Raw genomic sequence first — 120,431 nt, forward strand, 5'->3', positions numbered from 1 at the left:
ATATCTCTATAAATAATATTTTTATAAGTAAAGATTGTCTAACTCAAAGCTTTAACTTAACTTAACAATATCGTTTTTGGGCTCTATTATGTTTTTTATTTGCGCCGTTACACCTACTTTGAATATATTATTTTTAAAAATCATGATTGATTCTGGAAAATGCGAATTGATACTTTATATGAAATGTTATTTTTTAAAATATTATATCTAAAGAACAAATTTTTCGTGTCCATCTTCACCAAAAATTATTTCAAAATCTTATTCTTCTGCCATGTCAATGTTTGCTCGAATTTATTTCTAGTTTACTAATGGAAATAAAATTAGTTTATGCAATTTAGAGATCTTAGATTAAGATCACAGACATTCATGACACTTGCAAAAGTTTTAAGCTTTTCAAAAATGTGCAGAAAAAATTGCCAAACTAATGGAGATTCTTTAGAAACTATTTGAAAGTTATGGCCGGTCTAACACAACTACGTTTTCAAGGCAATATCTAACACTATTTGGCCGATAAAAATAGCTACCGTCGAAATTCGCCTAGAATCGATTTTAAACCTGACTATTACTATTCGAAATAGCTTCGTGAATGGGGTAAGTAGAAAATTCGCGAACTTTAGAATCACATTTGATGGATGAAGTTTATGCACTTCCAGAAAGGAGACGAAAGATAAAAATTTAAGCTTCAAATCAACTTCCCTTAAAAGATTTGTCTTTATCAGAAAATACTATATAATATCCAAACCGTGATTTGAGAGAGAAATGATTACATTTCATCAAAAATAGAATAATAAAATATCCAAAGGATAATATTGAAGAATTTGATTTTTTTATTCATTGATGTTAATCATAATTAAATAAAACACTATTTATTTATGATTGATGGATTTTATTATGAGCATGAAATGGTTGACTGACTTACCAATAAATGCTGAACTGCATTTTTCTTAAGATTGTTATTTACAAAAATTTATTTAGTCACTAAGAAGTGAAAAATTGTTTTTCCCCAAACCTATCAAATTAAATTTCGAAAAAGATAACGCTGAAACAGAATGATCAGTAGCATCGTTAGATGGCAAAAATGATTCCGTTGCGATGCAGTAAGCCCTTCTCTGTGTAGGTACTGGCTTAATATGCCATTACATAACCGGGGAACTGGCTATCAGAACACTGCATATTAAATAAAATAAAAGATAAATATTATCATTCTTGAAATTGCGACATTTGGAGTATATAACAATGTACGGAAAATAGTCCGTTGGTAAAAACGCTTTTAAAACGATGCTTTATTCCCAGAAAAAAAAAGTACAGGTAAGCTCAGTCGAGGTATATACAAAGAATAGCACTTGTGAGAATTAGAAGTACACAAGTATACAACAAATCCCTAATTAAACGGCACAATCAATAGCGCTCGGCGTCACTGACTCGCAATACAGTAAGCACTCCGAAGAGAAAATTACTCCTCGTGTGAGCGCATCAGCTTATATACTCTCCCAATAAACTTTGGTGTCGCATGCAATTCTTTAAAAGAATCTCTAGATCACAGTTCCTAATAGGGATAAGACCATACGTCTTGCTTTTTCCAGAATCACGCTTTTATCCCAAACTTCGACTCCTTTGAAACAAAAAGATATGATTCGCCAAGCGGCTATTCATTCTTGCATTCAAACGTGTGGTATTCTACTGTAGCTGGCGTTGAGATCTGTGTGAAATTTGTTGTATTATGTGTCTGAGATGAAGTTCGAGCATTTGTTGTAATAAAAATATTAAAATTTTCCTAAATTCTCTGCACCTGTTTATTCGTTTATACCTCTACCCTTTTTGTACTAATAATTTTTATTAATATTTGTTAAAAGTTATTTCCATATTATTTTTTGCGATAAATGGAAAGCAATAAAATCACGCTTTATGTTTATTATGTGCAAACTTCTTAAATCAAACACCATATAATTTTAACGCGGAAAATACAGAAGCCTTTCCTTGAAATATTGCCTAAAAGCGATCATAGAAAAAGAATGTGCAGCAACGAGAAAATTCAATTTGTAAAGGAAATCCACATGAATATGGATATAGCATATCCACATAAATCCCTATAAATATAAATGGAGTGCTATATAAATATTCGGTGAAATACTAATATCTTCTATTCGAATAATTCTCCGCTCTAATGAATTCACAAAAAGTAAATACATCTATAAAAGTGCATTTCTCTGACACCTTCTATTAAAGTTTCAAAACCATAATATTGTTCTGTGTAATTTAGAAATATTACCAAAATGCATTTGAAAGTGGAAGATGAAATCAAAAAATAGAAAAATGAAAATTTATATTTCAATCCATGAATTGTATCTGCATTTTATATATTGTCTATAGTATTAAATTCAAAGATAGGTCATATCATTATAATTGATAATACTAAATAAATAAGATAAAACATTTACAGGAAAATTGGAAAAACTTTTTTTTTTAATGTTAACGAACTTTCCGATTGCTCCAACATACAAATAAAGAATTCTCATTATCAGTCTTTTAAAGCACCGATATATCTCCGTGAGTTCCTTATTAACTACAAGAAAACTGTTTCTCTGAATGATCCTAATAAACTCTTCCACGATTCAGATATCAAAAGGAATCGATATGTAAAATCATATGCAATATTATTGTCATCTTGTTTAAAGTGCAGGAAATGAAAATTTGGGCATATAAAATGTATTGTTAGAATGGATAGGAGCTATTCATTTTTCAAACCGGATCAGACCATTTCCTTATCAAAGAAAAAAAAAACTAATTTCAGGAGTTCTGAAGCTCATGAATTCCCAATAATGTTTCAAACTGTGTCACATATCGGAGCTTTTAAATTTTCTCATGCCTTATGTTGCGTATAAATTTCAGAAAACGGACAATTTCAGTAACGGACAATTTTTCAGCAAAAAGAAGGAAAATTTCAGAAAAGAAATATCTCAATCTTGATGAGATGTGCAAAGAAGTCCCCAAGTTTTATGACTTTTAAATGACTGCTTAACTGTCTCGGTCGAAGTTCCTCAACGAGATCCATCATTTTGCGGTTGACTCGAAAGCCTCATTAAGTCATCTCTGAGTATTATTACAAATCCAATTAACATGGGAACTTTTCGGAAAGATTCGAACTGCATACAGCCATCGAGTTGCGAAAAGGCCACCTGTTGTCGTGGGAAAGGGTTAAGGTTGTGACTTTTTGGTGGTTATATAGCCACCCGCTGAAGCAGCCGCTCTACCAGTCAGGCCAATATGCGTCGTCACTTTCTCCTGTTGCTCGCCCTGCAGGTAAGCGCTTCCATTTCGAATTCAGGCCACAATGCGCGAAACTCAAACGATGCCGTCGCATTTGCCGTTTTTCGTCTTTAAGGAAAAGTAGTGGCTTCACAATATAATCAATAGTAATTATTTCGTAGCGCTGAATGGGAGGAAATATATTTTGCTTGAAATACAAACAGAAAGGAAAAAAAGGGATCTATTTTCAATATTAAATTTAAATTTTGTGGGAAATTATAAGACACTTTAGACATCTCTTCAGCTGCAAATCCTTCAGCTGAGGAAAATAAGGCCCATGATAAATTATTAATAACCAACATTTATTAGTAACTTTTTAAACCTTAAAGTAAACTCAAGCAAATTTAACAAACAATATCATTTCATTGCATTGAAGACTGAATAAATATTTTTATAAATAAAAAGAGCTCCTAATGATTATTTTTCTAAATGGAAGGATTGTGTAAGTCGGTTTCATTCAAAAATAATTCAGATTATGCAATAAAGCTTTTTCAGTCGACATCATGACATTGAACCCCTAATTGGTTTCTTTTATCAAGAATTCTGGTGTGACTGGTATAAATTCATTTATGCCATCTATGTGAAGAATCTTTTGTGAGTTACGTCAGTGGATGATATATTATTATAACAATCAAAGGAAGTCTATATCCGATAATATTTTTATTTACGTTAAAAATCTTTCACTTGTTTGAGTTGAAGCCTTCGTTAAGAAGATTCCAGTACAAGAATGACTATAATCATTCTATTGATGATAACACTGTTGACTGACATTTTATTTAGAGCATCACAATGAAGATACATAACTTAAATGTCTTGATTGTGATTGTATTTTGATTCATTTTTAAAATGTTCTATTTTTATTAATTTGATATCTTTAATAATGGTAGAGAATATGCGTTAAACCTCTTAATATGTTGCCGTAAAAGTATATTAATCACGTGAATAATGCATACAGAAAAAACGTGCAACATTATTTGAGTATTTTATATATATTCCTATGTATTTACGAGGTATTTTCCCTGATTACGGAAGCTAAGCACAATTTTATACTCAATTCCAGTCTTCGTTTATAAACAGGTGTCATTTTCTATTTTCAGTGAAAAATCTCTTATGTTTTATTTCATATTTGTAGTATTTTCAAAAGAGTTCTTTCAGTGAAAGTTACAAGAAAAAAATTACATAACGCCAGGTTATTTCATTAAAATAATTAAAAATAATGAAGAGGCTCTATACTTTTCCTACGTATTCTAATTTTACAGAATGCCCTCTTGTATCACTAAAATTAAATGATAGAATATGAACATTTTCGTGTTATTATATATTTAAAAATATATAATTTTTATGAAACAATTAATGACAGGTGTCAAAATGTCTTTAAAAGATGTCGTTTGATTGATTTAGATCTACTTGGACGTCTAATATTCCTTTGTTTTTGAATAATTTTTAAATCGATGAAATAACTGGAAACTTTTAAAATAATTCTACGTGAAATTACTTTAACGGCAAAACTTTTATTTTTCGGAAGTGTTCTGTCCAAAACTTAAAGTTATTTTTCTCGTACTTACTTACGCATTTTCATTACTTTAGCGAGAAACATAACTTTTTGGAAAAAGAAAATGGTATCAGTCTCTTTTTTATTTATCAATATTTCATTTATTGATTTATTGGTTCACAATAGGATTTCATCAGATACATATGTCTTCATGAACTCAAAGTCATTTAGAATCTGTTGATTTTACAGAATTCTTTTTTGTTTTGATGAATTATTTCAAAAGTCCTTTCATCCTAGATTAAAATATGAATCGTTTTATGCTGAGCAATAAAAATTCCTGTAAAGTTTGTGCAGTGTTTTTCTAACAAGAGTTTAGTGTTAATTTTGCTTGAGCTGCTTTTCTTGGAATATTACAAAGTTTATGATAAAATGCAATTCCTGAATTGATAACCAAATAACAAGAAAATAAGACAAATAGGTTTCAAAATTAATACATAAAAATAAAAATAATATCATAGAATCAAAATATTGAATAATTATAATATAGTACGATTGTTGCTTCTCAGAAAGGTAAAATACGTGTTATGTTAAAATAAAATAGATGAATGTTAGTTGTATACTATTTTATTTTCGCCTTTTTGAGTCCTTTTAAATTACATCATTTTTTATATTCCTCTTTCTTTTACATAATTCCAAACTATTGTAAATGATTTTAAGTTTCTTTTGCAACTGATATTTCAATATATTTTTATAAATAAAATTGTTGGCAGAATTGTTTCTTAAATTTAATGCCCAAATTGTTTTGGAATATTTTGGAGACTTTTTTTTTGTTGTTGGTTTGTTGCCATTGCAAAATTCCAACTTATCTATTGCCATCAATATTTATTTAAATGGTTCCCGCAGAAGACTAAAAAAAGTAAATATTGTTTGAGACTGCCAAAGTAAATATTGTTGAGAGTAACCTTTTTAACCTTTTATTATTTAATATACCTTATAATTTTACATGTTTTTAATTAATTAATTAAATTTAATACAGCTTTCCGTTATCTGATTCAGTATAAGACCGTCATTCTACACTGTGTCTTTATTTGCAGGTATTAATGAATGAGTAAACAATATTTCTTATCGTATTAATCTTTCGTTCAAATCTTTTTTAATTTAGCCTGACAACGAGTTGATATATTTTTAATTTGAACTAATTCAGAAAAATATGTGTATAAGCCAACAAATAACCTTAAACTATAATTTTTTTCACTTAGAACACAGCAATTTCTATCACAATAGTGAAAAACGGGTAGGTATTTATTATGAACATCAAAATCGTGGTTCAAAAGTAAACAGTTTAGAGTATGCGAAGATCTATCATCAACTTTTGAATTTACGGAAAAGAAATAAAGGTAAACATCATCTTCTTGACAAAAAAAAGCAAAAAATGGTTTAAAATATTCGTCATCCCAAGCATAAATTATTTAATGAAATATTTTTGATTTTCATGAATTATTAATGAACATAGTTTGATAAAAGCAATAAAAATGTCTATTATTCGTACCGCACAAAGTGATGCAACATGTTTTAAAAAGTGTATGTTTTTCTATCCACTGTCCTGTTTCTCCCATCCGATTATTTACGCGACCTCGTTGGAAACTCCTTCATCGATGTTCGGTTGCTTGAGAAATATCAAGCCGTGTGAAACAGGTTATTTTCGCAACGGGTTGCTATGAAAATCCCTTTTGACTATTGATAAAGATGGCTCATTGTCATGGACACTTTCTATTTATTTTTGCCTAAAGAATAGAATACTGCTTTTGAGTCAATATAACCTGATCAAATTTTCTGAATTCAAATTAGGGATGATCCGGAATCTGATCTCCGGGTCACCAGTTCGGTCTCCAAGCCAAAAATGATTGAATTTCAGAAAAATGAAACAAAATAAGAAGAGATTCAGAAATCTAAATAATTTATTTTCCAATTAGTTTTGCTAACTTGTTGATTCCTTCACAGTAATCGTATTAAGGTGAATATATTCTATGCAAAGATTTCTTTGGAAGCAACTTTTTTTTTTAACAGTAATCTAATTAAAAAATCCATCAGACCAAAAGTTACCAGTCCAATTACCAATGTGGACTGGTAACTTTTTCAGTTCGAGGATAAACTTTTCCCTCCTTCCCGCACTTCGGTTGTTATATCATTTATAACTAAATTCAAAGGCTAAACATCGAACTTCTCCACTCCACACACAGCTTCTGTTTAATAGGGATTTTTATAACGCAGAAAAGCAAAAAAAAAAAAAAAAAAATACTTATTTATTCATTTAGTTGTTCTTAACATTTTTGTTAACATTTTACTTAATCATTTTTATGTTTAATTTCGTGTATTCTGTCTACATGTATGTGTATGTTACAGTAAATATAACAGCTGGTGATTATGTGTAATTATTGGTGATTATTTGTAGTCACCATTAAGTTTATTGCTGATTATAAATAATCAGTAGTAATTATACATAACTGAATTAATAACATTTAAAGAAACACACACACACACACACACACACACACACACACACACACACACACACACACACACACACACACACACACACACACACACACACACACACACACACACACATATATTATTGACAAAGCATAAAATACATCTCTGATGACACTGTTTTACTTTTTATATCTACACAAAATAATGATAAATATGTGTGTGTCTGTGCGATGGTTTTCTACTAGCACATATATACTTTGGAAGGTGTAAATGTGCACATCAAAACAATTTTTTAAAAATTTTAATTAAAAAATTAAGCGAAATTTTGTCTTTGTTCGGCGATACCTTTCGAAAGTATTACAACACAAAAATGATTCTTGTGGCATTTAAAAATCCCAAACATTATACTTATTTTCGTAACGTAATAGTTTTTAATGATGCTTATTATTTTGAAATATATTTTTTTTTCCAATTTTTAATCGATTTTTTAAAAAAATATTTTAAGCATATTTTCCAATGATGCATTTCACACGAAATATAACTAAAATTTAACTTGAAACAATTAAATTTTTATTAACATATTACCATCATGTTGACAAAGGTTCAAATTAATAGAATAGAATAGAACAAACTCATTTTAATGCAATTTAGTCCTTGAAAATTGTAATTTTTAGCACGTGTATGCACGAAGTAAAATAAATATGAAACATTGTATTTTCTAGTAAAATAAATTCAAGAAAAAGGTTTCAGTAATTTTTGAATATCTATATAATTAATTCACTAATTTTCTGTTATTTAAGACATACATTGTTTAATATATACAGGACATCCCCTTTAATTGAGGATGAACAGCTAATTTCTGAACCTTTAGTAGCAAACATAACGTCTAATAAGAAAAATGGTCTAAGTTAAATAAATATATTTAATGTAATTTGAGTCAAGAAAGTTCTGATGCATTACAGAATTTTCACTTTTTCTACATACCCCCGTCCCACTGAATCTTATTTAATAAAATATTCTTGAGACACTAATAAAAGAAAGTCCCAATCTTTTGCCGCAAAAACTGATTTGAGTTATAAAAATCTTAATATCAGTATTTCATAAAAACGAGTGATTCCAGACCTCTTGATTGATTCTTTCGAGGAAAATACACCTATCAATGTCGGAAGTTTTCTCCAAAGTTGATAAAATGTAAAAAAAGATTGTAGCTCTTTATTATTGGCTATTTGTTACGACAGTTGATTTTTCAAAAATATCTCTAAAGTGACATTCTTTCTTGCTTATTGCAAAAGAATCCAAAAAGTTAAGAAATTTAAAAATATGGATTTTAATTAAAACGCATTGAAACGATTTAAATCCGTTATATCGATGAACAAAAAAAAAATTGAATTGTGCATTAAAATTATGAAGTAGTTAAAAGCAACATTTCAGAGGCAACTTCTGCACATTGCATGAATGAAACAATTTTTAGGAAAAGAAAAAGAATTTCTATTAAATTTTCAACCAATGAAGATAAATTTTAATTCTCAATTTTAATAATATATTTTAATTTTCTTTTGTCAACAATAAAAGCTGGTAAACGTTCGACAGCTCTCGTTTCTCTCGCATTTGAAAGTGAAATCAGAAAAAAAGTTGATCTTTTATTATCGTAATTGAATAAGTCATTGAAGAAATTTTTATTTTAAGCTCTTGATATCTTTCTCAAGATTATAACAGAACAGTCCCATTTCTAAAACATTGAATTGCCCATATCTCCTAATTTGACTTCTTTTTGACATTCAGATGAAACATGAACATGATTACTATTTGAAGCTTTCTAAAGTAAAAATGCTTTCCAGATAAAATTTATAAAACTGCCAATTTTTTTAATATCTGAGTTCCTCTTCGAATCTCCGGAAGAAAGCATCTACTTTAAAAGAAATCATCCCTTTTCACTTTCTCTTGCCTGCAGAAAAAAAATCCTTCCCCCAGACATTTTTATCTCAAAATTTATTTCTTTTTTTCCGAACATGTTTGGACTTTTAGTCGTTTTCGTTTGAGCTTTCCCCCACCCCCGAATCGATCGATAAGTAAATCTAACGTATTCATGCTAACGAAGTCTTTTTTAAGTTTTCTGCTTTTTGAACTAGAGTTTAGATTCTAATATAAGAGTTTCAGAGAATTTATAAATAATGCTGAAAGAAAGGAGGGGTTATTTCGAATAAGCGCGTTTATTTAAAGTTTAGAAGAAACCGTTTTAAACTGAGCGTGTTTCAATTTCTCCACTTTCTCTACGGAATTCAAATCATTTTGTTCCTAGAAAAATTAATTTTTGCTCTATCAAATTCGAATTTTTAGTTGGAAATAACTTTAAACTCAACATTAACTTTATACGGAAAATTGAGTTCGTAGAATTATTTGTTTTTAAAATATTGCGATAAAAATATATTATCCAAATGAGCATTATTTATATTTCAATCATAAAATTGAATTATTTTGCCTTATAGATAAAATATATTTCAGTGGAAAAAAAAACATTTAAAGAAATAATGAGCATTAAATAGTTTTTTTTTTCTTTTGCAAAGCATAAGACTACTCAAATATATTCTTAATGTTTTATTCTGAGAAATTCTTTAGTTGCTATTTTCTTCGATTTTTCCAATTCATTACTTAATTTCCTTTTTCTTCTTAGTATGTCTATTGATGTCATTACTTATGTTTTGGGTTGCTTATGAAAGATTACTCTCAAACAAAAATGCATTTTTTAAAGGAAAATTATCAGCACTAACTTTCTTAATAGAATTAATAAATCCAGCAAAATTATTTGCATACAAAATTCTTCTAGACTGCTTTGAAATATATACAAAACCTTAATAATAATAGGCATACTAATTATTTTTTAAAGTAGGGGGAAATACTGGTCTTTTAAATGTTATACAAATTATAAAAGATTAATTTCAATATTATTGAAGATTTATATTTGAATAATATTTTGAAACAGAAAAGAAAATCGCAAGCTTTATTTGTTGCTTTAAAATTACTTTAAAAAGAAAAAAAAAATATAGCAATAAAAGCAATTTAAATAAGCTTTCAATAGTATTTTAAAAAGTAGAATTCAATATTTTTTAAATCAAAAATTCGGAAACCAAAGTAAAATAATCGAAACATGAATCTCTGATTTAAATATTATTCTTAATTAAATTGAACTTTTAATTGTATTTTAAGGTATTTTCGCTTTTTAAAGGCACATTTTCTTCTCTTGAAATTCATTGAGGCCTAATTTCCTTGTAATATGACTTTCAATACCTTCTATTTTGTTGTTTATATTTTTATTAAAAAAGGTTTATCCATTTTTTAGTATTCCATTAAAAGCGTTATCTTTTTTTTTCTTTCAATTTTTCTTTTTTAATATATTTAATATCTTACTGATATGAATATGATAATATCCTTCAACCAATTTTTCCAAAATTCTTTACCATGTGGTGCGTTTTATATGGAAGAGATTCTAATTAAAATTAATTGATTATTAAGTTACGAAAATATCAAAATATTTTAATTCCAACGTGAACTGACAGAATTTCACAGTAATTCTCTTAAATTGTACAAAATTTCAAAACTTCAGGACAAAGACAGAGTGTGAAAAATAAATTACAAAAATTCCATTTTTAGAAGCATGAAAGAAATCCAGTTTAATAAAAGCATTTTCTAAAACATTAAACTCATATTGTTTAGGATAAATGTATGTTCTTGCGATTTTAACCACTTTTATTTAGATGTTGTTCTTTTTTTTTCCAAATACATTACAAATGTTTCGGTTAGCTGGCTGATATATGATATTCATGCATATAGGTTAGGGGTAACCACAAAGGGTTATTCCGCCACTTTCTAAGGCACTCGGATTTCTCTGCATGATCGAAAACTACTCGACAGAATTGTTGAGCACTATGATTGAGTCCTAAAGGCTATCACCGACCACGGTAAAACCTCTCACGTCGTCGCCAGATTGTAAACATCCCCCTTTTTGAAGTGCCTTACGGAGGAAATATAAAATAAGAGATGACAGAGCAAAATTAGCCAAGCAACAGTCACCTTACAATGGGCGCTGTGAACAAACACTCAACCGATAAAGCTTTTCTGAGTGCTTCACAGCAATCAGTATTATATTATCTTCTAAACATCTTTAGAGCCATTTTGAGTTCGTGTATTAAGTTTAAAATCTTGGCTGTGTTCGTGAGTGAATCATTCAGTACATATGGATGGAAATAACTGTGAATAGAAATTTTCGTTTTTCCACAACTCCTTTATGATTTAATTAATTCATTTTAATTGAATTACGTCTCTTCATAATCAATTTTCCAGTTCACTTTTTTTTTCTCTATACTGTACATTACTATTTTTCCTTTGAACCCCCCCCCAATGGTGTGGTGCGGAAATTTGAAAAGGGGATGCCAGATCAGGTGTTGTTCTCGTCATCTTACCGCGGTTCAAAATGACTAGGTCCGTTCCAAAATAGCCCAAGTGTTGCTTTGAAATGGGACGTTAATGTAACTAAACTAAACTTTTAAAACCCAGGCAGTCGATGAATTTGCTACACTTATCGGATAACCAAATCGTTTAAAAGCTATTTTTATTTTTCCAAATGACAATCCATTATAAATAATTCATCTCATTTTAGCTAATTTTGCTTGATTTAAAAGATTTCTTTCATTCCTAAGATTTAATGAATATATTCACATTCATCTTGCTCTTGACTGATTTTTAAGGACAACTCCATTTGTCGCTTTTTCAAAGATATTTCTCAAAAGGAGAAACGAACAAACTCTTATTTATGAGCTGATTATTCTTATGTTTGGTTAATATGATATAATTATTTATAATATTTTAATACTAAGTAGTGATTTTGAAACTAATAATTCAAAACTAACAAAAATAAAATAACCTTTCTTTCCATAATATTTAAATAAAATGGTTTAAGAAGAAATTAACTCAAAGAAAATAATTTGAAACAGGGCGAGCTGATGTTGATTTTTTTTTAACATACCATTCTAAGTTAGCTGTGCAGCTGCATGCCCTAATTTTTTTCAACATACTTTTCGATGTTGTAGTTATACTGAGCAATTTCGATTCACAATTTTGAACTGAGGTTGTTTCCATTGCTTTTATTAAAGATGAGTCTGTTGCCTTCCAAATGAGACGAAATATTTTTTTAAATCGAAAACTCAGTTATTAGTAAGAAAGAGAAATTGTGTTAAATTCAAGATTTTGTGATTTGAAAAGTATATCAGATATTTATAGCGTTAAATTTATGGCAACGTTAAACGGTATGCCTGTTAACATGAGAAGAAATTATGTCAAATGTATTTGAACTGTGTCGAATATGCGTTAATTGCATTTGTCTGTCATCAAAAAGGGTTTAATTAATGTACCCTTTTAGAGTATTTTTATGCATAATTATTATTTTTGCGTTTACTCATTTATATGGGTATGATGAGAAGCTTTTATATTAAGCTAGCAGTATCGTTTTCACAAAATTAAACGAATCTTTAAATGGCATTTATTATCATTGTTTCTTTAAATCACCAGAATATTTTACGAAAACAGATAAAGTAATTTATGCAAAAATTGAATATTTAAATACAAATTTATTAAAACACGTATATAGGAAGCGAAGTGTAGCTCTTTTATCAGACTTACTCACTTGAATTTCTATACATTATAATAAAAGGAATTGCTAATTTAAATAAAATGAATTGTTAACTGAAGCGAAATGAATTTTTAATAAATGAGAAAAATCCAATGTTGTGGTGAAATAAATTGGTTGTTCGATCAACTTCGATAATAGCACACATTTGAAGAATCATGCAAAAAAAATATTCGTATTCTAATAAATAAATGAAATTTTTACTACTAAAAATAATGCATACATTATTTTTTCATTTCATTAATCATTTTGATATTATTTACATAAAAAATAAAGAGATTCATTGAAATAGTATGTCTTTCGAAAAAAACTTTGTAGAATTAACTTTTACACATGCACAACATAAACTTCTGCTTAAAAAATGTATGAATAACCTAGAAATAAATACTGAGAACAACTTTTGAAATATATATTTTTTAAGTAATTTTTAAATGCATATCCAGATTCTAATTAATTTCAAAGTTAAATTTAGTTTTAAATGTCGAACCAGAAAATTATTCGTATTGCAGATTATATTATTTAGTTTTTAAAAACGCTGACGGCAATAAACATTTCTTTTAACAACTAAGTGTTTTAAGTGCAGGAAAAGATTTTTATTGCTTATGGAAATTTTTTCTCACGGCGACTCCTCCATCTCATGGTGGATTTCTCGGAATGTAGGAAAGAATGTTAACTACACATGACCTTTCTACGTCTTTTCTCATGAAGAAATGATCTCATTCAAAAAAGAAAAAATGACATGAGAAAAGAGCTTGCAAATACTGGTTTTAAACGATATTGTAGCGGAAACCGAGGCTAGTTGTAACAATTTTTTCAAAAACGCTCTATAATTTAATAAGTACTGGCGATTCGTTGATATTCTTTTTTATAGCTTAAATATTTATTCATAACTAGTTGGTACCCGGGGCGTTGTTGCCACAAAAGAAATAATTTTGGAAATATCGTCTGAACATCTGAAATAGCTATCTTTTTTAATTAGGAATAATAGAAAACATGATATTTTCTTTTAAACAATGAATACTTCCAATTAACTTATTATTCAAGTATACATTAGGGTAGACAATATTTTTGGTTTATCCGTCTTCAGCAAAAACAAATAAAATTTGTGGCTGTCTGACTCGTGAGCATCCAATATACAACTGGCTATGATAAAAACATAGATTTTTTAGGTTCAAAGCAATAAGTTGGCATAGTTTTATAGCCATCGGATGAACAATACGACAACGTATAAAATACGAACAAACAAAAATTAATTTTTATATATTAGATACAATAGTTGTACTATGCCTATAACCTTCGCGCAAGTGCAAGCAATCAGTTGGTCACGTTTTATCGTCATCGGATGAATGGTTCGACAACTCATAAAATACGAACAAACAAAAATTCATTTTTATATATTATATATTCATTCTAAATATAAATCAATTTTATTGCCTTTAGCAACATAAATATTTTTTTCAAATATTGCCGACTGAATCAACTTGCTTCGGCTATGGAGAAGTTATAAAATAAAAACAAAAATATTTAGCTCTTTTTCCATTTTTTTTATTAATTTAAGTATATAAGGCATTTCGTAATTATTATCACCTGATAATGTGATAATAAATGATACTAAGAAGGTAACACCAAAATAAAGATAAAATTACTTAACTAAGCAACATAAAAGTCAGTCTGCATCAGAACAGCAGTTAACATAAGCAAATGATACCCTGCTTCCTATCACCCACATTTTGTATCCCCAATTTTGCAAATTAAGCATTGAAATTCTTCTTCATCAGAGGTCTATTTATAATGACTCAGCTTCGGAGTTGAAATCTTCCTGGTTTGGAAGCCGACTTCATCGAAAAACCGTCTTATGGATATGGTGTTCCATTGGATCTAAGCTTCTTCCACCTGGAAGAGAAGGGGAAGAGGGAGTGCCAGCTTAGGTGTTATCCTGGCCATTTGACTTCTGTTCAAAATTACGTACTCTATTCTAAAATAACAATAACATTGCTTCATAACGGAATGTTGATAGAATATACTAATAATGTTTCATCAGAGTTTCTATTTCTATCACTGCAAGCTAGAGCAAAGCCATCTTTGCTTTTCCGAATCTGTATGTTAGTTCAAAACTTTCTTCCCCATTCTTTTTTCCTACGGATCTTCTTTCCTAAAATGTTCTCTTATTTTTGGTTCTATTTCTTATTAATCTTCATTTTCTTTTTTTTTTTCACTTTCACTATATAATGTGAACAAGTTAAGAATTATTGATTTATTTATTTGTTTAAGCGGGCATCTTTATATGCTATCAGAGGGGCGGGGGTGAATGCTGAGGGGGAAAGATATGATCTTTAAAGGTGCTTGTTACTTTTAAAAGCAGAAAATCTAACTATATGAATCAAACACGAATCAAAATATGTCTTGCCAGTTGTAATGCGTTACAACTTGCCCTATCGTAAACTTTCAAACATATTTGCAGATTTATTAAAAAATATTGCGATTAGTAAAAAACTTAAAGCAACTTTTTAAAGCTTAATACACAGACAAAGCAAATAAGAAAAATATTTTTCAAAAAGATAAAGTAACTTATCTTAAATCAAAATTTATGAAATATCTTTTTTTTCCATTTACTAGATTCAGTGCGAGCTTTGACTGGACACTAATTGTGCTGGCATAATAGAACCCATCATAAAAATCATGTTTAGGGATAATTTTGATTAAAAATTTTTAAAAATCACTGCATAATGTGAGTGTCACAACTTATCCCTGTTATAACTTGTCTTTGGCTTCCCTATTATTAAATTGAAAAGTTCATTAAAAATAGTTCCGTTTAGTATCGTGCCGTACCTAATACTCGAAAACCTTTCAAATATTAGACCTAGTTTAGTTATATTAACGTCCCGTTTTGAAGCAAAACTAGGGCTATTTTGTTACGGATTTCGTAATTCTGAGCCGCTCTCAAATGACGAGGACGGCACCTGAGCTGACACCTCACCTCTACAAATTTTCACACTACACCAGCGAGAGGACGTGACCTAATACTAGAAATGGTTTTGAGTATTAGGACTAATATTTCACCTTTGTGGCTTTGTATCTCGTTTATGTTTTGAAATTATTTCCATTTTCAGTTATAAGCTGAAGTAGAAGAGAGTTTTTATATAAATTGGCAATTTTATGACGGTATTAAGAGAAAAATCTCCAGATCTAGAATGGTATGCAAAAAAATCAAAGTACAAATGAGTCGGGAGAAATGTGATTTTTATTTAATAATTTGAAAAATCATCCATCGAGATTACTTTCAAGTGACATTGTTCTTGACAAGTGTTCACTATTTTCTCAAAAAAGAATCACATTTAATGTTTAGAGCTAACTTTAAAAAAAAAGACAATGGTTACATAATTATTTGACTTTTAAGTCCTTTTGGCTAAGGAGGAATAATTTCCTCTATAATAATTTCTCATGAGGATATAAGAGAATTTTAACATCAAGTTCCTTTTCTCTTCATTTATAGCAGCGGTCAATCTGAATTTAGATTATTACCAGAATCTAATAAATGCCTCTCGATGCGTGTATTGATGCATTAACAATTCATCAAGATACGCAATTAGAAACTATCGATTATAACGAAGAACTGTCATATGAATATAAAGGGGATCATCAATTGAAGGTTCAACAATCCATTGCACAATCAATAATGTCGCTAGCCATCTCCTTTCAAGGATAAATGAAACGAGTGAGACACCGTTATTAATTCTATGCTTCCAGCAGGATCCTCTGCTTTCCCTTCATTATTATTTTGTAGGCATTCGATTCTTTAAGCGATGAATAACAATAAGGATACTTGTTTCTAATTACATCACCAGAAGCCGTTTCTCCCACGAAGATAATATCATTCATCTATTTAATAATGTCTAATTATACATGTTTAAAAACTGTAAAACGGGGGAAATTTACCGTCTTTTTCCATTTATCAATCACTTAGTTTGTTTTTAACAATCAACTAATAAAATTAACACAAGGTATTTATTTGGAAGTTTTTATATCACACTTATTTTAAACACCGTAGTAAGCTATGAAAGAATGTTAAAAGTAACTATGCAAAAACTGCTTTTAAAAAGCACGAAAAGAGCAAACACATAGGGAAAAAAAAGAAAAAAAGCAATAACCATCATGATTTTAAAATGCACTGAGAGCTAAAACAAATAGGAATCGAACTCTTTGTGATTATAAATAAATAACCTTTAATTGATTCTCAGGAAATTTTCAGGTTTAGTTTAGTTTAGTTTAGTTCAGTCATATTGACGTCCCGTTTTAAAGCAACACTAGGTCTATTTTGGGAGGGACCTCGTAATTTTGTATCACGTCAAATGACAAGGACGACATCTGAGCTGGCACCCCCTCTTCAAGCTTCCACACCACACCAGTGGTAGGCTGTTTGGCACAGAGAGATTTAACGTGACCCAAACTCGCTTACACGACGATTCTACGGTGGAATTGGATCTTGAATCTGAAACCCTCCGGTTCCGAAGCCGAGATCTTACCATCAGGCCACTCCGGCCCCTTGGAAATTTTTAGGAGTCAATATCAAAAGTCTGAAATCGAAATCGGGATTTTGCCCTGAGGATTTTTGAATTATGAATTTAAAGGAAATTATTTGTAATGAAATCTACATCCTACAAACGCTAGTTAAAAAAAGCAGATTTCAAAATGCATTGATAACCTTTTTGTTTCTGGCGTTCGGAAAACCCTTCGAGTATAGTGTAATTTTTAGTAAGAGTTTAAGGCATATATGCACATAAAAAAATTAATCAGGCGTGAATATCCTTTTCCATATTATATATTCACCGAAGGTGAACAAATTTCCAAAGTAATAAATTATCCAAGAGAAGAAAGGTTTTAATATTGCAACACCATCGTATACCACCAATATTAAATATTATCAAATATTATTTTTTCCACAAATATTTGTAATATTTTTTTTTATTTGACAAGGCTGATCAATTACTTTCTAAAATTTACTTATGCGAAATGCTGTCAATTTTCACGAAAGACGATATTCAATTTGTGGAGGCTCCAACTTTGCTTCTGGCTACGACATGATGATGTAGCGACTGTTAAATCCGCATATAAATATTGATAATGAAAATTTACCGCTACTACTTCTCACTACTTGTGCATGATCACATAGCAATTTCACCCCTCGGCGTTTTGATGTACGCGAGTCCCATTAATTTATCAGTTTTTTTAAAAAAAAGAATATGTTAGATTTTGTTATTTTCAAAAATTCGCTTGAATTTGATTTTATGGCGAAAGAATAAACTTTCTGATAATTAATTGCTCTATCGAGCCCTTATTTTAACTTAAATAAAAATGGAACGGATCTTCCAAAAGTTAGACTTATTGTTTGCTCTATTATTTGCTAACACAATAAAATTGGATATGATGGAATCTGAGGAATTACTTTAATTCTTAGGCATTAATGCCGATGAATAAGTCTGGAGAGCTCCGGTAAAGCGGGGAGGAGCCGCGGTGGCCTGTTGGTGAGGTCTCGGCTTCTAAATCGGAGGGTTTCAAATTCGAGATTGATTCCAGAACCGTCGTGTAAGGGGGTTCTGGAATCGCTAATCTGTCTGGGCCAAACATCATCCCCCTGGTGTGGTGTGGAAGTGTGGAGAAGGGGTGACAGCTCAGGTGTCTTTCTCCTGTTCTGACCGTGGTTCAAAATTACGAAGTCCTTCCCAAAATAGCCCTATTGTTACTTTTAAAACGGGAAGTTAATATAACTACACTAAACTAAAGCAGAGAGCATCATTAATGGAAATGCCACATCGAGAAAATATATTAATGCAATAAAGTATGAATTTAGTGTTAGCAACAGTCGTGTTACTTTTCAGGTTTCCATTCGATAATTTGTAGGAACAGAAACTTTAAAGAAAAATACATAATAAGGCTTATTTTCTCTAAATAATTGGAGAAGCTTATTATACTTTGAAATTTCCGTTATTAAAATAATTAAGAATTTATAACCCTAATGAACTTCAGGTGCTAATCATTTTCAAAGTTTAAATTTATGTTAAATTCTATCATCATGTTTGTTTTTTATAAGAAAATTTATATTAAATTTAGTTAACAGTAATAATTATTAGTTAAAATCTTCCTTTTTAAATAAAAAAAGATCTCAAGAAATAGAATTTGTAAGCACAAGAATATACATGTGGTAACTACTTACATGTTCTTGAAACAAAAGAGATTGAAAATAAGTTTTAAAACAATGTATTTAAATAAAAAATATTGATCAAACAATAAAAATATAAGAATAACTCATGAAATTTTAAATAACAATTTATTCTCATTGCCTCCCTAAAAAGTATTAAAATATATGATCGATTTTTAAAAGATTTCATTTTTAATATCTATTTTGATATATTGAGCAAGCAAAAAAGCACCGATATGGTAAAAGAAAAGGCAAAAAAGATTCATTCAACAGTGGATTTATTCTTTTTATTTCTGTAAGTTTCGATTCTTTTCACTTTCTTGATCAAAAGAGAAAAATAGATATTTTTATTTTTCTACTAAAATATGAGGAACTGGCTGGCTTCTTTTTCTGTTTGTTCCTCACAACTGCTTTGATGTTCATTGTAAAAGGCATTTAATTGTTCCAAGTGAAAAGATGGATGGTCCTCAAATGTTTCACAGCTCATCGTATGTGTATTTTTATGTCAATACTCATAAAGTTGATTTATGAAATTAGTTTTTATTATTTTATTGTAGTACATGGAATGACTATGAGATTTATTTTTCGATTAACAAACTAGATGGCAGAAGGAACCATGTGATGCATCCTAGCATAGAAAAGTGTTAAATATCAGTTTTGTTTTACTTTTTTAAAGCTATTTATGAAATCAGGGCTTCTTATATGATCCATACTTGACGACTTTAATTCCTTCACTGATATTGAGAGTTAAAAAAAGAAATTGGGCTATTATTTGATTATAAACAAAATAAATAATACAAATCATTGTTCATTGTTTTTATTTTTTATTTATGTATTTATTCTTGCTTATACAATTGAAGAATCTGCAGAAAATTTCTTTTTAGTTTTGTGGAAGCTTTCACAGTTTCTTTTGAATTCGCGGAAAATAATGTAAGAAGCCTTGCCTCTAAATTAAAACTGGATTAAATATCAGATGATGCATTCTAATATTTTCTCATTTCAATTGTTTTCGCTTCCGACGTTATAAGAATTATCCATGATATTTGTTTCAGCATTGGTAATTCAGTTAAAGTTGTCTCTTTCAGAATCTACATTGATTTTTTTTTAAAGTTTATTCTTTCTTTCTTACAAAAAGAAAAACATCATGAATTATTTGGTTGCATATCTTTTTGCTTTCGAAACGGTGATGCATTGAGTTACCTAAGGAATTGTTAGTCCATTCTTTTTGTAGCACAGCTTTCAAGTGTACTTTATTTCCAATGTTGTGTTTTTAAGTAAATTTTTTAATTTAATAAAATTGAAATTAAAGTCCGGGGATTGAAAAGAAGTATGCAATTGTATAATAATCATAACTTAACAATTTCAACTGCGCATTTAGATCACTGTTTCTTTTGAAAAACAAAATTTGATATTAAACACAGTTTCTGTACACATAGTTTAAAATTTGTCTTTAGTATATCAAAATATTTCATTTTATCCATTACGCTATTGATAAAAAAATTAACATTTTTCTCTCTTTTTGTAGACATTCAACCACATACAAGAACAGAGGCTGCATTATGGTTGTTATAAGAATGTGTTTTGTAAAAGTAGTTTATAATTAGACTTTCGCCATACATTCTTCGATCATCACTTTAAAAGCATTTTTTTTTTAATTATTATTTCTTTTGGCTTCAGAAAAGAAGGTTCTTTCTGCCTACTCTACCACCAAAATAAGTTTTCCTGAGACCCCTTCTAATTGTTCCGGCTGAAATTTTCTTCATATTGCTATAGTAAAAATAGCAATAACAATAGCAATAGTCTTCTTCCTATTGCTATTGTAAAAATTCCCATGGCACTCATTCCAAGATTATTTTTTTTTGTTTGTCTAGTGATGTTTTTCTCAATCATCGAACTGAGAATGCCTTTTCTTCCTTTAGAGACTAACTTGTTATTAGTTCAGATTTCTTATACTTTTGAAGTATGCCGAACATTATTTGTAGTTTCCCATGGAGATTTGTCTTATCCAGACATTTGAATTGCCGATTTACGAGCATCAATGCTTATGTTAGTTTTAGAGATTTTAAGAATTAAAAAAAAACACAATATTTCTCATGAGTGTCAAATAATGTGCATTGCAGTATTAAATCCATTATACTGATTCATATAAAAGAGAGATAATGGAAGAAAAATTGAAATATATATATTGTTACAAACCTGTAATGTTGCTTCCCAGCACGGTTAGTTCAATAACTGGGAAGACCGTTTTATGATCAACTCTGTTGGGTGCTGAACGGGTGCAGCGTCAGTGATCTCAGAACTTGGCGACAAATTTAGCGACTTTGGCTACAAAATAGATATTGCTGGAGCCTTCGAGAATTTCAACGATTCATCCAATAGAAACTGAGATGTGCCTGGTTGTTCCAGAGCCTTCTCGGCCAGCCTCCCAGGAACCATAAAAGGCCAGCAGTCTCAAGCTGCAATCAATCATAGTCAGTTGGAGTCGTGAAACGAGTCGTTGAGAGAATAACGAAGCAACGACAGAAAAGTCAAGCGTTGTATGGAGCTCAAGCAAGTGCTTATCTGAGCTGTGTGCCGAGTTCTGTCGTTTATTGCAAAAGTAGCATCATGTCGTGTGTGGAGTCGGCAGTTGGATACAGCTAAAGCCAGGAGACAGTAGAGATTTGCAGACGTTTGGAGAGGCCGTAGAGTGAAGCTACATGAATTCCCTCCTATCTGCTGAATTCTGTCTGGCCGCTTTGTGTGCTGTGGTAGCTTGTTTGTTGTAGTGTGCTGCTGTGTGCTGTCCTGTTTTCGTCTCGGCTGCATATATTTGTCGTCTGTGTATTCGTCGTCCTTGTGTTAGAGTCTTCGTGTTTACAAAAAGTCGTCGTCGTTTGTTACTGAGGCCTGCTGATTGTTTTCACGCTATACACCCACTACAAGCGAACCCGGCGACTTTACGGACCTAGTAGTGGCATCGAAATACAATATATATAATATAATCTTCAATATTACTCATTACTTAGTGTATACTCAATATTGTGACATTTAAATTTGGAACTTCAATATAAATATTTAGACAATTAATTTATTATCCTTTTTCCATGTTTTTTTCTTTCCTAACACATTCTTTAGGGGGTATTTTAACATTCTGTAATTATTAAAGAAGGGCTAATGGACTTTCTCAAACAAAATGTTGATGCAGTGATGTCCTTATCGAGCGTCTTGATTCCAATTTTTACAGGTAAAATGTAACTGAAGATAGAATGCTAGTACATGGATATTTTTTATAAAAATTCGTTCACCTTTTGAATGTGTTTTCTTCACATTTCGGAAAAGCTGATAGCTTTCTTGCACGAACCAGTGTTTGAAATTCAAAATATCATCTGTTTATACGTCATAAACGGAGAAACGACCTCATCTGATAGCTTCCATGGTGAACGGAGCATATTGCTGATGTGTGTAGAAACAGCCTGTCCTCAAATGCTTTTTTATTAAACTGAAGTCCCTGTCATATGACATAAATAAGCAATCATGTTCTGGTAAAAAATCAGTGGTATCTGACACTTTCTTCGATCGCACAGATCCACGAAGAACCTTACCACAGTATGACTTTGACGTCTATCTTTATGTCCCGTCACTTCAAATCAAAAAATTCTTTATAGCGGTAGGGACGCAATTTTGATGCACTGAAGCAAGAATAAACAAACTTCATCGGATGTCTTGTTTTATTCTATTTGTGATATACGTACATTACGATTCACATTAGTTTTTATTTATATACGGATTTGCTTAAAATTTCTATTTGAGAATCATAAAAATAATTTTGTAAGTCGGCAATATCAATTAAAACTGAAATAGTTAAAGCGCATCGTTCAAAAACATTTTGTCAAGATTTTAGTACCATTTAGTATTGATTTGTACATGTTTAATAATAAACAACCAGACATGAAATAACTGTCGGCACAAGTTTTATAGCATTTCTGGATATTAATGTCAGTTTATTTAACATAAACTTTTAATATATTATTTTTTAAACTATGTACAATTTTTTGTACTAATTTTAAAATTCTTAGTTTATACTCTTTAAAAAAAATCGATGATTTAAATGATGAATGTTAGAAGAGCTTCGAAGGAGTGCTCTTCTGTGCACTATCTGCTGCGGACAGAATTTTATTTCAAACATGAATTCATATTAAAAAAGCACGCATTCTTTTTGTTTTCTTCAGAATCATTAGATGATACGTCTTTTCTTAAAATTAAACTATATCATGTTTCCTATCGGGAATTTAAAATATAATATAAACTTTCTCTAAGGGAAAATGGTTCTTATATGTCACACACAAAAAAAATAGATTCTATATGATTACAATATTTCTCCAACCCAAAATTTTTATCCACTAATCTGACAAATATTCATGTTTGATTTAAGATTCTATGAATCATACCCTCGAAATTACGGCTAAAAGGTAAACTGAGTCCGTTCTAAGTTAAAAATATAAAATTAGTAACAGCGATTTTTTTATACATTCACCATATATAATATAATATTCGAGCATGATGCCCGATTACGGAAGTGTAAAAGCGAAGGTGCACGCACTGAATTAGTAGTCGAATGTATTCTCTCTGTAATCTTCAAAAGCTCTTTTTGAGTGCATTATATTCTTGCAATTGTTTAATGACGATTGTTTGTGTGTGTGCTGTAGACTTTTGCAAATGCTGTCTTTGTGTTCGTTTCTGCTGTGTTTTACTATCTACTCTTCGTGTTTTCATATAATGTAAAGAGTCGTTATCCGTTTTTGAGTTTGTTGGATTTTCTTACCTTACGTACTCTAGAGGGAATTTCCATAACAATAGAAATTTATTTAGAATTATTGTGTAAAACTGATTCTTGGAAACCATGCCATATATTAAATAATTTAAAAGGAGTCAAACAGAGCAAGAAATCTTGTGCATATAACAGACGAGAATTTTTTTTAATAGAATATTTCATATTTTAAATTCACAATTATGGGAACGTGAAATGTAAGGAATATTTTTATCGCGTCATTCAATTAAGCAAATCACAATTTTACAGTAAATAATCAGTTAAAAATTACTTTTATAATAAAATATCTTATCTTTAAATTTCTTTATTACTAATATTTTATTAACATATTGTTAATTTCTTTCTTCTCAATTTAAAGTGCCCGCAGCCCTTTCAAAAAAACTAAAAGACGAAGTAATAAATTTTCAAGTTTGGTTTAATTATATTTGAAGGTACTTAGCAAAAGCTTTTCAAAGCTGACATTCACAATTAAAGGGATTAGGATAATTTATTGTGTTCTTTAAAAAAAAAAAAAAAACTGGAGACATTTTTTTCGGTTATTCAAGAATATGTAACGAAACAATTTCTTTATAATTTCATTCTGCAATAGGATTCGGATTATCTAATAATTATGATCTTGTCTTATTTTGCTGCTTTTTAATCATAGTTTCTTTTCTTGAACTCATTTATTAAGAGATAAAACTTTAAATTATAAAAAAATCTAAACGTATAATAGCTTTATAGTTAGAAATTTTTAAGCTTTTTTAATATAATTTTTATTCAAATTGATCTTGATAAATGACATCAAATTTTCGGGCTTAGTTTGCTTAGTACTTAGTTTTCAAAATATTTAAGAGAACTGAATGCGATTCTTGGTGATTTAAAATGAAATGTATTGTGAACTTTCGTATATTCCCTGTGTTATTGGGGAGCTGCATATTTATGCAAAAAAAGTCTCTAAATTGTAACTACGCATTTTTCTATTGATTGTTTTTATTTTTAAAAGACAATTAAAAAGTATACATTTACTTTTATAAGAGAAACATAAAAATGTTAGTTTATCCTATGAGTTATATGAGGATGTATATCGAGTTGGTAGAGCTTTAGCCTCCCATTTTTCTTTGCATTATGCGAGAGCTGCATTTTGCCTCGTTTGCATATTCGAAGAGAAAGAGAGCAGGAAAAATAGCTAATATCATTTTTTTATAAAGTTAGTTAAACACTTTAAACTAACTTATGCTAATTTGAATTTTTCTTTTTCTTTTTGCAATAGTTGTTTTCACATCTATTTTATAGACAAAACAAACGAACTGAAAATCCTGTGATAAATTTTCTTCTACATTTAATATTTCTGACCTTTTAAAATATTTTTAGATACAGTTTCACCTTCCCTGTAGCTACAAATGGCTCAACGATGAAACCCCAATCTCTCTTAATCATCCTGTTTTAGGAGATGTAATTTCTGAATTTCGAAAAAATTATGAAAGCTCATCTTCCTACAAAACGTTAAAAGTAATCATGATATATCCCAATCTATTTTAATTTCTAGGATTATTTCTTACAAACGAAAATTTCAGAACAAAATAAATTGAAAGGAAAGATACTTCTTTTTGAATAATTCTCTCAAATATTTTTTTTCACATTTTAAGTTTATTTATAGAAAGTTCTGAATATAATAACACTGCTCCGTTTCAATTAAATTGCTGTTTTACTTCGGGGAATTTCATTGATTCTTTTCATAAAAGCTTCAAGGAATTTAAAGAATTGAAGTTCTTACTGATGATGAGGAGCAAAAGGAGGAATTGGCTACTTTTCTCGTGATGAATGGAATGATGAATCGGGCAATTGAAAATTTGATCGGAAGAAGAATGTTGTAATAGGAGGTTCATAATTGCTCAGGGAACGAAAGATGAAGAGAAAAAAGTTTGGAATGCATTTTCATCATAAATATCAATTATTTGACTCAATGTTTTTCTTCTTTATTAAATACTCTCGAATTAAACAAAGTATGTGTAATAAAATTTTTTATACACAATACTATGCAAAAGCAATGGTACAAAATAAATCAAAGAATGGTATTTATGGAATTGAAAAAATCTACATAATTTAATATGATGATATTATTTTTTAATGCAATTTCATTTCGTGATTCAGTTTTTTAAATACTTATCCACGCTTGAAGTTGAATCGTGTTGTACTTCATTACATCTGTATGATTTTTTAAAGTAAAGATTTATGCAAGAAAAAAATAGTATCTTTTGTTACTAAATGAAAATAGGAAATGTTGTTTTCTCTGCACAGATTAGTATATATCTCTGTATACTAATTATATTATATTAGCATATATTATTAGTATATATACTCTGTATACTATAATATATTAGTACAGATATATCTGTACAGATTAGAACAAACAAAAATAAAAATTCAAACAAGCAAACATTTACAAAGCTTTTTAAACATTTAAAAGTTTTAAACATTTAAAAGCGCGTTACGGCCGCCCTGCAGAAGCTTCACTTGAACGCGCTAGACGTGTTACAGACGAAGAAGAGGTTAAGAGAACTATCTAACTGGAATTTAAATTAAGGCCTTAGTATATGTTTATTACCAATACATTCGTGTTCACTTTTATCGAAAAAGGAATCACAATGCGTCCTTTAATAAATTATTTTTATTCCTACAGATTTGCAAATTATCTGCAGCCCATCTAGGTTATGGCAGAAAGGTGCCCATACCGGCTGGAGGACGAGTTCAGTACCAGTTCATCCATCGAGATTCCTATCAATTCGGTTATGACACTGGAACGGGTCCTAGTCAGTCATTCCGGGAAGAAACTCGGGATTCTAATGGCACTGTCCGTGGACGCTACGGATATATTGATCCTCTCGGTACTTTACGCATCGTGGATTATATGGCAGATCACACAGGATTCCACATCCTCTCTTCACTACAACTGACGGCTGAAACACCTTCTACTACTCCACGGCCAACCCTCAAAACAACAACAACTAGGAGTCCAAGAAATCCGATTCAGTTGCCATTTTTAGGAGCTATACCTCCATTTTTGCCAAGACAGAAGTAGTTCTGTTTTTGGAAGACAGAATTTATTTTCAAATAAGAGTCGATAATCTCCTCCCCCCCCCCAAAAAAAAATCTTTTGCAGATTTTAAAATTACATTTCAAATTTCGCTACATCATTTTAGACGATTTTATAATATTAATTGATTGTTGCAAATAAATAGTTTTTAATTTATCGATAAAAAAAATATTCTTTTATTTTTAAATGATGTGAAATTTCAAAATGTTCCCAGAAGATTTAAACATTGTCCATAATAATTTTTTTTCTGTTCTTTCAATCATTATTTTAGTTCTGCATCGAATTTTAAATGTTTAATACAATCGAAAAAACCTTTTTGTTTCAAACACAAAATTATTTTACTACCTCCTCTAAATTCTTTTAATTCGTTATATATGACAAGAAGTCTCTTACTAACTTACTCTCTAAACAATATTTACAATAAAATAATATTAGCATTTAAATATATACATCTACTCGTTCTGTCAATATAAGCATATATGAGGTATTGTGAAAAATATAGTTTCGGAACAAAAAAAAATGTGCTTTGGAGAATTTTAAAATCTGAATAAATTCCTATTTCTAATATATATATATATATATATATATATATATATATATATATATATATATATATATATATATATATATATATATATATATATATATAGTTGAAATGTCCCTTTTTACAGCAGTTAAGCATGCTTTAAAATATTTAATTAGAAAAAAATAAATCGGTTATCCATTTTTAAATTTTGTTTAAATTGCTGTGTTCGTTAATAATTAAAGAATTTGTATTATTGAACTTTCATTGATTATTCACATTTTTAGTGTTTATTGTACCCAAGAGAAGATGTAATTAATAATAAAACGTTAAAATGACGTAAATAAGCTTAACCAAAACGACCTTTCATGTTCAGTTGCTATATCATAATTATTCACGCGTTAAGATAATTCCAACACATTTTAATGAAATTTTAAAGCGACATCAATTGTGTTTTCTATTGAAAAAAAAATTTCTGTAAAAAAGCAAATAAAAAATAATTAACATTTTTTTACCTATATTGACATGGTTTCTCTTTCCACTTGGACTCTGCATTCAGTAATGACATACATTTAATAAAAAGAAACTGAAGAATAAAGGAGATTTTTATGAGATGTTAAAAAAATGAACAATGTTAAATGCGCTTTTACCTTTTAATAAAATCAATTTTCAGATTTTTTTTATTTGAATTGTTTTCTATTTTTCACTTTTTAATTTATAATTTACTACTATAAACATACCAGAATCTTAAAATCAATTTTTTTTCCTGAAAGTCTCGGTAGGTGATGCAACTAGCATGAAATCTTCATTTTATTAACTAATAATTAACCTATTAACTTATAATGAAATTTCTGAAAATAAAAACGTAATGTATTGATATCCAGAATATGCAAGTGTACAAATGCTCTAGCACACCGACAAGTAAGAGGAAAATCGTTTGCGTAATTCCATCTTTGGAAACAAGATTTTTAATGTAAAATCCTTATCACATAAACTAATTTAATGAATATCGTGAGAAAAGAAAGCAAAATTTTAAAATCCAAAAGTATAAAAAAATTGAAAAACATTTAAACATGATGTGATTCTGTGCATTATAAAAACATCATGATCTTAAGAAAAACAAGTATTACGACAGAACTCAAAGGAAACAGCATTCATTAATTTGTTTTGTATTTCGATGGAGAAAGCAAATGTTACTTTCGTGCATATTTTCACCATAAATTTATCCGAAGATCTTCATATTCCGAAATGATGTCAATCGATACGACTCAGAAAAATGCATTTACTTTAAAACAGGGTTTCATTTTAGGAGCACTCCTTACTTCAGAAACATATATTGATTTATTTTAAGTTTCATCTCACGCATCCGACTTTCACGCACATATTATTGATTCTTTCCTTTAAAGCCCGAGATTAGAAAACACATACACACACACACAAAGAAGTTCAAATCTGTCCTTTCATTTCCTCTACTTTATTCCGTTATATAAAAGTCAAAAAACATCTCCTATAGAACAAGTTAGTCACCAAGAACGGTTCAACAAAATAACATCTGCATTGTATGTTTTCCAATCAGCGAGCAAGTTTTATTGTTCAACAAATGTAAGAAAAACTCAAAAAGCGATGAAAGTCAGCAAAAATTTCTTTTCAAGTGTGATATTAAAAAAAGAAAAATACTTATTTATTTTAGTTTTCTCGCATTCTTATTACTCGAAAGCTTTTTGTAGTTTTTAAATGAAAAAAAAAAATCTCGAGTTTGAATCAATCAGATTGTTTTTAACAATTGACCATTCATGGTCTATTTTTATCACTTTTTATTAAAATGCAGTATTTCGTCGTACCTTGCCATTTAAAGAAGAATGAAATATTCTTCTTAAAAACATTAATAGAATTGATATGTTAACTTTAGAGGTCGCTGAAAAAAAATTCCTCTTTAAAATTAGACCTTTTCAAAAGGTAGCTGAAAATAAATCCAGGATAGAAACATTTAATTAGCATTGAATCTTTGCAGAACAATTTTGCAAAATTCTAAAGAATATTCAAGAGGATGTTTTTTCAACAAAGTAATACAGCTAAAAAGCATTTGAAATCAGCTTTGAAGTTGAAGATGCAAGTATCGATAGTTGGCAATAAAATATTTATGAGAAAATTAATGAGATTAAAATGAAGAAAAGAAAACGGAAAGATACTGGAATCTGATTCATAGAACATATTTCTGTTCTTTATAGGGTCTCTATTTTTATCTTTAACTGTCTAAACTTCCAATGACTAATTTATCAGGAAAAACAATCTTTAATAAATGCCAGATCGAGAATGAAAGATAAGAAATATCTTAATTTTTGGGGAAATTCCTGAAAATTTTTTAAGGCACAGGTTCTTCTTTTCTTGCTCAATTAATGTTTCATTATGTTTGTCATATCTTAATTTATCTTATCATTTTTTTTCTTTTGTGGTAGCCATAAAAATTAAACAGTATAAATATTATCAGATACAGTTATTGCTAATAAAAATATAGTTGCAATGATTAAAATTTTCCGAAATTTAATCATTAGAAAATGCAATGACTGCAAGTCAATATGTACGATTATCCATGTGTGTTTTCAAATGGCTCACAAAAAAGTGAGTAGCAATATTATTTGAACATATATGAAATATATATAAAAAGCTTAGTTAAAATCCTGAAGAAAAAATCCATCACATTATTTTACTGCTGTTTGATGGTTTGTATCTGTAAAAAAATGATGTAAATTATTTCAGTGAAATTTTGATGCTTTGTTAAATGTTAATGTGATCACTAATTTCATTTCTAGGGTTAAAATGCCACGAAAAAATAAATAAATGAAATTTAAATATACTGAGTATTTTAATTTCATAGAGCAGTTTGGTGAATTTTCATGAGACTGAGTGAGATGAATGGTAAATTGAATGAAAAATGTTTTTACCAACGATTGATAGAAAAGTTAATGAGTCTGTAGGGCAATGACAAAATCTAAATTTTCTCTTGATATTTGGTGAGTTTTAGTTCAGTTATATTAACGTCCCGTTTTTAAAGCAACACTAGGGCTGTTTTGGGACGGACTGCGTATTTTGAACCGTGATCAGATGACGAGGGTGACACCTGAGCTGATACCCCCCTCTCCAAACTTCCACACCACACTAGCGTGAGATGTTTGGCCCCGAGCGGATTTAACATGCACCATGCCCGCTTACATGGCGGTTCTTCGGTCGAATCAGGTCTCGACGTTACCACCAAGCTATTTGATATTTGGTGAAGGGAACGAAATAAAAGGCTTTTAATTATAAGCTACTGATAGTTATTTTTTACTTAATCAACTTTTTTGTTGTCTCGAAACAAACAAATTTTAAATTATTTTTGAAGATGTTTCAGTTTTCAATAAATATGATCGAAAAGGATTAAGGTAAATATTCAAGAGGTCCCGAAAACTACAAAACATTTCTTTTCCATTTCGAAAAGCAAACTTTTCTCTTGAGTTGGCCTCAAACTACTTGAGTCTACTCATTATTACTTCCCATCAATTGGTGCAATATGAGAAGACTCTTAACCAACACAGAGACAAATTTGAATCGATCTGTCAAAGCGAACTTAATTAAATAGTTTGACATTTGATTTCGAGAGCCTTCATCTGCCATAGCTAATTGATTTCAGCCTCTGTGAAATTTGCCAATGGCAGTAATATATTGGGTGATTAAAATTCATGCTAACAGTTCTGAGTTTCTCAATTCAAGTTTTCTACCAAAACATTTCAATGTCATGATTTTCTTGAAAACGTGTTGATGATGACGTATGTTGCTGACGGTTGCATTATTTTTACTTAAGAGAAAGCATCATTGATGAATTCCGTTGATTGTCATGTTGTTTTCGTATACAGCTCGCATTTGAAAGCATTTCACAGTTTAATCGTGTGCGTTGTTGACGCTCATACAACTGGAATTATAATTTTGTTGCTCAACAGAAATCGAAGATGAAATGATTATTAAATTGAATATTGTTATCGAAGTAGAATATAACTCATGATAATCTGGAAACCTTTGTATGTAAGGCTAAATATGCCCCATCCTTCAGTAAAGAATAGCATTTATTATGCTGCTCTTTCTGAAAACAAATTGAAGAGAAAATACAGGGTGTTTATAAAGTCCCGGACCCATTTTGATGTTTAATAACTCATAAAATAATAAAGATATAAACACACTTATGACATTTATTGATGGAATAACTCATATATTTTCCTTTTCAAGTTTGAATATTTTTACTTTTGTAAATATCGTCTGCGCGTGTGGTTAATTTCAGATAATTTCATTTTCCAGTCTAAATATCTGTACTTTTCTAAATACCGTCTGCTTATTAATTGCATTTTTCTCTCTTTTGTTTTTGTCAACTATTGCAATGTTATGTTTACTTTTGATGTTATTACAAGGTTATTAAGAAATGATGTTACAAGGTTATTAAGAAAAAATTAAGACTGCATGCATACAAAGTTCAAATTGTTCAAGTTTTGGAACCGAACGATAGACCTAGGAGGATGGCCTTTGCAACAGATATGCTAAGGAGGATAGAAGATGTTGCTGATTTTCTGAAGAGCATAATGTTCTCCGATGAAGCATCCTTTCATGTTTCTGGCATTGTTAATCGCCATAAAGTGCGCAAATGGCTCTGTGGATGCCGACATGCTTGTCGCTACCTGGCGTGAAATTGACAATTTACTTGATATTCTCCGTGCGACGAAGGGGGCACACGTGGAAGTTCATTGACAAGGGTCATGAAACTTTTTGAGTCTATTTAACCATTTATGTTATTAATTTAAATCTATCTTTATTATTTTATGAGTTATTAAACATCAAAATGGGTCCGGGACTTTATAAACACCCTGTATATAAACAGGCAGTTAAAAATGAACGAAGGAACTTAATTATATGCTTATATATATATATGCTTTACCTTTAATTTTTTTTGCGTAACTGTACTTGTGGAAGTTAATTTACTGAATATCTATCAAAAATTAGTAAATTGAATAAGAATCCATTTCATATAGAATTCAATTCATATAGAGAAGTACCATTTCAAATTCTTCGGAAGAACGAAGTTAAAATAATTTTATTCATTTGAAAAATTTACTATTAGAACTCAGTTGCAAACCCGAATTCCGAAGCAAGCATCCATAGGCGTTTCAAGATGGAGAAAAAAAACTTTTCTGTTACTAAATGCATACTTCCATAGACTAAAGGAAATGATTTGTATTATCCTAAAGCAAAAACATAATTGCATTTCTCAAAGACTTCACTTTTCAAAATACTGCACTCAAATGTTTAAGAAATTATTTCTCAAAAAATGTAGCATTATATTTTAAAATATTGTCGTTACCCTTTTTAATGCAGTAATAGTTTTAAAAATAAATAACAAGATTTATCAAAACAATATTTAAAATATTTTAGCAGTTTTCAACTATGTATGCCTATCTTATTATTATTTCGTTTGAAGTTCAGCTTAAGAGTTCGGTTAATCCTTTTCTGTTATCCATACATTTCCAAAGAGTAAGAGCTTTAAAATAGATTCTATAGGGACTAATGGAAATATTAAGATGGAAGTCAGGGGCTCATAAGGAGAGAAGACTGGGTTGTACAAATGGAATCTTCGATGAATGGGATTCTAACCAATCTTCCGATTCTTGACATTTAAGTTTTCTGTTCACTTAGGGCGTCATAAGGAAAAATACAAATCACTACTGAAGCGAAACACAAACACATCCTATTGTTTAGAATATCGAATGAATCATGAAAATCGAAAGCTGGGAAAAGAGATGTCCTCGTCCATTTTTTATATATTCTTTGGTTTAAAAAATGCATGTGAGAAATTGAGACGCCCCTTTAAAGATGTGAAGCATATGGTTTTTAAAAAAAAAGGAAAGTTGCAATGTTTTTTTAGTAAAAAAAAAAAAAAACTTTCATTTCAATTATTTAACAAATATTAACAAAATGAGAAAGAACATAATATTTCAATATACTATCTTAATAAGCATTCAATTCATAATAAAAATTCAGTATCATCTTTAGATAGAAATGTTCGCCTTTTTATTTATGCCGATTTAAACCGATAGAGCAAAGAACTTTATATAAGCAGCAAATGGTCGTTATATTATTAAGCTTATAAATTAGTGAAGATAAATTTAAATTATTCAAATTTTTGTAATATTCTTATAACTTGCACTTCTAATATTTTCATAACTTGCACTTCTAATATTTTCATAACCTACAATCCAATACTTATACAGCTCCAAAATTAGTATAAAACTTCAAATAATATATTTTATTTCATTAAAAAACAATTCATTCATTCATAATAAGCTTTGAGAAACAAAACAGTATTTTCCCTTATGAAAACTTACCAATAACTTTGATGAGATTGCTAAACAACTATCACTGCAGAATCCCAAACATAAATAAATAAATAACAATAAGGAAAAACCATTCTGTTATCCGAACTTCGTAATTTTCTTTCAAATAAAATTTTAGTACTCAAGAATTTTTTCAACAGCTAATGAAATAAAGCAAGAATATTTCAAAACGAAAGTTGATTCCTGCATATTCAATGGTGTTTTATATCACGTAAAAGTGAAGTAATTGTTTTACTTATTCAAATAGTTCTGGAAATGAAACACCTAATAGAAAGTCGTAACTAATTGGATTAAAATCCTCATCATCATTTGTGGTTATCTGATTTAGACAGAGTAATGAAAGAAAGCGTTTGGTAGTAAAATAGATCTGATTCGTTCTCTCTCTCTCTATTTTGTTTCGTTTTCTTACCCTCTCTCACGTTGGCGCTTTATTGTTTTCCTTCTCTTCCAGTTCCTTAATCTTTTTTTTTTCCTTCTTGCGGCTCAATCCAACAGAAGCTTAGCGGGGATTTTGTTTGGCAAGATCTTATCCATTTGACAGTTATGTGCTCTGAAGGAGCTTCATTCCACAGCTCTGAGTTTATCTTAGAGGTTCCAGATAAAATGTTGATACGAAAGAATGGATTTTGGAATATCCATGTGCTGTTTTTCAGACTTAAATAAAACAATAAAGATTGTGGAACGTCATAGAAGATATGATAAAAGAATATGAAATTTTTTTGTATCCATTATGGCGAGTGATTTTTCATACATATGCATTGCAAAGCATTTTTGACATGAAACAACCACAAATTGATACAAAAATAGAACTGTTTGCGGTTGTCGGTGACATTTTATCAAAATATGTAAAAACATTATTATATGATAACAGAACTGATTTATGTATTGAAGTAAATGCAATAATTGCCATTTGCATGTAAGCAGATCCACAAAAGTTAACCACTAGAAGGTAAAGCTCGCAATGTATTTAAGAAACAGAAACACCTCTTTCTCAAGTTTACTATATAAGGAAGAAAAACTAAATTCCTTATTAATTGAATATTATATCAAAGCCTTGCAGTGAATTTGGACGCTTTTAGAAACGTCGCTGAAATATAGGTGTTGATCAGGATATAAAGACTATTTGCAAAAATATCCTCAATTTTCTGTGCAGAAATTATAAGCAAATTGTAATTGGTATTGGATAACTCTACCATATCACGTACTGCTATTCGGAGTTGTCATTCAACGAATCGAGTATCATGAATAGATCAAGAGATCTGTAAATTGTCAACATAAAAGCTTTTACAGACAGAACAGATCGCTGTCTCATACTCCGTATCCATAGCCATTCTGGTCACTGAACGGTTTGATGGGCATCTTACGGGAATTTTATTAAATGCCAAAATATTTACAGTAGAAAAAAATAAAAGTTACAAACAGCAAGGAGTCATAGTCAAGCGACGAAGGTGACATCTGGGCCAATAACGTCTTTCCAATTTCTGAAGGATTCCTCCAAAGATTCGAGGTGTGTAAGCCTAATATACTACCTAATATAATTAAGATGATCTGGGGTAAACATATTTCCTCTGGTGTGATACGGAAGTTAGATTTAGAGCCAGAAACATTTCGGTCCCATAGCTATTTGTGCATCTACTGTAAAGTCGCGAAACGGCATGAAAAGTGATGCGAAATGAAAACTTGCTTATTAACCCTCTAATTGTAATATTCTTTAAATATTATGGAAATATTCTACTGATTTATTATAATACTAGCATGCTATAATCGCCGATATTCATATATTTAGAATCTCACGACGAGATATCTTCAAAAACAAATGAGTTGATCTCAAGTTTTGTGAAAAACAAGTTTAACAAAAACGGTTTTTAAAAATTCGCTTTTAGTAATGTGTTAAAAAGTTAATTAATTAATCTATTGCTTTAATTATTTTCGAAATTTTGGTCTTTATAATTTTTTATTATAAATATTATGTGCACTCAAAATAAATATTTCTCGAATTCATTACCAGACAGCTCCGCATGTATGGAAGAAAAATTTAGTTAAATAAATCAATAACCCACCAATTATTTTTAAAAATATTAAAATAGTACATTGTTATCAAAAATAAGCAAGAAATCAAAATTTCAGAACTCAGAGAAAAATCGTTTACGCAATTCCAGCTTTACAGCTTGAAATAAGACAAATTAAATAAAAATAAGACATTTAATTTATCTCAATGGTTTAAATATCTGTTAATATTTCTGCCTAAGTTTAATTTAAGTGTCTGTTAAAATCACTTCTTAAGTTTACAAGCAATAATTTTATGGTCACAGTCAAATTTTGGATATGTGGTAATATTTGAACCACAGTCAAATGATGACCCACAATCCGTATCAAGCCAATACCCGAGCGTTTGGCTCACAATGTTAGATTTAATTCATAACAGGTCCATATACGCGACAGATCTTAGTGAAATCGGTTTCGAGTCTAGATCTCTCCGATACCAGAAAGGCTATGGTGGCCTGTTGGTAAGATCTAGGATTCGGAACTGGAGGGTTTCTGGCTAGAGACCCGTTCTACCAAAGAACCGTCGTGTAAGCAGGTCTGGTACATGCTGAATCCGTCGAGACCAAACGTCCTCCCTCTGATATGTTGTGGAAGTTTGGAGAGGGGGATGTCAGCTCAGGTGTCCTCCTCGTCATCTGACCGCGGTTAAAAATTGCGACGTCCATCCCAAAATATCCCTAGTGTTGCTTTAAAACGGGAAGTTAATATAACTAAACTAAAGCCATCCCAAAGCCGAGACAACTGCGGCCCGTCTTCGCTGAAGGATAACAATATATGAAATGCTTTTTCACGATTATAAGAATTCATTTCCTTATCAGATTATAATATATAGGAATAAACATCAAATTCAAAGGGTAAAAGATTTTTCTCGGAGAAAAGAATAAACAGAATTTCAATGTTTAATTGAAATTAATACTTGTCTTTCTTTAAACTTGCCGCCTTTGGCGATCAGTTTGCTCTCCCAGATTTGGCTTTTTAGAATGATGGAAGGATTTATGGAATGCATTTTTAAAGAAAACATTTCACTGAACGTATTCCCTGATTAACTGAAATACATGAATTCTGTTGAATAAGCTTACTTGAAATTAAAAAGTATATATATTAGGAAATAAAGGAGGAAGTGAAAAACCTACTAGAGAGTTAAAGATTGATAAAAACTCCCAATTGAATGTTTTGATGGATGAGTTTGGATTACATTATCGTATTTAAAAACATTGCTACATATAGTGAATAAAACTGAATTAAAATATTATTAAAACTAAGGGGAAATTCTACGGAAAAAGATAAGTTTTTGATTTAAAATAATAGAAAGATTATTTTTGTAAGATAATTATTTTGGAAAACATGAAAATCAATTTCCCTAGGCAAGACCCATCTGGTCATTAAATCTCTTTTCTCAGGTAATTAAACTTTCTGTTTTAAGCATATTTCTTGATTCTTTTATATCTTCTTTCCTCTGGCTTAATGTATTTTTGATGACGCGGCGAACCATCTCCAGAACATTTCTAATAATATTTTGCAATTCAATTAATTAACTACACGGAGCGTTACATTCAATGTGGTTGCAAAAGCGTTCTGTGAAGCATTTTAAAATTCGTATCATGGCTTGTTTACATTTGACTGTTGCCATTCAATAAACAATAAAAGCGATTTCTGTGCCACGTACGTTAGCATTTTATATAGAGAGATATTTACTTTTTATCTTCTTTCTATTTTAAATGTCACAAGTTGAATATTTTAAATTTATCCTTATAATAAGTTTTATCTTAATAACTTGAGGAAAAAATTATCCATTCCTTTCAAATTAGAATTAAAATTTTTATTTCTCTTCAAAAATTTCTTTCTTACATTCTTTATTATTAAAAAAGCATTCGTTATCTTTCAACTACATCATATATAATTAAAATGAATTAAGGCTATTTTAGAATAAATGAATTAAGGCTATTTGAGAATTTCATGTTAAAAAATGCCACTAATTAAATTTTCCAATATTTCCAAAGAGTACGAAATTTCAAATTCTTTTACATGAGGACATGGATCAAAAAATTGATTCCCTCTTTACAACATGAAACGTGTCAAGATGATATGCAAGAAAAGAAATTGAGATTGCCAATGACGGATATAAAATCCACTCTCGAAAAATCTTGTTTTGAAAGATAAGCTCAAAGAAACTACTAATGCAAGGAGTGGAATCGATATCAGAACACCTCTTATATTATAGAGAAGAGAATTATTTCTGAGTTGAATTCTGTTTCATCTTGATTTTATTTCCGGTATCTAGTGCTTTAAACCAGGGATTTTCCATACTAGATTACATTTCTTTAGTTTCAAGAATCCTCCATGAATAGAAAAGATGCTAACAGTGCACAAAAAGAAGGTTCCCCTCTTTGAAGGAATCCATTATTGAGCTTATTTTGATGATTCAGTATTTTGAAGTGTTTTACGATAAACCAAAAGAAATGGATTTCTGCTAAGAAGCTCAGAGAGAGGGTCACTAATTTTATTCATAGTTTTTAGGAATGAAGCATTTTTTATGTTAATAAAATGCATCCCTGTTTATTTTGGTTATTTTTTTATTTTGCTCTTTATTCTTATTCTTCTCTTATTATTTTTTGTTATTTATTTTTCAAATCTTCTCATTCACTAAGGGAGTTTAAAAACACTATAAGCAAATTAAAGAGAATTTTTTTTATATGTGAATGAATTTTCCTTTTCACTAAAGCTATGCAACTAAAGACTGCAATAATGTAACAAATAACTAAGATTTAAAGAATATTTGAGGAGAACAATGTAGCTAAAATTTACTTCTGTAATCAAAGAAAAGTTATTTTATGCATTACACAATTTCAATAAAATTATAATAGAAAAGATGAGTTGGCTAACCTATTCAGTTACTAATACCTCAAACATAACAAAGAAGTAAACAAAATAATTAAAGGTAATATGAGACAAACTGATCAAGAAATAAAATGGCTTCAAACATCTACCGAAAGCGGTGAAAAAAAAGATCAATTTTGATCTTTTAGAATATATATTCTTCTATACAATAATATGTTTTAGACCTGGAAAAATCTGTGGTGTATAAAAAAGAAAATGATCATTATGATGCCAGTTGAACAATAGTCTATATTTTAACAACATTGTTACAAAAACACTTTTTTTTTATGATATTCTTGCCAAAACATATCTGTGAAAAAAGTTAAATGTTCAAGCCTCGAATGCAACAGAAAAGTTTAAAATCAGACTCTCCTCAAATAAAATCAAGGCAGTTTTATCGCAAATATAAAATAATTCCATAGAATATTTTGTGAATAATATCTGAACTTAAGTGAATAATAGAAATTAGAAAATCATTGTTTAATAAGCAACACCACGTTTGTCAATTCTCAATACATCCTAAGCTAAGAAGAAGAAGAAACCAAATTTTTTGCAACCTAGAACGAATTGTTCAGACATTTTATTTCACATCAAGCATGAACATACAGTCTCGTGCGCATATCAGATATGAAAAAAAAAAAAAAAAATCAGAACTACTATTTATTGGTAGCGAAAAGTTCACTTTTTTTAAGAGGAAAAAGAATGCATGCCATTATCATGAATGAAAGCCTAAAAATAATGCATTCTAAATAATTGATATACGTGAAATCAAAATTTATTTTTAAAAAATTGTCCTGTTCTTTTCTGTTGCAAATTATATAAGTATTAAGGTGCGTGCGTTTAAAGCTTTTTCATTTACAGGCGTGGTGGCCTGGTGGTAAGATCTCGGAACCGAAAGGTTTTAGGTTCGAGACCCAATTCTACCAAAGAGCCGCCGTGTAAGCGGGTCTGAAACGCATTAAATCCGTTGGTGTCAAACGTTATCTTGCTGGTGTGGTGTGGAAGTTTGAAGAGGGGGTGCCAGCTTCGGTTTCGTCCTCGTCTTCTTACCATGATTCAAAATTACGATGTCCGTCCCAAAATAGCCCAAGTGTTGCTTTAAAACGGGACTTAATATAACTAAGCTAAACAAACTTTTTCATTCAATATTTTGTTTCGTTAAAGATGCCTTATTTTATAATGAAATATTTGACAAATCTGGAATTCATTTCGAATAACAAGCAAAAATAAAAATGATTTTTTTTTTCAATTTTACACACTTTAAATCAGTTTTTTTCTCATGTTAGTGCTTTGTTTTTGTTGAAAATCAAACAGTAATTTTAAAGATCCAAATATAATTCATCAACCAACTTAGGTTCGATAATAAAATCATTCTATTTGTATTTACAGAAATGTCGAGACTATATCCATTCTATAATTGAATAAAAAGTTGGGAATTATTGCATATTTTATGGGATAAGAGAAAATATATCATAAACAAAACAATTCTTTATTGTTTTCCTACGAAATTCAATACAAAATTCTTTAATATTTGATATTTCAAAAAATATGTATTGCCAAAATATTGGCATTTAAATCCATTGTCCATATGTTGCTGTGTTCATAAACATTTTCGGGTGCACTCTTTATGTGAAAGAAAAAATGGACCATTTGCTTTCTTACGCCAATGGGTGAAATTTCGGATACATCTAAATTTATTGTGATCGGAATAACATTGTCTTCAAGTGTGTAAACAATTGTGTTTACTTCATACAGTTCCCATGAAAGCTCCACCCTAATAAGTTAAATAATTATTTTTTCAATTTGGGGAGAGGCACGGGGGAGCACCTCGTATGAGATGAGGATGAGAAGCTTCCGGCAAGGTGGTTGGTTCTCGCCAACCTTGTGGGTAAACGAGAAGGTGGAGTTCTGGCTCCTCCCATCGATGACGGAACGTACTTCCTTAGGGAAGGGTTGTACCGTGACCGGTGATGGTTCTTAGGATTCAACCACAGTTACCGCCCGTGTTGTTATTGCTGCGGTCCGGTCATTCAAGTTTTTCCGTGTGTCTTTGGGCGGGTCGGAGTAGTCAGTTTATGATTCACCTACACATGAGAAATCCTTTTAGTTATAATATATTTTTACGGATAATGTCGCAATAATTTCAATTCCCTTTCCTCTCAATCAGTGACAATAAGTCAAGAATAAGAGATTATATTTATCGCATATCACATCAATTCTCTTCGCATGCTGAAATAAGATATGAATGTGCGGGTTAAAGATATTATTATGGAAGTCCATAATTTTTTTGGAATAAATAAATGACCTGTTACTGCCCATTCAGTGTAGCTGTAGGAATGGTGCTGGAATTCCTGGTTCAGCCATAATATGATGTAACTCTTTTGCTCACACGCAAATGGTGACGCCAAGAAAAAAATTCCATGATCCATCAGAAACAGAAGTAAGTTTCAATTTCGGTTCAGTTTTGGTTGATGAAGTGAGTAAGAATGGAGCCAAAGATGGTTGTATGATATATAAAGAATTCGTGCACGTAAAATGAAATATGTAAATACTTCAAATAAAAGCGATGGAAAAAAGTGAATGCTTAGATTAATGATTTCGATGTTTATGTGAACTAATTCATATTGAAATACCTGGATTCTTCTGATTTTGAAGTTCCCGGAAAGGCAGGTAAGAGTGAATTTTTTCTTGCATTTCGATATTTTTGAATTTGGGGCCTAGAAATCCCATAAAATGGTTTCGGTACCTGCATTATTCCTTCTTTCTAAGTAGAATGTAAACATTCGGCTATATCAGCATTATTACTAGGCTTTGCTAAACTTCCATTATTAGGTATAAAAGATAGGAAAGGCTGATTCACACTGATGCTTCGACATTTGCCTTTTGATTTTGAGAAACCATATGCATTTTAATAAAAGGGCTTGGAATCGCTTCGAAATACATCTATTTTTGCCTTTGTATTCACTATACTTTTGATTGAAGATCAAAGACATGAAGATTTCTTTTCTATTCCTTTAAATGATATCATGAATGTGATGTTCATTTTTTTTGATAGGCAATATATTCTTGTAGTTGCTCGAATCCATTCAATTAAATGAGAAATGCTGTAGCCTCCAATCTTTTCGAAGCTACAAATTATATCTCCAACGGAAATTAACTGACTTACTTCAAAGTGATTTCCTATCTTGTTTATAACGATTAACGTTTGAATTGCAAATTTGTATTTTTAAGTTTGTACTTAAATGTTATTGAATCTCAGTGATGCGAACTTTGTAGGTCATCCGCCGATCCAATGAAAGCGATTTCCTCAAACTGTTTTGTAATCCTGTAAATATCAGTACCCGATACCCTGTCAGTACACTATTTCAGAACAGTAGTTTCAGTGTTTAGAATTCACATAGCTCTTTAATGGTCTTGAATTTTCTAGTTATTTTTCTAGTGGAACTTGTCCTTAGACATGGAATAAAAGGCAGAATATTTTTCCATTACTAGTAAGTGTACTGTTTCGAAATGTTGGATATACAACAAGACGCTTCTTTCCCATATAAACATACTATAAATACTTCCATAAATCTAATTTCACATAGAGGTCGGGAAACCAACAAAGTATGCTCAAAGCGTTTTTAAATTGTTAAATATTCATGATTCCCTTCGCGGGAAATAGGAGATATCGATTATGTATTTGGTGACCTTTTATGATGAAGGTTAAGGGGAAGAGCTTCAGGGGCGTTTTAAAAGACCATTTTCATAGGATTTACTCAAGATGATTTAATCTAGAATGGCATTAAAAAAGAGTTGTTTTATCCACACAAAAAATGAAAAGTTTTTAAATTTGATTAACAGTTTCAAGTTTGTTTATGTAATATTGAAATATATATAATATTGTAATATTGAATTTATATGTAATATTGAAATTTATCATTAATTTCTTTGCTAACATATTAATTACTTACTTGAAAAATATTTTCCTTTTAGTTACATTTTTCAATATAATCTCATCTTGTTTGAAAAGATAAAAATGATTTTATTTGATGTAAATGTTTTTAATTTAATTGAAGGAATTTAGTCTTGAATATATGACAATAAAAAAATTTTGCTCCTCGGTGCTGATGGAGACATTGAATTAAAGTACTACCAAAAATATCAGAATATATCGGAAATGCAAACAAACAACAGCATTCATATTATTTACTCAGGAAAGGAGCTGATTTTGTTCTTCTCTTTTAGTTTTAAAAATAAAAATTCGGAAGTAACTATTCTTCGATATTTCACTAGAATAATCTTTATAAATTAATTTACTTCCAGAATCAGAAGTATCTGAGTATGAATCTTATATTTTAAACATTCATATTATTTTAACATTCATATTAAAAAAAATATGGGAAATATTTTTATCAATTCTATATCTATAACAAAATAGTATATTTAGTAAAATTGTGCAGTTTATTTGCTGATGTAGAATTGTTTCATATATATATATATTATTTTCGTGAATTTCTTAAATACTTAAAGGGCTTCTTATACAGATGAAAGCTCTATAATAAGCCGGACCCACATATCAAATTTGATCACTCTGAGATAGATCAATTTGAAGCTTATAATAAATGCAAATCGAAATTTTGCATATCAAAAATATAAAATAATCGAAGTGCCTGATTTACGCCTTACTATTTTGCAAATTGGCCCTTATCAATACATTTTGCAAACCATATTCCACCAACTCTTATCGTATTCATGATTAATTTTATTGGTTACATCATCAAAAAAAATATATTTTTATATTCTTCTTTTCTATTCTTTCTATATGTTTATCTAATATAAAAATACAATATAAATTTTATACTTCAATTAAAATAATAAAATACATTTAAATACATTTATTTTATTTCACATTTGTAAATTATTTAATTGGAAAATGAAAATGAATGGTCGTTGGACTATAATTTTAGAAAAAACAAAGTAGCTCAGTTTCCTTAATGCACCGTTTTAAAGCAACACTAGGGCTATTTTAAGAGAAACCTCGTAATTTCGAACCGCGGTTAACGAGGACGTCACCTGAGCAGGCACCCCCTTTTCTCCAAACCTCATCAGCAGGAGAACATTAAGTGCTGATGGATGTAAGGTCCACCAGACCCGCTTACACGGTGGTTCTTTGGGGGACTTGGGTTCTGAACTCGCAACACTCCGATTCCGACACCAAAGCCTTACCAAAAAGCCACTGCGGCCCAGTTAAAGAGCTCGGAGTAATCCACGCAGTGAATTGCAGTGAGTCCTGCCCCGATTTACTTCTGTATGACGAAATTTTTAGAACAGCTTTAGAACGTTATTTTTGCATCATCTTAAAATTCAAAAATTGACTTATTTTTAACGATCAAATTTCATTTCTGCACCGTTTTTTTCTAAAATTATAGATATTTTTAAAAAATTAGCACTATAAATTTTGAATAAACTAAATATATAGGTAAATTAGAAAATGTATAATAAGATTGGGCTGTTAAAAGTTTGAACTTCGTATGGTGCCACTTTTTTTAATGAGAGGGGGATAATAGAAATATTTATAATTGCATTTTCAATTTACTTTGCTTTTGATTCAAAATTGAAAAATTTCGTTGAGCTTATGATTTACCACTGTGATATATAAATCAAAGATGTTAGAAAGTGAAGAAAAAATGGACAAATGAAAAACTTGGAAAGTATTCAGAAAAATTAATAATGTTAAAATAAAGTTAATTCCAAGAAAAACAATTGTTAAAAGATTCAAGTATGAGAAATTTGTTATTCATTTATAAAAATGGATGATATGTGAAGTTTTTCTTCATTAAAAAATTAAAATTTTGGTCTACACTTTTACTCTACAAAACTTTAATTGAAACCATTTCTTTACAACGTTGTGAATGTCACGCTTACCATTGTGTCTTTTAAACGAAGAAGTTACATTAATCCAAACGTTCATCGTTCATATTAGTTCGAATATGATTGAAATGTAACTTCAATTGACTTATTTACTTTTCATAAAATAATGGAGAAGATATCAGAATGAAAGAAAGTTTTTTTATTCTAAAGATATATCATCTCGTAATTTAAATTTTTTTTAAAATATGCAAATTTTAAAGATTTTTTTTTTACTTGAAATACTTGTATTTCAACAAATAAACATTCCAATTCTTCTGAAAAATTTCGAATGGGATTCTATTATTGATTTTTACTAATTCAATTGTATAATTATTTTTCTTTGCGGGAAATTGCAAATTTTTTGAGCGGCTTCAAAAATTATGCATGTGCGTATAAAAATATATTCAATATCAGCGCATTCAGTGAAGGCAGATATAAGATTTTCAATGCAGTGGGATCATATATAACTTTTCCCTAGAAAAAGAAAGGTTTAGAGCTCATTCCTTGTTACATTACAGTTCAAAATAGATTTTGTCGATTTTCTATAATTATTAGAATGCATCAAAATTATTGGATTGACATTAAAAAAGAAGCCTTATTATGGAAGTTTTAACCATTTATGAGCAGCGAACTAATACAGAAAAAACAACGAACCTCGTAAAAATAAATAAATTCATTGTGGCCAAAGTGGCCATAAGTGGATCAAATTTTGCACACTTATTATATAAGTCATGAGAAAGAATACTGCAAATTTTACAAAGCACAAAATTTAGTTAAATATTCAATTAAATAGAAATGAAACATTTTTCATTTTTCTACACTACATGCGACTATGCCATTGATTTTTTTTAAATTTCTCTTTTATTTTAATGTGTCTTTTGACAGTGCTTTTTCACTTTCTCATTTACGAAATGTACACCCACCCAAAAATTCGAACTCGGAATTTGGAGAACTATCTATGTTTCAGATCACACTTCGTTAGAAAGACACATTTTTAACATTATGCAATTTTAACATTAACAATTTGGTATAAGGACTTTAGACCAAATTTGTAGATTTCTAAAAAATTTTGAAACAAATTTATTTAAAGAAAATTTTTCTGTCTATTCGAGTTCAATTGAGCTCAATAATTATAAAACATGAACAGCTAGATACATGCATTTTGGTAAATAGGTTTAGAATCTAAAAGGTAGATCCTTGACAAACTTTGAACCAAATCTCTCGGAAGGTTGTTCATCTGTTGGTCTGTACTTATATGCCTGTAACCGCAATAATTCATAAATACAATGACTTAAATACAAAAAAAAAATTGGTATGTGATATAGTGATTCATTGTATGATGAAGTCAACGATACCTTTGTTTCTAGGTTCAGGAATTTTACAGAGAACTAAAAATCATCTTTTTTCCAAACAAGCAAATTTGGTCCATTTTACACTGTAAGTATATGTGGAAATTCATATTGATTTAATATATGAAAAAAAAAATCCTCAGTAAAATGATCATTGAAAAGAATTTTATTTACAAAATTATCACTGATTAATTTCACATAAATGGTTTTCGTTAAAATTGTATGTGCCAAACGGCAAAGTTGAGCCATTTTACAATGTAAGTATATGTCGAAATTCATACTGATTTAATATATGAAAAAAAAAATCCTCAGTAATATGATCATTGAAAAGAATTTTATTCACAAAATTATCACTGATTAATTTCACATAAATAGTTTTCGTTAAAATTGTATGTGCCAAAAAGCTCATTTTCTAAATGTCCATCAATATATCGCTTTTATATATTTTATCTTAAAAATCTACATTTGGTATGTATAAAAATATCCTTTATGCATCTTTCTAAAGATACTCATAATTAAGATTTCCACTAATGCATCTTTCACGGAAGCGTCCTTGAAACTTCCCCTTAAACACAGAGCTAAGTATTTCAACGAAGAGTATTGACAAAATCTGTCTTCCCGCATAACTTAGAAATGGGTGTGAAAATTCATTTTCCCAAAAGCTTTTATGGAGAAGTGAGCAATTTTATCTCTCATGAGGAGCTTTTGTGCTATGTGAAATTTTATTTCTCCTATATCTCAAACACAGATAATGAGCGTGTGTGGAATACCTAATCCAAACTGGCAGTCTGAAGATATAATTTTCTTTAGTGTGACAGCAAACAATTTATAATTTACAGAATGAAAAATGAACTCTATTTGGAGCAACAATGACTCAGACTCAGTTTTATTTCAGTAACTGCACTAAGGAAATTACGATACTTTAATTTTAACTCAATCCGTATGAACTTTTTTCTCATTATCGATAATTCTTGCAATATTTCTTGAATGCCTCATTTTGAAATAATATAATATCACTGCACAAGCAATGCAAATGTCTCAGTCCATCTACTATTAATCATCTTCCACCGGCTAAATTTAAAGCCATCATCTCAATATGTAAAGCTCTCATAGTAACTATAATTTTGTCTTCATCATATGCTTGGAATATACCATTGAATCTGTTTATGATGTTAACTTGCTGTTTGCAGTGATTCGGCTTAAATGTTGCAAGGATAGTTACATTCATTAAATGCTTTACAATAGCTGGAGGTGTGATTTCTTTATCAAAAAGAAGATGACATATATAATGACTTTTAATTGCTATGCACTGGCAATCACATTTTGTGTATCTTCTATTACAGATGCTCGTAGATAAACAAAACAAAAACTCTGACAGTGCAAAGCTATTCGAACAGGATCGCAATTTCATTGGACCAAAAATCATTTTCAATGAATGGCACCCATATTAAGCATTAAGTTACGAATAATAAAATAGTATACAAAACAAACAAAATTATAACAAGAACAGAGCATAGAAAGAAATTTGGTGTCGTTGCGGTTTGGTGGTAAGATTTCGATTTGTAATCGGTGGGGGTTCAGATGAACTGATGAACCACGATGTATGTGGGTTTAATATGCGACAGATTCGGTTTCAAGTATCAAACTCCTCTCCACTGGTATGGCAGGGGAATTTGAAGAAGATAATGCTGGCTCAGCTGTTGCCTTCAGATAGAAATTAAGATATCTGTCCCAAAAAAGTGCTCTCATGCTTCAAAACAGAGCATAAGTAAAATAAAAACAATTATTACATAACCATCATCGCGATGATGTCGTTGTTGACCAAAAATACTAAACAGTGACTTATGTAATATCCTGTTAAACTATAAATTGCAGTATTTAACCTTTTAGATTAAAGAATAATCAAATTTAATGGAATATAAGATAAATAATTAAAATAAGAGAACAATTTTTTTTTAATTCTTTATTGACAATCAGTTTGATGGCAACATTATTGAACTACAAGACCTTTAAAACTTGAAGACTCGGGTGTTCTACATTCAGAAAATGATGTAGTAATTATAATTGAGGGGACATGTTTTCTGCCAAAAGTGATTTTTTTTTTTTTTTTTTTTTTTTTAGATTGCCGACCGTACTAACGTAATTATGCAACATCTGAAATATGGCTCCAAAATTAAACTTGACGTGGAAGAAACATTAGTCAAAAAAGAATATACCTTTTAACAGGAGAAAAATTCAGCGTTGAAGAAGAATTAATGTTTAAGAAAACTATTCTTTTGTAAAATAATAGAGTTACATAAGAGAATGAAAAATTAGATATGCAATGTATATGACACTTTTAATGAAAAAAGTGAAAACTAAGCTGTAAAAATTATTAAAAAAAACTTTGTTACTTGAGAAACGAATTTAAAATTTTAAAATACTGAGGTGAAAGAAATAATCATCTTGTCTAATTTTTAATGAAATCAAATTAAATTAAGCTATAAAAACAAAAACATTGAAACAAAATGGAATAATGATAAATGATAATGATAAATGAAAATAATGATAAATGAATAAAATGATTAAGTCATTCAATACAAAACTTCATATATGTTTAATATTTAATTTTTGTACATTATTATTATTACTCTCGAATTATTATTTATATTTCTTCAAAACGAAAGCTCATTTAAGTATAATTATAAAGATGTATTTTACTTACGCGATAAATTTTTAAATACATATCTATAACGGATTTTGAGAAAAATTACATCGCGAATGGCCAATTTAAATTGTTGTCAAAAATGACTACAAATTTCTGTGAGAACAACTAACATATAACTTGAAAAAATTATCTTAAAGTAATAAACATATTACAAATCATGTATAATAATTAGACAAGTTGTTAAATCTTACAAAGCTATTTATTATTTCACAAACAGCTGTCATTTCTCGAACGGAATTGCAATAACATGAGGTCGTAAAATGTACCTAATTTACTATGACGGATTGATCAAAGGTTTGCGGACGTGCTTGAGATAACAATGACTGAATTTCAATTTGGCCGAGGCTGTCCTAAAATTGTATAAGTGGTATCGAAACTTTTCGAAACTACACCCCGCCTTCTAACTTTAATCCATCACCTTATCTCTCGTCGAGCGAAAGATCACCGGGTTCAAAAGAGATTTGTTAGATGCCCTCTGTGACTTTAAGAACATAAAAATCTAGGAGTGGTCTTTGAGAAAGTTCAGAAATATCTCTTCTAGTCTGTTTCGGTTTTTCTCAGTCATTGAGTAATATTTTAATAAATGGAAATATTAACGATTGCGCTTCAGTATAACATACAGCAAACGATTATTTATTTATTAGGTGACATAGGTCAGCATATTTAATTGCAGGTTCATTCAAATATTAAGACGTTTAAGTCCTTTTTGAAAAATGAAATAGGTTAATGATTTTACTATAGCAGACAATATGTTTATTGCTAGTAAAACGGTTTCTTTAAGCTAATTTAACTTAGGGATTACTTACAAAAAATGTTATGAAATTTTCGTCAACCACAATTATTCTTCCCAACCTATCGTTTATTTTCTTTCAATTATCGTTTTTATTTCAGAACTAATTTCATTTTCATATCGTGAAATGTATTCTAATATGTTTATGGCAATCAGCTAAGATTTCTCAACTCAGAACTTAAACTGGTCTGGAGAATAAATTAAACGGCACTGTAAAAAAATTTCCCAAGACTTCAGACACTGAGAAGCCATAATTTTTTACGAAAAAATAAACGAGGTGAATCTAAGACACCTAGAGAAAGTTTATATTTCTTTATGCAAACAATTAGATAGCCTAACTACCAATAATTAATTACATGTTTGTTTCTTTTGCTACTACTTTTTTTCTTCAATTCATGAAGGCCTTTGTCCTTTTCTATGTAAAAATGTTATAATTTTTCATTGCTTTCTGTTACATCCAAACCTGAAAATTTCAGCAAAAATGAAAGAACGATGATGAAAATTACAACTTATATATTGAAATCCTTTATAATGCAATAAAAATGCATTTTTAAAATGTTAAATGCATGTTTTTATGAAATAAAATAATAATCAGCTCTATGGAGTAATAAGATGCAGCATTATAAATTCCTCAGTTTAGCTTAATTAAAGTTCCATTTCATAATTATAAAGCAAACGTTTATAGCCCATAAATTAAGCTGTAGAGGACGTCGTCGTCGTTATCTCATAAAAGCATAACTTCGTCGTTATCATAAAAACGTCGTTATCTCATAAAAGCATAACTTCGTCGTTATCATAAAAACGTCGTTATCTCATAAAAGCATAACTTTATCTTTTTTAACTATTTGGAAGATAAAAGAAAAGTAATTTCAATATAATAGTTAGTACAATAGATATTGTTAGGAATTTTTTACATTTAATCGAAATGTCATTGAAAAGGTTTGAAATTCTTTATTCCTTAAGAAAATTGGTTTAAAAATACTTAGGCAAAATACTTAGCAAACAGTAGGCATTGGATTTCAAGTCATTTGCCTCTTCCCGGATAGTATTTTTTCTACAAAATTTCTCAAAGCCTCGCACACAACCAAGCATTTCTAAATTGCCGATCTCTGAAAAAATAATAGGGTTAGGAATAAGAAATTAACTTTGAGCAGCACTGTTTCGGCATTTGACATATAAATGTAAATTAAAAATAACTTATTTACAATAAAAGACATTATAAAAAATTTTACATTAAGATTTTTTTACATTTTTACAAGCTATATAGTTGATAATGACACAACTATATAGGTTGACTATTATTGACCGAAGAAATATAGAAGACACTTTGAAATTTTAAACTTCGCTTTATTCCATCCCGGGAGGCATAATTTATGTACAAGAAGCGATGATGAGTTGACGTCTGTTCACAAATTAGACAAGAGCAGAAGAGCAAAAAAGACAGAAATATTTTCCCCCGGTCATTATATACCATGAGATTCTGATTTTATACGTGCCGATTTATGTAAGGGAATTATAAGTATCTTTTAAAAGAATTCGCTTTGCTGGACAGATTTTTATCTCTTCACTCGGAATGTGGGAACCTCTTATTTAAGCTTTTTTACAGAGCTCCTGTTGCATTAATTAAATAAGAAAGGTGGAATTGGATCAGGAAATAAGAGAACATTTTAGATTTAAGTTAACGTAGGTTAAATTATGATAAAACTTTGGAAATTAACAAGGATTTAAATTAGACTTTAAGATAGCATTGCATATATATATATTTTAAATTAATACATCTTATGAAAAATTATTATTAAAAGTGAACATGGATCTTTTTCCCAGTGAGAACAATTTGCGGTTATTAAAGACTTTCAAGAGACTCTCGATGAATGCATCCCGTGCTCTTGAAACTCACGGTTCTGTTTATTATTATTATTATTATTATTAATTACGACAGCGTAAAGAAATTCCAACAGTAACATTTCTATTTATAAGCTGTAGATTTTTGATTTAACAAAGAAATGAATCTGTTGTCAAATAATGGATAATTGGTGATATTCCTAAACATGTAATTCAAACTGCCCTTTCACATTTCGAGTAGTGTTTAGTTTAGCAAGATTAAAGTTGCGTGTTATAACTACTCGAGGATTATTTTGAGACTGACCTCTTTCTTCTGAATGTAGTCAGATTATGAAGAGGGCGCCTAAGTTACCTCTCTTTTTCATACTTCTACATCACACTGATGATTAACGTGAAAATTTGCGCACTCAAAACTCATGCTCATGGCGGATCTTTCATAAAATTGAGTCTTGAATCCTCTATCCTTTTAACCTAGTGAAAGCAGTGAAGATAAAAAGAGAGAAATGTGTGAATTGTGTAAAGGCCATATAAACATGCTAAATATTCTTGCGTACTTATAAATTAAATACCTAATTAAGATTGCAATAAAATAGGTATTATAATCATACTAAGCAATTTCTTTCCATTTTTGGAAACAAATAGCCATTCTTCATAAGCAGAATTCCTTAACTTAGAGAATAAAATATCGAATAATAAAATTAGAGCAAATAATTTTGGCAAGCGAAATGCTTTTTATTTTGATGTTCTCGTAGTATTCTTCTTGGTTTTCAAAAATATTATGTCGAGCTATATGCATAAAAACAATTTAAAAAGTTTAAATTGTGTAGCAATAAAAAATGTAAATTAAATACTGCTCAGAACTTGGAGAAACTAAACAATCGAGCTTAGAAATATAAACTTCCTTTCAACTTTTGTTTGCCAGCATAAATGAAAAATACATAATTCTGCATATCGACGTGGCGACTGAGTGCTCCCCCTCCCCCCACTCCCTCCTCAGATTTTTCAAGGCTAACATTTCGGCCAAATCATTCATCAAATTTTTAAAAAATAATGGGAGGAAATATTTTGTTCTACTGAACTATGCTTGGGGAAATGTGATTACAATGTTAAAGAAACAAAGGGAGATTCCATTTTCCAAGTCAGATTTTAAATGCGCTAGCAGAACAATGCTTTATTTATTTATTTGTTTGTTTATTTAGCAGAATGCCTATCTCAGAAATCAAGAGTACAAAAAGACTTTCCATACTCCTGAAATAAAGTTATAATTGCAACAACAAGGTAAGATGTATTTATTCCCTAACTAATACTGTCAGCTTTTACAAGAGATAGATAAAAAGGCGTGAATTTGGCTATCATTCGACAACCCTACAACAAAAAGATGAAACTGTTTTGCAGAAGGGACTGGGTATTTTCATTTTCTGTTTGTACTCAACAGGAGGGGTTTCTACGAAGCTTTCTTGTATACTTCCTAATTAAAGTATTATGCCCCCTCCGCATAAAAACTGCGGACTCTGAGCAAGGCCATGAACCATACAAGTACTTAGATTTTTATTATCTTCGGAATATTAGATCGAAGCAAGGTGGAAGGATGACAGTGAATTCAAAATATCCAACCTATCCCTTCTAATCCTGGCATCGTATATACAGTGATAGAATTCCTCTCGCAAGCGTAAGAGTGAGCATATTTCGAAGTGTAATTAAGCAAAAAGAGTATGCATTTTTAACATCTTTCTTTAAAACCAAAATTTAATGCAAACCTACAATTTTATTAAAAAGGTAAGATACCAAATTTCATTTTTCTATGTAGTTGCTTTTTTTTTTAATTATAGCTTTTCCGCGTACTCAAATATACAAATCAATAGACGATCGACCCGTTGATGGATTTAGTTGAAAATTTCACATAAATATCTACAAAAAATAAAACTGTATACTAAACTTATCTGCCTACATCTTTACCCTCTTTACAATTTTTTGCTATTCGTCTCACTTATATTCGAACAGTCGGACAATTTTCTCTACATTTTGTCAAAAATGTAACAGAAATGCATTTTGTGCAGAGACCACACAATAAATTTCAATTTTCTAACTCAAAATGTTTCTGAGTTCACCGTGTTCACAGATAGATATAGCGACTGATTGACAGATAGACATAATTCCGCATTTTCAAACTGAAAGAGATTTGAAATGGGGAAATTCATCAAAATCACGAGGTCTGATTTTTTAATAACTGAGTACTTTTCTTTTTCAATACATCGTTCATAAGAAAGTAAAAAAGGGCATAACTGCAAATCTTTTTGATTCTCACAAGGTATTCGCAATTTTTGACTGAGTCTTTAAGATAACTAGCCTCTGAGATTAGAATGAATTAAGAATGAGGTAAAAAACTGTTTTTGAGTTTTTAAGGAAGTATGGAATTATTTTTAGCTAAGTCATTCTTATGATTTAAATATAAATCTTCAACAATACATTTTCGTTATATCATTAAAAAAAATTTTTTTTTAAAATTCTAATAAAAGTGTACGAATTACATAGTAGTAACAAAAAAACTAGAAGGAGAGTTTTAATTTTGATATTAACCTTCAATTTATTTTATATCCCTTATATATTTTTAAAAGCAAGAAAATATATGCGATTTATTCTAACATTTTCATCCTCCGAAAATAATAAATATACATTTTTTTTAAACACTCTCAAAAGGAAATTTCGCCAGACTTCATGCATAAGAAACCTTAAAAGATATGAACAATTCTTAAATTAAATTCATTTCGTGTAATAACTTTCACCATAGGTTTCCTAGAAGTTATTTGAAAATTTTGATATGAAAACCTTGAGGATGCATAATGTGTTTTAAATAGATCTAAGAAAGTTCTACAAATAAATATTGTTATAAATTGTCTGTAAATGCTTACGATAAAATAAAAAGAATTTTAAATTTTTTTCAATTAAAAAGCATGATAGAATTTCTATCTGAACATTTCACACCACCAAATGACATCCCACATCACTAGAATACTCATGCATATCCGACTCTTAAAAACATATTTGTTTTGTTAATTGGCAAAACTAAATATTAGAGCCAGCATTTTTAGTATATTACACTTCAAACTTCCCCCCCCCCCCGGATGTAAGACAGTCACTACGTCCCTGCTGATCAGTCATAATTAATGTTATCGTTTCTAATTTCTATAAAGCGTTTGCTTATTTTATTTACTGCCTTTTCCTTAATATAGATGGCACCACTATATTCTTTCAGAATGAGCAATTACCATCTTTGAGAAATTGTTTTTTGTTGTTGTTTTCTTCTTTTATTAATGCACCTTTTTGTTTTTGATCCTAATTTATTAATTTTTTTTATATTGTGGGACTATGCTATATTGATTTTCTTGCTTTCTTTTTCTGGAACAATTTTATTCGATTTTGTAGTGATGTACATGTATTTGAAGGTTATTTGTTATATTTTACCAGATTATACAATGTTAATCCTTTTTTTTTTTAATTTTTGATAAATTAATTTTCTTTTATTATTATTTCTTTTTTATTACATTTTGAGTGTGCCTTTTACAGTAACATTAAGTTTTTATTTTTATTCATGTGTTCACTGTTTTTCATTTAATATCATAGTAAGACTTTTAATTTATTACTTGTGTATTTACTTTATTTTGTATGATTTCTCATGTTTTTGTCATATACATATACACACTTAATTTCTGAACCTTTAGCGAAAATGCGTATGGTTCTAATATGGGAAATGCTTTAAATATCGTATAAAGTTATATTTTATGTTGTTTCAAGCAATGTAAATATCACTATTTTAAAAGATTTTAGACTATTTATATGGTTTCTTAAAATTTTTATTTTTCATAAAATTTTCCTTACTGTTGAAGCACTAACATCCAGTTGTCAGGAAACTCCACGTGTGCTGCTATTATGTGTGTGCATCTGTGATCTTATCCTCCGATACCGGTTTCCGCCCTCTACCAGGCTGAGCAACGAGAGAACCTGTTTTTTCAATTTTTTTTATCATTGCTTTCACTGCATTAATTGATAGAGGTCCTTTTCGTAAATTATTTCGACTTCTAAATTCGCGAAGAACGGCAGCTGCATTGGATTGATTAAGATAAAAGAGCTTCACAAGTAATGCACACTGTGCTAAAGTGAGATGCATTTTACTAATCAACTGATACTTGAAATGATTTCAATGCCCCGCTTCTTTTTTATAACTCAAAATACTGGCGTTGGTGTCGACTACGCAATCGGGATTTTGCATTTTGTAATTTTTTCCCGTGTTTTATGCAAAATTTTAGCTGTCTCAAAGTGTAAAGCGCCACATTTTCCCCTATCGGCAACCTTTGGGATTCATTTTTTTTTTTTCGTTGATTCATTTTTCCCATGTCGTTAATAGTCCCCGTACAAAATTTGATGGCTTTGTGACTTATAATTCAAGCTACAGAGCTAATACAAACTCAGAGTACAGATAACATACATACATACATACATAGAGTACATACGTACAAACAATACAAGTTCTGAGTACCGTCAGTTTAAAAAAAAAACCCCTATATTTTAAGGCCTTTAATACACTCATAGATTTTACTACTAAAACACGCATTCAATAAAAAGAATCACGTTTCATAAAAATAATTTTAATAAATGCGATGTGATTTGCATTGTTCATTCGAAGTTTTATTTTAAAACTAGCCCCCTTCATCTACCAGCTATTAATCCATAAGATTAGTAGTATTAATTTAACCATGGCAAGCAACGTTTATAAACTACATCTTATCGCAACAAAGTATTATTTCAAATTTTATTAACACTATAAACATAAAATTTTATGACTGGTTAATTACGCTTTTAAAATTGCGAAATAAATTGGTGAATAAAACTGGGTTAATTTGGTCAATTTGCTGAGTAGAAGTCTTTCAGAATTTCATTTTGACATTCTGAAAAAAATACCGCTTTTCATTTTGAAATTCTCATTCAAAAATGAAAAGCGGTATGGGAGAGAGAGGGACGGTCGAGAATTGGTAACATATCAAGGAATTATAAGTATTCATAAAATGAAATTTGTCGAAATTGAATCAATGGTTGCGACTGGGAAACTTCATCAAGGTTTTCTCCTATAAGAAATGTACAGCGAAATAATATTTTTCAGATTTCTTGAAAAACAGAAAATAGTGGATGAAAGGGGAGGACAAACAGTAATTGATAACATTTAATGAGCTTTCATATAAAATAAAAACTGATAAAATCGAATCAATGGCTGAGGGAGCGGGACTGGCTTTTTGATTTATGCCATTTATTTCAAATATATAGTATAATTATTTGTATTATTGTCTGCATATTAGAAATACGCTATTACTTAGTAAAATTATTATTTTAATTAAAATTTCATACAACTTTATTTATTAAAATTATCTAGTTTTAAATTTTGTCTTATAAATTAAAAAAAATTTTTAAGTTAAGGAAGATCGTACATTTAGTCAGAAACATCGTAGCCTTATGTTGGGTTTGATTCTGTTACTTTTATTTTTAAAATTTGCTCTTAATTTCATAGCAGCGATAATGTGTATCATCCTACGTGTGAGTATAAATTCAATTACAAAAATAATTTAAAGAATTGATGTAAAATTTACTTAAAAATATTTTTGAAAAATTACTCGAATCTTATCCAACATATATCTTTAGTATCTCTTGAAAATCACGCGCAATAAAATAAAGTTTCAACTTAAAAGTTGTGTAAGGATGACTTCTGTGAAATCAGATGCTCCGAAGTTTTTCGGAAAACTCATTAAAATATTTCTTAGTTTTTAATAAAAAATCTAATTGGATTGTTGAAACTCCTTCTTGTTAGTAAACATGTAATCCTAAGAATTAACTAACAACAAAATTAGATAGTTCTAGGTCTAACGGTTAGTCATATAACGGATTTTATCATTCACAGAGAAGTCGGCCTATGAAAATCATGCTAAAATAAATCTTTTATGGTATTTTTAGATTAAAAACAACAAGCCAACATGAATTGTTATCCGCATACTTATACTACTCCATTTAAATCGAGATGCTGAGCTATACGAATCCAATAGACGATCTCCAATAAATTTGGATAACTGCGTTATACAATTTTCTCCCCGGTGCTTCTAGCCTTGCTCTGCACTTCCTCAATATGCACCCATAACGATTTAGAAACCAGTTATCAGTTTCTCTCTATCAGACAAAAAGAAGCTGACACTTTTTTTCAAGTTTTGAGATAGTAAAATTCATCATAATCGTAAATAACTGTATGATAATCTTTCATTTAGCCTTTTCGATCTGATCTATGCATAGTTAAAATTTTTAATTCCATATTAGAACGGTTCTTTCTACGACAATTCAGTGTTTCAAAGGATAACTCATTTCTGAAACTTTATAAGTAAAATTAGACGACAATAATTCTTGAATAAACTACGCTACATTGCATTTGTTTACATTTTTATTTTTCCATCATACGAAAATAGTGAAGTAATTGGTTGAAATTTGGATACGGCCTCCGTCGCAAGTTGAATGTGCATTGGCGAAATATATCTCCAGGACGTATATGCCCATTAGAACCGAAAGAGTTAAAATTAATCGTCCACTTTATCCCTTATATTACTTGCATTCAAAGCAACCGATTCTGGAGCGGTTTCTTACTGCCAAAATTCGTCTGAAACTCGGACATCATGATAGCCACATTCCTTCCTTCAAAAAATATTTCTTCTCTTCAGACCTTTTTTCTAGGGATGACGAATATTTTACGAGTGGTTATTACGTAACCAATATCAAAAAGTCACAAATACCAGTGATCAATACTTTTCAAAGAGGGGTGTGATTCAAATGCATCATATGATCTTACTGGTGATATTTCGATTATATGTCTTGAATCACGATAGAAAGTAACAATCGATACGATCTGTCCAATGGTAGCTCTCGAACAAATCAGAAAAGGAAAAATCTGTGAATGGGTTGAAAAGTGAACAGAGCGGTTATTCTTAGAATTATAGTATCATTGAATTGCATATCACTGAAATTTATCGGAACGGTGACTTCACTGGCAAGTGTGAAGTCACCTCTCCACTTCACTCCGCGAGTGACCTTGACTTTCCGATATTCGCATTTGATGATACACTATTCCATAAATATCATTTTTAATTGCTTGTGACTTGACTTTGATTGTATATATTCTATTTACTGCTGGAGCCATCTATGGATAGAATATAGAACTAAAGTAAACATTTTAAAGAAATGATATATATAATTAATTCAAATTTTTCAGAAAATGGTTTACTCCAATAAAGAAATTAAATAAATAGTTTTGAAAAATATCAAATTTAAGAAGTAAGCTGAAATAGATAAATTAATTAAATCACACGCTACTTAAATTAGTAAATTTAATATTAATAACAATTAATAAATTTTATATTTAATACTAAGTAATAATTTTAATTAATAACATGATTGAAATAACAGATATTTGGAACAAATATTTAAAAATAATTATAGCAGAATTATTTGTTATTCAAAAAATCCAAGATTATGCATCTCTACTTTTTTCTGGTCCCCTGATCGAAGCCATCGAATTTTATGAACAAATTAACTTTTGAATACCGGTTTGGGGGTTTCATTTCAATCCACATCATTTGAGAACGTCGTTAAACGAACATTTGAGAAACGAATCACATAAGAATCGAGAGACGATAGTGCGCAGCAGCTCCAATCTCCAGTACTGTTTTGTGGGCAGAATGCGCTGAGGGAAGAATCTATCTCGAAAAGATTATTGTCGAGCGGGATAGGAATTGAATGATCTTGATCTGAATTCCGAAATACCATTCCCAAGTGAAGAATACGTGCGATCGGTTCGCAAACCAATTAACTTATAAGTTGTATGCGATTTAACGTTGGAATAAAAGATGGCAACATATGAAACATATAGTGAATTCATCTGAAGTGATGTTTGATTAAAAGCGTGCAGTTTCGATTCGGTTTGTTATTGTTGTTAATGTACTGATAGGTAAGTGTTGTTGATTAGTTTGGCGTTATAATGAATGACATTCTTTCAAATGCACGTGAATTATTTTCTTTTTACAAATAAGAGTTAAATATATAGTAGGATCACAAAAAATTAATGTTTTCTCTCATGGATCTTTGTTGGTATTAATATTAATCTGACAGAAACAGCGAGTACTGTTTTTTGTGTGATTTCTTGGCTTTGTTGTGTTTGCATAATATTGGGTATATTTTCGATATGTTACAGATATTCATATTCATATATCTCTTTGTTATATCAGATATTTTGTGTGTCGTACCAAATACTTGGAAGATATAATCCCAAGATATGTGAAATTTATTACTTGTTATATTTGATATATAGAGCCATTTTTATATTATTTATTTTATTTTTGTGTTATATCTTTATGAAATATAAATAATGATCTTTTTAATATAGTTAAGGATCATTTATTTCAAATAGAATTGATTTTAATTTCTTATTTAGCAAATTTTTCCATACTCCTGTTTTAAAATCCTCTAAATACCAGAAACTGTTCTTATATTTACATTTTTAATTCTAGAGTATCTAAAATGAATGGAAAAAAATCTTCATATTTGATTGGCATCTTACTGAAATCTGATGGTTTTAAATTTCAAAATGACGGCCAAGATCAGAATGATGGAGCAGTAATTGGATCAGCTGTGTGCTCCAGTTTGTCTATGCTGTGTAAAGAATTTCGTCAACTTATAAATGCCAAAGTTACATTTGTTCCTCAGAATTTTCAGTTTTTAAGTAAAAATGGGTAAGATTTGTTCCACAGCTTCTGTTTAATTATAACCATAATAGTTTATTATAATAAATTGTTTATATTTTCAGTATTTTAAATTTAAAGTTTCATAGTTTTATTATGCACATTTTTATGATAAAATATTTTTACAAAAATATTTTTTGTAAAATATATTACATATATTTTACATATATTACATATATTACAATATATATATTACAAAAATATTTTTTATGGACTTAATATGCTTCCTTTGCTACCTCAATGGCTTTTATAGTTTAATAAATCATAAGTGGTAACCTGAACTTTTTGACATTAAATAATTATGTATCATATTAAATATGAGAAAGCATGTACTTATAAATTTAACAAATTTTTTTATGCAGTTTCTGAGTTTGATGTTGTGAAATACATTAGCACCCTTTCAATTTCATATGCAGGGTGATAAAGTATTAATTGTATGTATTAATTTGAATTTTAGGGAAAGAAAAAGAGTAAATTGTTCACTTTGTTGAGAAAGAAATTTTGTCTTTTTTATTATAATTGACTTAAGCACCAAATGTTAAACAGCAGTAATTAATGTGAGGCTAAATGGTTAATAATAGTATTGAGGACAAGTTACTGAAAGATGTAAATTTCTTTTGGCAGAAAATTTTGAGGCCTGTAATATAGTATGTAGCATTTGCACAGTTCATATTACAATTAGAATGTTTTTGTTTATCTGATATTACTTGCAACATTTGGAGAACAATCTTAGATAGTTTGCATCATTACTCTGTTCAGTTTGCTTTAATGCTTATTTTGGCACTAGTAAGATGATCATTAGATATGCTAAATGAGATTTATTTTTATGAAATAGTGCAACTGAAAATATTAGCTGGATAGCTATTATTTAAATAGTTGATAGCATAAAATGTAAATTGATTTACTATAGATTTTTCTGTTTTTATTTTGCTGAATGTTGAAAATAACTTAAATGCACCTCTTATTTTTAATTTCTATGAATTGTGAAACATTGGGTATTAATATAAGTATTTAGGAATGAAAGAGAAAAAAAGATCTTGTCTGTGTATTAAAAGCTTAAAAGCCATTCAATACTGATGCACAAATAAAAAAAATTTTCTTAATAATAACTTAATTTTTTTATTTTATGATAAATAGAAATGAAGATGTTTCAAAAATTATTTAAATTAGTAATAATTAATTTTAATTCTGTAAATTAGAAGAAAAAAGGTATTGCTCATAATTTTTTGTTTAAATCTCTGAAAGAACCAATTTTTATAATTTTTTCACGTGCAGCTTCATTTATTCTTTCAGTTGGCCTATAGAAAAAAGTGAAGAAGGCAATGTAGAAATTTCTCAGTTACTTCAGTCTGGAACTGTTGCAATTCAAAAATGCTTTGGTAAAAAATTTATTTTTCTTTGAAAATGGATTAATTCTCCATACTATGATGAAATTTTTCATTTCTCTTTAAACAAATACAACTAATAAGATGTAAAAAATAATAATGTGTTTTGTATGTGCATTTTTTTTAAATCTTAGTAATCTTTTCTGCATAATATCAGCAGATACTCATTTGAAAGCTTTGTTTCTTTTTTTTAATATGATGTTATAGTTTACATTAATTATACATTTCAAAAGAAAATCTTGTTTTTTCATTATTGTTTTGATATCAAAAATTAAATTCACCAATTTGTGATGGCAAAATTAAATAAGAGGGTTTAGTATTCTTTTCTATAGTATTTTTTTTTTAATAAATGAAGAAGAAAGGAAAAAAAAAACAAAAAACATGACTTAATTTCAATTTATGGGGGGGGGGAGTATTGTTGAAGCTACTGGTGTAAAAAGATTTTTTCCTCCTTCTCTTTTACATTTTTAGTGATATATTTAAGTAGGAGAAAAGTTTTCACAAGTTTAAAATACACTTTAAGATATTTGTCTATTTTTCCTCATTACTGTATGCTCTGTTTTGAAAAAATTGTTTTTATAAACAAATTTTCATATATTCCTGACTAACCTTCCTGTTTTATGTATGAGAATAGTGATGTCCACTGCAAACTTTCAGCTTGCTGTTATTTTTTCAGGAAGTACACATAAAACTCCAAATAAAAAATAAAGGAAAAAACAATTTTAGCTGTAAAGTACAAAATTTCAGTCTAATTTTTTTTTTATTTGCAAAATTGTTGATGATATTACTAAAATCTGTCTAATGGGTTGTTCATATTCAATTCAATGGGTTGTTCAATAGAATTTTTTTTTAAAGATTTCTCAATTACAAATTGCTCATCAATAATCTTGACTTAAATTGTGAAAAATTTTCTCGTATCCTGTGACACTCTACATATGTTTAGTAAATTTTGAAAATTATGACAGTATTAAATTTGAAGTTTTCTTTCCTGTTATTTTTTAATGAAATGTAACAATTCAAGGGAGCCCCCTTTTCACATTACCATTCGATTACTATCGTAGTAACAAAAACACAATTTTGAAGTTTTTTTTATATAAAATAGTTTTTTTGCTAATATATCACCACTGTCATGTAATCAATACTCATATTAAGCATTCAATAAATTAGCTAATATAACAAATGGATATTTTTGCTAAAAATATGTAATATTTGAAATTATTAATTGTTTCTTTGAATTGTTTGTCCACATGTAGAAAGAATTTGTTGCTGAAATTTCTTTTCATCAGATATGCCAGCAACTATGGTAACTTTATCAAACTTGATCTTTCTTTCTTCTATGTATACATTCATGTTGATTTCAAAGTCTTCACAAATTTCTTTTGCAAATTTGACTACAGGTTTTCTCTATTGACAATTAAATTATTTTTAGTAATTTCAATTTTATATCAAATAATGAATAATTAATTTTTTGATTTGAAGAAACTTGCATCCTAATAAATTTCTTTAAGTAATTATTTTCATAAGTTAAGGAAGCAATTGTAATATATTATGTGGTACTTCATAATCAAATCGAGTAAGAGTATTTTCTTCATTGTAAATTAGTTGTTCCATAGCATTTAAAATTTTCTATAGTTTTTCCACAATTTCCTCAGCTTCTCTTCACTTCAAGTTTCTGCAGTACCCTGGACGACTTTGATCAGCAAGAGAAATATATCATCAGTTTGTGGAAATGGAGGTTGGGGGGGGGGGGTTGAATTCACAGTAACAGAAGCTGAATGAATACTTGCCAACTTTTACAATTGCGTTATACATGTGACAAATTTTGTTTTTAATTTATATCTTTTAAGCATTTCTTTAAATTTTTTTGTTTCCTTGCCATTACCGAATATTGTGGTATGCAAGTCCTCTTCAGACTTGAATATCTAATTTAGCATTTTACAATATTTTAATATAATTTGAAATGTCATAAAAAGTCTCCCTTCTTCTTTTCAATGAAATCGATAAAAGATTCTATATTTCTCATTTCAGTTCATTATATGCTTATTAGTATTAGAAATTCCATGTATTTTTTTTTCTGGCATGTGTTGATTTATGTCTATAAATCTTGTATAAAACAGTTATTAATAGTGTATCAATGTATAAAATAGAAACTGCAAATCTGTTAAGGACATGGCAGAACTCCTCTTAACAAACTTAGTGTACAATTATCCATTTTCCGTCAACAGAAATTGTAGTGAAACGGATATTTACAGTCAAATATGAATGACGACAAAATAATGATAATAAAGTTTTTTTTCCAAGAGTGTATTTATTTTTACACAAATAACAAAATTGATCATCTGTTCATGGTATCTCAGTTATATTTTCATGCCCATAATTAAAACCTGTTTGTCAGTATTCCACTGTATGCTATACCAAATTTTCCTAACATACATTTCTATCTACCAGAGAAACTAAGTTCCTGCCATGGAGAATGAATAATACCGTTTGGTATTCATTCACAGGTTCATTGGTTTGTGACAGTGAAGTTTAATCAATAAAATGTATCATTTTTTTTAAAAATTTCTTTTCAGATTTACCAAGGCTAGGCATCAAATGGGTGGATGGGAAATGGATTGGATTTATTTTTGTGAACTATAATAACTACTTGGCTGACATTCGAGTCAAAATTCATGAAGATGTAAGATTTCTGTATATATACTTGAAATTTTATTGAATTGTTAGAAATGTAGCTAAGTTTCTGTGGTGAATAATTTTGGGGGGTTGCAAATCTGCAGCCTCCTGTACAATTGTTTCAAATGATTATTTGCAAGTTTTGTACCTACAAATAAAATTATATTGGCTGTTTTAGTCAAATTTAACACTTCTTTACGTCTAATTTTTTTGCCTTTTATGGTGATTTTTCTCCTTTGAAATTATAAAATTTTATGTTGTTCAAAATATTTCGACCAAGATATATATTTGGATTCTGGTATCTGTTTTGTGTATTGGTTTCCCATTAATTTGTTAGTTAGTTAGTTACCCATTAGTTTGTTAACCTCAAATTTTTTAAAATATGTAACTTCTAATCCTGAGAATCTCTGCTACCTTATTCAAATTTTAAACTACTCATTGTAGCTGTCAGATACCCTAAATCATTAATTTACAACTCTGAATCTGTTAATAACCTCACTGAAAAAATTAAAAATTTCATTGAAAAATATTGAATTACTTTTTTATATAAAAAAATTCATTTAACCAGGAAGCTAAAAATGAATAAACAAATATATCTGTATTATTTATAGTCTGTTTGGTTTACAAGGTTAGGGCAGGGGTTGGAAAATTGCATTCAAGGTGAGATTTAGTATGATGGCAGGATACTCATATTTTTTTAAATATTAAAGCAAAATAGCTAATGAATTCTGAAAAAATAGCCTTCAAACTTTTGGCATAGCTTATATGCTTGTAACTTAACGTTTTACACTCCAATGGTGTGGTATCAAGGTATCATTTCTTCATTTGGAAGTCAGAGTTCGGTCCTAGATGTGGCCTTTTTTTTCTCTCTCTCTCTCTCTCTCTTTTAATTTCTTCAAAATTATTCAAATTAATTATGTAGAAACAATTTTAGTTCTTTTTTTTTTCACTTTTTATGGTAAAATAAATGCTTATTATTCTAATACTTGAATTACAATCTAATTTTTAAAGTAAAAAGAATAATAAATCACGTTTGCACCCCCACAGTTATACAACTTATATTAAAGGTTGCGAATTGGGTAACACAAATGTCGATCCAGACTTTGAATTGTTGTATTTATTAATTTCATACAACAGCTAAAGCCTAATTGAGTAAACTACTGCTGCTGTTCTGTTACGTAATTTTTTTAAAGAATATACTGAGCTGTAAGTAGAGGAAAAAAATGAATATGATTTATTTTCTTAAATGGTTTGTTGCTTCTCCTTAAGAGTGAATTTGTTCAGAATAATAAGAATTTAATAACGAAGGCCAAGACATATATCTTTTTTAGAAAGGTATCTTATATATTTTTAATCCCGCCCTTTTATTTTAACTAAGAAGGAAGAGCAAAAGAAAGTAATTATAGAAATATATTATAGAGAAATAAAAAATAAAATGCAAAGCATTGAACAATGAAAGTAAGAATTTCGGAATTAAGTAAATTTTGGGGTGCATCTTTTAATTCTTTTATAATAGATCATTTTATTTTTCTATGATAAAGATGCTTCTTCTTTGAAAGACATTTTTCTTGCTGTAGTGTTCGTTTTTGAATTGATTAGCTGGCACTGCTTTGTTAAGTCGATGTAAATAATTATTTCAAGTTTAATTTCACAATTAATTTCTATAAGATTAATTCCACTGATTTAATGGATGAAGTAGACATTTTTTTCTTTAAATTCTTGTTTCTAAATGAAACAAAGTATTCCAGTTTTAATTCTATATATTGAATGCACCAGAAGAAATAAGTTCTGAAGCTAAATTGGTGAGCATTTTATAGTTCCAAAAAAGTATTTGCCACAGATAAAGCATTTTGTTATTTTTCAACATGTATTTGTATCTGAAAAAAGGAGTATACTTCAGCATTGTTGACAAAAGGAGATGTTTACTTAATTTCATCAGTGAAATTTTAATATCCCTTGTATCCAACAAATACATCTTAACTATTATGCTTCAAGTAAATTTTTAATGTTTAGATTGTTTATTGATGATATTAATTGCTTAACTTGTTTTTCAGCTTGCTGATAAACTTCAGGGGAGTGATTTTGAATTTCTTACAGTGAATGAATGTCCTGTGTCTCGAGCACAAGAATATAAACTCAGTGTCTGGGACATCTGCAACCTAAATTTCTGTATTCTAAATAAGGTGTCAAATGTTAGAAAGCTGGAAACATTCAATACTCAGAATCACAAGTCTAGAAAAAGACCTTCAAAGTAAGTACATTTGCTAGCAAATGTCAATACTTAACCAAAATTTATTTTATGAAAAAAAAATTGTGAAATCTGTTTGTAAAATTAAAAATAACATGTCTGAATAGAGTTGATATGATCAGAAATTATTATTCTCATGCTGATTACAAAAGTTTAAGCTTCATCTTATAGTCTGAAATGCTAATGTATGGTCAACTGTATGTAATATCTAAGAAGGAGATATTGTTTTATATAGTTTCGCTAATTATACCTAAACTTTGTAAAATAGCATTTTTGCTGGGATACAACCCACTTATATTTGATTATATAATTAATGCGATGGATTAGTCGACAAAAGATGAAAACGTTGAAAAGAAACAATTAAATGGGGAACGACTTCATAAAAATTTGGTATTTTAATCGGGAAACAAATGCCTAATGAGGAAAATCAACGCGGATTTTTTATAAAAATGGTCATACATAATTTTTAGTAAACTAATGTCGTTATTATTGTCTTTATGTTATGGCAGTTTTTCGCATCGTTTATGTGCTAGTTGATGCATATAAATAACAAAGACCGGAGGACTTTCCTGTGATTTGAAAATAACAGAAATAACCAGATTGCATATAATCAGGTCGGCTACTCCTTACCGATGACAAGACGTAACTCCCACGGAAGGGGTTGTACTGTGACCGGCGATGGCCCATAGGACTCAATTTCAAATTCCGCCAATGCTGTCGTGGCGGTCCGGTCATTCAGATTTACCCGTGTGTCTCGTGGCTGGTCAGAGTAATCAACTTCTGATATTCAGTGCAAATTACAGGCTAAATGAAAATATTAAACCAACAACAACAACAAAAAAGTTGTGTAGTATATTAGAAGGGTTATTGATGCAGGATTCCCATAGGCCTTAAAATGGCCCTAAATATCAAAATGCTTTTAGGAGTCCCAAGAAGACCATAATTTCGCTTTCCCTTGGGTTCCTTGGACCAAAAGGAAAACTTATTAAACTGTAGTGCACAATCGAAAATTCTGAGTTCAGTTGCGACCTCCAAAAAGTAAAGTTTTAATTTCTGAATAAGCTGGAAATAATGAATCAGTCTAATAATAAAGTTGAGTGGAGAGAAGGGGTGTCCTTTGTGCTCTGGAATGGACGATAGAAAGTCACGATAAAACATATCTGACGTTGAAATGGATATTTATTGGCTAGCAAGGGAAAAGACTGATTTTAACGGTACTGAAATGGAAGAGAGCTCGACAAATCATAGTTAAACATGCTCATGTCGGAATTAGACTGTTTCGAAATTCCATCCAGCATCAAATTCTTTCATCAAAGAGATATGACCCATAAGCAAAATTATTGATAGTTTTTTGTATAGGTATTTAGGGGGGAGGGAACCTTGTTAAATTATGGGAAATAATATATTTTTAATATTTTCGCATACGCAAGCTGATATTGAAGGTTTTTTTTTCTTCTTGTAATAAAGGAATCACAATTAAAAACCTAAAAGAACAATCTTTTATAGCTCCACAAAATATAATTGATTGAATGAAACATTCTGAAAATTCAAATTGTCTTGAAATCATGAGGGAACGTAGATTGTTTGTAGTAGGGGTAAGACAAAAATATTTTGCTGACCTGGAATATCAAAAAAATGTTGAAAGAAAAAGAAATTCATTATAAAAAATGGAATGTTTTGATGTTGATTTAAATGAACTAAAAATAAATTTTAAAAAAATCCGAACTAGGAAGTATTGAGGGAAAATTTAAATACAGTGCATAAAGAGTTAAAAAAAACATCGATTTTAATGATGTAATAACATAATTTTAATGATTTAATAACATTGATGAACTGATCAAATGTTATTGCAATCTAAATGGAAATTTCATGCCCAACTATTTTTGTTATAGACTTGTTAGATTAATTTTTAACTGTGCATCAGATCGTTATTTTCCTAATTGTCTGAATAATAGCCTTAAAAAAACCCTTAAAAGGGCCTTAAACTTTTAAACAGGAAAAGAATGGGAACTTTGTGAAGTCGTGGACGCTAGTTTTGGAAAGTACCATAATAGGAAATGCTTTTCTAATATCAGATAATAAAACTGTCTTTGATACTGTCTTCCTAAGATTCTTAAAAATTATCTTAGTGTACTTCAGTTTAATAAATAATTCCTAGAGATCTAATTACAGCAATACTTGCCTAATTGAAACGTTTTAAACTCAAATCTGTTGGTAATTCAAACTTCTTTTTCATTCCTTTGAATTTCCTTTTTAAAATGTCTGTAATTCAAATATACTTTAGTTAATCAATGTATAAACTAATATTTATACTGATTTTTGAATTTATTTTATTAAAATATATCTGTATATAGAGTCTAGAGTAATCAAAAGAGAATATATTTTTTAAAATCCTTAATTCATTCTCAAAATCACCGTAAATTTTGTACGCGAGTAGCACAAATTCAAGGGTTGGAGATCCAGTTTCTATCAAATTTCAGCGGTTGTTTTTTTTTTCCTCCTTTACCTTAAATTTTGTTAAATGTAAAATCTATTTTTAACTGTTATAGAATAATAGAGAAATAGTTGTAAATTTTTTATACTCAGTAGAAACATTATGCATAATTATACTCTAATAATAAAAAATTATTACTTCTGTATATGGAATGCATTTAGATAAAATGCATCTATCAAACTAGTGGTAAAATAATCAGAATACTTATTGTTACGAAATTTCCGGGGTTCGTTTGGATAGTGGGAGTTATATGATGTGGAGAACGCTCAATCAGCAGGCGGCAGTAGAAAATAAAACAACGACGTTTATTTACACGAAGACACACAGGACAGCAAAAAGACGACAACTATATGCAGCACAGAAGACAATTATCTTCAGACGAGACGTGCAGCATACAACAAGACTCTACTGCAGACAGTAGCGCACAGCTTAGTTCAGCACTAGCTTGACTCCGTCGCTGCTCCGCTTATCCCTGGAAGACCAGTTCTTCATCGTCGATTCCGACTACTCTTCTCTGTCGCTTCCGACTACCACGACTCTCGTATAATTCTCGACGACCTGGCAGCTGCAGGCTGCTCCTTTTATAGGTCTCAGGAGGCGGGGCTAGAATCCTCTCAACCAATCAGGAACGTTCGAGGCGTATCTCGGTTCCTACTGGACGGTTCGGGAAAATTCTCGGATGTTTCGGGTATAATCGATTTTGGCGCCAAATTCGCCAAATGGTCGCCAAGTTTGTCGCTAAGCTCTGGGACCTCCTATGGAACCAACTATGCTGGGAAACCGCATCACAGATTCGTAACATTATTATAATTCAAACAAATTTATTCTTCAATGTTTGAACTCTGAAAAATATTTGCCATTTCTAGCAATGAGAAATAATTATGAATAGATAAAGTCGATATAGAATCTTATAACAGAAGTTTTTTCCAAAGAATAAAAATATTTACATGTTAAATTCAGGGGGGGGGGGAGAAAAAACTCCGCTTAAATGTAGATATTTCAAAAGTAGCATTTGATTACAAAATGCTCAACTTTTACAAATTAAGGAAAAGAAAGGGGAGGGGGAAAGAAAAGTTCAACTTTTATTTTTCAATTCACATCGTACTAACATCATCTTTATTTTCAAGATCTTGTGGAAGATAATTTAGTTTACTGAAGTTGGTTTTCAGCCATATTTAAATGAACAAAACTTATGATCGTTTGGATTAAACTTTCCTTGAAAGACTTAATGATAGACTTGACGTTTGTGATTTTTTTAAAAACAAATGGTTGCAAAATTCCTTTAAGTAAAGCTGCAGGCCAAAATTTCTTTGGAGAAATTTTGAGCCAACACAGATATCCTTGGAGCCCATATTGTCTTCAGTGTGAGGAGCCTTCTTGCCATTGGGCAAACCGGCCCTGGATACAACAATAGACTTTAGAAGCAATATAATTCTTCCAATTTTAAATTAAAGTCAATCAAAAATGATATTATGCCTCACAGTACGCAAGCATTCTTGTAAATTAGACGCTTTGAAAATATTTGTTTCTAAAGGCAGCCGTATTCGCCGCAAGAGTCAGCATTTTTACTTTCTCATCTCACCTCCCTCAAAAGTGAAATGCTCGCTACGTACCTAAATACAATTCATTTTGTTTGAGAGACAGAATGAATCTTCTACTATATGTGAATTCGCTTATTCTTTATACAGTTGTTATCTGTTAAGAAATTGGTGAATTAATAAAAATTAGTAACATAGTTTTGCCACTCTGTTTTAATTCTTACTGAATGGCAAGTATTCTTAACATGTATTCTTAAGTCTTCTAGTTAACTTAATTTAATTTATTTATATTAGATTTCCATTTTGAAGCAGCGCTATGATTATTTTGGGCGGACCTCGTGGTTTTGAATCGTAGTGATGCCTCAGTAGGCACTCCTTCTTCAAACTTTCTCACCACATCAGCGGAAAAGGAGTTGGGAGTGTTCATGAGTTAAAACAAAACCTTGTTCTTTTAATTATCCTAATCCATTATCACATCACTTAAATAATAATTCGGAGTTCATATAATTTGTTATTGTACTTCGTTTACAATTAGTATAGTGATACAGCACAGTCACTAATTGCCTAAATCTGTGTTGTATTGCATTGATCGAAGTATTTTTGTAACTGCTGTTTATTTATATTAATTATTGTGTTATGAGTGCACCTCTTTGTGTTAGTGAGCAAGCATTCTACACTGTCAAACGTTAATTTATTTTTGTTCATTCCTTATTCTCTCCAATACACATTTACCTAAAGCCGCCTGAAAAAGTTAACTGATATTGAATTTATCAGGCAAATGATCATAATTTTGCTTTTTAATAAACTTTTAAGTATAAGCGACTTTCTGATGTTTAACATATGGATAAAAAATTAATCTCTAGAGTTTGTGTTCTTCGCTTTGAACTGTCCAAATTTTCTGAACTATGAATTTTGAGTTCTGTACCCATAAGTCACCGTATGCTTTCATTGTTCTAAATTAAAGTAGGCTTTTTAATAAGTATAATTGCTTTTATTGTAGTTATTTATTTGCTAAACAGACGTCTTTTTATAGGATATAAATTTTAAACGATAGTAATATTAAAATTTTAATAAATTATTATGGTAGTAAGAGATTTATGATAATAGAGAAGGGTACACTTCAGGGCTTCTGTTTGATTATATTGTAAAATTTGTTTGTTTAATAAATTTTTTTCTTAAAGTTTTTTTGTGTGTTCTAGGTTAAACCATAAAGCTTTAATCAAAAAACAATCGCTAGTGAAAAATGGCAATCCTAATTCGATACTGATAAGTTACGTTCATTGTGAAGCCACCATGCACGCTCGAAATTTGAAAGCTGAACTACAAAATATGGGTCTGGACAGTGTTTTTCTGGTAAATATTATAAATACTTTTCATTTTTGCAATGAGCGTTTTAGTTTGTGATAAATTTTTAGAATTGTGTGCATTTTACATGTTGTATATATTAGATTTCTCGGATAAAAAGCAATGCTTAAAATTAAAGAGCTTTCCAAAATGTCGCATTCAATTTAATGTTTTATTTGTGTTGAAACAGTCGGTTTATTTTCTCCTTCCACTCTTCTAACAATTTTTGTTTATGCATAATACACTTAAAATGAAAAATCTTTGCCGTAGAAAAATATTTCTTTTGATTAGCCTGAGGTATAAGATTGTATAGTAATATGTTTAGAGTTTTTTAAACATCTGTAATTTCTTACCTTTGTTTCATGAATTAGTTATGTTGCTTTGACCCCCCCCCCCCTTTGCCTTCCCTATATGATATAGCTCAGAGGGGAATTTGTCCCTGCTAGATAACAGATATGTTGATATACAACTTTTTAAGTTCAAAAGGTGTCACTTGCTGAAACATGAAATTATTACATACATTAAAAAAGTTAACAAATACTATTAATTGATATTTTTTCACAATTCATTCACTCTTTGGTAAATTACTGATATATCAAAAAAAAAAAAAAAAAAAAAAGAATTGCATGATGGGGGCACTATTTCACAAACTATCTGAGATCATTTTTGAGCATAATTTTGTAAGCATAAAATTGTGCTTGGTATTTAAATGAAAGTAGAAGGGATCAAATAAAATTATAAAACAATAACTTTCAGTTTACTTGAATGTCGAAATGAATAATCTTTGAAAATAAAGTTTTGTAAGAATTATTTTTGTTCAGCAAAAATATTTTATAACAAAAAACTATACAAAATTTCGAATTAAATTCATTTTTAAGTTAATACTTTTTTGAAAATTTGATACTTACAAAAAAGGCAAGAGATTATAAGAGACTTCTTTATAAAATATTTTTTGGTTCTTTTTTCTTCTTCTTCTTTGATCTCAATTATACGAACAATCGGAATCTACCAAATAATTTGTTTAAGTGCTTTAAAGTTATTCTTATATCCTTTTATTCTTTTGAAAAGAATTTAAAATTTTTAAGAACCAATGCAAAAATTATACATATTTCTATTATCAAACTCTCTTAAGTATAGTTATTTTTTTTTTGATATATATATTATTAAAATTTATTTGATTTTATTACTTTATTTAATATATTTGGTAGATAAATGTTAATTTAATCGAAATTATTTTGTTGCGTTAAATCTATTACATTCTAATATAAATTCTCGATTGTGGGAATTAAGGATACATAGAATAAATGATTGAGCATTTAGAATTATGTCCTGCGATTTGCGTTCCATATCTGTTACAAGCTTATACCCTGCATATGTGTCTTGTGATGAATTTTTAGCAGTTAAAAGGAATTTCTATAGAATGCTAAGTTGCCTGAAAAGAATAGAAGAAAGTTGATTTACATTTACAAGTAAATGAATTGCTCTAATTTTTGTATATCCTTGTAAAATAAACAGATGTATCATTTCATGTTTATTTATGATTCCTCAACCAACATTTTAAGCACATCATCTTTTAGTATACGTTAAAATGGTATTTTGATTTTTCATATACGATGAAAAACTGCAAAATAAAGTTGGGTGGTTCTTTTTTTTTTTTCCGTGACTGTACCTTACATTTGCAACGGACTATGATATCAATGAGGAAACCTCGATCCTCAGAATACTTAAAACCAACCTCCATTTGGAAGAAGGTACTGGCGATTTCTGCGGGAGAACTCGCCTCTTTTGGCAATCATTTCTATTAAGTCCGTATTTGTTAAAATTATTTCAATATTATTTTCTGTATTTTTATTTGTAAAATTATTATTAAAAACGTTATTTTTTGTTATACACTCAAATGCTTTAATATCTTGAAGGGACCATTATCCTAGACCACTGTTACTATTTTTAAATATATTATTAGTTGTGTCAGGAACAGTATCATTCTCTCCCGGCTAAATGCTGGAATATAATATAGACGCAGTTTGCATTTTTAAATTTAGTTGTAAAAGATGCAGCAATTTTGCTCTTAGCGTTTTTACCTGTATTTGAAATAAATTGTCTTCTTTCAGATCTTTTGTTGTTGCAATATATTTGCAGTATTTTTACATTTTTCTTATTATATGCTAAACTAGAAAAACAAATATAATCATCATCAATATTAAAAGTACTGACTGTTAACTAAACAAATGACTATTAATTTAGAGTTACAGAATTATTTACTGTTATTTTCAGTTCGTGTGCATCATAAGGTAATTGAATTATGTGAACTTCCAACTTTGTAAGAAGGTCGTTACCAGATGACCTTGACTTCTTGAGTTAAATATCTGTTTGATCAGACTTTAAGTCATCAGACTGATCAGTTGTTTTCCTCCCGTGTGGCTTAATATTGCTTTAATAAATTCGAAGTGAAGTTAACTTGCAATACATTTAAAACTCGGTCCACCTGATAAAATAGTTCTGGGATGATCTTGTTGTAATATGTCATGTAAATGATGCATTTAAACAGAATTTTACTTAAAATACAAATATTCGATATTCTTTGTAATAAAAAAAGCTATTTTCATAGTGACAGTTACTTAATTTCATCGAATTTTTCCCCATCTACTTGATATTACGCGATTCAAAACTTGATCTTGATCAGGATGAAAATAGAATTTGATGCTTTGCAGCAGACTGTTAATATAATGTTTCGCGACTTATCTCTTTTAGTGTTAATTAAATATTATTGTAACTTTTACAGAGAGTGGGACTTATCGTTCATTTTTTTTTGTCATTTTTATATCTTTGCAACTTATCCAATACTGTTGCTTTTGGAATTATGTATTGATTTCATTTTTTCTCTTTGTTTACATCATTGTTTTTAGACTTCCTCATAATTATGCACAATAAAAATTGGCGTGAAATTTAAAACCTGGTATGTTATGAAGGCACTCGGATAAATTGAAAGAAGTAAAAATAAATAAAATATCAGAATAAAACTAAAGTAAAAAGAATATGAATGAGACAAAATGCAAAATATTAAAATTTGGAAAATGAAATTCAGAAGGCTGCATTATTGATATTTCTTCTGTTTTAAATAATTTTTCTAACATTAAATGAAATGCCGAATAAATTTTTCTTTAAACAGGTCTCGATATTTACACTAAAATTGTACCCAATCACCGAGTTTAGATTGTAGATTCATTTCGCTAAAGATTCGATTTCTTTTAAATGTAAGAATTTTTCATTTGAAAAATAAATGAACGATCTTATCTGCTATGCATGTGTTTAAGGTAATTCTATGCCATTAGGGTCGTAATTAGAGAAATGGAAGTCCTGGGCCAACAGAAGATAATGGGGCCCACATCTTCATTCTTTCCTTCAACTTTAATCACTTTATTTTCTAATTTTGGTAAATGATTTTCTGAATAATTAAAAAAGCTTTATGTTAAAGCTTGAGTACTAGTTAATCGAAAGGGAAAATAATTCATTAACTTTCTAGTTGATGTACATGTTATTTTTTATATTTGTTTATTCTTAATAATTAACAAAAGTGATATCCTAGCTATTTGATGTCATACAGAGGATAATATGAAACCTATAAACAAAACTAAACTGATGAACCTTTCTTATCCCATACTATTTCGAAAATTATTAATTACAGTTTTGGAAATCATTGTTCAAACCTAGCTACAGTCATACGAATCATTAAATATATGATTCATGCTATGCAAAAATCAGGAAAACTCGATTTTAGTGAACTGTGATTTATAATCAATAATTCTGCCAATGCTTGGATGCTATACATTTTTTCTAGCTTTTAAATAAGTGGCTAATGGCCTTAACTAATTAAGAGCAAGGATAGCGCTGTTTATTATATTTGTTGGGTCTGTTTTTATGGCTCCAAATAATTCGAAAGATTCAGGAGAGTACAACTAAAGTTTTACACGAAGAATGCACCAAAAGTCCTAGAAACTAGACTGCGAGAACACAACAATCCTCGAAATAATCGCTGTAGACAACACACCTGGTATTTCATTGCCTATAATTACTGGAAACCAATGGCAAGAGGTAATCGCTAATCTAGTTTCTTCAAAAGAAAACACATTGTCTTAGGCTTTTGATCCCCTTTTTATACATAATGTACTTCTAGAACACCTGAATGGAGGACTCTGTCGTAAATACTGACTTTCCCCGGCGTACTTTCTGGTAACTCCCCAGTTTCAACCCCGAAGCCTTTTATTTTAAGTGGTCTGTGTAGTGGCACCATCTGGTTGCAGGGTTGACATAATCTGATAACTCATCGATGCGTGCGCAGGTATAATTTCTTATTTCTTTAGAAATAACTTTATTTGTTATTAAATAAGTAATTCCTTGGCTTGAAAAGTGAAAATATAAATATCTTTAACAAAGCATAATTTTTCAATTTTTTAAAATTAAATTACCAACATAAAAATAATCGATAGATTTTTTTTTCTCAAGCACTGTTGGCAATTAGGGTCCTGTATATGGCCGTCTTTTAAGTTTTGGGTTTTGTCAGATTTCTTATGATTTGTTATTGCAAAAATTATTTAAATAAATATTTGAACGTTGCTACTTTCAAAATAGTTACAGCACATATGAAAATTAAGGAGCATTTCTTAAAAACAATATTAAAATCATGCCTTGTTTGGTGAAGCAATTCTTTTTTATTTGAAGAGCAAAAATTTCGGATGAAAAGAAATCTCTAAAATTCAATTAATGAAGTCAAAACAAAACCAGTCTTCACAAGTTGTCAAGGAAAAATATTTAATAATGCTGTTTAAGCGTATTAACCTCTCTGTAGCTTTTCGTTCGATAATTTGTGCCGATTTTTTTTTTTTAGTTGCATTTTCCGCTGAATCTTGAGCCCAATCGCAAGCTTTTGTATCTAATTTCTTTGTTGGAATCGTATAATTGGGAAGATGTGTGCTGACAAAAAAAAAAAAAAAAAAAAAAAAAAAAATCCATATTTCTTTCCGATATGGTCAAAGGGTTAAGTCACTGAAGTGTCTTTTAACTTCAGCCGTCCCCTCATCCTTAAGTAGCTTCGCTCGTTTTCTAAGCCAGTTTGTTTAAAATTTAAAATTTTTTAATTTTTGAAAAAAATAAGAAACATTTCATCTTAGGGAAAGAAAACTTAACTTATGTCTTTAACGAATCAGCGGCAAGTTTAATTCATTAGGCAAATACCGAATATAAAGAATAACGTGTATAGACTTAATTTTCTTGAAAAAAACATCGCAGATACAAAATTTATTAAAAATATTTCAACACATCTCAACTTATAAAATATATTACATAAAAATAAAATATGTATGTATATATATACTAAAATATTTTGGAAAGCAAGCGATCATCATTTATATGTATTATAAATATTCTTTTAAATGAAATATTAAATTAAAATTGCTCTCTTCTTGTTTTCTTATTTTTAGGCTCATCAGTAATGCCATTTCTTCTGACAAATCTTTTTCTATTGCAATCAAGCCTAAACAAAGATTAATAATTAAAAAAATTTTAGACACAAATTCAGAACACTACAACAATTTTCGATTGATGTGCTGCATACTTGAACTCCCATTGTTCATATTTTGTGATTTGTCCATTGCTCTTTGAAGCAAGTTACTGACATACTACTGGAAAAGTTTCCCCCTCCCTCCCCATTACCAAGCTGAACCTGCGTTTTGTTAAGGGCAACAACCTTCATGCCTACATGTTTTATACGAACTGTAGAACCGGATCTACTTTTCTTCTAACAAATCTAGAAGAAAGACTGTAAAATTTAATAAACTCTAAATTTTAATAGCTTATTTTAAACAAAAATGTTAATGGAGATATTTCAAATCGAATATGAAACTTGCAACTGTGCTGTGTAACATATATGTGATATATTTAATGTATGTGTCTTATTGTTTTTCAAAAATTCCTGATGTCTCTTTATTATAAAGTGAGGAGGAAAAAAAGATTTACTGCATATAAATCTTTTTAAAATTCTGTTGCAACTTGTTATTTATTGTAATTTAATTATGTAATATTGCAGTTAAATTTTTATCATTATTCAGTGTAAATATATATATATATATATATATTAATTTTAAAGCATCTCACGTTTTCTTTATCCCAATAAAACAGTATAAAAGTATGGTTGATGTTGCTAATTCATATAAAAAAAATTCGCAAAATTTTCAGCCTTATACAACTTTAAATATTGTGTCTCATTTTTACTTAATTCTGTTTTATCAGATTTCTGCATTAAATAATCAAGATATTTACTTAAATACAATGCGAAATACAAAAGAATTAATCCATTCAGCAACTTTTCCGTTTTGTTTGAAAAGCGAATTTAATATATTTTAGTTGATGTATCCGAAGTTAAAATAATAGTAATAATAATCTGCGAAGAAACGTGAATTACTAGAGATGGTCCGTTAAAGTCTTCCATGTTGTCAGAATTACTCATCTCATATCATAGATTTTGTATAGCGGAAAATATTCATCCACAACTCTGAGCTTTGGTGATTCCGCGTTAATTGCCTTTTTTTACGATATATCATTGGCACGGAACGGCCAAAAAAATCGAACGATGCACGTTACTTAAGTGCTAATTATCGCACAATAAAACCAAAATATTTTATCTTCCTAAAAAAATAATCTGTAAAAGTTATGTAATTTTTTTTTTAATTCAAGGGATCGTCTTCCTATTAAAATTCTTAACTCGGTTTTCTTTAAATGGCAATACTCAATTTGGAATGTGAATTTCAAATTCTCCAGATTAAATTAGCTTGAACATATACATAAAACTTTACCATTTCAAAACAACTGATGATGAATTATGAACAGATGAAATTAAAGGCTCCTACTGCTCCTATCTAATCACTTTTAATTATCTATAATTTCTTATTCAGGGTGTTCTGAATGTGATGGATCATTTAAAAGGAGAATAACTAAAAGTTCTTATTGAAAGATTTGTGAACGACTTGAAAATAAATGTGAGGCCGGTGCTTGAAAGAGAACGTATTAATAAATCTAGCGATGCATTTTTCTTGCTTTTAACATTTGTAGATTATGAACACTAAGAATTGTTCGGATACTTTTTTGACTTTCTGTAATCGAAAATGTGTATAAATCGGCTTGGAGAATTATATTTATAATTTAGCAAAAAAAAAAAAAAAAGTCATGCAACCGTATGCTTGGTATCTTATATAAACATATTTTTGCGTATGTCAGGCCGACAAGAAGACAATTTTGGCTTTATTTTCAATTTATTTTTCCACTGCAGGGTATGATGTATACGCGGGGATTACCAGTAAGAAGAGAAAAAGTATGATCAGTTTCTCAATCAACGTTTTTTATTGAAACATCATATAAGGATTTCTTTAACGTGTGTCGATTCAAGAAAGGGAATCTTAAGTATGTTTACCAGGAATGCGTTGTCGTGAAGGATTTTTTTCCTTCGCCTGCATTGTGAGAATTATATAGACATTAACTTTTTAAAGCACCTCTTAGAAATTTAGATCAGAAAATGAGAGAAAATTTTAGAATAAAGTTATATGGGCTAATTTAAGATTAAAAAATTGGAAATTAACTTGGATTTAGATTAGATTAAGAACATCATTACATTATATATATATATTGCATAATTTTTATTGATATGTGGCCGAAGGATGACTCTTTTCGAAGAAACTAATTTATTTTACCTCGAGAAACAAAATTTGTACTATAGGACGAAAGGTGGAACGCGTCTGTACTCACCAGAAACTGCCAAAACTGCCTGAAATTTTTCGCTTCAGTGATTTTACAGTGAGATTCTGATAGGGATTTTTTAGCCACGTGTTGACTTCGGAAGCAGAATCTTAGGTATCTTTATAAGAATGCCCATAAGCGTTAAGCATTTTTTATCCCTTCGCTGGGGACGTGAGATTTCCCGATTCAGCAATTTTTTAGAGCTTGTGTTAGAAATAATTTAATAAAAGTGGGAATTGGAATATGAGAAAATTTTAGAAAATACGAGAAAATTTTAGAATAAAGTAATATGGGCTAATTCAAGATAAAAATAGAAAATTAATTAGGGTTTAAATTAAATTTACAAATATCGCAAACTCACTCACTCACTATAAGGTCAGAACAGTGGCTCCTTTTTACAATCTTTCTACAGTGCAACTTTAATTATGATCACCCTTTATAAAAGCTAGATTTCAAGTACATTAAAAATTAACCTGTAGCTGTTCTAGTAATTCTGAAATAAAGAACGGTCTGAATCGTAGATATTACTCATAAAAATCTTTCATAAATATATTTTGCATTTTGGAAAAGGGTCTGATGTATAGTAAGCATTTTTGTTAAAATGAATATTGATATGTTTATTAACCTTTTAACTGTTTTTCATAGGATATCGATGACATTCCACCCGGCCAAGATTGGCAGGATGTAATTAATAATGCCTTAAATAATTGCACAGCTTTTGTTGCTTTAGTTACTCCTAGATATGGAGAGACTAAATGGACTAATCGAGAAGTAAGTCTTATTTACTTACTAAAATTGTATATTGCTTATTTTTATGTATTATTTTTCAGATATCAGTACTGAAAATATTTATCATACTATTTTGTTTGCATTGAAATATCTATTTAATTTATGTTTGTGAAAATGTCACTAAAAAGTACATACAGTTGGATGAATTTGATTATCAAATTCACTCATTATATATTTAATTTTAGTTAATAAATAATAAATTACATCGGCATAATTTCAAGCATCCTAATGATAATATTGTGGAAATTTATTTATAAAAAAACTCTTTGTGAAAAGTCTGTATTTAGTATTCTTTTTCCCCATTCGAGTTTTGGAGTTTAGTGGCGTTAGTTTTACTGAGAAAGATATTTTTTTAAGATTAAGATATTTTTGTGGGAAATTTCTCTCTGTTATCGATTGATCTTTTATAACTGCCTCAATTTCATCAAATTTACTATTTTAATTAAAAGCAAGTGATAAAGATATGGTTTCAACAAAAATTTCATTTCCAAAATAACTTTTACCTTGAATATTACCCGATGTACTTTTTTGTAGGAATAAACGATTTATTTGTTATTATAAGTTCACTTCCTGAATCTTTGAGAAGCATTTTCCACATCCAGTAGGATATCAATGTATTCTAATTTATTACATATTTTTTATGTGTGTGTGTGTGGGGGGGGGGTAACTTCCAGTTTCCAATATAAAAAAATTGATTTTCTGCCACATTTTCTTTTTCATTTTTTTTCGTTAAATAGTCTTAGGCCATTTCGAGCATAAGGAAAATATTTATCTCTTTTTACTGCATGCATTGCAAATTCTTTTGTCTTTTTAAAACTTAATTTAATTAAAGTTTTAATTGCTTGATTTTGAGAGTGATATTTTCGCTTCGTTAGCCTGTAATTTAGAATTATTTACTTCAGATAAAAATTTGTCATACCATTCAAAGAAAAATCATACAACCTAACTGAAATGAAGAAAACTATATTTTTCCTTCACGATCTCCTGTATGTTCTTTAGATTTTAAATAAAATGTCTCATGCTATTTATCTGCAATAGTTAAATTGCATTACTTTTTTTTCTGCCATCATGTCATTCTGAAAAAGAAAGCCTTTGTAATTTCTAGATAATATCCCAGGGTTCGATTCTACTGATTTTTTACACTTGTTAAAATATAAATATTATGCAGAAGTGGTCAGCATTCTTTAACCCTTTCTAGGGCCAGGGGAATTATGGCCTTCCACCAAATTCATCAATCTTTATATGAAGTTAATGTGGATTAGCATAAGTTTTGACAAATTTTTCACTAGGTCAGAAGCTTAGATGCTTCAGTTCATCTCACACAAAATGGTGTATCTTGAGTAGTTATTAAATCAATCAATTTTAGTAGTTACTAAATCATTGAGTAGTGAATAATTCATCAAATGAAATTTTAAATGAATCACTTTTCTTAAGCCGATTTCAATCCTAAAAATATTTTACTAGAAATTACCTAAACTTTTATGACTAGAAAAAAAGGCCTTTTAAAGGGTTAACTGACCTAGTTTTGTCAACATCCATTAAAAGGTCCCCAGTTATATCCTAAAAATTAAACATTCCATTTAAAATGCCATGAAAATTTGAAATTTATAACTTCTTTGTTAAATTGGAATATTATATTAAAATAGGATGTCGAAAGTTTCAAATAAATTATATCTTGATAATAGTTGTTGATAAATTATTTTAAAATTCAAACGATAGATAAATATGTAAATGGTTTTAATTTTCAAACTGTAATTAAATGAGATGTTTTCTTTTGCAATTTATAAGTACTCAAATAAGAGATTTCAGTCATAAAATTTTATATAAATGAGTAAGGATCTTTAGTTTCCGAACTATTGACCTCGCCTCATTCATTTTGGCAAGAATATTTGTTCTGGAAGTGCTGCTTTTAAATATTCGAACATAAAGGAGTCTTCAAACTGTAACTGTAATATTTGGTTTCATCATCAGTAGGGCTTAAAATTTCAAGATTTTTACAGAAATCTACAGCATAAAAGTTTTTTTTATGTAGTTTTATATTTCAGAACAAATAAATGATTTCAATCATAAAATTGTATATAAATAAGTAAGTATCATTAGTTTACAAACTATTTTGAATTTTCCGTTGTTGCATCCAGTTGTGATTTAATTTTCTCAAAATATTCGCGTGTATGTTTTCAGGCCAAACTTGCCGATGATAAAGAAAAACATATAATTCCTGTAAGTTTTCTGGATAAATGGCCACCTGATCAGCTAGCTATACAGTTTCTTTCTCTGCAGTACATTCCTTGGAAGACAGTTGATGAAATAGATAACGGTAAGATTTAGAGATATCTTAAGATATTCTTTGTATTATCGATGTATATCGTACTTTTTATATTTTAGTCTATGTTAGTCATATAATAATGTTATTTAGCATAATAAATACTATAAAAAATGCTTTTTTTAAAACTATAATACTCTTCAATCTTCTGAGAAGTATTAAATTAACTTAGCACAAGATTTCTAATAAAAAATTCATAATTTTTAAAACAAAATCGAACGATTTGCAGAATACTTTTTGGTATTATTGAAAGTGCATTCCATTGTGATTGTTTTTTCAAATCCATATTAAAACTGAGTGTGCAATTATTTAATTTTTTTGTATACTGAACAAATAAGCATTATTCCCAAAACGTATTACGTTGGTAAAATTTAAGCATAATGTTCTGAGATACTTTATTCTTTGTGGGGGGGGGCTGGAAATTTGATATTATGGTATAAAAATTTTAAGCGTCCCATATTCAACCATGTACTTTTGAAAATTGGAGAAGTTCTAGCTGTTGTCTTCACACGATTTTCTTAATCTTTTTTTTCTGGTATTCTTCTAACAAACGGGTACACCTTTGCCAGTTACATGGAAATTCTCTCTTTTATGTGACGATTCAAATATTTCAATTATGAAGCTTTTAATTGTTCAACGAATTAAAAACTCACAAGTTTCATTTTATATTGTATATTCCATGCAAAGTATAATTTTCTGAAATTTAACTAAACGAATATTTGATTATTCTTTTAATAAAAATTGTGTTCAAATTGTATTGATTGAAGTTTTTACTGAATTTTTTAAAAATTTTAGGGATAAAGCACATTAATATAATATTCAGCAAATTTCTGCATTCGTGTCGTGATATGTATACTGCTCCTTGTTTTCATTGATATATCAGTTATTTCGTTTGGATATTTTATGAAATTTGTATTTTCTGCAAAGACACTTTTAAATAATTTGTATTAGAGTTTTGAAATTTTTCATTGATGTTAGCTGTAGTCTTATAAACCATTAATTTTTTTTCTGTTCTTTTTGAAGATAAAGATAACGCTTTTGATGATATTAGTTCCTGGGATCAAAGATGTGTTCATAGAGTTGCTAAAGAAATTAAGAAAATCTGTATGGAACAAGAAGTTTCAACCCCTGATAGTTTATCCCTTTTGGATGTAAGTATGTGTGACATTGTTTATAACACCTCGCACGAAAATAATAAACTCTGGTTTTATAGAAATAATTACTTCTCCATGAATCCTGATAATAGCTTAGATTTTATGGAGCTTGGGTCAACATATGGAGGGATAACATTTGAAGTTGATTTGTCTTTTTTTTTCCATAAATCCGTGTAGCTGTCTATTTTGTGATTGACTTCTGATGCGTAATATTCAATTTGTCATCTCATTCTAAAAGTATCCAAATTGTTCTGATAACTTTAAGATCAAGATGATATATTGGCAAAATGAGTTGTGGGGTATCAAATTCACGATCTGTTGATATTGTCCTGTCTTAATCGCATTTAGTGAAATGAACCGTTGTCGAGTTAATATGCGATTTTGTTGATATGGTTTTCTCTGAGCAAAACGTTTGTATAGGAGAACGATTTGATCATACTGCATAGGAATATCTCTAAGCATCTCACATGCTCAGTATTCTTCAGGGACAGGGCTGTCTTCCGTTTGCCAATTCATCTACAGGAAAGGTTTGTCAAGGCAAACGCCATTAGATGCTGATATTTTCATACTTGTAGCGGTGTTCCTGTCCAAACTCTGTGATCTCATTTTGCCTGTTGATAATATCGCATTTTGAACCTTAACAAGTTAATTCATAAGAAATTCTTACCACAAATTTATTAAGAATAAACGTTATGCATCAATTTCACGCAATTTGTTTTTAAATGTTTAATATTTTTTATAATAAGCATTTCATAGATTTGCTGCAAACCAAAACATGTTCTTAAATTGTTGGCTTCTTGTAAATATCGCTTTCGTAATATTTGACATTGACATTTTTACTTATTTATCAATATAATGAAGTAGTAAATAAAATCTAATGTGCTATTACTAAATCTCTATTGGAAACAATTTTCTGTTTTAGAAATTAAAATTTGATTTGTATATGGTTGTAAATTCGCTTCATAAAGTGTAGACATTATGAGTTAAGAAGGAAACTACAAAATTAAAATTTCTTTATTAAACTAACTAACCACAACAGCAAACAAAAAAAAATTAGTACAAAATAGAAATTAAAATTATTCTCATAGGGCGAGACACTTTGTCCATCGGTAGGAAAAATCATTCACGACTGAATAGTTCGGCGATTTACAATAGTTTTCTTGTGATCAGTTATCATGCATACCACTTTAAATCCTTGTGGAATGGACGGAAATGCATTAAATATAGTTTTATTTTGAAAACATTATTACTTCTATTTTGTAATGAATATCATTAGCAAAAAAATGATATGAGTTTACTGGCTCATATGGATGTGAACAAACAGTATTTTTGTCAACAAATGTGTCTGTTTAGATTTGAGTTCGAAGTATTCTTAATTTACTGACTCATATTTCATAATATGTTTGATTCTGTATCAATTTTTCATTTCTTGAATGATGTTTATACACTGTGATTAAATCATATATTACAGATTTAGATTTACACCATTCTTTGTAATTACCAGTCTTTTTTGTGTAGCGCTTACCCTTATTTCTGTGCTGAGAATTTGATCTACTGACAAGAAAAATTAATTCATTAGTCAGCCTTATATTGTCTCATCCAGCTTGAAATTAAGATTCAATTGTCATTTTACTGAGCATTTAAAACTGTGCTAACATTTAGCAATATAAAGTTGTGAAGCAAGTCCTTTATTTTGAAAAGAAAAATGATGAATATGCCGTTGGCTAAATGAAGGAATTCTGCGATGTCCCAGAAAAGTTCAAAGCTAACTCTTTCTGATCAATCGCTTTGTTGTCAGCTTTTTGAAATAAGCTCACACATCTTTATATGTTTAGTGTACGGTGATTCACTTAAACGCCCTTGAAATATATTTAATTGTTTTATAATTTGCCTAGAATATAGCAAAATAGCGACGGTTTTGATAATAAGCTGATTCATAAACAACGAATTAAAAATCTTAAAAGAGAAGCTGATGCTTCTGGCACTTCATTCATGCTTTAATTCAGAATCAGATTTTGGTGCCGGACCTTTTTTTCTTTATTACAGCCAGTCACCCCATTATCACAGAATTAAGTCGTATAAACAGGTATTAAAATATTTCGCAGCCGGTAGAATTTGGTGCCGGACCTGCCGGTCTTTTTTTTTTTTTTTTTTTTCCTCTTTCTTTTCTCAAAATAATTTTCTTGGGTTTTTAACTATTTTTTTATTTTCATATGGAAAATTTTCAAAAGAATTTATCATTTTTAACATACAGTTGTTAATTTCATTTTTTGTATTGCTGCAACTTATATGGGTCAATTTGAATCATTTGGAGGATTTTTTATTACCTAGAATTTGTGGCATTATTTTTCTGTTGTTATCATTTAATCAATGCATCTAACTCATAAGAATATCTCTTTAACTGAAATTTGAAATTGCATTAAACCTTATTCTAGTTTTATCTAATTAAATTATATATATACTTTCCTTTTATTTATTTATTTATTTTGAATTATGAGCTTGTTTACTTATTCTTTATACAGGAATGAATTAAATTCATTTAAAAAAATTAAAACTTTAGACTTAGAGAATTATCTGTTTAAACTTTATATATAAAAAAGATTTAATTATATAGATTCTGTTAATGAAATTTAAAAGAAAAATGCTTAATGTTTCAAAGCTGATCAGAGACTTCTTTTTATTATGAGGTTAAATACATAACTATATTGCTTGTATTGCTTGTTTTAACTTTGCAAATATCTATATGTTTTAATATTTGTAAGGTAGTAAAATTTAGTAATGTTGTAATTTTATTCAATTATTTCTTTTCCTCTATCAGTCTAAACCAATGCTGTCAAATGGAAGTTTGCCATTTTATTCTCCAACTGAATCCCAACGGAGCAAAGATAAAATTGTAATTAGTGCTCATTCGGCTCAAAAACAATTTGTAAGTGTTTTTTAACATTTTGCTTTTTTTTTTTTTTTTTGCATTTGTCATTAAGAATAAAATCATTGAATATGTTATATATTTTCCAATGTAGTATATATCTTAATTTACTCATAATAAAAGAGAGAGAACATTATGAATCTCAGAGTAGTCTTACTATTTTAAATTACTACAGGGAGAATTCTTGAGCTATAGGATATCTTTTACGTGGAAAACTTCAACACGCTCCGCAAAATTTTTCACACTGGCAAGTAAAGAATGTTTAAAGTCCGTAATACTTACTGCACGGGCACTATTACTTCTACTGTCATATATGTTTTCTGCTGCCTTTTTCACAATGCTGGCGTCCTTTTTTTTCCTTGTCCAAATTGAACGACTGCTTTCCAGTCTTTTTCGAAAAGCTAGATAATTTTTTAAAGGTACGAAAATGCGGTAGAACTACCCAAATTCTTAATTTGTTAAAATGCTCAAGTGCGGCATAGTTGTTGCTGTTTTGTTGATAAAAGTTGCACAAGTATTGTGTGGGCTGTTAAGTTAATTCAAATAATAAATGGAATTTGTGCTTGATGACAAATTGATTCACAACTCTTTACATTCAAGATCATAGATACAAATGAGTTGCAGTGAAGTGACACCCCCCCTCCTTTCCTTAGTGGGAAATTGGAATTGCATACTCTGAAAGTTTCATGAATCTACATTGGTTGTGCTTTGCAGAGTAATTTTTCTTGTCGTGAAGTCCTTTCATCATTCTGAATACTGAAATTTATTTTCTGAAATATTTCTTAAATTAAATTGCATTACTTAAATCATTTATTCCATGTTATATTTTGCTAATTTCTGTCTTATCATAATATTTTTGAAGGTAGAGAAAATTACAAATATGTTGAAAGAAGAAAACTATGAAGTGTGGTCTTCAGTAGATTTTGCAGATAACTGTGGAGACTTTGATTTCTTATGTGATGACAGTCATTCTCAATCTCCTGTTTTTGATGCCTATTGTCATGAGAAAGCATATTCCAGCGCTAGCGCAATGAATAAGCTCAACCAATACTCATATCCTGATTCTAAAAGTAAGTGCTTTAAGACTTTTTGCTTTTTGAACATCTTCTATAATGTAGGTTTGCGTTTTATTTTTATAAATAAATATATAAACTGCAATATATATATATATATATATATATATATATATATATATATATATATATATATATATATATATATATATATATATATATATATATAATAAAATTCATGTCAGCATTTTTAAAAATATATGCAAGAATCATCCTTGCCGCATAGGTAGGACTCTCTTTATACTTGATAAATTCTTTTCCTTCTGTATTAACCCTTAAAAGGGCCATTTTTTTCTAGTCATCTTATGTTAAAATATTTTAAGGCTTGGAATTAGAATAAGAAAAGGGATTCATTTAAGCTTATTAGATAAATTTAATTAAATTAATTAATTAATTTGGTTAATTAATAATTAAGTAACAAATCTAGACACATCAATTTGTGTGAGATAAAGAATTGAAGCATCTGTTTCTGTCTTTCTAAAAAAATTTGTCAAAACTTATGCCAACCTACATAATTTCATACAAAGATTGATAAATTTGGTGGGAAGCATACTTCCCACTGCCCTAGAAAGGATTAAAGTAAACCACTTTCATTGTCTGGCCGATCGATTTATTTCGTTAAATCCTTTCAATGGCTGTACTATGGATTTGTTGTATTTCAATAGATAGGGATGTTCGTTCCCATAATGTTGTAAGACGTTTTGAATTTCATGTATTTATTTGGATAATTTTTTAAAAAAATGTATTCTAAAAATACATTTACTTTCTAGTAAAATTGTAAATGTATTCTATAATGCATGAGATACTGAAAAGATGACGCTATTCTTGAATTTTTCAAAACATTTAGTTACATCTCCCCCTCTCCTGTCTGATAGTTTGGCATGTTTGCCAGAAAAGCCCTTGTAACACTCTTCACTTATCCAGTCAGGGATATCAAGCGTTCTTATTGAATGGGAGAACAGGATTAATAGAGATAAAAAAAAGTATGGTTAGTATAAAAGTCAGATATAAGATTGTGAATAAATGAAAATCGGTAAAGAATTAATCACTCAAATAGCTGGATATTGATCTGCTTTAGAAACGAGTTATATATTATATGGACTCCTTCCGAATGAATTATTTTATTTCTTGAAGAAGCCACTATTAATAAGTTTGCTTATTCGATCGGGAAGCGTTTCGCTACTCCTCGACTATCATTAGGTAGAAGTTGTTAATTGGAAAGATTGGTTAGAAAAAAAAAGATTATAATTGTTGCTCTTGTTGAGTTCTGTGATAAATAGGTTCATTTTAATTTTTATTTTGTATTTTTCTTGAAAACAAGATTACTTATTTATTTTTATATTGCAGTTGTCTCCTTTTTGTTAATTCCTCTGTGAAAGTAAAATGGTGGTTTTATTTTATTAAAAAAGTATTGATATTTATAATACTTAATTTATTTTAAATAATGAGTCCAAGTACTCTGTAAAACAGCGTATGGTGTTTTATCTTTTCCCCCTTTGTTTTACAATAACCAATAACGTTCCAATAAAGTTCAACATAAATGCAAATTATACCCAATTTGCCAAAAACTCTCAATATTTTTACTAGTCACCAAAACTCCCCCAGGAGTTCCTCCCTTCCAAATGTTCTGAACATCACTATATGCAGAATAGTCAATACCTCTGTAAGTAATAATCGTATATCAATCGGGGTTTTTATCATTATAAATGAGCTACCGCAAGGTAACTTTCACATTTACATTAAATTTAATACTTTTTATAAGTTTATAATATGTGTTTTAAAAATAGGCATTTTTGCTTTTGAATTTTTTCTATTGCATTTTTTATATGTCATATCATGCACAAAAAAACCCTCTCCTGTATAAGTTATAGTCTACTCTTATTTGTATCTACTTTTTATATATTAATATGAGGGAGGGTGAAGAAGATAAGAGGATTCGGAGTTCGAGAGGGCTGCTCAGCAAGTACTGAGATTTATTAGACTGAGACATGAATAAGCAAGTAATGAAGTATTGTGATTGAAGTAAATGAATGGAACTAAATCTTCTGCAAGATGTAAAGCAAATTTATGGGATTCTGATTATTAGATATGTCTTAAAACTAGATTTACCTAGAAGATATGATGTAAAACAACATAATGTTTAACGATATGATGTAAGACAACATAAAATGATTTTTATACAATTTCTAATTCCTTCAGTGTCCTTTGGTTATTCTGATAATTAAAATAAAATTTATGATTATTTATATTTATTCTTTTAAAACTTAATGTATATTTTATGTTTCAGTTATTTCCCCATGTGGAAGAGGTCATGAGTATGATAATCTAAGGAATATGAAGTTTAACTTTAGAAGACAAGTTAAAGAAGCGAGTTTTGTAATAGTTGTAATGTCAGAAGATTATTATAAATCGAAAATTTGCGTACAACAGGTAAAATGTTTTCATAGACGTTTCTCATTTATATCGACATGTTTATCTAACAAATCGATTTATATAATTATATTATGATAAGAATAATATAGAATTTTACTTCAATTTTCTTACTTTAAATTTTGAGATTTAATGAAGTATGCAAAATTTAATTCTTTCTCAACGTCGCAATATATGGATACGAAACGGAATTAAGAAAATAGTTATTGGGAAGGTGAAATCACTTTTTTGGAGAGAGAAAGAAAAAACATTGTGAAGTTTTTATGACTGTTACTTAATATGCAATAAAATTTAAATTAAGTTCTTCAACCTTTGCTGAAATATTTTCTAACGTAACTATATTTCTGTATCAATTGTTTATCAGTTATATAGAATTTTCATAGTTCAAAGATGTTTTGAATTTCAGTCTCATCGTAAAATTCAAAAATGAGGAACAGAGAAAAATATTTTCTTAGTTTACAAATGAAAATAAATTATTGTTTTGTTAAAAAAAATTTCTCTGTTCCTAACATCACCTTTCCATAGTATAATCTTCGATATTTGTTTACCACTTTATATAATGTCTTTTAAACTGGAGCTTCAAATATTAGGCTGGGAAGGAGAAATAATCTCAAGTATGAGAATGGTAATTTGATAGTCTAGTGTTGAGTTTCCAGGAGGCATAAGCATTAGGATGGTATAATTAATGAGTTTTTGTAAGTTTTCGCCCCATGTCATCGAAAACGAGGAATAGACAAAAACTGCCTCATATTTCTAAATTGGAAATGGCATAAGTTTCGTATTTACTTACTGTTCATTTCAATTTTCCCAAATTGACTACGGTTTTGAAGAAGTTATTTTATTGATTCTAATGATCTAAAATTAAGTAAATATTTATCTACATCGTGTATCTGTTTTAAACAATTTGTTTACACGTTTCAACTATGATAACTTTTTGTAACCTCATTAGTTGATGTTTGTTTTTTTAAATAATAAATTTGTCTATCTTGAAAAATATTTTTCTGTTGGAGAACCAGTTTGAGATTCTATAATTTATCTCAGACGAGGATTGATTAATTAATAAAAAGGTAATTTTGCATTTATGTGATAAACTATTATGTAAAATTTTTAGATTGATGCTAATTTATTAATCTTAATTTTTCTAAATTTTTTTTTTTAATTTTCAGCTTGGATTTTTTCCCTTCCACATTATTTTTTAATAATTTTTTTTCTATATGAAAGTTATTTTTTATAGTAATTTGTCCTTGAGCACATTGAAAATTGCTTTTTTACTTTTTGGGTGCATTTAGATGTCTAGTGACTTTCATGATTCTCAGTTTCTCTCTACTTCAGAACAGTACATTTTAAAAGTTTATTCCATGAATTATATGGCAAGCCTCATTTTTTCCACCAAAAAATTATTTTCATGTGTCAGGCTATATGTAAATCTTAGTCAGTGTTCATTATGTTGCATAGTTTACTTTTAATCTTAATTATTTTTAGATTTTGAAGAAAAAAACATTCCGGCATGATTTTTTCCCTTTTTGATGTAATGGGTATTTTATGCTTTTAAATATTTCAAAATTATGTATGGAGTGGGATTATGATAAATGAATACTTACTTTTAGCTATTTGTCATTTTTTTTTGTTTAATTTTTCTGCAATTAAGTTTTTTTAAACCTTTTTTTTTCTTTATTATTTGTCATTCTTATTTTAAAAGATGGTAAATTAATGTGCCAGATTTGAAAGAAAAATTAGTAAAATCATTAGAGATTTTTAGATTCATATAATAATCAAATCAAATTTTTAGTGAACATTATTGATTTATTTTCTTTAAGTTCATGCAGTTTTTTAATAAAAAAAAGTTTTCTTACTTTGATAATTCATTCTAGGCTTATTACTGTGAACAGCGGGTAGATGTGGTTGTCATCAAATATGGAATGTTTGACATTGACAATATTATTCTGAACTTTTTTCCTGAACAAGATATGTTAAAGGTATGTGCAGTTTTTTCCTTATCCAATTAGTTAAGTCATTTTTCAAAAACTTGAGAGTTATATGAAAAATTGCATGAAAATATTTAAAGGTTCAATCATTTTTTTGAGAAGAATACGTTTCTATAATCTTTATCAAGTAAAATTAGAATGGATGTTTCTGTGTAGCTCTACAAAGATATAATGCTAAGAAATTTGGCTTTCAAAATTAATTTTATTCTGTTTAAAAAAAGTAAAATCTCTCATGCACTTGCTAAAAGGCTTCTGGCATCTATGAAAGTCTAATTTCAGTATTTGTTTGCAAAAATTTAAGAATTTTTTTTATTATTATTTCCTGCGATGTCAACGGACTTGTGATTTTCCCACACATCTAAAACAACTGGACTACTCTTGTCATTGCCTGTAAATTCTAATGTAATCATTCTTATTCCTCCAGAGACCGTCTAGATTTCGAATTCCTCAAAGACGCCTTACTTGAGAGGTAGTTTGTCTCTTTAGAGGCGACACATTTATGCTTTGCTAAATTTAAGTAATTTCAGCATGCTGTTCATTCTATATATTTGATATCCTGCTCTTAAATCCAGTTTTCAACAAGACGAACTCTGTAACATTGAGCATTTTTATTATTAACATGAATGTATTGTAGGTGGCTTCTGTAAATTGTAAAATTATAAGTTCAAAAATTTTCTTCTTGAACCTTTGACCTATCAAATTACTATTTTGGATGATATGCAAATCTCTAAGTCTACTCTTAGTCAGATTTTGCACATTTAAGGTGAATAATATAGGAAGACATGGTAATAATCCTTTAATTTTTTAGCAGTTTTATATATTATTTACTGATTGCTTCACTTTTATCGTGTGATAGTCAGTTTTAGCTATGCGAGTTCAAATAAAGGTGTAAAATTTTCTCTCAACTGATAAAAATTCAAACTTAGCCAATCCTATAAAATTCAATTCAATTTTAAAAATTCTGACAAAAATTTCAATGAATAAAGCCATTTAATTGGGTGTGAAATTTTGGCTCATTAAAATGAGTAAATTTTCTGTATTGCATCTACATCAGTGCATTTAAGAGCGCATTCACAAGTTTCGAAATGTCTACAGCTTTTTATTAGACATTCAAATACTATTCATCGTGCACTTCTTGATTCGAATATAAATTTCTGCATCAAAATACCGGATGTTATAATGTAGCAGTATATAAAGAATTTCATCCGGCAGAAAAATATCAGGTCAAAATATTAAAAAAAAAATTCTAGTTCCGTAATATTTTATTAATAATCGCTACTTTTGAAGAAAGCAGAGCGTCTTTGTCCTTGAGACAAGCCAGAATTTTTATTTTTCGGGTCATCAAATATCACATACAGAATCCAAGAGATGATTTTAAAAAAACGATCATTTTATTTTCTTATAAATACTTTGTAGGATTGCAACTAATTAATTTTACAAACATGCTGATCAAAATCTTTCTCTTTATAATTAATGTATAACAAGCTCCTTTTATTGTAACTAGAAAAAGGCCATTTGTATTTTTCTTAATTTATTGATGTCTGTTTATATGCTCAATATTTCTTACAAAAATCTCAAATTTCGTAAAACCAATCCGTCATACTTTTAATTATTATAACACTGTACATAATCATAAATGGGATTAAATTAAAGCATCAAAACATTTTTACACCACACATTTAGTATAAATTCTTTGGATACAAAATATATCTTGCATTTCTTCCATATACATGCATAAACGAACTATTTCAAATATCTTTATTGGTTCTCAATTTTAGATTACCTCTATTTTCTCACAATAAAATTACGCATTTTTTTACATTTGAATGATGGACAGATGTGTTTAAGTACATTTTAAAATAAAATATTTAAATGATTTAAAATAAATTTCAATCTACATGATTTAAAAATAATAAATTTGAAAAATAAAGTTTAAAATAATAAATAAAACCAAACCTAAAATTATTAAAACCAAGACACTTGCTCACTTTTGATAATTTTGAACTCCTGCACTGTGAGTTAATATTTATATCTCTATTGCACTACTATCTATATGGTTTTAATCTCAAAATAATAAAATTATAAACAAGTTTTGAAATATTCATTAAAATTAAAATTTATGTGCAGAATGAATTTAATTTTTTTTTAAATTTCGTCTCTCTCAATATATCTTAAAATGCCTGTTTTGATTAATTTCATTTTGGTTGAATCGAAAATCATAGTTTGGTTTTTAAATTTTTCAAAAACTTTGAGAATTATAAAAATTATATAAAGGTGGATTAAATGTAAACAAGTCTTTTTTTAGATTTTTATATATATTATATATTACTTACCGAAATGATACTAGTTATATTTTTCATTGTATCTTTTGCATCTATCTGCATATTTTTTCCAACATAGTAGAAATTTTTCTTTTCTGTATAATAAAATAGATTTCAAACATATGCAAAGTCCATTGCCCACAAATTCATCCAATGAAAACTTTTCTCCTTCCGTTGCTTCTTTGAGGGGTCTAGATTAATGGTAGATGTCAAATCTGAATTATAGGGAGGTCGTTCGAATGTTGCTCAGTGAAATTTTTTTCTTTTGTTGCACCAGCATTGTAGAGTCTTGCTTTGCCCTGTGGAAGAATGTTGCTTATTGGAATGGAGTGTCTTTTAGGCCAATATGTTTCTTTAACATTTTTCAAGGGTCCATAGTAGTATATTGTATTAATTATTCATCATCTATGAAGAAATCTGTCTTGTACAATTTTCAAAAATAGAAGTAAGAATTTTTCTAGCAGACAACTAAGCTTTTGCTTTTAGTAGAGCATTTTCACTTTTTGTTTGCCCTGACTTCATTTACTCTCACTGCATAGGGAAAAAAACTATTAAAGGATATAAAGAAACACGATACAGAATATGTGCCTGAATACAACCAAATAAAGGGAAAAGATGCTCATAGCAAAATCTCACAGATGTCTATATTGGGTCTAAAATAATTCCATTATATATGTATATATAATATTTATAGATGTTATTTATATTATATTATTTATATAGTTATTTTTATTTTATTTGTAATATTTATATTCTTTTTAAAACTTTCCGATATGAATATATCTAGAATAATGAAATTTCTTATTTAAAAATTAATTTTGATTCATTTGTAAATTTGATTACATAAATGAGTTTTTCCGTTCAAAATTTTGAAGCTATGTATATTTTTAATTTGTAGATCACTGGAAAAAATTTTCAGATTTTTAACTTTTTTTATTAAAAATGATGTCAGAAAAATGTGGAGCATTTTGTTTCATTTTCTTTAAATGTGTAGCTGCCTTACTGTTATGTCATATATTCAGTGTATATATATAATATTGTTGTTACACCTAGAATTCCATCCGTTCCATGATTGAAAGTTGCAGTTTAGAATGTAAATCTTTTTTCTTTTTCAAAAATATTTAGTTAATTTATATGTTTTAATTTTTTACCACGGAAAACATTTGACTTTCAAAAATGAGATCGTTTTATATTTTCTATTAGTTGAAAGTTTTCTTTTGTTTTAAAGTTTACAGAGAATCAAGATGAAAACGTTATATTTGGCAGCTTAAAGAAAGAAATTATCAAGATTCTTCATGATGGAACATCTAGAAAATCTTATAAAGATCAAATTCAAGCACAGGTTAGCAGTATTTTATGTATTTACATTTTGTTTACAACAAAATAATACTTAAATGTATTAATATGAATTAATATCTATCCAGGGTGTCTCGTCAGCAGGTTTACAAACTCCTAAGCGGGGTAGGGTACCAAGACGAGTCGGGATAACATAGCAATACTGTAATGTTTACTAGTTGTGGAAGATGGTATTACACGGGCGCAGAAGCTGTGAAATAAAGTGTCTGCCATAAGAACGTGGATTAAGCGGATTCTTGCATACAGAGCTGTGCAGTGCATTTGGCCCGCCAAATAGAGCTTTTATTCTCAACGGTATCCGTTGTATTTCCAATAGTGGCTTAGCTAATAGGCTTATAGATGCTCCGAGGGCCATTATTAGTGAAGATCATGAAGACAAAATGTTAATTCATTTATGCCACTTCTTAGAGTGAAGTATCAAGAACAGAAGAAAAAATAATGGTAAACTCCTAGCCTCATATACGGGTGCAAAACCACTGACGACGATTAGGAGCGAAAAAATTATATTATGTCGATGATTTGTTTGGGAATTAGTGCCTGCTACACTAGTGATTCCCAACTGTAATATTCTTTTTGATTCCTTCACTTGTGATTATCGAATAGGATACATTTACTGCAGAGAGCCATCAGTATTATTGATTATCTTCAATCATGCCGTCAGGTCGCTGTTTATTTTTGATTTTTTCTAGGCGTCAGATCTCCATGGACTGATATCAACCAATGAATTGTATAAAAGGCTGGATTCATTTTCTGTTGAAAAGATTGAGGATTTGGATGACAAATGTGCGTTATGTCATCTGCTTATTATCAAGATGACAGTGGTTAAGGAAATGTAGATTGATATTCAAGATTCTTTCCTCGAAATTAAAATATTGCAGGAATATTCTTTTATTATACTGTTATACATTCTTTAAACTTTTTTTAAAAAAACTTTAATTTTTCTCCTCAGGCTTCATTTTTTTTTAATCGTGAAGAGAAAAAATGTTTCCGGCTCAATCAATTCTTGAAACAGGTACAGGTATGTCTATCTCTGAAAACGTGCCTCTGAATCAGAGTTTTTATACGAAAAGAAGGAGATACAACCCTATAGAAGATGCCTCTCCCCTCCTTCTGACAGTTTCCTGGGAAATAATTACTTAAGAAATTTGTTTCTGTTAGGCTTTCTCTCAGGTGTTGAATCATCCAGTCGATAATCTTAGCTCTTGTAAACGAACAGTGTTGAGAAAATCTCGGTCAGTCTATTTTCTTTTGTTGAAATTGTTAAGTTTATAATTTTATAACCTTAAATTTGCTTGAAAATTTTTCTTCATGAATGCATGAGAGAAAACAGCAGTCGGCTTTTAAATTATTTTTACTCTAGTAAAGGAAATTATTGGCTAGAAAATATTACATCGCTTTCACGCCATATTTAATTTGCCAGTGTTCAAATTTCTATGTAACTTTTAAACCGGACCTTAATCTAATTAACTTAAACCGTTACCAATTATGATTTTTTTAAACTCGAGTAGAAATAAGAAAAGGGCAAGGGATGAAATTTCTGCACACGAGACTGCATTCACTATTATAAATTCCTATATCATAAGCACAATTTTTTTTCACAGATTTATTTGTTAGCGCATACTAAATGTTATTTTTGTGCCCCTGCCAGCGATGATGAAACCAATAAATCAGATGAAGGGCATACACCTATAAATAAAATAAACTTTCCTTCTTTCACTACTATTTTGAAGATCTTAAAATTTTAATTGGATGAAGAAATAATTCCAAGCTGTACCACGAAAATCTTTCGCAATCCTTTAACACCACAGTTATTGTAAATTTTGATCGGTGTTTGTCTTTGTGTGACTTTGAAGCAATTGGTGGTTTTTTTTTTTTTTTTTTTTTTTTTTTTTTTCAATCTTGGAATATTATGTTGCTCATCTGCACATCAAATTCTTCTTGAATCAAATGTATTCAAACTATCAATTGTTGAAACATTATTATTGGCATTGTCTCCAGTAGCAGAACAACCAGTCCAGAAACAACCACATTCAGGTGATGAAATTGAAGGCTGGCAATATAGTACCTTCGAATATTCATATAGAATTGCTTCTTTATTAGAAGAACAAAATATCAAAGATGATAAAATGTCTATTACGTATCTGGGGCCAAAGTGTCTATGCAAATAAATGGATACTACGAGGAGTAAGTTTGACGTAAATGACCGAGGTGATCTGCAGTCATAATGTTATGAGAAACTACAGTTGGCTTCCGCTTTAAAGGCTTTACTGAAACCTTTCTGTTTTTTAGAAGAATTTCTTTATCGAATCAAGAATTTCAAGTTCATTTTCTTACTAAACACTTTCTATTTTTCAAGATAATTTTCCATCTGAAAAGTAAACTCGATGAATCAGACAAATTGGTGCTGACATTTGAGAACAATTTACTAAGGAATGAATAATTATACACATCGCTTAACACAGAAGACGGATTATTTCAGCTGCTTTTTTTTTTCTTTTCTTTTTTTTATCACTCTTAAACGCTCTTTTTGAGAATCAAATCTTTTCGTTTTCATACTTTGATTTGGTTAAAATATAGCCTGTGTCTCGAAAGTAGAGAAAAGTTAGGACTTTGTTGACAACCGCAAGCATATCATCGTACCTTTCTGGAAGCTTATTCTTAATAGTTTGTTTTTATTATTATGCTTTGTGTCAAAATGAATTACATCTTGTAATTCAGAAAGGATACATTGGCAGTCGTAATTATTTTCAATGTAGAAAACATCATGTCTTTGGCCTGAAATGTTTATTCTTTGGAAGGGCAAGATATTTCGTTTCCTCATAGTTTTGCTAAAAATTTAACAAAACATGCGTCATAATATTTGTCATCAACTGTGATAAAATCGATTGCATCAGTGATGTACAACCTCACAACTTCTACCCAAATGTAATTTCTTTTCTCTATTATCTTCTTGACAATATCTTTAAACTCAATTATAAAAACAATTTTAATTTTTTTCAGATCTCTTTGTTTCCTTTTTTGCCCTTCTGCTTCACAGTTTCGTGTTCTTTCTTATATTCACCTTATATCTTGTGTTTTTCATATTTTCTTTCTAAATTTGTACATGCTACATCGAAGAGTATATAAAAATAAATGCAAAGTCCCATGTATAGAAACTTCATGTATTACCCTATTATTTTCTTAGTAAATTTAGTAAGTTTGCCTAATAATAGTTTAGAAAGGTTACATTAAAATTCCATTTAGAAGCTACGTAGAAACAATCTTCATATGAACCACAAAATTTTGAATTTGCAATTGTTAAATAAGAACTCCCCTCCAAACTTCATTACTACACTAGCACTCTAGTGCACCAACTCATATATATGCATATGAAAGTATATATTTTTGCATATAATCTTTATTTAGACCATTTATTTGACTGCATACATCATCTTTGAAAAGAAAGACAGTTTTTTGATAAATTGAAAAAATCTTTGGAATTTTAATCAGAGTTAGTATTTATATTTTTGAAGCAAATGCTGGTATTCATTTTGTACAGATTTTAATGATTTGTAACTTTTTGAAGCGTCAATTTTTGGGGATTGAATGTATGGTTTTTTACTATTTTTGGAAAAAAAAAGAAACACCCTTTCATTTTGTTCCGTCTAAAAGTCAAAGCTCACTTCTCAGTAAAGAGGAAGTTTGGGGCAGTCATATTGGATCCTTTTTGAAGTGACTACAGTCATAAAACTAACCACAATTTTCCCCATTGTTCAAATCCCCTCCCCGTCTCCCATCACTATCCTATGCTGAAATTGCTAAGATACAATATTCTTACCCCCTCAAAATTGGAGAAGCATACCGCTAAATATTGGGGGCTTTTGAGATCACATTTAAAATGGCATAATGTCTTTGTGAAAAGACACTTTGTTTTAAAAATTTTCTGAAGAAACGCTTATTTTGTGCTATATAGGACTAAGATGAAATGTTGTATGTTCCTCTCTTAATTTGGGATGTGTCTGTGTGCATGCATGGATGCTAGTTCAGTTTACATATAATAAAATCCTTTTTATTTCTTCATAGGTTAAGAAATTATCTTCTGCATTAAAAATTGATACATGTGTTTATGTAATCGGAGGTACAAGTGGAATTAGTAAAAACGCTGAACAATTTTGCATGTGAGTAACATTTTATTATTAATTATATTTTTATCTCCTCTGCCTCTTTGAAATGATAGCTATATGCATTAGACATACTGGATATATTGTATGTTGTGCTTGTCACTATTAAGCATGAACATTATTGCACTATATTATAGCACACAATTTTCATAATAAGAAACTTAGAGAATTCTTATTATGAAACGCCTATAATTAACTCTTCATTATTTAACTTTTCATTGTTAACAAAAATTAACAGCTAATGCGAAACAGAACTTTTAATCTTTGAGAAGTAAAATAATAATAATAATAATATGAGATAGCTATTTTTTTCTTATGACAGTTTTGTATATTTATTTATTTATTTTTCTACTTTTAAGATATTTAGGAGCTGAATTAGCCAAACTGATAAATCTGACTTTAGTAACAGAAGGTTTCTTTGGTGCTGGCGATTTAGTTGGGAGAAATTTCTGTGAAGAAAAAGAAATCAAAGCCAAAGGGCAACGCCACAGTATATACCATGTAATTCCACATAAAGACCATAGTGTAAGAATGTTTCTTTATATGCTTTATGAAAAATGATTTCCTATTTGATAATTTTTAAAATGTCAAAGATGGTGGAAAACTTTTTGTAATTATTTTATTTCTAAGAAATTCTTTTATTATGCTTAATGTTATGATGAGCAAAACTGGAGAAAAAAATTATGGACTAAGAAGCAGCCTAAATCAACCAACATTAAACCTAAAATATGGTGTGGACAAACGGTCATTTAGCTAATCACGTGAAACAATAAATGCAAACATGTGAAAGTATGCTTTGTTTGGAGCTTTTTATAAAAGATATTCTTGATGGGAAAATTATAAATCGAATTTTCCGTGGAGGAAATCTCATCCGTAAGGATCATGGGAAAGATCTTCATAGGAGAGTTAAAACATGTCTAATCGTAAACAGTATTGAGAAATTGGAAATCGTTTATACTGTTTTATGTTATGGTGTAGTTTATAATTTAAAATAAACATAAGGATATTAACAATAACTCAAATTCGACTTTTTTCTTATCATTGGCAATTAACAAAAACACTATGCGTGAAAAAATAAAAGAGCTTATAGAAGCAACTTTCAAGGCTAAGATGGAAATTCATTTATATTTCGAAATATTAAAAGAGGTAATTTAAGGTTAATTTATTCCAGCATTAGATGATAATTAATGAAATGATTTGTTTGGTAGCAATCAATCAGTCCAAAATAATCTTTAAATCAATTTTTATTCTATTCTTACAATAACAATTATTATCAATCAATTTATTGGAGGGAACAACCTAATTATTAAGTCCAAACAAAGAACCTAATAATTAATGTTCCACTGAAACTTTTTTCTTAATCATTTGTTCCTACTCAGTAATGATAAGAGACAATTTTATTTCTGTAGCTATGATGATAAATTTATTATATTCAGAGGAAGTGAGAAATATTTCATAATTTTAGAAATTGCTAAGGCTACCAACTTGAATGCAGAACCTTTCTATGATGCGATGGTCTGAATAAGTTGCATGCCAAAGATGCCCTTAATTCAAGAACGTCTGAAGATTTACTGAGTTAGCGTTAAGAGTGCTAAAGATTTAATTTTGAGTCCAAAATACGATATAATTTAAAATGTATTAAAAGTAAAAATATAATAAAGGATTGTAACTAAAATCCACCGATTTTGTGATGTTTTAGACATTTATAACAGTCCAGAAAAATATTCACATTTTGTCAATGTATGAATATCTTTTCTATTTATAATATTTAAATTAATCACGTATATGATTAAAAGTATCAAAAGCTGGCTTATAAATTCCTGTTTAGTACACTTTAATAAAGTTTGAAGCGTTAATCAAAATACAAGTGATTATTGCGTGGGTTGTTTTTTTTATGTTTTTTATTGGGTAGGTTTTGTTGAATCTTAGCCGATCGGATTCCTGTGATGGTTCTGATAGAGAGTCAAATTACCCTATCCCAGGGTGTTCAAATTTGTTAAGACGATTCGGCTCATATCGAATTGACTGCAAAAAACATGAACTTAAATTTTGCTTCATCATTGAAGTTTTCTCAGCGTTCTAGATATTGAAGGATTTTTTTTTCTCCCCTAGAAAATTTGGGACAGCAAATGGACTTGATATAAACAAAAAACCTACTGGCATTCATCAATATTATCTATATTGTTCATTCTGTCTTATAAAAATAGCTAAAATATTAGAAAAAAAATTCTTTAATAATCTATTTGAATAACTTATCCGTAAGCTTATCCTTAGGAACCATTTGATGCATGCAATGAATGTTGTAAATTTAATTTGTTAGAAATCTGAGGAAAAACTACAATAAAGCCTTTATTTTATTATATATTTAATTATCATTTGATAGTGTGGAATGGTCATTATTATTTTATTTATATAATATTTTTAACGTTACTAAATTTTACTGTAACGTTATTGATTATTTTTAATAAAGAATAAAGAAGTTGCATATTTAGATGATTTTTAAATATTAAATATAAATGTTTCTGAAATTATGCACAATGTTATTCTTTATGCTAGCCCCAAGTAGTGCAGTCTTTTATTCGGTACTGTAAATTATTGTTCGATATTATGTAATAAAATAAAATATTATTGCAAAAACTATTTGCTATATTGTATATTATCTGTGTGCCCCTGGGATTAATAAGAAATTTTTACTTTAATACATTTCTAAATTTTTATGTTAATTTATTTTCACTCAAACCTTTGTAGACGATTGAATAATATACATCCTTTTGGAACAATGAGCATTAAATTCTCGCTTTAAGTATTATCTCCTGCTTTTAAGTTTGGCTTGTTTTTAAATTCCTATTGTAGCTTAAAATCTGTTTATATGTTGAACACATGGCATTCAGAGAACATAACTGAAGCTTTTATTGGCATTTTTAGTCAATTCACCTTTGAACAGCATATAATTCTTTGCAGTCTCTGTTTTACTTTTTTAAGCGTCTTCAATGTAGTATCTTCATTGAATAATAATATCTTATACATCATTAAGAATTCTAAAGTTCTGTTTCTTTCATCATAAAAAAAATTGATAATTTTTTAATATTTATAATTTTGCAATTATAATTTCTTTATTATTGCTTTTCTTTTATCTGTAAGATAAATTACTGTATAAATTCACTTTCGAACTAATAAAAATAAAATAATTATTTTGAAATGTTTTTCAAAAAAAATTTACTCATACATTTTTTTACAACCATTTAAAGAAAAATAAGTTCATAATTTATATAATTATTTGTGTTTTCTTTCAGATTAATGCCAGAAGAGCAAGACAAAAAGATGATGGTTCGTTCGAAAAAATTCCGTATGGCCAGACACTATTTTATGGACATTCCATTTCTGAGAGAGATGATATTGTATCATCAACTTTCAAAATTTGTCTCCTGATTGAAGGTATATTATATGGTAGATGCTCTCTGTTATGTTAACGCCACTATTAGCTAGTGGTATTAGGCTCACATAATAGGTTTACTGGAATTTAATTATCTTTGGCAACAAAACGGTGAACAACTTGAGAGGCCACTCGGAATGCGTATACAAAAGTGATTAATAGATTATAGTTCTTTTTTAAAAGATAATCCCCATTTTCTCCATGTAAAAATTAATACCCCCCCCCCTTTAAATCATAACTGGAATCGTGATATTTCATAGTATCATGATGTCATTTCATCCAAATTAGTATTCTAATAAATAAATTTTTATATAGAAAAAGGATAAATTATGAAAAGTATAATTAGATAATTATTCGTCTACAGAAATAACATATCAGCTATTTAATATTTGCATCAGTGTAAGGGTATATATTTTAAATAGATATTTTTTAAAGGGTGCATCATATAATTTAAATTGATTAAAATGCATCTGTATTTTCCTCGTATTATAAAAGTATTAAAAATATGTTTAAAAATATTTATAAATAAAAAAAGAATATTGCGATGAATAAGAAATTTTATTGATTTAATTTTTTTCTGGTTATGTAAATACTATTTGAATAATTTCCTTGATAAAAAAAATCTTAAGCTTTCCTGTGAAGTTTTTTTTTGGGGGGGGGGGTTAAAGATGTTTTTTACCAATACGTTTTTGTCGACATAGGAATTCACTGAAATATTATAATATAATTAATACTTTGTAAGCGAAAATATGTCTTTTTTTTTCAGCACAACTTATCAAATGATATTTATTTCAACAAATAAATATTTGTCTGAAGAGTTTCAATATTTATACATGTGAAGCTGTGATTTGTGCTGGATGTAAAGTAATTCATTTGATTTTTTTTGACTAAAATGAAGTAAAAAAAAGAATATAAAATAGCCCTTTAAAGGCAGGTACTAAGAAGTTCTTATTTTTCAAACAGCAAAATAACAAGTATCTATAATTATAACTATTGTAAAGGCATCAAAAATTAACTATTTTCCAAAAGTGAGCATATTTACTTTTTTTTTTTTTTTTTTTTTTTTTTTTGAAATACATTTTTTCACAATTTTGTAATCCAAGTGCCCGATGTAAGTAATGTCATTTTGTCCGAAAATTTATTTTTTCTTTTTTGTAAAGCTCTCAAAAATTGTTAATTTCTTTACAAAGCCAAATATATCTACATTTAAAAGAATCAATCATTAATTAAAATATCATTCTAGTTTGCTTTTCCACTTTAAGATCTTGTTTCAAGTTTTTCGATATTATATCAGATGACATACTATAAAAGATGGCATTTATTTAGCACCACGCCATTCTTCTGTTTAGCGTGCTTCGGAAGATTATTCTACATCAAAAATTTCAGAAAATAATTTGTATTCTTTGTGACTTTCTTTTATTAGATAATTTTTTTCATTAATTATGGCATGATAACTTTTACATCTGAAATGCTGCCCACCCGAATCTCATTCAATAAATCAGTCAATCCTCTTTCATTAGTTATAATGTCTTGTTGTGTTATGTCATCAATCTTAGGAGCCGGTGTTTTAGCTTATAGACGTTTTAAAATGGAGTACTATGTTGAAGACTTAAGCCGTGGATTAATAAACGGAAACGTCTTTCAACTTAAAGGAACAAATGAGAAATCTCAATATACTTGAGGCCTTCAAACCCAATTTTGAAGGTCCCAAAAGATAAATTTCATTCATGCAATTATAGTTTAAAAAATTTTAGTTATCTTGATCAAATGGTAGGGCATTTTATTCATCAGAATGAAAAAATAAACATTGCTATTATAAAACATTACACTTTTCACGTATAAGCCAATAGGACAAATGACTATGACTTTTTGAAATATTTCGTGAAGCTGAAGTGAAAATTGATTCGATTTTTCTAGAAATTTTTGTTGTTTGCTATTGGCATATCAAAAGCAAAATCGTTAAGAGTTGGAAAAGTGATAATTTGACCCAGAATTAAGTCCTTTTGCTGACCATATACAATATACGGTGATCCTTTTTCCCCTTTTTATTTCCTACTGGATATTTTTATTGATTAATATTCTCTGTATAAGCAGTCTTATGCAATAAATTCTGCCTAATTGAAAGAAAAAAAAAATTTAAATACGGAGTTCTTTCGAGTGACTTGCTTCCCCAAATAAAAGAAAATTTACAACTTAATTGTAAAAGAAATTTTTAAAAACTTTTGGACACAACCTAAATACTATTTAATTATAGAATCGGTCACTTTTTTAAATGATTGACATATTTTTAAACATCATAATATAAAACTTCTATTATATATATATATATATATATATATATATATATATATATATATATATATATATATATATATATATATATATATATATATTTGGAGGACATACATTTCAGGGTATGAGAAATTGATTGGTTCAATAAAAAATAGTTTTTTAAAAAAAGGCCGCTAGACGAAATGTGCTAATAGTCTGGAATGTGCCACACAATTCTATTTTATGTCGTGAAATATCAAATAAGTAATTTAACATAAGCATTTCCATAAATAAAGATTAGTAACAGTCAGATCAGGCGATTTGAAAGAGAACTGAAATGGCAAGAGCATATTGATCTAGCTAAATGAAAATTCCTCATGTGGGTAATATTTCAATGCTACAATGTAGTTTACTCGAACTCCATCGACTTTTTAACCATATTTGTAGAAATACTGTGAGTGGAAATTCTGGTATAATGTCCGATGTGTCCATATAAAGAATCTAGGTATGATATTTGTCAAACAATATACTATTTCGCTTTTTTTTTTTCAAGCATTTTCGACAAATACTACTCTTACTTTACCAGAAAATTTCGATTTCAAAATTATTTCGAATATTTTATGCAACTAATTGTTTTGTGCTACACTAAAATTGTCCATTTTCTCAATAGATACATTCACCTTGTTTGAAACAATATTGGTTAGTCCAGATTATATTTCTTTAAAGACAATAATTATTCTTTCTTAATTTATAACTAGAATTTCTGTCTTAGCTTCAGAAATTGCACAGCATTGACAGTTTTAGTGATATCCTTTATTTCATCTCAGTTTTCTCTCTTCTGTTGATCACCATGTATTTATTTCCGAAACTTTTATGAACACTTCTCTATGGATGCAAGGACAGTTAACCATTATGTGAAATCTAAACATACTTTTTCATCTTAAACAACGTACTTTCCATAGCACTCTCTCTTACTGCACAGTTGTGAAAATAAATCTCTCAGAAGAGGGATAAGAAATTGCGAAACAAACTTTGATTATCCCGTGCATTTTCATTAATATTGCGATTTACATTAAATATATATTATAAGCATTTCACCAAGTTTCTCTGTTACTGTAATGAGACAATATATAAGTATTTTCGATCTATACTCACAAAGTGCTTATCATAACGATTTTATGATGCAAGATACTATGTCCGTGTACTTCGAGTTCTTTAAATATGCATTTTGATGTGCAAATGGTTACTTTAAACACGATTCACTTCTATTATTTTACTTATTATCACATCTTCAATAACTAGAGAAACGATTCAAAGGGACAGATTTTTTTCTAACTACAAACTGTTTAACAAATTTCATTAGCTATGAAATTTTGAAATTTTTTTTTTCGTTTAATTCAATTATTTGTCATAAAATTAGGCTTCAGAAATTTTTTTATGAAGTTCTGATTAAAATTTCGAGTTGTATTGTTTTGAAAAATTAATAAGTAGTTTCCGAAGTTAAATGAGTGTTATGAACTTCTGACTATATGTGGGAAACTATTATATATTTAAAAAAAATCACTAAGGAATAATATCTTACTACACAAAATGATAAAATAAATTCATAAATAAGAAATTAATAATTTAAATTACCATTAATAATTAAAAAAATACCATTTAAACTGTCAAGAGTGTTCAAAAAATGAAAGTATTTCCTCCCCATAACTCTCTTCAACCATATAGGAAATTTCCCCATTAGACCTCGTCGTAAAATAATGAGAATTAAATACGCATTTTGAAAATCGAACTTTAAGCTCAAAAATTTGCTACAGAACTGAAGTTTTTATGCCAAAGCTACTTACCAAATTTCTTATATCTACTTGTTCCGGTTTTGAGTATTCCCATTTACATACAGAGGTACAGACAGATTCGACGGAATTCGATTATTTGACACAGTTAGACAAAAATGTGATACTGGTGTAAAATTCTGGTATTACGTCCTTGTGCAAAAAAAAAAAAAAAAAAAAAAAAAATGTACTTTTTATGTTAGCTATTATCGTGGTTATATGCACTCGAACAGACAGGCAAACTTCTTCAAGTCAAGTATGATATAAATCACAATTTTGGTGCAAAAAAACTGCATACCAAATTTGAGCCATCTAGATTGTTACTTTTTGAGTTATTGTTAATTTCCGTATATTAAATCTAACTATTACTATAAATTTTTATTTAAATATCTAACATTTATTCTATTGATCTAATTAACGTTATCAAACTTTATTTAAGAACCAAACTAATGATAATTTTACTATTGAAAAAAATTCAAATTAAAGAATTTCTTACCCGATAAAGAAGCGTTTCCGCCTGAAAATGCTAATGCACGTTCTTTTGAGAAACTGCTAAATTTATTGGTTAATGAATACTACCTGTTTTCCTTCAAACTATTTTTACATAGTATTTGCATAAACATTTAATCGATGCACTTCATTCTCGTTAGAAATTTCTTGGTTTACATGTTTTGTTTACATGTTGGTTTGTTTATAGCTTGATTGGATTACAGAATATTTTTTTAGTTATGAAAATTCTCTAATTTTTGTATTAACGTAATAAAATAATTAAAATTTGAGAAAGAATGCCAAAATTAAAATATATATAATTTCTATTTGACTAATTATCACGTTTCTGTAAAAAAAAGAGAGATTTGCTTAATATATAAATCATTGTCTCAAATAAATTGGCTTTATACGAGTTGAGTTTTTAGCCGACAAAATTTATTTCAGGAACTGTTGCGCATTTTATATCTAAATTTGATACTCGTCGAATAATTGAAAAATATCGATTTCAATAATCATACATTGACTACTCCGACCCGCCGTGGAGCATACGAACAAAATCTGAATGACCGGACCGCAGTGACAGCATTGACGAGAACTAAGGTTGAGTCTTAAGGTCGATCACCGGCCACGTTACAATGCTTCCTTTGGGAAACAGGGCACAATATCTGTAGATGGTAGTCGATCCCACACCATTTCTGTATCCATCCGGGTAGCGAGAACCAACCTCCATGCCGGAAGCTTCTCATTCTCTTAACTGAGGCACCTTCTCGATTTCTATAATGGAAAGATTTCTAATTTGCAGTTAATTACCTGGATTAATCATTTATTAATTACACTTGTCGAAGTAATTTCCATAGACACCAGTTTTGTGAAAATATAAGAATTACCCGAATTATAGAGTTGTCTTATTTTCAAAATAATAATTTGCACAATATCCACGTTAGATTTTTCAACTAGTCCTGTAAAATTTTTAAGATGTTTTCACTAAAAATATAGTTTTGCATGTTATATTTTAATTTGTGATGAATTTTGGGACATCTTTGATTCAAAATATCTTTGAGTCTTTATTCTGATATATTGCTAAAATTTCGTCCAGTTCGTTTTAAGGTATCAGTTTGTTTATTTGCAGGTTTCTTTCTTTCTTTCTTTTTTTGATATACGGAATATTTGTGTATTAATTTTTTAATGTACTCTGTAGCACTTTGTATTTTTTGACTTAAGAATTTTTAATCTCTCTCATAAAATTCCTCAAATTTGTCTTAGAATCAATATTTAACCTATTGGAGACGATGCATTTTTTGGAGATATTATATTAAATTGCGATGATATTCTTAGTACACATTTCGTCTCGAATGGGTTGAAGATTTAAAGCTTATGCTTTTCAAGCACTTAACATAGTATTTAATCATTGTGCGTTTGATGGCAACTATCATATTTATTGCTGATCTTTTTCTTTTCAGGTGGCGAAAGAAGCGCATGTTTGGCTGAGAAGTTTTTATGGAATGATTGCATTGTGATTCCTGTTATTTTTAATAATCGTGCAATAGCTTCAAAGCGTTGTCTAGCTGAAAGTTTGAAAAAGGTAATTTGTAACTATAAGTAAATAATTATGTTTTTAAAAAATTCTCCTTGGCCTTTTTTTAAATCTTTGAGTTCAATTTTAAAGTAATCTAAAGATTCTAATAAGATTCATTTATTATAAATTATAATTTTTGGCTTTTTTACTCCGTTTTTTTATATTTTTATTTTGTAAGTTTTGTTGCAGTTGATATAACAAGCTAAGTTTTTTAAATTCAAGAGCTTAAATTTAATGTATTTATAGACCTTGCTATTAATTTTAGGTAGATTCCTATAAGAAGACTATCTATTGCAATGGTTCTCTGACACGACTTCGGGAATATTTTTTCTGTTCTTCACCGATCATGGTCCCTAAAACCGCTTTTCGTTCAAAGGTTATATATATATGCGTGTAACGCTTTTCCCTTGTTATCTTATGAACAGGATAACTAGAGTAATTTTGTTTGTATTTTAATTGGCTTGGAATATGTTAGAAATGTAAAAATCTCAGAAGTTCGTAAACGGACCCTCTAGCTCAAAGAAGGTGGAAATGGCGATGTGTTGAAATTTTCAATTCGCTATAACTTTAACATTGAAGACAGGAAAATAGATCCAATTAGCCACAATAGCACCTCATTAAGACGAACAACTTTTTCGTTTAAAGGTTGTTTTTTTACTGCTTCTAACATTAATTAAATAAAAAAATAGAAATATCTAATGGCAACATTATATAAAAACAATCAGCTTAAAAATTCCCAGAAGCTTGATATTTTTTAGGTCTATATATATATTTTGAAAAAATGAACCTTGTTGTTCTGAAACTTTTGTGAATTTGATAGTCCTTTGATTTGATGCTGCCACATTGCTGAGAATATACTGTATTAAAAATATTGTAATGATAAAAGGTTATGTCTATGGCTTTAAACCAAGTACAGGTACTTTTATTAGTCGACTAATAACAATTAATATCGCCAAAACAGATCGGCAGAAATATCTTGTTAGTCTTTGTATTATGTTCGCCAATGGCATGCAGTTAATAATAAATACAATAATGCTTAAAAATATTTTTAAAAAGCGGATGATAAATTTCCTTTTATTCCAATTAATAGTTATAATTGAAATAATTAAATGCTTACCAACAAGATCTTAGCTCTAATATTAATTACGAAATGCATACGATTTTTTTCCTCCAATATAAATGAAACGCTCAGCGATAATTTCTTACTTTCTACCATAAAACGTTTTATTGTTTGCATTTAATTAAAAGAACAATATTTGCAAACTATAGCTAATTTCTTCAAATATATTTAAAATGCAAAAATAAACTTTCAGTGCTTGTCGACTAATACAAACTTTTGGCACTTGCTAAAAACTACAAAGCTTTCCAATAAAATAAACTTTTGTAACAAGCATAGATCTGTGTTTTATTTTTACAATATTTATTTTTCAATAAATACTAAATTATTCGATAGTTATATAAACATTACCTATGGTTGCTTCAATACTTCATTTCTTTTCCTTCCGGAAACGAAGTATAGAGAAGGTTTGCACTCGTAAAAAAAAAAAAAAAAAAAATCGAACTCGAGATTTTGATGAAGTTTTTCGTTTCGGATCTCCCTGAGTCCGAAAAACGTATCTTTATTAAAGACAGCCATAAAATAACTCAAAAACGCTTTGAGATAGATAATTGAAATTTCATATACGATGCTTTCACCAAATTATTAGATTTCTATCAAATGTTGAGCAAAATCTATTCAGAGGAAGTTTATCTGGCGGTTTGAGTATAAATGGAATCAATATTACAAAACTCAAAGCGCTCTGTAAATAAAATTTGGCACACACGTTCAGCATCTCAAATAGAGATTAGTGTCAAATATTGAACCAAATCTGCCAAGCTGTTGATCTTCTGTCGATCCATACTTTTTATGCATGTAAATGCGATAATTCATAAACGCAAAGACTTAAACCAATGAAATTCGTTACATTGTCTTGCGACTACCAGTTCTAGTTTCGTGTGAAATTTCGATGTTAATTGGTCTGCAAAAAGGCGTCCTACACACGGATTCTCAAAATAGATTCAGTAAAAATGGTAGATTCGTGCCAAAAATTTGTAATTTGTAACAACTTTTCATGATGTTAACGAACGCTATTCAAAATATTCCTGGCCTTATCAGAGGTCCATAATTTTTTGCGGAAAGAGGGGGGGGGGGGGTAAGCATATCCAAGAATGTTTCGGGAAAATCTTCCCCATGCGGAAATGTATAAGGATTGAAAGGAGCTTAAACATAGTAGCTTTGATGCAAAAGAATTAAATACAACAAAAAATGACAAACATGAATAAAAAAGATTTTAAAGAATCCACACTAATACTATGACCTAAGGCAAATCTACCTACTCTGCTGGTTAGATCAATAATAGACGCAATAAACTCGTCTATTAAAATGCGAAGGATTTTGGAGGCGAATATCAACTCAAGGAAGTTGGGAATAAAAATTTTGAGTCTGAGGCTGAAATGGTCATGAAGTTAAAAGATGCAATTAGCAGATATCCGAATCTGAAAAATGTATGCAAAGCTCTAACACCGCAGATTAGAGCACCACAAATCATTTTATACGACGTGGAAATAAGTGAGAAGGTCAGAAAGAAGGAATTAGATTTCTTCAACCAAATCAAGCAAAGTAATGTAGTAGTGAACATGCGGGTTCTATATAGGAAAAAAAGAAGAGGCAGTTTGACTCATTGGGTTATGAGTTTGAACCCGCAAGTGTTCCAAATAATTGAAGATAAATCAAAACTAGAATGTGACTTCCGATCTCATAGATTTAAAGAATTTGTGAAGCCCCCTAGATGCTAATAACTGTCTGAGATATGGGTATGTCCGATCAAAATGCATGCAAAAAGAAGAAAGCCGGTCCAAGTGCTTGGAATCGCATAATTATAAAAATTGCACAAAGAAAACCCTGAATACAGAAATTGAAAGGAGTATTACAAAAGAACAAAGGTTATCATGCGAATGGATCATATTGCAATATCGGAACTTCGCTCGGTATTTATCAGAAAGAAAGATTTTGATTAAACAAATTATGGTAAATAAGCCCTTAAATAAAAAAAATTTAAAAAATTGCCAAGTTAGTCAACATAATGTAAGACAGAGTAAATCTGCGGCAAAGGAATCCCAAATTTTTTTGGGGGACAATACTCCTGATGTTTACTTGCTACAGGAACCCCATGTAAAGGAAAAATAATGGGACTTCCCCCTGGGATGGAGAATAATTTTTCAACTTAACGAGAAGGCGATAATAGCAGTAAGAAATCAAAATATTTCCGTATTCAAAAAGTTTACTAGCGGAAACATAGTAACAGTCTTTTTGTCAGTTGAAAATAGTGAAATTACAGTGGTACCAGCAGACTTCCCAAAAAAGAAATATGCTGGGAGCTCAGAATTCTATCTGAACAACTGGGAACATCATCAATACTCCTAGGGGGAGATTTTACCCTTCTTAGTCCTCTGTAGGAAAATGAAATTTCCGATCATAGACCACAGGCTCTTTATAGAATTCATTAGAAAAAAAAAAGAAGGAAAAAAACTTGTTATTTGGAATGATTCAAACTCAGTACCAACGTTTCACACGAGGAAAATTTTGGATTGATGTCACTCTACCAACTAAAAGCCTGTATGTTATAACAGTGGGCTGGAAGGTAATCCAAATTACTCTTAGTGACCATGGATTTTTATAATTTCAAATTAATATGGATGGAAAAATATTTTCAGCAGAAATATTTAAACTAAGCAAGAGGACAATACGACAAATTAGCTCTCAAGCGACTAAAACATATGCAAATACAGAAGAAACAATGCAAAGAATAAAAACATAGAAGGAATTAGTGCTATAGATCAAAGAGTTTACGGAATTCATCCAAGGAATAAGTTGGAAGTTCAAACATTAAAGAGACACGCCCTCTCAGGGTTGCCTGGCGGAACACTGAATTGGTGATTTGATTTTAGTATTTACAGATTGTAAACAATAAGAAATGTTCGACTACGTTACCATTGTTTTATTTATTTTTGCACTTAAGGGGGAAAAGTTCGAATACAAAATTTAACAAATGTATAACTAAGATCATCTAGTGTTTTTGGAAACTTTGGATTTCTTATTAATCGTTGATATTTTGAAACTTGAAAGCCTTTTGAAATATAAATAGGATTGAGGTAACTCTATACTGTTTATATTTTGTGTGTATACTGGCCATTAAATGTAATACCGAATATATGAGCCGTTTATTTTGAAAGTGGGGCAAGTCCATTTTTGAAAAAATGGAGTAATGGTAGTATAGATAAAACTTGTTATGTTCTTTTTTCATGCGTAAACAATTTAAAGTTTTTAAAAAATCAGATTTTAGTATTTTGGAGATGGAAGTTTTAGCTCTTAACAGTATTGAAAATCTGTTTATTTTGAAAGCGGTGCAAGTCAGTCTTCTATTCGCACAAAAAGAATTTCAATCTATTACGGCAAAATTTAGCTCTGGTTGCTGTATGGTGAAGCAAATGTGGCCGTTTGATATCATGTCTGAAATCTAGGGTGTTTCTATCTATCTATCTTTGATAATGAAAATCGGTGGTTGTACAGTATTTCATAAATAATAAAAAGTATATCCTAATTTTGTGTTTCGATAATAATATGTTTATTTCTGACACCGATTGTTCAGTTCAATGACAATGAAATAAATACCATTGATCACAAATTTTTGCTGTCAGGACATTCAATTTTACCGAACGATGGTGATTTTGGAGTGGTAGAACTGGCAATTCGGAAAACCAGTTCCTTGCATATTCTCCAGAATTACTATAAAATAATACGAAATTATCGAAAAATAATAAATGTTAAATATCCGCGTTTCATTTCATGTATTAATTTTCAACCCAACCTCTGGAGAAATCGGTTTTAAAAAGAAATAAAAATACCGATGCAGAAACCGTGAATTGTTTAACTATATGCTGGGTCATATTTACAAGGGATGCACCATACAAAATGTTCTACAAAATTCTGATAGAACGAGATGCTGAATTTAAAATTATCGATTTGCCACCACAACGAGGAATGCAAGTGATTTCAGAAATATAAAATTATCTTTTATGTATGAAAAAAAAGGAAATCTATTACATCTGAAAAATGCATGGACAGGATGGATTTATTACCATATATACCGCCTGTTCATAATGGATATTTTAAAATGTTCAATCCTGAATAAAATTCAATTTAATTATACCTACGTATAAATAAAAAATGTACAATTTTATTGAAAATCTTAATAAAACTGAATTGTTTTTTGTTATATTTTCTACAAGAATATTCTTTGTTTTGTTTCACTTTTTATCAAATGAATAACTAATTATAAATTTTTGAATAGTATTTTGTTTTTATTATTAAAAAAAAGGCTGATACGACTGAAATATTTCCCAATTAAATTAACCTTTACAAAAATTCATTAACTTTGAAAGTGAGGTAAGTCCATTTATTTTTAATAAAACTTTTTTTTTTTTAGTCAGCACTGTAAACACTATTGGATTATAAACTTACATTATTTAGTACCATAAAATACAAAAAAATATATCTATTAATACTTACCAATATTTTAAAATTTATTGAAATGCAAACCTTTAAATATCTCGCAATAACAAAAAATGGACTTGCCCCATTTTCAAAATAAACGGTTCATATGTTGAAAATAAGAAATCTTATATAGATAAAATTTAGTTCCCGATATATTTTTATTATTCTATTTTTTTTAGGTTCCTAGTGGAGTGAATCCTTGTGACTGGTCTGCCTTAAATGATGAGTACACTGCACCTGATGCCTTAGCAAAAACTGTAAAAAAAATTGTGACTGCATTACTTAGAAAAGTTCTTCCAAAACCACCATTAACAAAACAAAGTATAAAGGCTCCGTCTTAATATATTTATTTTATATTTTTTACGATTAGAAATTGTAGTTGTCATGAATATTTTTATATGTAATTAAATTATCACTTCATTTGTTACGGGATACAAAACATACTGGTGAGTTTTAATATTTGTTTGTTTGTTATTTAATGTTTATGATCATGTTAATGAAATAAAATATTTTTGTTTTGTACTCCAGAGTGAGTTTCTTGTTTCAAGAGAAATATTTATAAAAAGAGACTTCCCTTCCCCACTCTATAGTTGCTCTGAGCCGAATTCAGTGTTTGCATTAGTAAGTTTTGAAATCCTGTTGGAGAGGATGCATTATATTGATATAATTAGAGATGGTATTTCAGAGGCACTCTAAATCAAATCAACTGTCATTGGAGAAATCGGTCAGAAATGACATGGTGTAGAGCGAAAGATTGGATATCGATAATGTCTTTTTTTTTTTTCCCCTTCGCTTTTCTCCTTTTAGAATGGGGCTTACAAAATGTGGTGGGGAGGGAGAGGCCCCAGATGATTTCTAATAGGCGTTTCAGTGTAAAGCTGGAGTGGGATGCTGATGAATGGCCGCCCTAAATGGATCGGGGAAAACAATGGAATAGTTTAGAATGCTTGTCAATGACCGACTTGAAGATCACAATCTCCAGTTGAATGAAGTTCAGAGCTGAAAATATTTCTTCTTATAGAAAACTTTATTCTTTTGAAGTTTTATTTTTCAATAATGAAATTTTTTCCGTTTTGTCCCTCAATATTCATTATGATAAAAGTATCTAGCCTCCACATTAATAACATTGTAAATCTTTCTACTAAAGCATTTTTACTAATCAGACAATCCGTCCATTCCCAGACGCTGATAAATACAAACACACACAACATGCACATTATTCGCAATTTGGTAAAAGCTAGAAAAACTATTTTCTAATTATTTTTATGTTACCCATCCCATTATTTTCTTAGAAAGCATCAAGGTGAAATGTCCAAACAGCGATAATATTTATATTCTTGCGGAAATTCTGCTAATGCGTTCTGATAACAGTTTATATTTTTTTCAAGTCGTTCTTTATTGTCCGTACATATTTTACTGGCAATGTATGAAACTCGGTCATTCTATATATAGAATAAATATTTTATAGAACGCCCGGAGTTTTCAGACAAAGTATGAAATATGAGAATAATTATATATTTTTCCTTGTCATTGTAGTAACGAGGCATTCTACAGAATGACAAACGCTATTTAGGCAAAGTAGGGAGAAAAGATCAAGACAAGGTAATTATTTAAAAGATGTTCATTCCTCAAGAATAAAAAATTTTTCTGGAAAGAATAATGAGAGTGCCATTTAAATTACATATATTCAAAATAAATAAAAAAAGTTGTCAAAAACATTTGTTATTGTTCATAATCTATAAAAGTTTGATTCAAGATAAAAATGACATTTGATTTGGAAGATTGTCTTCTTTAAAAAAATGTAAATTTTATTCTCCTAAGAAGCCATGTGCACATATATTTTTTAATAATCTTTAATTTTTTTCTAATTGAAATACCTAATTTTTCGTCTTTAAACCGATTTCGAATAATGAGAAATCCCCAGATTTAAAATTTTTGACAAATCTGTTCAAAATAATAGTATACAAGAGAAAAGACAATATACAAAAGATGCACAAGTAAAAAGATTTATAAGCTGTATACATACAAACGTAGCAATTAGGTTTCTATTAACACTTCCACTTTTTTTCCCAAGTTTTCATTAAGAATAATTAATAATGAAGCACCTAGGCCAGCCTTCTTGATGATAATACCACTTGTTTGGAAATGATTCCACAATCTGGATACCATTTTCGGTGTCACTTGTAACTAATTATTAAGCCACCTCCGCCTGAGATTTGTCAGCTTCAGGCCTGCCAACGGTTCTCCATCTCAAGGTTTCATATAAACGATTACAAGAACTCATTCTCACTGCAAATAGGCTAAATTATTTGTATTAATGCAATTTTCACAAAACTGCAGACAAAAATTCCAGATGCTTAAACGGTCTAATTACAGTTGTTCTGCAAACAGTAACGATAAAAAAAATTTTTTTTCAACCGGAGGTTAAAATTATGTTATCCGTTCTTCAAAACATATAAAATACAAATTCTATCAATTTTACTGGTAACAAATTAGGATTATTTTGAAAAAATGTTTGTGGCCTTAATTTTGGGCATGAGTATATAAAGTTCTAAGAAATTTGTATGATTTTATTTCTTTACTGAAATTCAACGAGCTTATATAATTGTTGAAAAGTCATTTTAATGAATATTTATTGTCAAATATTATGCAACTCTATGATGATATTTTAGGTAAAACTTTTATCTTATTGACTATATTACTCAATGGAAGGAGAATTCGTTTTTAAATATTTATATAAAGAGCACCACACTTTTTCTTAAGAAATTAAGTAAAAAAAAAAAAATCAAGGCTTATTTCTTTGTTTTTCTTTAGTTTAAACAGGTATGAATAGCTTTACTTCTCAAATTTTTACTTCCAGGAAGCTTCAAACTTTTCCATGCTAATGCGATAGAGAAGTGTTATAACATTTAAAAATTTTTAAGAAATTTCTTCAATCAAGTGCTTTGACTGTAATAATAAAATGGTGATTTACAAAGCTGAGAAGTATTTTCAAATGGCATTGAATGGACTTTCAACAAATGCGCCAACGGAAGATTGTTAAAAGTAAAGGATTTTCTTGTCCCCGAAATGGCCAATTGAATTAAGGAGACCGGGGTTCTTATCCACTGGCCCGATCCTTTATTGCTGTATGCAATAAATTATAACTAAAAGCTGATATGACACTTAGTGAGTAAACGTAATGGCTGGGATATGGGAATAATAATGTATGGCTATCAAGAATGCTATATAAAGTAGATTTTATGTCTGTTTAGTTTGAAGTAATATATGTTAAAAATACAGTCAAAACAACTTCATTTCGAGACCCCTCCGAACCCGAGTCATTGGCGCGCTAATGGTACACCTTGTCGTTAATTAGCGCATGCAAGGAGTGTTAAGAGTGAAAGTGCAGTGAAACTTAAATAATACCTAAAACAATTTTGAACTTACATGATTAGTATGTTACAGACAAGTTTTAATTTCGTAATATCAATCACCTTTAATTAATTATTGAACTCTTTTAAGTTTTCAGAATTAATGAACAGTTTAAATTCTTAACTTTGAAAGAATTAATTGCTACGGACAACAAATAAGTGTTAGAAAAAAGAAACAATGCACACAAACTGTCTCCTTTTCTGAACTAAATTTTGATACAAGAACAAAATAAGTATTCTGAATGTTTTGCAGAACATATAAAGTTTAGGGTTAATGAATTTAAAGGACTAATTTCGGCTCTTTAATTGCTAATTAGGAAAAATAATTCTATAAAAATATTAGAATTAATGAAGATTATCATTTTGATTACGCATGATTTAAATTTAAATTACAACGATTACACATTACTTATCTAATTATAAAGTAGGACCCTTTTGAATAATTGAAAACAAATTTAGCAAACTTGGTCATTTTCTTCAATTTAAAATGACTTCATGACATGGAAAATAAGCCAATAAATTATTGAATGCATAATCATGTTCTGGAGAGCTCATTAAACAATGCCTCTTTTTCCAAATTAATTTATGAATGTACCAGTTACTAAACAATTACAGCATAATTTATAGTTATCCTGGTATTTTTCTCATTTACCATAAAGGCAAGAGGAATAATTTTAAAAAACCCATCTTGTCTTCTAAACGCAGTAACGAAATGATATGAAGAAAATAATTTGAAATGATGCTAAACTACTACTTATTGCTTCGAAATTTATTTTATCGCTCATTCTTCTTAAATAGCCTTAAACATTATTTTTTCCCAGTTTTTCAATAAAAAATCTATTGTGTTTCGTGAAATATGCTTATAAGCGATCATAGCTATTTGATACATTCAATTTGGAGTAATTTATAATCATTTTATCGCCACTTATGTTGGGAAATGAATTATTAATGTATCTTTATAAAAATAGAAATGTCACAATATTATTACATACCAGAAGGAAATATCCAAGACTGAGAAACGCACTTTCAATTGTTAAAGGAATAGTAGTTCAATTTAGTTAAAGAATGTATAGCTCTTACCTTAAATGTAAGTTAAATCTCCCATCCAACTTATTTTTCATTGACATTTATGCAACCTGGAAAAGGCTACTTAAAGTATAGGATCTGGTAAAATAACTTTTATGTTATTGTCTTAAATGGAAAACTATCATTAACCAACAAAACAAATCTTGTTTCAGTCATACTGGTGCTTTTCAAACCTATCGCATACATTTGATCGTCAATTCTCTTTATCTCTCAGACGAACAGGTCTTTGTCCTAATATCTTCTATAAAATTGATCAAAGTGTATGTATTTGCTGAAAAATCAATCATGGATGCTTCGCGACAGGTTATTTCCTCCATCTCTACAACCTTCATTTCTCAAACCAAAATCACCAGAACCAATATGATCAGAACAAAACTCAACTTCAAATTCCCTCCTCAGCAATGCGTTTTCTTCCTTCTCGGTGTCAGTTTTCTTGTTTTCTTCCATAC

The 120,431-nt window shown here is 29.2% G+C and overlaps 2 protein-coding genes across 2 annotated transcripts; both read left to right on the top strand.

The window, feature by feature from the left end:
* The first annotated feature begins 3,263 nt into the window (after nt 1-3,263).
* On the top strand, nt 3,264-27,248 carry LOC129961005 (larval cuticle protein 1-like). Its single transcript, XM_056074796.1, has 2 exons — nt 3,264-3,300; nt 26,640-27,248. Exons 1-2 carry the CDS (start codon nt 3,265-3,267, stop codon nt 27,036-27,038), a joined length of 435 nt encoding a protein of 144 aa, XP_055930771.1. The 5' UTR covers nt 3,264; the 3' UTR covers nt 27,039-27,248.
* Nucleotides 27,249-59,412: 32,164 nt separating this feature from the next.
* LOC129961105 (uncharacterized) lies at nt 59,413-116,005 on the top strand. Its single transcript, XM_056074935.1, has 19 exons — nt 59,413-59,518; nt 60,078-60,299; nt 61,602-61,687; nt 64,267-64,373; nt 66,421-66,617; nt 71,846-71,999; nt 80,421-80,546; nt 82,746-82,881; nt 83,911-84,038; nt 86,860-86,967; nt 87,830-88,037; nt 90,328-90,470; nt 92,342-92,446; nt 96,005-96,118; nt 100,195-100,289; nt 100,652-100,817; nt 103,586-103,727; nt 109,775-109,896; nt 115,663-116,005. The coding sequence occupies exons 2-19, from the start codon at nt 60,088-60,090 to the stop codon at nt 115,822-115,824; spliced, it is 2,511 nt and encodes an 836-aa protein (XP_055930910.1). The 5' UTR covers nt 59,413-59,518; nt 60,078-60,087; the 3' UTR covers nt 115,825-116,005.
* Nucleotides 116,006-120,431: the final 4,426 nt, after the last annotated feature.

Source organism: Argiope bruennichi, chromosome X2 (assembly GCF_947563725.1).
Source record: "Argiope bruennichi chromosome X2, qqArgBrue1.1, whole genome shotgun sequence".
NCBI classification, from domain to species: Eukaryota; Metazoa; Arthropoda; class Arachnida; order Araneae; family Araneidae; genus Argiope; species Argiope bruennichi.

Bases quoted from the DNA above. Each gene is read 5' to 3' on its own strand.
- LOC129961005 (XM_056074796.1), top strand. From the start codon at position 3,265: ATGCGTCGTCACTTTCTCCTGTTGCTCGCCCTGCAG. The intron at 3,301-26,639 runs GTAAGCGCTTCC...TTATTCCTACAG, and splicing joins TCCTGTTGCTCGCCCTGCAG to ATTTGCAAATTATCTGCAGC.
- LOC129961105 (XM_056074935.1), top strand. From the start codon at position 60,088: ATGAATGGAAAAAAATCTTCATATTTGATTGGCATCTTACTGAAATCT. The intron at 60,300-61,601 runs GTAAGATTTGTT...TTATTCTTTCAG, and splicing joins CAGTTTTTAAGTAAAAATGG to TTGGCCTATAGAAAAAAGTG. The intron at 66,618-71,845 runs GTAAGTACATTT...TGTGTGTTCTAG, and splicing joins TCTAGAAAAAGACCTTCAAA to GTTAAACCATAAAGCTTTAA.